Source organism: Peromyscus eremicus, chromosome 19 (assembly GCF_949786415.1).
Source record: "Peromyscus eremicus chromosome 19, PerEre_H2_v1, whole genome shotgun sequence".
NCBI classification, from domain to species: domain Eukaryota; kingdom Metazoa; phylum Chordata; class Mammalia; order Rodentia; family Cricetidae; genus Peromyscus; species Peromyscus eremicus.
In genome coordinates this window covers 5319756-5463934 of record NC_081435.1, presented here as the reverse complement: position 1 = coordinate 5463934, position 144179 = coordinate 5319756, and the positions used below count along the sequence as shown (strand labels likewise).

Genomic DNA, 144179 nt, shown 5'->3' with positions numbered 1-144179 from the left:
TTTAACCCAAACAATTTCTCCAAAGAAATACACCCTACCTTAAGAAAAGGTACAAGGTGTGGCTGAGGTGCAGACTTGAGTTCAATATATAGTTTCCTAGTAAATTCTTCTGCTTCAATTTCTGCATCCTAAGAAATGGGAGAAAAGAAGATACTTTCAGATCTGCAAATATTCTTTCTTTATTTATTTTACATCCTGATTGCAGTCTCCCCAATCTACAAATAGTTTAACAAAACTACACAAAGAAACCCTGTCTTGAAAAACCAAAAAAAAAGAAAAGAAAAAAGAAACAGAACTAGGTGCAGTGGTGCATGTTCTAGGAGGCAATCCAATCACCTTAGCCTGGGAGTTGAAGGCCAGCGTAAACAGCAGTGAGCCAGTCTCTTAAAATTAAATGAACTTAAAAAAATAAGAAGAGGCGAAGTACTTAATTCATGATTGAACATAAGCTTTTCATAAGTGGTAAAAAAAAAAAAAAACACCTTTACAAGGCCTTTTATCTCATGCCACCAGAGAACTAAAAAATAGACATGTCCAATCAGAGAATACAGTGAAGACAATATTCTTTTCATGAAGAAGATTCTAATATGCAAAGAATCACAATTCTGGAAAATTTGTAACTTTCTCTGGACTTAAAAAAACTGCTGAGGGTGGCCTGGTGGTGGTGGTGGTGGTGGTGGTGGTGGTGGTGGTGGTGGTGGTGGTGGCACACGCCTTTAATCCAAGCACGTGGGAGGCAGAAGCAAGCAGATCTCTTTTGAGTTTGAGGCCAGTCTGGACTACAAAGTGAGTTCCAGGACAGCCAGGACAGTTACACAGAGAAACGCTGTCCTCTCAAAAAAACAAAACAAAAACAACAAAGAACACTTAAGTGGCAGAGAAGTGGCTTGTGATTAAGAGCTTTCTGTGTAACAAAGACCTGAGTTTGGATTCCAACTTCAGCATAATAATCAGATATAATCTCCCATGCACTTGTGACCACAGTGCTATCAGGGGAGTGACATGGCATGCTTGGTGCCTGTCTAGCAAAAAAACCAAGAACTCCAGGTTCAATGAGAGACCCTGCCTCAAACAAATGAAGCAAAGTGATATAGAAGAATACCTGACACCCTCCTCTGACCTCTGAGTATGGCATGTACACACTTATACACACCACAGTCACACACAAACAAGATGTAGGAAGGTAGGCAGGGAGGTAGACAGAGGTATAGATTTATAGCTATATACAGATATACATATGTAAGGCTGGAAGAAATTAGGAATCAATTACCTTAATTCATTAAATATATGGAAACTTTTAGAAGAGCTACATAATTCTAAGAATCAGCATTTTTTTTAAACATTGCATGCTACTATAAAAATTACACATGAGTTAAGAGATTCATTAACAGTGTAATAATTAAGTAGTCTACTAAACAATGTCCACATGGATCTAGAAAAGGCTACTAAAATGCCCAATATTCCAACTACCTCTCTGCAAGAAGACAGTAATTCTTTAACTCTGTCAACAAATTCTCTAACAGCCCATCACAAAATAGAATAAGGGAAGAATAAAGAATACCCAGCTGCTTTCTATTAAGTGCAGCATCAAATTTACAAAATGCAAATCAATGTCATTTCCCACTCAGTTTCATTATTTTGGAAATTGTAGTTTTTCTTTAAATATTACATGTTAACATATAATGGCTTTGTTATTCTTAGTTGAATAAATAGCTTTAGTACTTAGTTTTAATTCCAAAGGCAAATATATATATATATATATATATATACACACACACACACACACACACACACACACACACACACACAAATATATCTTGAGGGGTTATTTATTTTTAAGAATATTAAGCCGGGCGGTGGTGGCGCACGCCTTTAATCCCAGCACTCGGGAGGCAGAGCCAGGCGGATCTCTGTGAGTTCGAGGCCAGCCTGGACTACCAAGTGAGTTCCAGGAAAGGCGCAAAGCTACACAGAGAAACCCTGTCTCGAAAAACCAAAAAAAAAAAAAAAAAAAAGAATATTAAGATATCCTAATATTCTGAGATCAAAATTTTGAGAACTGCTGTCTGTTGGTCTAAGATAAACAGATCTAAAACTAAAACAGTTATTTGACAAGTTTATAACTGTTGCTATCTGTCCACAAAATACACATAAAAAGACTGGCATAAAAACAATATATATTTAAAATATTATGTCCACCTTACATATATGGTAAAATTAAACACATTAAAGATTTACTTTTTTGTATGTAGTGATTTTTTTTTTTTTTTTTGGTTTTTCAAGACAGGGTTTCTCTGTGTAGATTTGCGCCTCTCCTGGAACTCACTTGGTAGTCCAGGCTGGCCTCGAACTCACAGAGATCCGCCTGGCTCTGCCTCCTGAGTGCTGGGATTAAAGGCATGAGCCACCACCGCCCAGCTGTAGTGATTTTCTAACTGTAGTGATTGATTTTCTAACTGCAGTGATTTTCTAACTGCGGTGATTTTCTAACTGCGGTGATTTTCTAACTGCAGTGATTTTCTAACTGCAGTGATTTTCTAACTGCGGTGATTTTCTAACTGCAGTGATTTTCTAACTGCAGTGATTTTCTAACTGTAGGGATTTTCTAACTGCGGTGATTTTCTAACTGTAGTGATTATTTTCTAACGGCAGTGACAACTACAAAACAAAGCTTTAATGAAGCAAAAAGTTTTAGCAAGTATATTTAAAACAAATTTTATTGAAACATCATTGCCCATTTAAAACATGTCCTATGGACTCTCATAGCTTGAAAATTATACAATATCAACTTACCAAAAGTTGCTCCACCAGCTTCTTCACATTCTTTCCCATGTCTGGAGACTGTGATCCACTACATGCTAGTTTTATTAACATTGAAAGGAAGTTTTTACATTTTTTCACATTTTCTAGCACTGTCTGATATAAAAAAAATAATCACAAATGTTAGCAAACAGGAAAAAGCATATAACAACAACAACAAAAAAAAGATACAAGTGAGAGTTTACCGGAGAAAGACTAGTCTGAGCAGCTACTGAGGTCTCCGCTTTGAGACTGGAGTCATTTGAGGGGGTAGATACTGCTCCCAAACTTGATGGCTTCAGGATAGTTACAGTATTCACTGGCTTGACAGGAGGTACAGCCACAGACTGAAATTAAGTCAACATAACGTTAAATATGTATTGCTATGACATCTTAGAGGGAACTTCACTTTACACTGAAAAGATTACAAATAAATTGGACATCTCTGCTTTCAAGTGGTACTCTAAACTCCTCGGCACTTTATCAGAACTCTGGACTGGAGGAGATCTGCATTTCACTCTCAGCTACCACTCTACTCTTCACTGTCATTTACTACATTATTAGTTACCAGCAAGTTACTTAACCTTCTAATCCTGATGCCCAAATGCAAAAGCAAAAATAGGAATGTAATCTAGAGTGGTCTGTGAAAAACAGTGTCACACAAAAAAGTCATTAAAATGTTAATAAAAATATATTATTAATGGAGCTGGGAAGATGGCTGAATGCAAACATAAGGTATTGAGTTCTAATCATCATGCTCACATAGAAGCTGGGCATGGTGGTGCCCTCTAGTAATCCCAGTGTTTGTGGGGTGGAGATAGGTAATCTCAGGGTGGAGTATACCTCACTGAACAGCCACTGTAGGTCAAATGACAAGTTCAGTGAGAATCCTCGTCTAAAATAAGGGAGAGATCAATTGAGGAAAACTTTATTTAGCACACATGCGTACACAGGTGATCACACAAGTGCACAAAAATGTACTTGTAAGAACAAATCTTCATACTTTTTATGCACTTTTCTGCTTTCTCTTAAGTATAAATTAGAGTTATCAACTAATTTTCATATGCTCAGCTATACTGATCTCCTGTGGACCATCAGAATAAACATAATAGCATTACAAGAGAGGGATGTCTTATTTCCACACTGAAAGGAATTTCATTAATTTCTATGTGTATCAGAATGAGGTGGTGTGACTCTAGCACCACCTGCAGGACAGAAAGTTTAACACAAAAACTGTAAGTTAAAGTACAAAATTAGAAAACTAGAGATAAAGCAACAAATATACTAAAGATTACACAGCATAGGAAAAGCAGGGTAGAGGGGGTAATATGCACAGAGAAGACTAAACATCTGCAGCATGACTTTAACTGAGATGCTTGCAATCTCAAGAAAAATTCTTTCTGCACAAGTTAAGATAGGTGAATGGGGGGGCTGGAGAGATGGCTCAGGGGTTAAGAGCATTGACTGCTCTTCCAGAGGTCCCGAGTTCAATTCCCAGCAACCACATGGTAGCTCACAACCATCTGTAATGACATCTGGTGCCCTCCTCTGGCCTGCAGGGATACATGCAGGCAGAACACTGTATATGTAATAAATAAATCTTTAAAAAAAAAAAAAAATGGAAAAAAAAAAAAAGATAGGTGAATGGACACCCAAATTTTCCCTTCAGATAAACTGGTACTTACATCAGACAGAATGTTCTGGTAAAATGGGAAGTAAATTAAAAATATTGATTAATGACAACTAAAACCAATGATGAAATTCTGGGCAAAATTAAGGGGATGGAGAGATGACTCAGTAGTTAAAAACCTCTTACTGTTCTTCCAGAAGACCTGGGTTCAATTCCCAGCACTTACAAGGTGGCTAACAACTAACTCTAACTCTAGTTATAGGTGATCCAACCCCCTCTTCTGGCCTCCACAACAACATGATCTTAGACTTCCCATCTCCAGAATCATGAGTCAAACAAACTTTTATTCATTATAAATTACTCAATCTGTGCTAATCTGTTACGAGTGGAGAAAAACAGAAAATCCAAGATAGGGCAGGAACATATCCACAGAGGGATCTAGAGAGATTCCTAAGAGGAAAATCTGATTATACTAGTAAGCAACTCCCAAGACCAGCATAGTAGTAGGCAAAAAGTGAGGGTAATGTAAGGTGGACAGCAGAGAACTGACATGATTTAGTGTAGGCTACAGGAGTAAGGCTACATAGTCTATCCTTTTAACCTCTTTGTTTCCAAAGGAAAGAAGTCCATTAGCATCCCAGGGCAGTTGTCTGTAACACGTTCGAGAAGCATACATCCAAGTGACATAAGATGTAGGTGTCAATGAACCACTGCAAGGAGAGATCTGTACTGTCTTGGCTGCCCTATGGAATGACTTTCAGTTATCAGCTCCATTAATTTGGTCTCTGCTGCAAAGAAGATACCTTGAACAAAGTACAATTTTCCCAGGATAGTCTATGCTGACTCTCAGTGGGACAATGCTGACAAGGTACATATGCTCTAACATTCTCTATTAGGTTGGCTAAAATTTTATCAATTATGAGTCTAGCCTAAGCTTACTCTCCTTCTCTTCACAAGTATTGATTCCTAAAAAATAACTTATCCATATTCTATTTTAGCACCTCCTTCTAGAGACTGTAATACATGGTTATTAGATGTATTTATATTACTTTAATGCATTTATTCAATGGGTATCTAATAAGATACTCTGGTTTCTTGTTTCTACATCTCCAATGGTTCACAGTCTGAGGAGCAACATCATACATTATATGCCTTCAACGTCACATAGTTAGACACTTAAATACCTGGCAAGAAATACTTGAACAGTAGTGAGAAAACAGCTAGTACACACACACACACACACTACTCACTTGTCCTGAGGAAGCACCAGGGGCAGTGGTGGCCACAGTTGTTCCTGTCTGGGTCAAATTATTAACAGGAGCCACTGCCACTTTCTTCATTAATTGTGAGCTGGAATTCTGGGAAAAGGACAAGATAACAAAGTTATTGATACTAGTCATTTTGAGGGTTGTTTGTTTGTTTGTTTTATTGAGAAAGGATTTTACTATGTAGCCTTGGCTGGCCTAAGCTCAATACATAAACCAGGCTGGCCTGGAATTCACAGAGCTCTAACTGTCTCTGCCTCAAGGCATGTGCCACCATGCCCAGTCAACATTAATCACTTTAAATCAATCAGTATTGTGAACAAAATGAAAAGACTTCATCAAACGCATTTGCTATATACTGCACTTTATGAACATTCTATACTATAAAGCTAACTGGTCAGCTGAGATTTTTTTTAAATGAGGCAACTGATTTACAAAATAATCTTTTATGTTAATTTTCCAAGTAAATAAGATCTACAACATTCATCACTAACATCTTAAACTTGAGCCCAGAACACTGTTCAGGGGATAAAAGCTCTTGCCATGCAACCCTGACAATCTGAGTATGATCCCCAGAACCCATGTGAAGACAGAACTGAGTCCTACAGCTGTCCTCTGACCTCCACATCACTTCAGCATGTATGCACCCACACTCACACACATGTATCATACACAGAATAAGAAAATAAAAAAAATAAAATCTTAAACTTGATGTTATACAGAAAACATACAGATTCCTTATTTAATTATAAACAAAAAATCTGTTAACCCATAGCTAAACCAAATGAGAAGGAAAATGTACTACTATTGTATGATATTTCGTTTGTATTCGGACAAATAAAGCTTGCCTGGAGATCAGAAGACAGAGCTAGCCACTAGTTTAACTACAGAGGCCAGGCTTTAATCCCAGCACTTGAGAGGAAAATGCCTTTGGTCCCAGCACATGGGAAGCTCAAGCCTTTAATTCCAGCACTAGAGAGGTAGAGATAGGAATATAAGGCGGGTGGAGACAGGATCTCAGTCTATTCAGTTGGAGGACTCATAGGTGGCTGGTGGCTGCTGCTCTGCTCTTTCAGCTTTCACTCTTCATATCTGACTCCGGGTTTTTATTGTTAAGACTAATTAGGATCACGCTTCATACTACTGACAGAGAAAATCACCAATTGAGCAACTAGTATCAAAATTGAAGTAGGACCAGCAAGATGGCATAAAGGGTAAAGGAGCTTGCCACCAAGTCTGATGACCTGAGTTCCACCTGGTAGGAGAGAAGTGACTTCTGAAAGTTGTGCTCTGACCTCTACAAGTGCAGCCATGGCATGAATATTATCTCCTACACACACACACACACACACACCCCAAATAAATGTAAAGTTAAAAAGAGGAAAAGAAGGGAAGAGAGGGAGAAACACAGGCAAGAGGGCAGTCAGTCTTTGACACTGTGTATCTACCTCAACTGTTCTCTATCTTATTTTTGAGACAGTGTCTCACTAAACCTGGAGCTCTTGAATTTGACCCCAACAGCTGGACAGCCCTGGGAAGCTCTTGACTTCAGTGTTATGACTCCAGGTGCACATGTTTAGCGAGTGCTGGAGATGACACTCAAATCCTCAAGCTTGGGCTACAAGTACTTTACCAACCAAACTATCTCCCCAACGCCAGCATTTCTGAGTTAAATAAAGATGTTGTGGCTTGAATGAAAACGGCCCCCACACGCCCATAAGGAGTGGCACTAATAGGAGGTGTGGCCTTGTTGGAGGAGATGTGACATTGTTGGAGAAGGTGTGTCACTTGGGGCAGACTTTGAGGTCTCAGATACTCAAGTCTGGCTAGTGTCTCTGTCTCTCTGTCTCTCTCTATCCCTGCTGCCTGCGACCCACATATAAAACTCCCAGCTCCTTTCCAACAACATGTCTGCCTGCCCGCTGCCATGTCCTGCCATGATGATAATGGACTAAACCTCTGAAATGTAAGCCCCAATTAAATGATTTCTTTATAGGAGCTGTCGTGGTCATAGTGTCTCTTCACAGCAACAGAAACCCTAAGAATATTCATAAGAGTATGTGTGTGTGTGTGTGTGTGTGTGTGTGTGTGTGTGTGTGTGTATTTTTTTTTTGGTTTCTCGAGACAGTGTTTCTCTATGTAGTTTTGGTACTTGTCCTGAATTTCGCTCTGTAGCCCAGGCTGGCCTCGAACTCACAGAGATCTGCTTGGCTCTGTCTCCTGAGTGCTGGGATTAAAGGCATGCACCACCGCCGTCGGGCCTCAAAAGAATATTTTTAAATTTACTGACACAAACTAAATTTCAGTTACATAAAGAGATCAACATCTATATTAAAAAAGTCACTTCAAATAAGGCAAAACAAAATATTAAAGCAGATTCCCATATTACTTGGAACACATAAAGGCACACCACCACATACACACACATTCCAAAACCCTGACTCAGAATAGTTATTTTCTTTCAGCAGATGCACACTGCCTCTTTGAACAATTTCTTTGAGGATAATAAAATCACTGAGTATGAAGGTACAGTTCATTATTTTAGTAATTACCAAGTATCAAAACCAAGTTGGCACTTGATTTTAAAAGTTGGGCAAAATTATCTCAAATTTTTACTGGCGAACATGTCCACGTTTATATGAAGACAGTGGCTGGAAACTAAGAAAACGCAGGTAGATTACCGGCACTGTACAGATCTTGACCGTTGGAGTGTTGACTGGTACTGCTGGCCTTGGAGTTACAACATTACTTGTGGTCTTGGCTCCTGTTACAGCTTGCTGAGGAGATACCAGCATCAACTGACCACTGTTACTTCTGATCAAAACCGTTCCTATAATTAAAAGAAAAACAACTGTGACTAAAGCTGATAAATGAACACAAGCATCACATACTTTTGTTTCCCATTCCAACACTGGGAAATGCTCTGAATAAATACCTAACATATAATGAACTCCATGTTCACTAAATACCATAAGATGGCAAAATGTTTTCATTCAAAGCTATTTAAGCTGAGCATGCAGGACATACCTGTAATTCTAGGCCTAGGAAGCTGAGCCAAAAGGAATATAGGCTCAAGGCCAGAGTGGGGTTCACAGTAAGAGCCTGTCTTAAAAAATAAGAATAAGCTATACAAAAATATTTTTAATATAAGCATACGAAAAAATAGTCATGAAGTAGGCAAAAATACTTTCCCTCGATGATACTGATACTATAAAACTATATTAAGATGGATGTGGGCTCAGTAGTACTTGCTGATCTTGCAGAGAACTGGAGTTCTGTTTCCAGCGCCCTTGTGGAAGCCTACAACCCTCTCTTTAAGTCGAGTTCCAGGAGACCAAGGCACTCTTCAGGCCTCTGAGGACAATGCACACAAGTGGTCCAGACATACATGCAGGTAAACAATCATACACATAAAACATTTTTTAAAAGATGGTATGGGAATAGCACAGTACTACATAAACTGACCAAACAGACAGAACAGAAAAACCCCAGAAGACATGTCACACAGATAGAGCATCCCACATCCAAAATGCCTCTGCATATTTTTAGAATATTTGCCTACATTTTTTCAGAACATCTTTAACCTCAAACAATGAAAGCCAATATGCTCAAAAATCCAAAACATTCCAAGCATGACAATGTATAGTGAAGAATGGATCCTACTCTAGATAGAGGCATGCCATTTTCCCTTCAGAGTTAATTACATTGGGTGGATTAAGGATCTGGTAAGGGATTATCAATAGGAAGGCAGGTTCACCATAAGATGAAGTACTTTTCCTTCCCACAATTCCCACTCCCCAGTGGTATCCCTTAGCTGGTACAAAAAGAACGGTTGGACCCCAAGGACTCTAACTCCAGTGTTTTTATAAGGTATATCTCTGTTGGGAGAAAACAGTGGGAAAGGTCCACACAGTAGTCTGCTCCTAAATAGTAAAAAGGTCACTCCAAGAGAAGCATGCCACAATCTTGTCACCACCCAAAATATCTCCTTAAAGGAACTGATGCCCCTAAAAAGCTGAAAAATTATATAAAGAAATAATGATATACTAAAAAAAAAATCCCCTTAATACAAACAAAAGGATGAAACAAGGGAATAGGAAACAAAAATAATATCAAAGCTAAATTCAACTATATCAAAAGTATAGGACTACATAAAACAAATACCCAATCATTTGCTATTTTCTTAAGACTTATCTTAGATTTAGAAACACAGAAAGTTTAAATTACTATCGGTATGATAGTAGTTCAGCACGTGGGAGGTTGAAAATTCAAGAGTATCCTGATGTATGCAGTGAGTTTGAGGACAGTCTAAGCTAAATATGAAGGCCTACTGTCAAGAAAGAAAGGAGAAAAAAAATAAAAATATCACACAACAGCAACCAGAAGAAAGCTAAAGTAGTCATAATATCAAACAAAACCAGAGTCAAGCCAAAAAAAAAAAAAAAAGGTGACCTGTGATATGGAAGTATAAGCTGAATAAACGCTTTCCTCTCCAACTTGCTTTTTGGTCATTGTGTTTCATCAAAGCAACAGAAATCCTAACTAAGACGTTCACCAAGAAAAGGGATATGCACAGTGAGCAAAGACTGACATAATCCAAGTCTGTCAATCAAAACAAAACTGAATCCCTTAGTAACCAGACCCCTCTTCTCAAAAGGAAGCCCTACACAAATATTTAGGTCCTTAGTACTCTCAACAACGTGGCCAGCTGTGGTTAATGATGTCTCTTTCTGACACACACTATGACATCTGTGAGACTGGAAGCAGAGCAAAATAAAAACAGTTACACTTAAGAAGTGATAAAGATCAGAACAAAGACAAATATAACATGGAACAAAAAAATTGAGAAAAATTGATGAACCTAAAACTTGGCTCTTTGAAAAGATTATCAAAACTGACAAACTTGAAGAGTGTGGTGTGACACGTCTTTAATCTTAACCAGGATTGGGAGGCAGAGGCAGGAGGATCTCTTTGAGTTCCAGGACAGTCACGGCTATATAGTAAGATCCTGTTTCAAAAAAACCATACAAACAAAAAACCCTGAAAAACTAGGCAAAAGAAGACTCAGAAATTACTAACATGTGAAAAGACTGAGGGAGCAGTACTCTCAACTTGGCCTCAGCACCCAGTTGTACACTCAACGTGGCCTTATTATTCTCCCACTGTAACCTCACAGCCAAGCACAGTGGCTGCTCAACAGGCATTCTCTTTGTTTCTGAACTAACCACAGAAAAGACTCCTAAACAAATGTAAATCAATAAATCAGATAAATTTATAGTAAAAATTACTTTTAAAAAACACATAAAGGACAGGGTTTCTCTGTGTAGACTTGGCTGTACTGGAATTTTCTCTGTAGACCAGACCTGCATCAAACTCATGGAGATCCACCTGCCTCTGTCAAGAGTGCTGGAATTACAGCCATGCGTCACCACCAACTGGCTTCTACGGGTTTTTGTTTTGAGACAGGGTTTGACTATGTAGCTCTAGCAGTCTTGGGAACTTGACACATAGATCATGCTGGTGTTAAATATATGCTCCACCACACCTAGCTTGTTTTGATTTGGCTTGGCTTTTTGAGACAAGGTCTCGCTGTGTAACCCTGGCAAGACTGGAACTAGCTTTGTAGACCAGGCTGGCCTCACAGAGATTCACCTGCCTCTTTATTGAAGGTCTTATTTCCTCAATCAAAAGACACAGCCTCGTATATTGGATCAAAAAGCAGAAATAATCTGTTACCTCCAAGAAACCAGACTCCATAAAAGAGATACTACCATAGGGTCAGATAGAAGTATTCTTAGCAAATGGATCTAGGAAATTTGCAGGAAAAAGGATAAAGCTAGAAAACATTACACTAAGTGAGGTATCCCAGAGCTCCCCATTCCCCTAAAAAACATTGCATACCCTCTCTCTTATGTGGATCCTAATTTTGAAGTTTTAGATTTGTCTATTTAAATGTGAAGTGTCTATAGGGCTCAGGCAGCCAGAAAGGCCCATGAGAGAAGAACAGGAGATCTTAAAGAGGAAATGGATAGCATGGTATTGGCATAAAAACAGACAAGTGACCAATGGAATTGAATTGTGACCAAGATATAAATCCACACACCTATAGACATCTGATTTTCGACAAAGAATCCAAAATTATACAATGGAAAAAAAGAAAGCATCTTCAACAAATGGTGCTGGCATAACTGGATGTCATCATGTAGAAGAATGCAAATACATCCTTTTCTATTGCCCTGTACAAAACTCAAGTCCAAGTGGATCAAAGACCTCAACATAAACCCAGTTACACTGAAGCTGATAGAACAGAAAGTGGGAAGTAGCCTTGAACACATTAGCACAGGAGACAACTACCTGAATATAACACCAGTAGCACAGACACTGAGATCAACAATTAATAAATTGACCTCATGAAATTGAAAAGTTTCTGTAAGGCAAAGGACACTGTCAATAGGACAAAACAGCAGCCTACAGAATGAGAAAAGATTGTCACCAACCCCATATCTGGCAGAGGGCTGGTTTCCAAAACAAATAAAGAATTCAAGAAACTAGACATCAAAAAACAAACATTCTAATTAAAAAAATAGGGTACAGACATAAACAGAGAATTCTCAATTGAAGAATCTCAAATGGCTGAGAAACACTTAAGGAGATGTTCAACATCCTTAGCCATCCGGGAAATGCAAATCAAAATGACTCTGAGATTCCATCTTATATCAGTCAGAATGGCTAAAATCAAAACCACAAATGACAGCTTATGTTGGAGAGGATGTGGAGCAAGAGGAACACTCCTCCATTGCTGGTGGGGTTCAAACTGTACAGCCACTTTGGTAGTCGGTGTGACAGTTTCTCAGAAAACTGGGAATCAATCTACCACAAGACCCAGCTATACCACTCTTGGGCATACACCTAAAGGATGCTCAATCATACCACAAGGACACCTTCTCAACTATGTTCATAGCAGCATTATTTGTAATAACTAGAACTTGGAAACAACCTACGTGTCCCTCAACCAAGGAATGGATAAAGAAACAATGGAGTATTACTCAGCTGTTAAAAATAATGACATCATGAAATTTGCAGGCAAATGGATGGAACCAGAAAAAATAAATCATCCTGAGTGAGGTAACCCAGAGCTAGAAAGACAAACATGGTATGTACTCACTCGTAAGTGGATATTAGCTGTAAAATAAAGAATAACCATGCTACAATTCACAGACCCAGAGAGGCTAAGTAACAAGGAGGGATCAAGGGGGGATTTCCAGATCTCCCTGGGAAGGGGAAATGGAAAGGATCTCTTGGGTGGACTGGGTGCGGATAGACATGGGAACCTGAGGGATTGGGTTGGGGGTGGACGGAGAGGGAGAGTACTGAAAGAGATTACTGGAAAGGGGGGCTTTTCAAGAACAGATTGAAACCTGATGCAAGGGAAACTCCCACAAATCTACAAGGGTGACCCCAGCTAAGACTTCTAGCAATAGCAGATACATAGCCTGAACTGGCTATCTCATGTGACCAGGCAAGACTTCCTAGTAGAGAGATTGGGAAACCAACCCAGCCACATGACCTACAGTCTATCCTGCCTATGGGGTGTGCTGGGGCAAGGGTGGCCTAGAGATTAAGGAAGTAGCCAATCAATCACTAGTCTAGCCTAAAACCCACATCAGGAGAGTTAAGTCCACCCTTAACGATATTCTGCTATCTTCACAGACTGGTACCTAGACTAATTGTCAGAAAGATGTCATCCAGCAACTAATGGAAAGAGAGGTGCAGACCCCCAGCTAAACATTAGGCCAAGCTCGAGTCTTGTAGAAGAGGGGAGGAAGTATTGTAGGAGCCAGAGGGGTCAAGGACACAAGAAAACCCATACAACCAACTAACCTGAGCTCATAGGGGCTCAGAGAGACTGAACCGACAACCAGGGAGCCTCCATGGGGCTAACCTAGGCACTCTGTATATATATTACAAGTGTGTAGCTTGGTCCTTTATGAGACTCCTAACAGAGGGAACAGGAACTGTCTAGGACTCTTTTCCTGGCTTTTGGGATCCTACTCCTCACACTGTGTCACCTTGTCCAGCCTTAATACAAGGTGAGGTGCTTAGTCTTACTACAACTTGATATGCCATGTTTTGTCGAAATCCATGGGAGTGAACAGAAAGGGAGGAGTGGACTGAGGGGTGGGAACAGAAGGGAGAGATGGGGGAGGGACTGGGAGGAGACGAGAGATGAGAAACTGCAGCTGGGATGTAAAATGAATGAATGAATAAATGAATGAATGAATGAATAAATAAATGATAGATGGAAAAAAGTAAATTAATAGTAGAACACATACCATATGCAAGTAGAAAAGGAAAATATTGAAGGTTAAAAGTTGATGCAGTAATGAGACAGGGAACAAGGAAGAGGAGTGGGTACAGTGTGGATTAATCTAAACTGAGATAGTATGAAAAAGTCTTAGGAAAATTCACTAATTTAGGCCAGGCATGGTGGCCCACACCTTTGACCACAGCACTCCACCAGAGGCAGGCAGATCACTGAGTTCAAGTCCACCCTTATCTACAAAGAGTTCCACGGCAGCCAATAATGCAGAGAAACCTGGTCCCAAAAAGAAATTAAAAATCCACTGGGTGGTGGTGGTGCACACCTTTAATCCCAGCTCTTGGGTGGCAGAGACAGGCCCATCTCCATGAATCCAAAGTCAGCCTGGTCTACAGAACAAGTTCCAGGACACCCAAGGCTGTTACAGAGAAACCGTCTCAAGAAGTTTTAAATAAATAAATAAATAAATAAATAAATAAATAAATAAATAAATAAATAAATAAATAAATAAGAGAGAAAAGGAAAGCAAAGAGAAATATAATAACAATGTATTTATAAAAAAATTAAAAATCCACTAATTTAAAGCTAATTTTAAAATATAATTGCAACAGAAAGTTTGAATACAGTCATCCTGCATGAGTGGACAATGCTTCCCCCCAGAAGACATGAGTTATTAAAGTGCCAGGTATGAGATATCTCCCTAAGAAGTTATTGGTCACTGAGGCCCCAAGTAGCCCTCCAAACAACACAGGCAAATGCCATTATTCTTGGCAGCCCATGAGAACTAGCCGGCAAGACCCTATTGCTAAAGATACTCCACACTTTGGTTACAGGACACAGAGAAACCAAGCTAGAACTAACCTGAAAACATCTTCCCTGCTGACTAACTTTCACAGCACCAGAAGATACTATAGCAGGCCATAGGGGACAAGTATCAATAGTAATAGAGTCAAGCCATACATGAGACAAGATGTACCACCATGGCAACAGAGATACGACAGTTGAAATAACCAGTTACTTTTGGAATGAATTTAAGGCCAGTTCCACAGGAAGGAATTCATACCTGGAATTGTAAACCTGGTCAAAACTCACAGCTTTAGAGGTCATAAGCATAAGAGGTGAGGTATTCTACTACTACTGTCTTACTAAACCACCAAGTTGTCAAACTGCCTTCTAAATACTTGTTTACACACAGATTAGTGCTGCCTTCAACCTTGGTCAGAACAGCGTCTCTCTGCAGTAGTCAGCAGTTAATGCAGACTCATAACCGATCAAAGTGCTGAGAATAAGTGACTACTGAGTGCTCAGTGCTAAATAGGGCATCTATATCAACCTCAGCCTCTACCAAGGCTCGGAGAATACCAAGGAAGAGGAAGCGAATAATGTAAGTTAGAAGAGGGGAATGAGTGCAGGTCACCTGCACAAGAACTACTCAGGAGCAAGTCAACAAGATCAGTCAATATTCAAACAGGTAGCATTAATTAACTCAACTGTGGTTGCTTAAAAAAAAAATGAGGACATTAACGGAAGGTAGGTATATTGGGGATGCCTGGGGGAATGGAAGGAGGTACTGGGGTGGATATGATGAAGACACATTGTTTACCCTGTAAGATATTGCCGAGGAATAAAAGATATTCTATTTTCTAAAGAAAAAGAAATCATACATTGGGTAACAGATTACCTTTCCTCTATAAATAATAAGATTTTAAAAGTGGACTCGTATCTATTCTCTCTCTCACACATAATCTAAGATCTATTTTTTTACTCTGTGAACTCTCGAGTTTCAAACGGCAGAGTCTGATATGGATGGAAGCTCTTTGGTTTTTTCATATTCTCCGCATTTGTAAATAATGCCCTGAAAGAATAGCAGATCCATAAAAATCAAGATCCAGAAAAACTCTTGACCTTCTAGTTTCTTCTCAAATAACCCAGAGTTGGGAAAAATGAGATACACAACAGTCACTCTTTCAAAGGCAGACTAGGAGCACAAAGTCCTTCCTTAATATGCAAACAAAATGTGTCTTCCTTTAGCATCCATAAGACACAATGGTTACTTTTACAATCATACAAAATTAGCTTAATTACATTTTCACATTTAGTCCTGTAAATACGTATCTCTAAGTTGTATTCTTCTCTAGTACAATGGGTCAAGTTCCTCTAATTTTTCATATGATAATTTCCTATACAGAGTTTAAAACCACTTCTATTGCCCTTTTCTCGTTTCCTAAATTGAATAAAAAAGAAAATTAAATCACCACTCTTCATTGGTCAAAACAGAGCTTGATTTGCCAAAGCAGGTTTTATTTCTCTCTATTAAATTTCATCTTTAAAAATCAGACACGTAAGACTTCAAGTGACTTACTTTGCATATTTGTTGCTAGTTTTATGCATGCAATGATTACTTTTCAGAAATAACAGTGTTAAGAGAAAAATTAAGCCAAAGTTATCTATGGAAACCCAGAAAATCTATTGGATTTTTCAAGAGAGAAATGTTTACCTCACTTATTGTTGTATTCATAGTATTGAGCTCATATTATACTGCAATTATCAGTAATAACCAAATATGCTGTTGGCCATGTTATCTATCCCAATCAAAAAATCATAGTGTATAACATAACCTAAATACAAAAACATCTACTTTAGTAAATAATAAAAAAGAATAAGCAACCGCCAGGCGTGGTGATGCATGCCTTTAATCCTAGCACTTGTGAGGCAGAGGCAGGTAGATGGATCTCTGTGAGTTCGAATCCAGCCTCGTCTACAAACCGAGGAGTTCCAGGAGAACCAGGGCCACACAGAGAAAACCTGTCTTGAAAAACCAAAAAAAGCCAGGCGGTGGTGGTGCACGCCTTTAATCCCAGCACTCGGGAGGCAGAGCCAGGCGGATCTCTGTGAGTTCGAGGCCAGCCTGGGCTACCAAGTGAGTTCCAGGAAAGGCGCAAAGCTACACAGAGAAACCCTGTCTCGAAAAACCAAAAAAAAAAAAAAAAAAAAAAAAGAAAAACCAAAAAAAAACCCCAAAAAACCACCACAACAACAAAAAAACCAACCTATATGAACAATAAGGGAATTATTAAATAATAAATTATGCTGCCATTAAAAATTAAACTTTTTGGCTACTGAGATGGCTTAGGAGGTAAATGAGCTTGCCACCAAGCCTAAGAACATGAACTAAAGACCTGGACTCACATGGATGGTAGAAATAGAGAACTGATTCCTACAAGCTGTCTTCTAACTTTCATGTGAGCACAGCCCCTCAAAGTATAAGTAATTAAAAGTAAGCTTTTGCTGGGCATAGGAGAACACACCTGTAATCCCAGTACTCTGAAAGCAGAGGCAAGAGGATCACAAGTTCAAAACCATTCTGGGTTACATATTAACACCTTGTCTCCAGAAGGGAGAGAGAAAAGAATAAATATTAAGCTTTTGAGTTTATAACAAAACTTGTTATCCTATAATCGTAAATGAAAAGCAGACATAAAAATGGTATCACAGAATAGAGAAGGTATACATGTATTTTCTTTCAAAGACTACACATCTTAGGTGGCTAAATCAAAATTTAACAGTCACTGCAAATAGGTTCCTTTGTTTGCTTTGTTTTGTTTGAGACAGGGTTTCTCTGCGTAGTCCTGGCTGTCCTGAAGCTCACTCTGTAGACCAGGCTGGCCTCAAACTCAGTTCCACTTGCCTCCACCTCCTGAGTGCTTGGGATTAAAGGCATGCACTACTGGTGCCCAGCAATAAGTTCTAATTTTGAAGCAGCGTTTCTTTTCCTGTCTTTGTCTCTGATCTCACTTTAGGATGACAAGGACTAAAGATATATACCACTGCATCCAGCTTCGGACATGGGTTCTGTTAAGGCAGTGGTTCTCAACCTGATGGCTGTGACCCTTTGGGGGTAAAATGACCCTTCACAGGGATTACATATCAGATATCCTGCATAGCAGAAAATTACATTGCAATTCATAACAGAATCAAAATTATGAAGTAGCAACAAAATAATGTAATGGTTGGGTGTCAGCACAACATGAAGAACTGTATGAAAGGTCTGCAGCATCAGGAAGGTTGAGACACTGCTCTAAGGGAATAAACTCAGGCTGTTGTTGCTAGGCTTTTAGCAGCCAAGTCATTTACCCAGCTCCTAGCTTTGAGATGGGGTCTCACACTGCACTGAAGGCCAGTCTGGCCTCAAACCTGAGGCAATCCTCCTGCCTCAACCTCCTCACTGGGATTATAGGCCTGAGCATGGTCTTTGAACTCCTGAGTGCTCAAATTACAGGGTTGCGCAGCCTGAGACCTGGACAAATATTCGTATTTTTAAAAACAAGTTCTAGTCAAAAGAAAATCTGAAAGAAGTACTCAAAAGTATTTACCTCAGTAAATTAAGAACTGACATACAAGCCGGGCGGTGGTGGCGCACACTTTAATCCTAGCACTCGGGAGGCAGAGGCAGGTGGATCTCTGTGAGTTTGAGGCCAGCCTGGGCTACAGAGTGAGTTCCAGGAAAGGTGCAAAGCTACACAGAGAAACCCTGTCTTGAAATACCAAAAAAAAAAAAAACCTGACATACACATTCTTGAGTAACCAACTATTAATTATCAACACATCTGAATTGTATAGAACTTATAACCTACAATAAGTCAATGTCATTTCATTCTATTGGTTTTTATGCTGCACACCAGTAGAAAATTCCCCCAAGCAACTCTTATAAAGACTTAGGCTGTGATCTTATTTTGCTATAATAAAACTCAAGGACATTTCAGTTTGGGTTTCTTGATTTAGAAAATACAAGTTTTTACTTACAAATCTTTAAGTTACCTTTCAGCACTGACGTTCCATGAAGTATACTGTACACATTCATATAGTAAACACAGCACTGTCTACAGAGTATTGCTAAAAAGACCTGGATTCAAATCCCCTTTGACTTCTATGAGTTTCTTGCCTGGCATTGGGCAACTGTCTACCCTTACAAACTTCTTTTCCTTATTGCTAGCTGCCCATTACAAGGAGAGAATAAGAGAACATAAATAATGTATAAAAGTGGCTACCATGGCAAGCTCTCAGAAAATAACTTGCTACAACTTATCAACAAGCTTTCCCCCTTGGCAATTTTCTACCTTAATACTTTGACTGTTTCTAAAAAAAAAAAAAATTTCAATAAGTAGACAAGAATGTATATTGTGCCCGGAGGCAGCGGTGGTGGTGCAGCCTTTAATCCCAGCACTCGGGAGGCAGAGGCAGGCGGATCTCTGTGAGTTCGAGGCCAGCCTGGGCTACAAAGTGAGTTCCAGGAAAGACACAAAACTACACAGAGAAACCCTGTCTTGAAACCGCCCCCCCCAAAAAAAGAATGTATATTGTAACAAATCAGCAGGTAATTTCATTCAAATATATTCACCACTACTTTGAAAGACTGTAGGCAGGATAGCAATTTAGAACTGGCAAACACTGTATCCAATGATTACAGGTTTTTACAAATGGAGGTACCTTGTGTACTCCACTTGTACTGAAAGAGCTTCGCGAAATGTGCAGAACATAGTGTGCTCAGCACGTCCATAACCAAATACAGCATTAGCTCCCTGTCTTAAATAGGGTTTGTATTGCTGTGATTCAAACACCATGACCAAAGCAACTTAGGGAGGAAAGGGTTTATCATCAAAAGCAGTGAGGGCAGGAATTCCCATGGGGCAGAAACCTGGAGGCAGGAGCTGATGCAGAGGCCATGGAGAGGTGCTGCTTACTGGCTTGCTCCCCATGGCTTGCTCAGCCTGCTTTCTTATAGAATCCAGGGCCACCAGCCCAGGGATGACACCACCCACAATGGGCTGGGCCCTCCTGCATCAATCACTAATTAAGAATATGCCCTACAGGCTTGCCTACAGCCCTATCTTATGAAGACATTTTCTCAACTGAGGCTTCCTCCTCTCAGATGACTGTAGTTTGTGTGAAGTTGACACAAAACTATTCTACACACCCTCCTACCCCATCAAAAGAGTCCCTGTCCTTTTGCTAGGGGACATTAAAGAAATCTTTTCGATTAATAGTTCCACTTCTTTACCACCCAAATCAAGGTTCTCTTTCTTTTTTGGAGGGAGACAGGATTTTTCTGTGTAGTCCTGGTTGTCCTAGAACTCCCTGGCTCTGTAGACCAGGCCGGCCTCTGCCTCCTGAGTGCTGGGATTAAAGGCGTGCGCCGCCGCCGCCGCCGCCGCCGCCACCACCACTCTTGGCTGAATCTTGGTTCTCTTGCCAGATAGTTTTTTAGGGCTAACTACCAACATGTTCGATTTCCACTTTCTGCTTAGCAAAATTAATAGAAGACAAATTTCAAGGTATTTTTCAATTAAGGAAAACATAACAACACAACAGTCAGAGATTTACAACACGTAAATTATCACAAAGCAAAACAGCCCAACAGAAGCCTCCAATGGATACAAAGCAACCAAAGAATCATTATCACTCTGCAAATCGTGTCAAATACAACAGTTGCACAGCTCAGATCTGTCAACCTGGGCACTTGCTCCTAACAAAAGGAATCTTCTAACTTAAAATTACATTTACTGCACATCTAAGATGGTGTAGAAAGCAGCATTTGGTCAGGTGCAGTGGCACCTTGGAAGGAAACGAGAGGAGTTCACAGTCATCCTCCCCTAAACAGGGAGCTCAAAGCCAGCCTGGGCTACAAGAGATCCTGTCTCAAAGGAAAAATAAAATAAAATGAAAAAAAAAAAGGAATCACTTCTGCTGTGAACTTATTCTAACTTGCTTAAATAAATAGATAAAAACCTCTTTGCCTTAAGTTTCAAAAAACTTTTTTAAGAAAGTCATCTTTTTACTGGTCCTTTTTCCACGAGAAAATTTAACTTCAGTTAATCCCTATGTCCCCACCCAGGTACCAGCCAATGCCTCCAGGGCCCTCTAGAAAGTGAGTCGGCCAGATCTGACTGTGTCACTTGGGTGGAAAGATCGTTCTCTTAAATACGAAATGCAGTGATGAACCTAGAGTTTACACGAACGAACGGTAAGGCCAAATCACCGCCCGCCCGCTCGCTGCAACATCAATTGGCTCTAAGTTCCTCAGAGTTACAGGGGTGCTGCCACGTCCCCGAGTCACCTCAGGCGAGCAGAGGCGATCCACATACCTGGAGGCAGCTGCAAATTAGCAGGCAGCTGGATCGTCGTGGTGCCGGGAGTTTTCACGGTGACTATCTGAGGAGCGGGCAGCCTCGGGCCGCCGAGTTTAGGAAGAGCGGTGACAGGAACCACTTTGGTGACTACAGTCCCCACTGGGGATGGCAGGGGCTGGGGCGCCACGGACTCCACGCAGACACTGACGGGAGCCTTAGTCACAGGGCCCAGGGCCACCGGGGTGCTCTCCACCCGCACGGGCAGCGCGGCGGCGGGGGCCATGGTCACGGCCCCAGAGGCGCTGGCGACCCCCGGAGCAGCGGCGCCCGCCGGCTCCGTCAGGCCCGCCGGCATCCCCTCGGGGACTCAGCGGCAGCGGCGCTGCCCTTCCCGGAGCAGAGGCGAGGCGAGCCGGGGCAGGCGGCGGCGGCCGACTCGGGTGCAGTCCGGGCGCCGCAGCATCCCGGGGCACACACGCGCGCTCCGGGGCCCGGCCGCCGGCGACACCGCCCGGCACTCCCTCGGCGGCGCCCACACGTGCGCGCCTGAGCCCCGGTCGGTCCTGCCGCAGAAGCGCCCGGACCGGCAGCTCCCTCGGGCCGTCACTTCAGTTCCCACCCCCGGGGAGCTCGAACTCTTGCGCTTCCCCGCCAGAAATTTCAAAAACCCTACAGACCCGCGGCGTCCGGCGGCGACCCACACGCGCTCCGCAGCGCCAGCGGCGCGCCGCGGCCAGCCATGTTTATATAGCCACGCGGAGGCCCGTGCGCACGCGCCCCGGCGGCCCCCGCCGCCCGGGGCTTCCCTGGCGTCCGGCCTTCTGATTGGCTAGCGGGAGGAATCGCGCCCGTGACGTCACGAGGCCCCGCTCCGGAGTGGCTCGGACTCGTCCTCCGCACGCCCGGCGCTCCGGCGCAGGTTCCCGGGGAGTTATCACGTGCGGGGGGCGAGCGGCGCCGGGGAGCTGCGACAGGGCGCGCCTCCGCCGGCTGGCCCCGGCTGTCGCCCCGGAGAGCCTCCATCCGCCGTCCCTGGGACGCTACGCTTTAGGAGAGAATGCGGAAAACTGATTCCGGAGAAGGCAGAGTTCAGTAACTCATCCCACTTCGGGTTTCTCCGGTTTCTTTTTTTTTTTTTTTTTTTTTTTCCGGCGTCACTGAAAATCCTTGCAAAAAAAATTTCATTGCCGTTGACATTGTGAAAATCAGAAGAGTGTACAATTTTATCGTCTTTAAAAATGTATCTTTGTGAGATATTATTTTAGACTTGAAATACCTAAAACATAAACTGGAAAACAATTTTTAGTCCTCCTTACCGGTTTAAACGTCTCTGTCCACTATTAGCGTATTTGTTCATTTGTTGGTGTTTTTGTTTTAGACGGAGCCTCGCTATCTAGCCCTGGCTGGCCAGGGACACAGAGAGCGGCTTACCTCTGCCCCCTGAGTGCTAGGATTGAAGGCTTGCACCTCCTCCACCCCTGGAATTTGTTTTGTTAGATAGGATCTTGCACTGTAGTTTAGGGTGATCTCGAATTCACTATGTGAGCATTCTGTCCTTGAAAGTGTAGTAATCCTTCAGTCTCAGCTTCCTAAATGCTGACCATGTCCTAGTTTATTTACATTGTTTACGTGTCATCTTCTGGGAAGTTAGGACAGGTCTTCTGGTTCATCTTCAAATTCCAGCTCTAAGATCTTAAGTGCAGTACTTAAGTGCGTGCTCAGGGCAATAGTCCCTTGCAAACATTCTGCGTGATCTAGCCAGAGAAGACGCCTTTACTGCATACCTATCATGAGATCGTTTTGTAGAGAATTACACTATACTACGGAAATTTTGCAAGGATGCAGGTGCTTGGCTCAGAGAGCCTTTTTCCCAAAATATATATGTTGAGAGTGTAAGTATTAGGAAATTGGGCCTCTGGGAGATGATTAATTCATGAAGCTCTTATAAAAGAGACCCCACCCCCTGCAAAAATACCAAGTATGTGAAGTATTTCTGGTAACGTGATTTAGTCGTCCTCCAGTTATGCATGCATGACACAGAACTTTGTAACCTGTAAATATGCAGGTAGAACTTGTTGCAGTGAGGTGTGGGGGTGAACACCGAGAATCCCAGCCCTGGGAAGATTCAAGCAGAAAGACTGGGAGTTCAAATCAGTCTTGGCTACATGCTCTGTGTCCCAGCAGTCTTGACTATACCAGCAAGTTCCAAGCCAGCCAGGGCTACATAGCAACACTCTCTCTTAGAAAAAAATGTAAATATTAAACACTAAAATAATCAGTGCTGGAGACGGCTCAGTGGTAAGCACACCTACTGCTCTTTCAGAGAACTGAGTTCAATTCCCAGCACCCACATCAGGTAGCTCACAACCATCTGTAACTCCAGCTCCAAGGATCTCTAACACCTCAATCCTCTGTGGACACCTGCACTCATATACACACATCCACACAGAGACACATACATGTAATTAAAAATAAAGTAAATTTAAAAAATAAAATAATCAGGCAAGCTTGACAGTGTATACCTTAACCCTAGCACTGGAAAGGCTGAGACAAGCAGTGGATCTCTGTGAGTTCAAGGCCAACATGGTCTACACAGTAAGTTCCAAGTCAGCCAGGGCTACATAGTGAGACCCAATCTCAAAATAATAAAATAATAATCAAGCAAAGCACTCATGGGAACCTGCAGGCAGAGGATTGTAGTAAGTTTGAGGCCAGCCTGGGCTATAGTATGAGACAGTGTCTTGCCTGTCAAAATTAAAATAAACAAACTAATTATATAAATACTCAGAATTCTGAGAGAATTCCTTTTCCTCTCCTGCCGTGCACAGTAAGGATACGATAAAGAGATGACCGTCTAGGAAGACATCCTTTACCAGATAACCAATACCCCCACCAATCACAGCTGGAGCTTATGGAGGCATGTTCTCAATTGAGGCTCCTTCCTTTCAGATAACTCCAGCCTGTTCAAGTTGACAGAAAACCAGCCAGTACAGTAATTAAAATACAATCTCAAAAAAAAAAAAAAAGGCATGGTTTACAAAGTATTCAGGGCCTGTGTTTGTGGGCGTGACTTTTCCCTAGCCCAGCAAGAGGCGGAGGCTATCATCAAAGGTTAAAAAAATAATAAGGTCAGGTGTGGTGGCTATGCTGGAACAGACAAAAAAAAAAAAAAAAACACCAAGTTTAACGCATCTCAGCTTTTGATAAACAAAACTAAACTTTAAATAGCTTCCACTATTTTTGCTTTGCTTGAATGTTGTTTGTCTCTATTCAATCCGTCCTCTTAACGAGTAATTATTGTATACCATTTATGCCCAAGGTCTTCTGCCACAGACAGTGTAGGATATATGATGAATCAACGTTGGCATCACCCAGACTGGTTTGAATCTCTGTTTTTTGTATAAATTCCTCAGCCCATTGTGGGTAGTACCATCCCTAGGCTGGTGGTCCTGAGTTCTATAAAAAAGCAGGTCAAGCAAGCCATGGGGAGCAGTGTAGTAAGCAGCTCCCCTCCATGGCCTCTGCATCAGCTCCTGCCTCCACATTCCTGCCCTGCTTGAGTGCCTAGCATACTTCCTTTGATGATGAACAGTGATAGGGAAGTGTAAGTCAAATAAACACTTTCCTCCTCAACTTGCTTTTTGGTCATGGTGTTTCATTGCAGCAATAGAAACCCTAACTAAGACAATTACACTCCCCACTTCCCTTTCCTCCCTCCAAACCCTCCCATGTACCCCTTCCCATCCTTTTTCAAATTCATATTCTCCTTTTTCATCACTTGTTATTGCATGCATAGATGTATTTGTGTACACACATATATCCCCATACATACCATGTTCAGTCCATATAGGGTTACTTGTAGGTGTGTTTTCAGTCCTATTTTGCACCAGACAACCAATTGGTGTTCTCTTCCCTGGGGAGGGCCACCCCTCCAGTTCCCAGTTTTACTCAGTTGCCTGTAGTTCTTTGTCTAGGCTTGAGGCCTCATGGGCTTTTCCCTGTCCACGTTAGCATGTCCATTGGTGTCATCCTTCTTCTGCTCACATTTGAGCAATCATGTTGGTGAGACAATGGATGTAGCTTCTGATACTGCTAGGAGACACAATCTCACCACAAAGGTCCTAATCCTCTGATTCCTGCAAGGCTCCCTGAGCCCTGCGTACAAAAGTGATTTGTAGATGTACCCATCTGGACCAGGCTCAATAACTGCATTCTTGTTGTTTCTGGTTCTCTGTAACAGTCTCCAACTATTACAAAGAGAGGTTTCCTTGAAGAGGGGTGAGGACTACCTTTATCTGTATATATAAGGACAAATGTTTGTAGATTGTTGTTATGGATTATGCTGCTTTAGTAAATTAGTGGGTGTATGTAGTTGGAAGGTTTCTCTGGTCCTACTTAGCCCTGTGGTCCCGCAGCCATTTATAAAATCATCACTCAGAGGCTTAATATTATTTATAAACTGAATAATCTATGGCAGGCCTCTTGTTAGCTTATATCTTAAATTAACCCATTTCTATTAATCTATGTTTTGTCACGTCTTCCGTGGCTTACAGGTCTGCTGGCACGTTGTTCCTTGGGCAACAGGCTGCCATCTCTCTCCTGACAGTGCGGGTATCTCCCCAGACTCCGTCTTTCTCCTTCCTGTCTCTCTCCTTGGATTTCCCACCTGCCTCTAAGCTGCCTTGCCATAGGCCAAAGCGGCTTATTTATTAACCAATGGGAACAACATATTCACAACATACAGAAAGACATCCCCCAGCAGTTGTAGGTTCTCCTCCAGTAACCATGATTTCACTAGCACTGAGTAGTTAGATTTCCAGGAATAGTCTCCCTCTCATTGAGTAGATCTTAAGAGAGCTATTGGTTACTGCCAAGTTTTTTTTTCCCCCTTTGAGCTTTCCATACACTGTCTTTGTGATGTATACTCAGTGTTTTGACTGTCATGTGCCATGGGGATTTTCTTTCCTGGTCTTGTCTGTTTGGTATTCTCTGTGCTTCTTGAATCAGTATGGACGTGTCTTTCCTTAGTTTGGGGAGTTTTTTTCTGTGATCTTATTGAAGATTGGTCTGTGCCAGTGACTTGGGATTTTTCTCCTTCTATGCCTGTAATTCAAAGGTTTGTTTTTTGTTTTTGTTTTACTTTGTTTTTCATTTCCTGTGTCTTCCTTTCCTGTGTATTTTAAATTTTTTCATATTTATTACTTATTTGGTCTAGAGCCTCTATTTTATCTTTGAAACCTGATATTCTGACTTCTGTTTGGTTCATTTTACGTGGAAGGCTTTCCTTAGAATGTCTAGTTGGGCTATTGAGTGTTTCATCTCTATCTTTATTTCAGCTTGAGTCCTCTTCAATGTCTCCATCTCTTTATTGAATTCCATCCTCAAAACCTGAATTGTCTTGATCATTTCCATCAGCCTTGTCTTCGTGTTTTCTTGGGCATGTTTATTCTCCTTAAACTCTTCCTACTTGATTTTACTGAGCTGTTTCTGCCTCCTTTCAACTCCTTGTATTCTCTGAGAAGGTTTATGACTGTTCCTTTAATTTCTTTGTCTTGAAGTTCATCTAGGTAATTCTCACAAGGAAACATTTCTATAGGACTGGTAGGTTTGGGGGAAAAGATACTGGCTTGATCTTTCATATTGTTGGTTTTACTGTGATGAGATCTGAGCATGTGGACTTCCTTTGTTAGTTTTAAGTTGGTTATGGATAGAGCAGTATCGGGGAGAAAAAAGATATGGGGGCAGGTTGGGCCTGTCTTGAGTGGAATGAAGTCAGGTGGACAGAGGGGACTGGGCTGGCATACAGGATTTGCTTCCTGTTCCAAGCTGGAAGTGTGGAGTTGGTAGTTCTGAGTGGAAAGGTTGGAATTGATGTAGAATCCTGTGGTATGGCAGATAGGTAAAGAGGATACTGGCCCAACCCTAGATCTCTGCCGTGAAGGCTGGGAAGATAAAACTGGGCTTGTGCACTGGCTGTGGGACCCCGGCATGATCTTGATGATTATGAAAAGGTCAAGGGTAGTCAGTCACCAGGCCAGACCCTAGAGAAGGATGTGGGAAGTCTGGGTATGGGTGAAATGGTAGAGGTAGTGCAAAGGGTCCTGGGGTTGGATGAAGGTATGGCAGGTCCTAGAAGAAGCCTAAATGTTGGCTAAAGTGAAGGAGAAGGTGGTAAGACTAGGTCAGGACACAGATTTGGTACCTGCAGAAGCCTAGAGGTCACTACTATAAGGCGCAAGTGGCTAGACTAGATATATGCATTCTTTTATAGGTTGAACTTACACATTTTTTTCTACAATTTGCTTTATATTTTATCTAATGATGGGAACTTTAGTTCCCTTACTCTCCAAAATATATTCTTCTTACCTAGCATTAGCAGCCACTGGCCTGAATTTGGAGTTCAGTAGTAATCATGCTACATTTCTGTAAAAACCAAAGCAGGATGCTTGGGGACAAAATGATGCATTTATCTCTATATATGAAAAGAATGAAGGAAAAGAATCAGTTGATTTTATGTTTATCTGTTAGTATTTGTAAATGTAATGATGTTGAAAAATACTTCTTACTAGGTGGTAGTGGCACACACCTTTAATCTCATCACTTGGGAGGCAAAGGCAAGTGGATCTGTGAGTTTGAGGCCAGCCTGGTCTACAGAGTGAGTTCCAGGACAATCAGAGGCTACACAGAGAAACCCTGTCTCAAAAAATCAAAACAGAAAGAAAGAAAAGATGGAAGAAAGAAACTACTTTTATTTGTGTTTGTGACAATTCAAAGTTTTAAGTTTTAAAGAGGATTAAGACCAACTAAACATGAAATCTGCCTGAGAAAAATCTTCTTGAGGCTAAAATGTTTCTAGCCTGGGCTTCAGATTGTGATTAGCTGCAGATGTCTTCATGGACAATAATTTGAACCTGGCCCATGATGTTTTTTCATCAATACATTTACCTCCTGCAACAGTATGCTGTCATTTTCCTTTGAAAGGAATGTAGGTTGGACATTTTTTAAAAGGCTTAACTGCATAACTGACCTCCTTTATTATTATTTTTTTTAGTGAGACAGGATTTTACCATGAAACCCTGGCTGGCCTCAAATCCAAAATCATCTTCCCTCAATTTCCCAAGTGCTGTAGACTATTATTTTAAGGTGTGTTACTTTTGTTTATGCTCTGGAACATTCGTTTAATGATGCAAGGTGTGTTTGATTAAAATTCACCTGCAGTCAGGAGGCTGAGTCAGCAACTAGCTGACAGGAAGTGGTAGGGAGGAGCCAGGTGGAAAGGGTTCTTAAGGAGGAGTGAGGAGAAGCACAATGGCTTTTTGGAGGACATGAGCAAGAAGAGAAAAGAAGTAGCCAGAGAAGGAGGACATCAGGGGCCAGCCACCCATCTACACAGCCAGCCATGGAGTAAGAGTAAGATTCACAGAAGTAAAAGAACAGGAAAAGTCCAGAGGCAAAAGGTAGATGGGATAATTTAAGTTAAGGAAAGCTGACAAGAAAAAAGCCAAGCTAAGGCTGGATATTCATAATTAAGAATAAGCCTCCGTGTGTGAATTATTTGGGAGCTGGGTGGCAGATCCCCCAAAAGAGCAAAAACAAACAATACCCAAGTGCTAGAAACATAGGTGAATGCCACCATGTAAAGATACTGCCTCCATTAAAGATTTAATAGTTTCAATACCTTAAACTTGTTTGATATTTAAACAGTAATCTTTTTATTTTTACTGGTGTGTATTGAATTTATGTGTATCACATGTTTGTATATGCCTGCAGAGGCCAAAAGAAAACATTGAATTTCCTGGAGCTGGCATCCCAGGCCATCGTGAGCTGCCCAATGTGGAACAGAACTCAGGTCTTCTAGAAGAGCAGCATGCACTCTTACCTTTTTAGCCATCTATCCAGCCTCAAATAATACCTCTCAAAGAATGAACAGGAATTGCTGATCATGGTAGTTGCATGCCTTTACTCCCAGCACTCAGGAGGCAGAGGCAGGCAGATCCCTAAGTTTGAGGCCAGCTTGTTCTACAGAGCGAGTTCCAGGACAGCCAGGGTTATACAGAGAAACTCTGTCTTGAAAAAAAAAAAACAAAGAATGAACAGTAATGAAGGATCCAAGCATCATCAGAAATCTATTCTCAATATAGGAAATTAATCAGCCATTGAGATTTACACTTATGCCAGATGCGGTTGTGCGAACCCCCAACTGACAGGAGGCAGAGGCAGGTGGATTTCTGTGATCTCCAGGCTAGTCTAGGTTACATAGTGAGTTCCAGGCCAGCCTGAGCTATATGGTAAGACCCTTTTCAAAGAAAAAGATTTACACTTATAAGGTACATTTGTTGACATAGGAAAATGATGGTATATTCAGTATAAAAAGTTCATAAATTCATATAGAATAAGACTCCATTTTAAAAATAAATGTAAGTTTTAAGCTGGTAAAATGACAGATTGATGCTCAGAAGACAATGTACAGAGGAAAGGATGGGAAATGCCATGCCACAGGGTGTGGGAACCCTACATAGTGCTTTATTAACTTTAAATTTTTTCAATACTAATGAGCAAAACACAACAGCTACTGAGAGACATTGGATTGTGGGGAAAACTGCTTAATTACACCAGCCTGTATATTTTAAGAATGTCTTAACATCAGAATGGAATTCAAGAAATGTGGTGATGAGAACGGGAGAGGTTATGCCTTTCTTTCCACAGGAAACAAAAAGCTATGGATTCCTTCAAAATTAATAAAGATCAGATTTGACTGGGGGAGATCTCCTGAAAATTTTGACCACAGACATGAAGGAAGAAACCAAGAGAATCTACAAGACGGGTGATGTATATGCTGATCCCTCTACATGAGAACAGTTCTGAGACTAGATGAGATGATAAACCTTACTGGCTACAGAGTCCTCATGACTTATTATTAAATGCCATCTTTTCATATGGCATGGATGGAGATTTATATTACAGTTTTGTTATGCAGTCCAAATGGACTTAGAAATTTGACAGATGTCTTTTACCTGATCAAATACAGAGCAGAGAATCATCTTTAGCTGATTTGTGCACAGCGCACATTCAACATTTGTATTTATGCAGATATGTATGTTGCCTTTAAAAGTTTGAATGTTTTCAGAAGAAAAGGTCAAGACATCAATGAAGACAGGTAGCCCAGGTGACCCAGCCTCTCAGAATGCCTCCATTTCCATTTCCTCAAAAATCTACATCCAGGCAACATCAGAGTGGCTAGCAGAGATGGTCCAGCCTCACAGACTACTCCAGCCAGGACTTCACATAAGCCCTGCACTTTCCCATCACACAGGGACTGGACAAAAATAATTATACAGCTAGCTCTCTCAGGACTTGACCATTATCCCAATTTTCTCAGGGACCCCTAAAGATGCCATTGCCCACAGTCAGCAGGAAGCAATTTTAAGATCATAATGCCCATATTCCTGAGAGATGGGCTGGATCTCTTTCTGGAAAGAACAAAAAAAGGATATAGGAATGATAGGATAAAAGGGTAGATTATTGAATCTACTTTTAAACTAAAAAGCAGCTACTAGTCTGAAATATTTTACATTGGCATGGGTTTTTATATATTGATACAAATTTAAGGTTATTGTGTTACAACATACTGTATATATGTTTCTACCCTTGTTTAAGGTAGTATACCTATGCAGCTCATTTAAAATTGTAATGTAAAGTTCTAGTCCTTGAAAACTACTATTACAGACTGTTTAGGATAATTAAGAAATGCAAATCTGTAGTTAGTCACCTATAACAATCAAACTTAGTCATGTTAGGTATGTTTTCAAGGTTAAACAGATATATTTTAGATAGACAGATGGTCTTCAAACACTTCAGAGATCTACAGAATGTGGCGTTTAAGTTGTTCTAATAACATAAGACTTTTCATGAGAGTGAGATGTGTCTGCTCCTGGCAGCACCAATCTGCTTCAAATAAAATGATGTGCTATGGAATAATCCTCTTGTATACTGTAAAGATTTGTCACTTGAATCCATTTAATAAAATGCTGATTGGCCAGTGGCCAGGCAGGAATTATAGGTGGGACAACCAAAGTAGAAGAATGATGGAAAGAAGGGTGGAGTCAGAGAGATGCCAGCCAGCTGCCCAGGAAGCAAGACATGCTAGAGGACATAAAGCCATGAGGCATGTGCCAATACATAGATTAATAGAAATATATTGAATAGATATATATGTTTAATAGATTAATAGAAATATGTTTAAATATAAGAGCGAGTAACAAGCCTGAGCTATCAGCTCATCATTTATAATTCATATTCAGCCTCTGAGCTGGTTATTTGGGACTGGGCAGTTGGAACAGGAAAACTCCATTTACAGTGATGGGCATCAAAGAACCTCCATATGGGAGTTTGCTTTCAATGTGGCAAAGCTAGCCACTGGGCAAGAAACTGCCCTTGCCTCAACTGCTAACAGTATGCAGTCCAAATTGGACAAGCATGACACAAAAGAAGTCAACTGCCAAACTTTGTCAAGGCAAGGTAGGACAGTCCTTCACAATTCCTGCTTCACAGAAAAGTCTGTCAGATATTCTAGGCCTGTAGTCCAAAGATGGATGCTCCAACATTGCAGAAGAACCTTGGGTGACTGTCCAGGTAACTAGCTGTCTCTGTCATTTCTGTAGTTTTGGAAGGTACTTGCTCTGTATTTCCTATTTACTCAGGTAATATTTAACCTTCTCAAGTATCTGATGGGGTTGAAGAATAAATAGTTACAGTTTTACAGTTTTTCTTTTTAGCAAGTTCAGAAAAGAAACTAACAAAAGAGATGTAAAGTCTATAAAGGTTGAGAGACATAAAAGCTTAAGTTGTTTATCTAAGAAAATGTTTTAAGGTCTGAAAAGATATTTTTAGAATGGTAATACAAGTTATGACAGAAAGTGATTTGTATGGTTAATATACAAAATTTGTATGATTACATATAAAACTTTGGACTTACTAAGATTGAATAGATAATATAGTACTTTCTCAAAAGTTACCAAATACTGGACATTGTAAATGTAATTCTTACCTGATAATTGTTCTTATTGTATTTAATTTATAGATATTAAAGAGCCTTTTATTGGACTAAAATGTGGAGATGTTGGGATAATCTTTTTATACACTGTGAAGATGTATCTCTGTTTAACCTCACCTGCCTAAGGCACCTTCTGATTGATTTAATGAAGAGCTGAACAGCCAATAGCTAGGCAGGGGAGGAAAGGCAGGACTTCTAGGCAGAGATAGGAACTCTGGGAAATAATCTGAGGTGGGAGATTCACCAGTCAGACTTGGAAGAAATGGGATTATGGTATTGAGGAGAGGTAACAAGCCACAGGCCGAGTGTAAATTAATATAAATGGGTTAATTTAAACTTTAAAAGCTAGTTGGGAACAAACCTAAGCTGAGGTCAAGGTTTCATAATTAATAGAAAGTCTTCATGTCTTTATTTGGGAGCTAGTGGTCCAAAGAAAGACTGGTTATAGTTCTGTGCATTAAACTCAGGTCACTGGATTTGGTGGCAAGCACCTTTATCCACTGAGCTATCTTGCCAGCCTTGTTTTGTTAAATATTTGTGTATATACATGTGAATATGTATGTGTATGCACACGTGAGTGCAGTGTACACGCAGAAGTCTCTTGGCTGGGCTAGAAACCAACACCTCTCAGCAATCTTCATCTCCAAGCCTCTTCACTTTTTGGGAACACTCCCTTGCTACATAAGTGCTAGGATCTAAACTCTGGTTCCTTGTAATTATAGAGTAAATGTTCTTAACAAGTAAGCCACCTCTATACTGCCCTACTCCCCCTTTGATTGATACAAGGTCTCATGTAGCTCAGGCTAGCCTGCACTAGATAAGCTTAAAACAGTAACGATCTTAACTTCTTGACTTCCTGCGTCCACCTACTAAGTGCTGAGATTACTAAAAAAATTATAAATTACTTGTATTAAAATAAATTTTTTTATTTATATGTATGTCTGTGAAAGTGAATGTGTGTATGTGTTTGTCATGCGTGATCAGATTTTCTTAGAGGCCAGAAGAGGGTACAGGATCCTTTGGAGCTAAAGTTACAGGTTATTGTGAGATGCTTTATGTGGGTGCTGGGAACTGAACTCAAGTCTTCTGGAAGTGCTCTTCACCTCTGGGACCTCTTTCCAACCCCATGGTACAGTCAGGAGACACCACACTTTTTATGTGAAATGTGAAATTTTAATAAAAAGAACTTGTAGAAGCTAGGCACCTGTAATCTCATTACTCTGGGGGTGGAAGATGAGTTCAAAGACATCCTCAGTTCTGTGTACAGCTCTGTAGCATAGCTCAAGGCCAGGCTGTGCTACAGGAGGCCCCGTCTCAAGAAAAATGTGTTAGCTAATAGAAAATGATTAACTATTAAAAAGAATGGATGCTTCAGAGTGTCTCTATGTAACAGGTGAACAGCTCCAAAAACCATTGCTATGTTTTGAGTGCATTCATCCAAATCCACCTGTTAGAATAATAATCCTTAATGGAAGTGTTGAAAAGTAGAACCTCTAAAAAGTGATGAGCAGTAAGGACATCTCTCTGCATGAATGCATCCATACCATCTTATGAGTGTGTTAGTTATCTCAGTATGGGGGTTCTTGGTCTAGTGTTTTGTTTTGTTTATCTTGGTTTGTATTTGCTTTTTTTTTTTCTTGTGTAGTTAAGAACATACAAGCCTCAGCATTCTTGGGACTACCGGTGTGTACCACCAAGACTGTGCCTTGAGTTAGTCTGCATGCTACAGAATATAAAATGGCATCAGTGATCAAAGGTGGAGTTCACACCCCCTCAAAGAGAGGTTGTCACTGCAAAAAGTCTGCCAGGCATGATGGGATGTCATAGCCAGATAAATATGTAAGAAAGTGTAGTGAGGAGTGAACATCCCCTAAGAATATAGCTTGTGTTCCTCTCCCCTGAGTAACGATGGAGTACTAGACTCCAGAGGCCCAGTAATTACCTGTGGCTATAGCTCTGCACCATCACTCAGCACCCTCTGTTGACAAAGCTTAACATTTCACCGGCTGGCAAAGGAGAAAGGCTTTCACAAGTCATGGTCCAGATCTGCCATCACAAAAGACAGCAAGGGGAAGCAGACTTGTAGCCGACCATAACTTGGTGACTAGCATGTGTTACCAATATTTTATATGTCAAATACTTATAGTTTAAAAAAATTCAAAGAATAGTAAGAACAGTATTGTTTCGTATTGTTGCAAATGTCTTTAATGACTGGCATAACAACTGTATCTTTGCCTCTGCATTCAGTCTGTTTCACTGTTACTTTGCTTTAAATACATGAAGAAAATCTGGCCTTTAGTAGATACATGGTTGGAAAAGGAAAGAGTATTTGAATAGCCTTTTCAGATTATGGTGGATAACCAAAACTTGACAAGTAGTAGTTTTTTTGTTGTTGTTTTTTGTTAGTTTGTTTATTTTTCGACACAGGGTTTCTCTATGTAGTTTTGGTGCCTGTCCTGGATCTCTCTCTGTAGACCAGGCTGACCTTGAACTCACAGAGATCCGCCTGGCTCTGCCTCCAGTGCTGGGATTAAAGGCATATGCCACCACCGCCCAGCTGACAAGTAGTTTTAAAAGGATGAATGGTAATGTGGAAATTGAAATAGCAATCATATTTTCATACTTAGATACATACATTATAGTTCTTTGGTTACATCTTTTTCTTGATTCTTTGGCATCATCATAGGATTTTGAAATTGCTGCCCTTTGTCTAAGTCCCAAGATTGCTAAAATTACAGATGTGTACATCACATTCAGCTGTGCTGAGTGCATTTTACTCATGATTTAATTATGTAATGCATATTGGAAAAATATTGGCTCACTATCAAAAGCCCATACAGTAGTCCCTTCTTGCCCAAGGTCTCTTTTCAGAGGCTTCAGTTACTTGGAATTACTTTCTCAGTATCAACTGTAACTCAAAGAAAGTAAATGGAAAGTTCCAGAAATAATTCCTAAATTTTAAACTGTGCACTACTTCAAGTAGTAGGATGACATCTCTTTTCCTCCTGCTCTCCTACCCGGAAGTGAATCACCACTTGGTCTAGCATGTCCACACTGCGTGTTACCTGCCATTGGTCACTTAGCCATCTTGGTTACCACATGAACTGGGGCAGTCCCACAGTTCTCATGTTGAAATAATCTGAATGTTGTAGCCTAAGCTACATTGCAAGCCTGTATCACTCCCTCTGCTTCAACTAATTGCATAGTTTATCATTTCATCACAAAAAAGGTGAATGTAGCAGGTGTGATAAGCAGGTATCAGTTGTTTTTATTTAGTTTCTCTTCTTACTACTCTGACTAAATACCCGACAGAAACAACTTAAAGGAGGAAAAATTCATTGTTTTAGTGCACAGTTTCAGAGAGTGACAGCCCATCATTGTGGAGAAGGCTAAATGGTGCTCATGTGACATGAGTATTTGACAATGATCACTCACATGTTGGAGACCAGGAAACAGCATGGACTAGAACCAAAGGCATGTACAATCAACCTTCAAGGTACCACCTTGAGTGGCCTACTTCTGCCCAGTGGCCCTTACATCCCAGAGGTTCTACACCACAAAAACAGTGGCATAATCTAGAGACCAACTGTTCAAACATAGGAGCCTGTATGGGAAAGTTCACATTTCAACCATAACGTAACACAAGATAGTTGAGAGACCACATTTTCATACCTTTTATTATACTGTATTGCTGTAATTGTTCTATTTTAATATTGATTATTGTTGATTTAATTATTGTTAATATCTTATTGTGCCTAATTTAAAAATTAAGCTTTATTATTGGTATCATAGATACATATTAGTCAGGGTTCTCTAAAGGAACAAAACTGAGGTGGGGGAGAGAGAGAATTAAAGAGGGGTTATTAGAGTGGCTCACAAGCTATGGTCTATTAGCCCAACAATGGATGTCTCCTGACGGAAAGGCCAAGGACTTGGTAGTCCAGGAGACTGGATGTCTCAGCTGTCCCAATCTGCCTCTGGAGTCCCTAACAACTCCTAGAGAGCAGCTGGTCTTCAGTCTGCCTTGGATTCCTGGGGAATTATGTCCTAACACAATGAAGGGATTTCTTCGCAGTGGATAAACTTGCCAGGAGAGTGAGGGCAAGCAGGCCTTCCATGTCCTTATGTGGGCTGCCAACAGGAGGTGTGGTCCAGATTTGGGGTTGATCTTCCCAACTGAAATGATCCAATCAAGAAAATCTTTACAGGTGCTCCCAGCTGCTTGGGTTTCAGTTGATTCCAGATGCAGTCAGGCTGACAACCAAGATTAGCCATCACATGTATGTATAGGAAAAAAGCACAGTACATGTAAGAATTTAGTCCCCCCAGGGGCTAGGAACAGATTTCCCAGGAAAAGGGTGTTCTGTGTTTCTTTAAAGCATCCAGTGCAACAGCTTTATGTTGGGAAGCTGTTGCATGTATCTTTCCCAGGAAGATGTAAAATTGACACCACCATGTAGTCAGACTTTTTCCTGTGTCCCGCCCGGCCTGTAATCAAAACAAATCTTTCTCACCCACAGTCCTGTAGCCGCTTATAAAATAATCGTCCAGAGGCTTATATTATCAGTTGTATGGCCTATGGCAGGCTTCTTGCTAGCTAACTCTTTCATCTTAAATTAACCCATTCCTATTAATTTTTTTTTTTTTTGGTTTTTTTTGGTTTTTCAAGACAGGGTTTCTCTGTGTAGCTTTACGCCTTTCCTGGAACTCACTTGGTAGCCCAGGCTGGCCTCGAACTCACAGAGATCAGCCTGGCTCTGCCTCCCGAGTGCTGGAATTAAAGGCATGCGCCACCACCGCCCGGCCATTCCTATTAATCTATATGTCACCATGTGTCCCCTGGCCTTACCTGCGTCCCATTACATGTTGCTCCTTGGGGGGCAGGCTGGCGTCTTCCCCACTCTGCCTTTTTCTCTCCTTGGATTTCCCGCCTGCCTCTAAGCTGCCTTGCCATAGGCCAAAACAGCTTTATTTATTAGGCAATGGGAGCAACACATACTCACAGCATACAGAAAGACGTCCCACAGTACCACTACTCCCCCCAAAATAATTAAAATTACAGGTGTATCTTGGTGAGTGAATTTATTAAGGGTCATTTACAAAGATGACTGCATTTTCCCAAAGCCATCAACACTACACTAGCCAAAACACTTCTTAAGGTTGTAAGTCTGCAGCAGAACTGAGCGAACCTCTGCTTACAGTGCTACCTTAGAGGTGATTACAGGCTCCTGTGCTTGGGAAACTTATATGCATATGTAGACGCCATCCTTGCGCTGATCAGGTGTCCTAGGCAACATCATCCAACTTTGGCTTGTTTTTCTGCAAGATGGAATTACTTTGCCTAGGATTCAGAGAATGCCTGTTACTCTACTGTACCCTTTCCTCTGGCTATTACCTTTAATGTTCCCTGAGCACTGAAGGAGTTTTGTGCTTATTTCCTGCTGAGAGTAAAGCATTGAGTCCTGTTTCCATAAGGAGAGATGCATATTTTTATTGTTGTTGTTTTTGAGACAATGTTTGTCTATGTAGTTCTGGCTGTCCTGGAACTTGCTCTATGGACCAGGCTGGTCTCAAACTCAGAGAACTGCCTGCGTCTTCCTCCCAAGTGCTGGAATTAAAGACATTTGCCACCATGCCAGCCAGATGCATATTTTTATATAAACACCAATCAAGAGCAATGACTCCAACCACAAGGAATATGAATAAAACCACTCAGCTTTTTCATTGTCAGTATCACAAGGCTAAAGGTACTTGGACTAGGCAAATTATTCTCACTTTTTCAATTCTCTGATAGAGGACTGTGGAATCCTCACATCATCCCAGCAATTCATACTGCTTTAATTATTATCTTACACAAGATAGACAGTAAGTGCACCAGTTTCCATCTTGCCCAGCCATGTCCCTGTCTTTACTGTTTGCATGTCTGGTAGAATCGTCTGGCTGTGGTGTGCGGGGTGTATCCCAGGAGCACACTCACCCTTAAAATGTCCTATTGAGAGGAGAGACAGAAATGGTAACTCCTGAAATAGAGAAGTAGCTGCCTACCTCTAAACAAGCCTGTCATTTTCATCCATACTGTCTTACCTCTGTATCCATTTTTAGTTACCTATTGTCATATTTTTGGATGCTGACCTGAATTAGGTACACTGTGCCCCAGTGTTTATTAGCCTGTGTGATGTCTACATGAATACTGTAGCCTATACATTCACTTACAGGGAATCTTGGCTATCTTGTCAGAGGAGCAACTGGTTGTGTGTGTGTGTGTGTGTGTGTGTGTGTGTGTGTGTGTGTGGTGGTGTCTCTAGAGAGGGATGCTTCTACGCCATAAGATCATCTGTTTCTGTAGGTACAGGGAGCCCTATATATGTGACATATCTTTCTTTATTTTTTCATTCCTCCTCATTAGTGAACTGCTATTCCATCTTTAGCATTTTTCATGAACTTACCAAAAGAGCACTGATTTTCCTATCAATTTTATGTCACAGCATACCTGCATGGCTCAAACCCTGCCACACTACTGACATACTGTTAACATGGTTTCATTTTTTCATATAAGAAAAATCTAGGGCTGGAGAGAAGGCTCAGTGGTTAAGAGTGGTTACTTCTCTTCTAGAGGACCCAGAACCCTTGTCTGGTGGCTTACAACCATCTGTAACCCTAGCTCCAGGAGACCTGATGATGCCTCTGGCCTCCAGGCACCTGCACTCATGTGAGCATGATCATACAGAGACATATACAGACATATAATTAAACATGAGTATTTCAGAGTTTCTACAATGAAGATATAGTCAAGAGACAATGCCAGAATAAAAACAGATCTACCAATATTTTAGGCCAAACCACATTTATAAAAAAATGAAAACAAACTAAAACCACCAGAGTCCATTCATAGCAAAGCTCTGGATCTTAGGCTGGCATTACTACCATTTGGATTTCTATGAAATCTTTTATACATGTTTTCCTTGTTTCATATGAGATGAAATTTGACATTCCACTGAGAGCTGGCCAAAATAACAAGACTTCAAAACAACCTTGAAGAGTAAACTATCAGTATAGACAAGAAAATGCACAAGAGTGAGCAGATACACAAAGAACCCCATGAATGTTTAAGTATTAACCCTGTACTTGCATGTCAGGATACAAATGACATCTGCTTCCTTGAAGACCTGGGGAGGTGGTGAATAAATACTTTTGTCTGGAGGACTGGGTTGGAAGAGGGGAAAGGAAAAGAGATGAAGAGGTGGAGGGAGGTAGATAAGAAACTTGCCTTTAGGCCAAACAGAAGCAGGCTGGACTCAGCTCTTTGAGGTGCTCTCTTTTAATCATTCTGCCTAGTCAGAGCTCCTGGAGGACACTATTATCTATGTACAATAGTCCAACTTCAGATGTCTCAGTCTTCAGTTGGGGCCACACAACTGATCCACAACTCTCCTACAATCTAGTCACATACAGACTGCTTCCTGGGATTGTAGACCTACCACATGATTTCTCCTTCCTTCCCCTGAAATCACCTGGGAGTGCTTTGCTCAGATTAAAACTTGGTCCTTTGCTTTTAATTTGGCTCAATTTTGCTTCCTGCATCAGCAGAGAAACCTACTACCAGAGATTCAAGAACACTTTCTATCTGGTGCCAAAACCCAGGAAAAGTTGGGCCTCCCCCACCGGTTGCCAGCCACATGGATGCATTCCCTGCTGGTCCTCTGGCAATGTGGGAAGCCACTCTCCCTTCCACCCCACCTCGGCCACACCATGTTGTTCAAATCTACATGGTCTTTTAATAAAAACCTCAGAGCCAGATATCAGGGTGAAAGCTGAAAGATCAGAGAAGCAGAACAGCCAGCCACTAGTTCTTACCTCTATGAAATCCTCAGTCTAAAGAGAGTGAGTTCCTGTTTCCTCACACCTTATATACCTTTCTGCTCTGCCATATTACTTCCTGGGATTAAAGGCATGTGTGCTTCCCAAGCAAAGGCATGAGATCTCAAGTGCTGGGATTCAAGGTATGTGCCATCACTGCCTGACCTCTATGTTTAATCTAGTGGCTAGCGCTGTCGTCTGATCCACAGCCAAGTTTATTATGGTACACAATGTATCAACACAACACCAGACCGACTTTTGCTCAGTAAGTCAATCACTTCCAAACCAACGGCCTATAAGGAATCCAGGATCTCTTCCAAGTCTTCGACCCCCTCTGAGTCAAAGGCTTCTGGGTTACCTTCTGGGTAGCTGCAGCACCAGGTAACTCCAGACCGCTTCAGGAGCAGGGACAGCCCCTGCCCCTTGGGGTTCCCCTGCACAGCAGACGTTCTGCACAGAGGCAATCCCCACACCACTCCCAGATGTAGGTTTATAGATCTGGATGCGGTTCTGTACCCTTCAGTCTCCGGAAAAAGGCCAAGTTTGATCCCCAGACACCCTTGGGGTGTCTCCTACAAAATTTATCCAAATTGGGGCTGTCTCACACCATACGTTGGCTTGAGCTCCCTCATCCAGGGTTAGAAGTTTTGCATTCCCGCTCCTCCCCTTTTCACTATTTGTCTGTGTCTCTGTCCCCCCTCCCCCGCCCCCACCTCTCCATTCCCTGTTTGTCTACCTGCTCTCATGCCTTCAAGCCAAGATGACCTTTCACTCAGTCCCTCTCCCAGTTCCCCCGCTGCACTGTTCCTGCTCTTTTCTCTCCCTGGCACACCTTGGCAGGGCCCACCAAAGGTGCCCACTTTGACTTTGCTCACCAGGTTTCCCTGGCGTTTGGTCTGGCAGAGCGAGGATTCTTCCTGCAATAGATACTTCTCCCTGTTCCTCCCTGCTCTCCCACCCTAAACTGCGCAAATGTCGTTCTTCTGTTTGTTACAATGTGTAAATGAAAACCGGAGACAACTGCTACTTCACACCCAGCACGTGACGGTTTACTCCCCGCTCCCAACAGCCTAGGAGACTCACAGCTTAAGCTCCAGCCAGCTGTTTTCTCCACATGGCTCTGGCTCTTTGGGCCTGGAGACCCACATTCCAGGGTTTCTATGGCTCTACTTCCTCACTCCTAAGAAATCTTTTATTCCTGTGGTTTCTTACATGCTGCTTTACACTGTAAACTCTTATTTCAGGATTTTTAAGTTGGTCATCTGATATGGTTTACCACAAAAAGTTTTGTTTCTCTTTCTATTAGAAAAGTCCTGTTTATTTTGTTTGTATGGATGGAAATGTGGCCATTGCATGCTTGTTTCTGACTGGTTTTGGATGCCTGCGTGTATGTGTTGTGTGTATCAACTATTGCTATTAAAAAATTAAGTTAAAACTGGTAACCCCACATTAGAACTGCTCTGAAAGACAGCATGTGGTCTGCCACCACCTTAATTAAGTACAGCACATGGACAGCCACCATTTTGACTAAGGACGAAGAAGAGGGAGGTCATATGACTTCACTGCCATCTTGAATAAAGGTGACCACATGGAGTGGGTCCACTGAGAGACAACAGGTCTCCAAGATATTTTGGATTAGGATGGATTCCTATATAGTAATTCCTGCCCTGCCCTAACAAGAAGGTTCATGAAACAATGCTGGTTTACTGAGGGATTAAAGCTGTGCCTCCACACATTCATGTACAGGGACATATCTTGCTGGCAAGAGTAATCCCCTTGGTATTGATTTTAGAAACACTAAATTATTTACACTGTAAAAACTGGGTTTTGCCTTCTAGAGATACTAAACTGCTTATACCTAACAGATAATAATTCCCTGATCCTCAAACACTTCTGAGACCTCAGAACATAGCATTTAAATAAAAAATAGAGACATGCCAGCTCCTGGCAGCACCTCTCTATCTCCTCCAAGGAAGATGGGTGGCCGCAGAAGAACTTCCACCTGGAGCTTGCTTTAAATGTAGCAAAGCCAGGCATGGAGTGGAAAACTGCTTTGTACCTTGACTGCTGCCAAGACCCAGTCCAGACTGTGGACAAGCAGGACATTGGGGAATTGATTGGCCCACTTTGCCAAGACAAGGTAGACCACTCTCCCCAAATTCCTACTCCACAGGAAAGTCTATCAGATCTTCTGGGCATGGCAGCTGAAGACTGGCACTGCCTTGGGACCCAACAACCATGGGTGAACTTGGTGTAGCTGCCTGGATAGCCAGTAAGCTCCTGTCACTTCTGCTTACTCAGGTAAAATCCATCCTTCTCAGATCTGATGGTGTTTGATGACTAGGGTACTGACAGATTTACCAGTCTAACAGCTCTTCCTCGACCCCCAAGGCTACAACCACCTTGGTAGCTCATTAGTTCATTAGTTAAGTTTCCTGTTAAAAATACAGAAGGTTTGCCTTGTTCACAGGCTTCATAGTGAAGGATAAACAGGCTTCAGAATTTTAGCACTGAAAACTGAAGTTTTGATAAACTGATAGAGCACTGACTACAGACAGTTTTCCGAAGTTCTTACATTTCTGTGGACTTTACTGTCCTAGCTTTTAGGACTATATAGAGGCTTTCTCAGCACTACTGTATTGTCCTCCAGTCACATATGGCAAACCCCTGCTGAAATGCCAACTGCTCCCCTTCTGAAACAGGTTAGCATTAAAGCGGGTATGGATGCCTGCAGGCGTGATCAACTCTGTTCCTCCTCCCTGCTCCTCAGTCTCCCTCACTCCCCCTCCTTCGCTTGCTCAACCTCTTTTGTTCAGTAAATATCCTCTGGCTGTCTTCTATGGACAGACTTAAAGGTGTGTTTCATCAGGCTAAAACTAGGCCTTAGGAAAAATGTTTTAACCCAAAGACATAGCCTTTGCTATGACACCAAGGTATACATCTGTTCCAACTGTTTACAGGCACCTGCAGGTTCCCGGGGAAAGAGTTCTGCTGCTGTATCAAGGAATCTGTCCTGGTGGAAACTAACATCAGTCTCTAGAGCCCCTCTTTGACCCACCCATCTTTGAGCCCATATTTTACAGGTCCACTCCTCCCACCAGATATGTGCCAAGGCCTACCCACAGAAGGCCCTCCAGATATGCCAGACCCTGCACCAGTTCCAAGGACACCAACCAGGTGAGTACTGGCGAGTTGACTTCACCCACATGCCCACTCATAAAAAGCTTTGTTATCTCTTAACTCTTATTGACATTTTTACAGGATGGATGGAGGCACTCCCCACCTCCAGGGAAACAGCGGATGTGACGGCTCAGGTCCTCCTGGATCACATTATCCCCTGATAATGTGCCATCCCCCTAAGCTCCTGGGACATCAGTGCTGGTACCATCTCTCCGGGCTCAAGCAGGCACCTATCCAGGATAGATGGTCTCTCCAGCAACTGGGACCCTCCACCCTCTGGTTTTCCAAATTGTCCCTGAAAGACACCCAGCCTCCCTGCCTAACATAGCTTAGCTCAGTTGCTTTTGGAAAAAAAGGCCTGAGAGGTACCGAGGAGTTCAGTCAGCCACCTAGCCCCAGAGCGAGGAACTAAAAGGTCAGAAAAAGGTCGGGAAAACCCCCTGTACCCTAGACAGAAGCTCGGGGAGAAACCACGAGCTGACCTGGGTTTGAACCTGGCCTCATCCAATCAGAACTGGCCTCATTTGCATCACCCAATCAGAACCCGGTAACCAGGCTTCTTGTTTCTGTACCCGTGCCCGACCCTATAAAAACCCCCTGCTCCAGCCCGTGGGCGCGCCAGTCACTTGAGCTTCTTGAGAGACTGTGTCGCCCCGGGTACCCGTGTTCCGGAATAAAGCCTCTTGCTGTTTGCATCTGATTCGTGGTCTCGGTGTGCTCCTTGGGCGAGGGTCTCTCCTGAGGGAAGACTGCCGTCAGGGAGTCTTTCATCCCAATGAAAGGCCTGACTGCTCTTCTGCCTGGCTCATTCATCTTCGTCAGTATAACCAGGGCACATCTCCATTCCTACTGGCAATCTCCTCTCTCCCCATACATAGGGCCGGTGATAACAGCCTATTTTTTCCCCTAGCAACTTGCTTTCTCCACTTCCTCAAGAAACAGATCCCTGAGGCCTCTAGGATGACAGTTAACCAACTGCTTCTTCACCTACACCTCCTGCTGAGCATTAGCCCACTGACTACCAACTCCCCCATGCCAGCAGGTGGTGGAGAAACCTACTGCCAGGGATTCAAAGATACTTATCAATAGCCTTAGGTGTTTAGGGCACATTTCATATTCACTCTGCTGACAAAATTAATCTAGGAGGCATGTTGATCCAAACCACACAGAGGAGGATGGCCATCTCAGGATTTCTGCAGTTTATCCACTCTGTCTCATCCTTGGGTCTGCCAAGACCCTGCTGGAACATTGAGTGTTATGTGTCTTTCTTGGGGAGATATGAGAGTAAACAGTAACAGTAGCCTTTACACTGAAATAATACCAACATCCCAAAGAATGACTCACACAAACTCATCTAGATGATTAAACTGAGTTCATTAAGGATTACTAGTCAGAGCAGTAGACAGCTTTTTCTTTCTTCCTTCCTTCCTTCCTTCCTTTCTTTCTTTCCTTTCTTTCTTATTTATTTATTTATTTATTTATTTATTTATTTATTTATTTATTTATTTAATGCTGAATGCTGTTTATTGAAGGAGGGAGGAGGTCTTAAATACAGGCTTACAACACAATGGGAGAACCACCGGAGGGCAGAAAGTAGACAGCTCTTGATGGTATTCATTGTCCCAGACATCAGCCCCTCACTTACCAAGATCCTGTTTTACAAGACTCTAAGTTTACAGAAGAACTAGTGCAGACATGGACTTCGAACATTACCTATTGTTAAAGCAGCAGAGGTGATTACAGGCTCAAATATCATGAGGCGAGACAAAACCAGACTCTGGAAAATTTAATTTGTGTGAACTCTATCCTTGCCCTTATGGATTCTAGTGATCTCATTGAATAGTGTCCCAGCACAGGATAACTCCTTTTGCTCCTGTTTGCTATGTAGAATAACTAATTGGAGCCTTGCTGTGAAAAGGAGTCACTGACTAGAATTCAGAAGATTAGCCTTACTGCAAAAGGTGCTGATCTCAATGTGTGTGTGTGTGTGTGTGTTACAAAATTCTAATTTTTGCCTGAAATCTTACATGTGTACAGGAATATATACTCATATGTGTAACATATAATATAGCATATACATTCATGTATGTATCATGTGATAATATATATTATGTATATAGGTGTTTTGCCTGCATGTCTCTATACCACGTGAATGCCTTGGTGCCATGTAGGCCAGAAGAGGGTGTTGGATCCCCTGAAGCTAGAGTTACAGATGGTTGTGAGCTACAATGTGGGTGCTGTGAATACAACCCAGGCCCTTGGGAGAATGGTAAGTTCTCTTAACTGCTAAGCCATTTCTCCAGCCCAAATATATGTACACACACACACACACACACACACACACACACACACACACACACACACACACACGTATTTGAGAAAGACTGAAGGTAGCCTGGACTGGTCTCAAACTAGGTGTGTAGCTGGGGATAACCTTGAATTTCTATCTTCTTGCCTCCATCTCACGAGTGCTAAGAATATGGACATGTGCCACCATGTCATTAATGTAATGTAATGCTGGGGACTAAACCCAGGACTTGGTGCACACAAAGCTAGCACTCTACCACCTGATGTCATCCCCATCCCTCTTTCCTTCTTGAGACAAGGTCTTGCAGAGTTTACCGGGCTGGTCTTGAACTCACTGTGTAGTCCACGTTGGCCTTAAGCTTGGGAATCCTTTCTACCTCGGCCTCCTGGATAGCTGCTAGGACTACCAGCCAGCATCACTAGACCCTCGATTCCTTGAAATTCTGGTCATTGCTAATAAACAAGGTCAGTTGTTCTTCTTGAAGAAACAAATCATCATTGTCATTTGAAAAAGTGTTTGCTAAATATTTAAGACAGAAAATAATAGTTTGTCTTTAATGGTGGTTCATTAAAAAGTACTTAACCCGCCAGGCGGTGGTGGTGCACGCCTTTAATCCCAGCACTCGGGAGGCAGAGCCAGGCGGATCGAGGCCAGCCTGGGCTACCAAGTGAGTCCCAGGAAAGGCGCAAAGCTACACAGAGAAACCCTGTCTCGAAAAACCAAAAAAAAAAAAAAAAAAAAAAAAAAGTACTTAACCCAACTGAGAATTCAAACAATTACACAAATGCTTCTCTTCAAACTTGTCTTCTTACTGTGATGTGTTGTTCTCATTTACTACACAGAGAATTGAAAAGTCATATATTTACTGATTCACCATTTTTTTAAATAAAATGTTTTGGCAAAAGCAGTAAGTTAAAGAAAACGAGACTAAGAAAGTCAGAGTGTAAAGACAGTACAGATGAATGGACAGTGGCCCATCCTATTACTGTTAGAAATAACACCACTGACAGAACAGATGAGTGGACAGTGGCCCACCCTGTTACTGTTACAAATCACACCACTGTTAAGATCCAAAAGGCCGGGCTAGAGAGGTGGCTCAGCAGTTAGGATCATGGGCTGCTCTTCAGAGGACCCAGGTTCAACTGTAAGCCTTTACAGTTTTTCACAGTCATCTGTAACTCCAGTTCCAGGGATTCCAACACCCTCTTCTGGACTCCAGGAGCATTGCACACGTGGTGCAGAGACATACATGTAGGAAAAACACCCTTACACATAAAATGAGGATCAATCTTAAAGAAATACATCAAAAAAGCTTTGCATTCTCATGTTTGAGACTGCTGACTGCTAAGACGTAAAATGACGATGCTGTTCCCAGTTCTGGACTCCTTCCCTAGAGCACACAGCCTTTATTCCCTGAATCCTTACTGGACACCACCCAAGTAAATCTTTCTTAGAAACAAAATATCTCAATTGAAACTAGCATAGTGAAACAGCACAGTCATCAAAATTCAAGAACCATGCCTGAATTAGGTGGCCTTGAATTGTCCCTGAATTGCTAGTGCAGTATGGGAAACCTTACATGCACAATCTCACCCATGTTTATATAAAGCTCAAAGACAAGAACTATAATTCACCAAATAAACAGATTACTGAGGATTTTCTAGAGGAACAAAACTATGACTTATGTGATTGGAAACTGAATGGCCACAATATCTATCTGCATGCTGGAGAGTCAGGTAGACAAAGCGGCTCAATATAAGATTGAAGCCTCAAAAAGGAGGAGATTGGAGTCTGAAGATAGGGCTAAGCACTTACTGCTCTTGTAAAGGACCTAAGTTGGGTTCCCAACACCCATAGCCATCTGTAACTCGAATTCTAAGGGATCTTATGCTCTCCACTGGCACCAGGCATAAATGTAGTGCATATACAGCCATGCAGGAAAAACACTCAATACACATAAATAAATCTGGGGTGGGGGCAATGATTCAGTCCCAGTCCAAGATTGAAATTAGGAAACTCCCTGCATTGTTGGTGTTAGTCTACAACTGAGGCTGCAGACAGGGTATAATTCCACATAATGGCAACAGCAATAGAAGCCTTTGCTCAGAAATGGGGTCTGGCATGTGATAACAGGCTTCTGCCTTCTTCCACACTTGGTTCCATGCAGATTCCCAGTCTAGTGAATGGTGCCACTCACACTGAGAGAGACTATTCAAATAGTCTCTAGAAACAACCTCTAAGACACTCTGAGAAAAGTGCTTTACTAGGTGTTTCTTGGTCCAGTTAAGATGGCAATCAAGCTTAACCATCATACTTATCATTTTGAGAACATGTAAAACTGTTTTACCATTGTTTTTCTCATTTTTAATAAATAAAGTCTTAAGCTACAATGAGTAAACAAATTTTAGCCAGTGATTTTATTTATCTTTTTTATTGTTTGTTTTGAGACAGTATATAGCCATAGTTGTCCTGACGCTTTCTTTGTAGACTAAGCTGACCTTGAACTCAGAGAGATCCTCCTGCCTCTGCCTCTGGAGTGCTGGGATGTGCATCTCCACACCCAGCCACATTACTTTGTAATCAAAAAGACTGGAAAGAACTGGCATTTGCTTTTGGATTTTCAAGTTTTAGTACAAATAATAGGTTTGTGGTATTCACTGAGGTTTTACTAAGTATCTCCTTATGTACTAGGCACTAGCCATCTACCAGTAAATAAAATGACACAGAACTTAGAATTCTAATGGATATAGTGCACCAGCAAGCATGTGTATTTTACAAATTAGCTGGGTAGTATTAGGATGGGGGGATGCAAGCACTGCCTTAAACATGGTTTCTTAGGGTTTCTGTTGCTTTGATGAAACAACATAACCAAAAAAGCAAGTTGGGAGGAAAGTGTTTATTTGGCTTAAACTTCAACATTGCTGATCATCACTGAAGAGTCAGGCAGGAACTCAAGCAGGGCAGGAACCTGGAGGTAGGAGCTGATGCAGAGACCATGGACTGGTGCTGCTTATTGGCTTGCTTACCCTGGCCTGCTCTCTTACACATCTCAGGACCAACTGCCCAGGGATGCCACCACCCACTGTGGCTGGGCCCTCCCCCACTGATCACTGAGAAAATGCCTTGAAGTGGAATCTCAGGGAGGCATTTCCTCAACTGAGACTCCCTCTGATGAGTCTAGCTTGTGTCAAGTTGACATCCAAAAACTGCTTTTTAGTCATGATGTTTCATCACAGCAATGGAAACCTTAACTAAGACACAGTTCCAACACTGTTCAAAGGTTTAAGTGCAGACTCTCTTGTAAGATTCATGATCTCTTACCTGTGACACCCTGAACAATACAAACCAAGTTACATAGTTCCAATAAACAAAGGCATAGAATAAACATTTCCAATCCAAAAGGGGTGACCTTACTCCAGCAAGGCTCTCCCCCAACAATTCCAACTTTGCAAAACAGTGTCACTAGCTGAAGACCAATTATCCAAACACAGTGCTGTTTGCAATTGTATGTTTCTAAGAGTCTTTCATGCTGATCCATAGAGCTGTACTGTATCACTCCTTTTTCCTGTAAAAGATTGCTACCTTATAAATAAACTGTAATTTCTTATTTATACTTTTCCTGTTTAATCTCTTTCTTTTGTTCATAAAGACATAAAATGTTTCATTTCCTTTTTGAAGATCTGGTATTGTATGCTACATTTATTATAGAAGATTTTTTAAAAATACCAAAACCATTAGCAACAGTCTTTTTAAATTCACAGGTTGTAAAGGAAGTAAGACTTTTAGCATTCATAAATTTGTAAGAATGGGTTCAACTATTTGACATTATGCTCTCTTCTGGACAAGGATCAGATCTTGTCCATTTCCCTATTTGCTCAGCATGTATCCAATGGGATGAACAGTAGATGAAGGCCATTTCAAATCCCTGTGCCTTCAGTTTTCTTAGGACCACATACTTCTATATAATAATGTCTCCCACTCCTGGAAGTGTGCCTATTTTGACTTAAGAATCCACCTTGTATGTGTGTATACATATATACATATGTGTGTATCTTTGTATATATTTTTCACTAACTCTGAGATCTTCTCATTATGTGCCAAAGAGATGAACAAATTGAGTTCTTGACAAGTAATTAGGCAGGGTGATTAGTCCACCCTTTTCTCCTAATGCCCAGCCCTTTAAAGGAGTCAATCCATAAGTTAACAACTTTACAAGCATTTATTAAGTCACACCATAGGCAAGCTGTCAGAACAAAGATGAGTATGATCTAGAACCCAGCCTTAAAGCTCCTATAGACTCTAAATTAGAAAAGAAGGCAGATACAAAGAGTTTCATAACACTAATCTCAAATGAAAATCATTGTGGTTTAATGCTCATCTTCCTATTATATAGCAATACAGATAAAAACTAATTCTCCCTAGGCATGTTGGTACCACACCTCTAATCACTTGGGAGGTGGAGACAGGAGAATCAGGAGTTCAAGGTCATCCTCTGGCTACACAGAGTGTTAGAGGCCAGCCTGGGTTAAATAAGACCCTGTCTTAAAAAAAATAAAAGCCAACAAACTGAGTTTATTCTTGTCACTATATTCTTAGCATCTATCACACTAACGTGAAATCCTCCTGCCTCAGCCTCCTGAGTCAGCACATATGGATTTTCCTCCAATTGTTGACACTTCACCAACACATTGACATTCTTACCACTCATCAAGGAATGCATCTCAGGTTTGTATTCAGTTTATTTTGAGATGATTAGCTCCTTAGCTAACAGTTAAGGAAGATGACACAAACTTCAAAATATTACCAACTTTTAAAATCATCTTTTCTAGAATTTGCTTGTACGCCAAAAAGCAACATACTGGGCGAGTTTCACAATACAGTCTGAGGCTCGTGTGAAACTGAGGAATTTCAAAGAACATTAACCTATGTTTGAAGACAACTTCAAACCTGACATTCTTGAAGATGAACATAGAAAAACTCATGGTTTGTTTCAATTCACTTATTCCTTCTAAAACCTCAGGAATAAATTCTAATCTGCAAAAAACTTTAGCTTCCAGACCTAAGAACTAGGTTGTCTTCTTTGATTTTTTCTTCTCTGCTTCCTCTTTTTCTTTTTCTATTTCAGTTACCTGCAATTCAATTTCTTTGGCACTAAACATCTGAAAAAAGAAAACAAATATTTTTCAGTTATAACAATACTTGAGTATTTTCTATCTGTAGCTTTGTATTGTATAACTTCAGAAATGCAACAAAATGCCTCAAACACTACAAAGCAAAGCACTCATACTACTGAGGTGAAATCAGGTCTGTGACATCCGGTATCACTGCAGGGCCGGACGAGGCACTTAGTTAGACATCCTGTACATGAATTGTCACTCCAGATGCAAGGCTTGTTTCTGAGTAAATGACTTCATCCTTCTGAGTGCTGCTCTTATACAGTTTAGCTATTGCTATGGTTAGAGTGGAAGGTCCCCCAAGGACCATGTATTTGGGGTATTTGGTGCCAAGCTGGTGTTGCTGTGTTGGAAAGCAATGGAACCTTTGAAATGTAAGGTCCTTGAGTGTCATAACTTGCTGCCATTTCCTGTCCTGTCTCTAATTCCCGTTCTAGGGTATATGTGAGGAGCTAAAGGAGGAGTTCAAGCACAGATTATGGGATGGAGGGAGGACAGACAGACAGACAGTATAAGCGCATGTGTGTACACATAGCAGTAAGGACACAAAAGGACAGCCCTTTCTAGAAGCTGACCATGACTTGATCTCAGAATTTCAGGGCTGAGAGAAATAAGTGTTTATTGTTTAAGCCACTGAGTCTATGATAATTCTATTAAGGCCTCCCCAACGAACATAAGCTAACAGTAATTTTATAGTCCCCGATTAAGTCACCTGAATCCCTGGGGTGGAGAAGGAGAGTCTGTGACCTGTTTCCCTTAAAGCTGTACAGCTCTCCTATTTGCAGCTTCTGACTAATCTCTTGCCTCACCTCTAATGTTGGCATTACAACCTTCCTCCAGTGTGTCCAAGACTTCTAGAACGTGCTTTACATCATCATCTTCATGTCAGCACCAAGGTTTCTCTCAGTTTTGCTTCGCTTATTAGAAAGTGGAATTCAGAAAAAGCTTACTTTCTGAATTCCACCTTTAAAAACTGTTGACATTGCTTGTAAGAAATATTTTGTGGGTTTTTCATTCTTTTTAGTAAAAACATTTTTTCCATTTGTTTACTATTATTCCTTTATTTCCCCTGTTAACTGTCTTTTTGATCTACATTTTTGCTTGGATCTTGCTTCTTTATCTAGACATTACAGAAGACTGGATCAGCAGGCCAAGAACCAAATGCTAATATTTTCTACCAGTGTATAAGAACACAAATGTAGACGTATTATCTTTCCTTATTGTTTAATGATACTCATTGAAATGAGTACCATTCAGTGAGAATCTACTTTGTAGCACGCTAATACTTCATTTGCTAATAGTGTTTGTTGTTGTTGTTGTTGTTGTTGTTGGAGTCAGGTTCTCACTCTGTAGCCCTAACTGGCCTGGATCTCACTATGTAAATCAGGCTGGCATTGAACTCACAGAGATCTGCCTGCCTCTGCCTTCTGAGTGCCAGGATTAAAATTATGCCTGCCCTGTGCTTCCTTGAGGGGGAAGATCTTGCTATATAGCCATGGCTTACCTGGAACTTGTGATCCTCTGCTTTGGCCTTCCTAATGCCAGTATGACAGGCATGCTAGGCTACACAACGTTTTTGGATAGAGTAATTACAAGCCTCATTTTGTATATAAGAAAACTGAAAACTAATGATGAGGGCAATTTGCTCAAGGTCATACTGTGAAAAAATTGATATGCTGGAGTGTAGACTCAGGTTTACTAAGTTCCAAGTGCTCTACTCACTATGTAGCTTATTCTGAAATGTTACAAGGAACTGTACTATAAGTTTTCTTCCAGTAAATGTACCCTTCTACCACTCATCAAGAAGATATGCATAGCTTGTATATGTATGTCTATCCCAGAAGGTATACAGTGACATAGCTAAAGAAATAATCCTGAGTTTTGTGGCTTCAGGGTCCCTCTGGTCTTGGTGTATCTCTAAATGCGTTGTGAGAAAAGGTGAAAACGAGCCCACCAAGCATCTCTATAACCTGTGTTTACACTCTGTTTTTTTTCCTGTGGGGCTATGCAGGGGGCAGACCAAGTTCTGTCCCCATTCCTTTTATTTATTGAACTTTGCTGCTGTCCTATTATCTTGTCCCAGCTGTTGGAACAGTGGTAAAACACACACCCTCATTGTTCCACACATTACTGTATTTGACACACATTTCTTCTGAAAATACTGTCCTTAAACCCAAAGCAAAGTATACATAAAATTAATCTTCTAAGCATAGTTGAGTTTCCCATATTTTTGTACAATCTATATAGAGAACTATTGGCAAAATAGATAGCTAACAATTCTACCTCAGGGACAACAGGAAACCACATAACAAGTGCTCTTTAGCCACTGAGTCCTCTAGCATAATGATCTGACAAGTTGTTCCGAGTTTAACTCATAATGCTTAAAGAAAGACATACAAGCAGTGTTAGGACTTGTTACCAAGAAACATGAAAAGGTTATGATTCTAGGGATTAAAATGAAAATGTGAGAGGGGCTCAAGGCATTTCAAGTGAAATGTAGAGACAGCAGATTGAAAAAAAAAAAAAAAACACCACACAGGACCAAGGTATGTAGCTCAGTAGTAGTACAGCACTTATGCACAAAGCCTTGGGTTAGACCCTCAGAACAAAGGATAAAACAACAGTGTGTTGTGGGAAATGTGCTGTGAATATATGTTGCTCTCATTGGTTAACAAATAAAGCTGCACTGGCCTGTGCCAGGACAGAATGGAGCCAGGCAGGAAATCCAAGAGGGATGGAGAGAGAGAAGAAAGGCGGGGTCAGGGCAGATGCTGCAAGCTGCCACCAGGAGAAGCAAGATGTGAGAGAACAGGTAATACCAGGAAGCCACATGGCAAAACATAGATTAATAGGAATGGGTTGAGTTAAGTTGTAAGAGCTAGCTAGCAAGAAGCCTGAGCCATGGGCCATACAGTTTGTAATTAATATTAAGCCTTAAAGTAATTATTTTATAAGCAGCTATGGGATCATGGGGTGGGAAAGATCCATCCAGACCGAGGGGCTGGGCAGGACCAGAGAAACCTTGGCTACGACAGTGATCAGAAAAAGTGGAGGTTCTCTTACATAGTGGAGGTAACAAGAAAAGCAACTGCTCTCTGGGTGGGCAGACTGTAATGGTTCCTACTTACAGGCATGGATACTAAATGGGCAGATCTATATGGAGTGCTCATCCCCTCTAAGTCTTCACAAAGACAGGAAGTAAGCACCTGCTTGCAATAGGCAAGAGATAGCAACTCAGCCCCAACAGAAATCATTGTGCTTGCAATGGCAATTCACGGGTACCATCAGCATTTTAACTTCTGTCAAGCTATGCTAGTAATATTTCTACTTTGGTCAATAATTTACCTTCAAAGGTTCATCTCTTCTTATTATAGCCAGTTCAATGTTCTTCCCACCAGACTGGACAACCTAGTGTAGAACAAGGACACATAAGAACCTTTTCAGCTGGCTTGGGCACAGCTCAGTAGTAGAGTGTGTGCCTGGTATGTGTGTGTGGCCCTGGTTTGATTCTTCAACACTATGTATAAACAACCACCACCTACCTCTGAAAAATGTGTATTGGTGAACAAAGGGGTAAGGAAACCATAGCCATATTCTCAGAACATACCTTACAAGGTCACTTACTTCCAGCAGAGCTTTGATTGCGAGTTTGATAGCTTCGTTGTCATTAGAAATTGCATCTTCTGTGTAATTCTTTTCTAGAAATTCCCGGACAGTTTTAGCACTCCGGCCTATTGCATTTGCCTTGAAAAATTAAAACAAAATTATTAATACAAGTGGGTTTATTGTTACCATATATGTTCACACTTTTCAGGTTTACTCCAGTGTTCAATAATAGAAGCACAAAGTGAAAACTTGATAACCTAAATAAATAAATAAAAATAAGAATAAATAAATATATTCCAGGACAGCCAGGGCTACAGAGAGAAACCCTGTCTTGAATAAAACCCAAAATAAATAAATAAGTAAATAAATAAATAATAGAATCACAAAGTGAAAACTTGACAAACATTTCAGATTCATTTGTTATTATGTAAATAATCTATAATGGTGACATCACTCTTTTTTTTTTTTTTTTTTTTTGGTTTTTCGAGACAGGGTTTCTCTGTGTAGCTTTGCGCCTTTCTTGGGACTCACTTGGTAGCCAAGGCTGGCCTCGAACTCACAGAGATCCACCTGGCTCTGCCTCCCGAGTGCTGGGATTAAAGGCGTGCACCACCACCGCCCGGCTTGGTGACATCACTCTTATTTCAAGTTTACCAATGTTTTGACCTAGACAAATTACCTTAATAGTAAGTTCATAAGTTCTTTCTAACTAAAGAAGACTATCTGAGTTAAAACTCCAAAGACAAGAGGAAGTAAACCAATATAAGGTTACAATAGGGAGTAAAAGGGAGAGGGGACCCAGGTAGTGGTGGTGCACGTCTTTAATCCAGCACTGGGGACAGAGGCAGGTGGATCTCCATGAGTTCAAGGCCAGCCTGGTCTGTAAAAGTGAGTTCCAGGACAGCCAAGGTTAGGTATGTTTTCAAGATCAATCAGAGATATATCTTAGATATACAGGTCATCTTCAGAGATCTGCAGAATATGGCATTTAGGATTTTTGTTTGTTTGTTTGTTTTTTGGTTTTTTGAGACAGGGTTTCTCTGTGTAGCTTTGGAGCCTGTCCTGGAACTCACTCTGTAGCCCAGGCTGGCCTCAAACTCACAGAGATCTGCCTGCCTCTGCCTCCCGAGTGCTGGGATTAAAGGTGTGCGCCACCACCGCCCCCCCCCCCCCCCCGGCCATTTAAGATATTTTAATAACACAGTTTTTTTTTCTTTTTTTATGACAATGAGACATGTCTGTTCCTGGCAGCACCAAACTACTTCAGAGAAAATGAAGGGCATTGAAGAAACTCCATACAAAATTTACTTTCTCTGTGGTAAAAGTTAGCCACTAGGTAAGAAAGTGCCCTTGCCTCAACTGCTGACAGTATGCTGTCCAAAATGGACAAGCAGGACACAAAATAAAGGACTGCCAAACTTTTCCAAGACAAGGTAGGAAGGCCCTTTAGAAAATCCTGCTTCACAGATGAGTCTGTCAGATATGCTAGGCCTATGGGCTGAAGATGGATGCCCCAATGTCACAGGAACCTTGGGTGACTGTCCAGGCAGCCAGCTGTTTCTGTCATTTCTCTCATTTTTTGGAAGTCACGTGTTTGCACTTCCTGATTACTGATTACTCAGTTAATATTTTTCCCTTCTCAGGTCTCTGAGGGAATTAAAGACTGCTGCAGGCTGCAGGAATATATCATAACAACTCAGCTGGTTATGGCAAAGTCACTACCTGGAGGAATCAGGGAATTCCTCCAGAGGAAGCCAAATCCCAAGGAGTTTTTGGTGTTACTTGGCTTGTTATATATCAGCTGTCTTCTGTTATGAAAATCATGTGTGCCTTCATAGTTTTCCCAATTGACTTTTCCCTAAGAAGGGTTAACAGTGTGGACTGATCACTCTCTGGACATACACATTCCAGGTATTTGGAGAACAGCCTCAGGAAAGGCTTTCTCTGGAATCAGATATCTGCCTTGGCCACTTTCAAGGACTAGCAGTAATAACAGTCCACATGCAAGTCTCCTGATTTAAGGTAAATTCCACAAGGAGACACCACCTAGGTCAGGTGGACGTTAAGTAATAGCTTTACACAATTCAGCTCAGATCCTCCTTTCTTACAGCCTTACTAACTTTATAGACCGCTAACTCCTTACCTAACCACTTCTAGGAATATTTGGATAACCTTCTGCGCTGACAGCTATGCTCAGTCAGAACTCCAGTTCAAGCCTCCCTGTAATTATCATCATTAGCAGCATCCGGCCAGGTCCATCCCCAGATGGAGGAGAGTACTTTATCAGAGATACCTCTGTATTCTCTAAGAACAGACTTAACCATCCAGGCTACCTGTTTGAGAAGGCCTGGCGGATGTGCCAATTAAGCCTCATTTCCTCCTTTCCCAAACCTTACCTCCAGTTCCAGATCTCCCTTTAACTATCACCAGAGGCATCTAGTGGTACACAGGTTGCCTAGCGACTGAGCACACTTTCCCCCACCCTGGGGTTGCAAACAATAATTAACGGTTATTGCTTCTCAATGTGATTCTTATCATCCCTCCATTTGACCCTGGAAGCCTGGCTTTGCACTGCTAAGGGAATACTGCTTGTAAGTGTATATATACCAGGACTTCCAAGGCACGGGGGGACAGAGAAGAGAAAAGAGAATGGAAGAACTAGATGGGTAAGAACTTGAGAGGAACAAACTGAAATGGGGAAGAAGTAGATTGAAGGGCTAGAAGAGAGTACTAGAGGAACGAGATGGAAGATGAGGAAGAGCCAGATGGGGAAGAACTAGATGAGGAAGACCCAGATGAGAGAGAAGGAGACGAGAGAGGAGCTGATAGGCGAAAGAACTAGATAGATGAAAACCTAGAAGGGACAGAACTAGATGAAGGAATTAAGATAGAACCTAGAGGGGACAGTAGATAAATATAGAGAAATCAGGCAAGAAAGGAGCTAGACATGAGAGCAGAATAATAAAGTGTATGAACTAAGGAGTTTCGTGTACATAGATTCATTTCTTTTTATCAAAGATTAATTATCAGCTGGTTGTAGATTCTTCCCGGGCCCTGGGAGGGGACTATCGAGGGGCTGGACCCCCATAGTCCCTGATAGAGGACTAGATAGTTATAGTTTTCCTTGTTATCAAATTCAGAAAAGAAACTCACTAAAGAAGTGTAAGGTATATAAGTTTGAAAGACATCAAAAGATATTTTTGGTTGGTAATACAAGTTAGGATAGAAAGTGAATTAGGTACATCATGGACTCACCAAAATAGTATAGATAATGGAATATTTTCACTGAATTTGTCAAATGCAAATGTACTAGACATTGTTGATGTATTTCTTGCCTATATATTGTATTTCTTATATAGTTTTTCTTATATTAGTTATAACCTTCTTTTATTATTTCAGACAAAAAAGGGGGAATATGGTGATATATTGTGTACCCCAATAAAGCCTGCCTGGGGATCAGATGACAAAACATAGAGGTCAGGCAGTGATAGCACATGCCTTTAATCCTATCACTCTGGAGGCAGAGATCTGTCTGGATCTCTGTGAGTTCAAGGCCACACTGGGAACAGAACCAGGCTTGGTGGCACACACCTTTAATCCCAGCACTAGGAAGGAAGGAAGATGGCAGGGCACAGAAAGGTATATAAGGCATGAGTAAACAAGAAGTCTCTCTTTTGAGGCTGAGGATTTCGTAGAGGTAAGAACATGGCTGACTTGTTCTCTTTCTCTGATCTTTCAGCTTTCACCCCAATATCTGGCTCTGGGTGCTTTTTTTTTTTTTTTATTAATAAGACCTTTTAAGATTCATGTTACAGTCCTGTGATAGTTAATCTTGTCAACCTGACTGGATTAATAAATCCGAAGGAAATACCTATAGGGCATATTCTGAAGGGAACATGAGGGCATTTACAGACACAATCAGATCATGAACCTCTGACATGGTGAAGGATTTATTCTACTAATGGATTAAAAGCTGAGCAGACTACTGGGGTGTGGTGGGGTTGTGGAAGGCAGATCCTGGTTGAGAAAGGGTCACTGGGGGTGGGGCTGTCTTTGGGGGATGTATCTTGCCCTGCCCCATTGCTGTTAGGGCTCTGTTCTGCTTCTGGGCTGCCAAGACTTGAACAGATTTCATTCTGTTAACCCTGTGAGGTTGGAGGTCAAAGGTAATCCATGCAGAAACGCTGTTCCTCACTTCACTTGTAACACGTGTTTCTGACTGGTGCATCTTGAGTCTTTGACACAAAACAGCACCAAGCTAATTTACATAGCATGTAAATAGTATGCTATAAAATCAAATCCAAACCCAATAATTAGAAATAAACACTGAAACAATGTTAATATATTAAATTCATTTAAAATAATAAGCCCATTATTTGTTTGTTGCACTGGCCTGTTTGGTCTCCCAGTACAACATACCACCGACTAGGTGGCTTAGCAACAGAAACTTGCCTCAAAGCTCTGGAGACTTTGAATTACAAACTGCTTTCAGACAGCTGTTTTCTTACAAAATCCTCACACAGCTTCCCTGTCCCCTACTCCCCACCCTCACTTTGGAAAATACAATTTTAAGTAAAACATAACACTTACATTAACTAGAATTTGAATTCTGTTCCCTCAGATTCATAAGTTGAAGTCCTAACCTTACAATGTGACTAGTTTTGAAGCCAGGATGAGATAATTAAGGTTAAGTAACATTTGTAAAGTGGGACCTTAATTTCTATGTGCACGTGCCAACAAGGATGACGAGGATCTCATAGGGGCCACTCCACTTCTGTGAAGACTGACTGGCAGTTAATGACTGCTGAGAGAGGCAGGATTGGTCTTCCCCAGGGATGAGCCTATAGTTGGTTATCCAGTACAAAGTGGCTAACCCTGAAACATATACATACAAGCAACATTAAATGGACTCAGCAGGTTGTGTGTGTGTGTGTGTGTGTGTGTGTGTGTGTGTATGTGTGTGTAAATAAAAAAAAAAAGAGGCCATGAATTTGAGGGGGCAATGGTAGGGAGGGAATGTTGAAAGGAGGAGAGGAAAGCAAAAAAATGATGTGATTACATTTTAATTAAAAATAAAACAATTTTTTAAAGTAGAATTCAGGACCAGGGAGATGGCTCAGCAGAGGACATGGGTTCCATTCCAAGCGTCCACATGACAACAGAACAACCAACTGCAGTCCAGTTCCAAAGGATGTGACGCCCTCTCCCAGCATCAGACATGCACACAGACAGACATGCACATGCACACGGACAGACATGCAAGCAAAACACCTATACACAGAAAAAGGAATATATCTTTTAGAAAAATCTTTTTTAAAAAGTTGAATGCACACACACACAAACACTCACACTAAAAGGTAGAATTTTTCTGTGTTTTTCACAGTCACTGTTTTGAAATGCTATGCTATTATTTTAGTCGAATTATAGCTTCATTCAAGTGTTAGGAAAGTGGGAGCTGGAGAGACGGCTCAGAGGTTAAGAGCACTGACTGCTCTTCCAGAGGTCCAGAGTTCAATTCCCAGCAACCACATGGTGGCTCACAACCATCTGCAATGAGATCTGGTGCCCTCTTCTGGTGTGTAGACATACATACAAACAGAACACTGTATACATAATAAATAAATAAACTAAAAAAAAAAAAAGAAGGGCCAAGAAAAAAAAATGTTAGGAAAGGAAATTTTGATGTCCTTCTCAGTGTTCATATTCCACTCAAGGTAGTTGCTTTTTCACAGTTAATTACAGGTTGGAATCTAGAACCACAAAAGGAAACCTTTTAAGCTGTTTACACTAAAGTCTCTTGGCTAACTATTATTTAAAGTAAATTTAAATTTTCTTGGTAGGCTGTAGTAGTGCATGCCTATAACCTCATCAGTCAAGGAGCTGAGACTTGAGTTCCAGGCCAGCACGAACTATACAGAAAGAACCTGTCTAAAAGGATTTTGGTGGTGGTGGTGGTGGTGATAGTATTGCTATGCTTTTGTTTTTACTTTGTGTTTTGGAAAGGTACCTCCCTAGGCTGGCCTGAACTCTATATGCAGTCCAGGCCAGGCTCAAATCTTTTACTCTCTTGACTCAGCTCATAGTGCTATGATCAGTTTTACCCTGAGTAGTCAACAGTCATTGGTTGTTTTGAATGGATCTTTTATACTGTGCCTTGGTCACCTGGAAAACATTGGCTCACTGAATTATACAGGTACTTTAACTGTTGACCTATTGCATTTCTAAAATATCAAATATCATGTTCCTCCATTTTACCAACAGTATCATCAAAGAAATAATGAGAAACTGTCAGGTGCATTGTGATAAATACATGTTTTCCAAATTTTCCTTTAAATCTTTAATTGTATCATTAGTAACAAATACTATCTGATGCTTTCTGCAAAAAGCAGGCTCAGTCTGTTCAATCCTGAGAACATGTCCTGTCAAATTCCACATGTGAATAAAAACCATTGTCGTCTATTGTTCTATCAGACACACATGAAGTTCCATTAACTGTGGGCTGTTTCACTGTGGAAGTGAAGAATAAGCTAACTGTTCTGAGAGCAACTCCACTGTACTTACATGATCATTCCATCACACAAACTGCTAAAGTGCTGTGCGTGGAGCCACGATTTTACAGCAGTGTTAATAGCAGTTACCACTTCACTGAAGAGCCACGATTTTACAGCAGTGTTAATAGCAGTTACCACTTCACTGAAGAGCCACGATTTTACAGCAGTGTTAACAGCAGTTACTACTTCACTGAAGGTGACTCATATGTAAGCTAAACTCGCTCATTTACTCTCCGCAAATGCATGATGGTGGAGAGTAAGATGAGCGCTAAGGCCTGGTGCTGAGGCACCAGCAGCTTTACCACACTGAATCGGCATATGTGCCACATATCAAAAGGGGACTGTATCTTAGTGTTGTTATGTGTTTTCCCTGTGGGTCATAGAGGCCCAACTAGCCTCAGACATACAAAGGGGAGGAAAGTGGGAGTACACAGTGATCTGGGCCAATCACATGAGCACTGACCTAGCATTTTTCTATTCGGTTCCAGATGTTCAATCTTGCCCTTTTACAGAAATTCTGAGGAAGCACTGAGAATATCAAAGGGATAGGAATGGGGAACTAACTCTCAGGGACTTCTCCAAGTATTGATGAGGCCTCAACCTGCAATTGGTGACATCAGGGGCAGAATCTAATTAGTCAGCTAGTGACTGAAGGGCTCCGTGGTTCTCCTGCCTATATCTTATTCAGCTAGAGGGGCAGTAAGGTGCCATCTGCAATCTTAGCCTTGCTGCATATTGTTCTTTAAGTCTATGGAGCTGGTTATATCTGTTCACTTGGTCACATTTGCAAGATGCCTCTGTCTTTACTGCCCAGAACAGCCCCCTCGCCCCCTTTTAATTTACATCTGGCAGTGAAGGTATCGTTAATATTTCTGGATTGATATGACACCACAGCGTCCAGGTATTAGACTGAGTCAGCTTGCAGGCCTGAAGAGACTCAGTTATGGAACCCATCTGTTCTTGAAGCAGGAGGTAGTTGCACAGTCATTTAACAATACACTTTGGATTGGTTGCGCTAAATTTATCTCCTACCCCTGAACTACAGAATTAGTTGTAAGTTTGCCAAGCTTCGTGGTCATCCTGATCTAAAAGGTCTTTGATAGACAATGCGGGGTAGCCCTGATAAGGACTTGTACTCCTTACATGTAACATCCCTGCTGGTGTCATGAAATCACAAAGTTCAGGCCACATTGTGCAGACCCAGAGGCAGTTCCATCCATGCAGCTGTGATTTACCACTGTTTGCAGACACCATGACTGAACTCTTAATTCCAGGGCTTCTGGATTCCCTACCAATAGGCGCAGGCTTGCTTTTGAGCCTGTGTCTCTCCTTGATGCCAGTCTCCAGGTTGTAGGATGCCTCTGCTGCACTGCACATGGCTGCTATGTGGGAGGCCGTGCTAATGGAGGCCACAGACCCCTGCATGGCTGGCTGTCGCCAGATAAAAACTCCCACTGGACACTGAACGTGATGACTGGCAGGGTGATTTGGAGCTGGCAACCTCTCCTTGGAGTGGCCAGTCAAACCGGTGACATACAAGCAGAGCGACATCAGACTTTCAGACAGCAAGGGACACACCCAGAAAGGCTCCCACCCAATTCAGATTCATTTTCCATTCTACCCATCCGGGTCTTCTTTTCCAGATTATCTTTTTGTTCATGACACTCGGGTTTCCTTGCTAACCATGGAAGGTGCAATAGTTTTATACTCTATTACTTGAGATATAATACTATATCTCAAGCTTTTGAGACACCCTTTCTCTCATGAGTCTTATCATTATCCTGCAGTTCTGGACTAGGCACAATAGGTCTGAAGAGATCTTCTGAGATAAAGAGATCGACCTCAACTCAGGATTCCCATGAGGGCTGACAGTCTCACAGGAACAGTCCTGAGATCAGACATGGTGAATGTCTGGCTACCAGATCTCTTTGTTCAGGGATGAAGTGGAAAATGCTGCACACAGTTACATAAACATTAAGTTGGGGAGGTCTATGAAAATCACTATTACCTCCTGGACCAGGGGGTTGCAGATCATATTTTTGAGAACTGCACTTTATATCTGATTTGGTTAAATACTTTAGACTTCTAAGGCCCAGCAACTGGTATATAGAAATGACTTGATACACATCTGTTTTAAAGTTCCATCATAGCAAGGCCCCTGGATAGAGTTGTCCATAACTCACCTAACACACCACCACATGGGCTTGCCCTTCTCTAATACTTGGAATGTAACAGCTTTGTTTTAGGGACTTCTACCCCCAGTGCCCAGAACAGGTCTTGATGAATAGACCTTGGTCCTGTTGTTGAAGAAACCCATAGCATTGCCAAACAGGCTGCATGAAGGGTTCCCTTGCATCTGTATTCTCAACCAGCCACTATTCTGTTTCTATGCTCCTCTTCACAGTCACCAAAAACAAAAACAAGACTATTGCCACTTTCTTCTTCATCACCCATTCTTTTGTTTGGGGGGGCGGTTTTCAAAGCTTATGAACAGGAACATATAATGAACAGTTAACAGTATATTCTTTCCATGCATGAACTATTAACACTGAGATATGTGTTGTGCTTTTCTCCATTTACACACACACACACACACACACACAATTTGTGTTATACTACCACATTTTATCTCTATGTAACTCAGCATCTACCACATTAACAAAAGAATATTCTTTTAAAAAATTTACATTCATTTATTTATTGTGTGGGTATGAATCTGTGTTGGGGGTTGAGGTCAGAGGACAACTTGAAGGAGTTGGCTTTCTTCCAACAGGTGGGTCCTGTAAATTTAACTTAGATCATATCATGAGACTTGGCAGCAAGCATCTTTACCTCCTGAGCCGTCTTACCAGGCCTAGATAGTCCTATTTGACGACATTATACCTAACACATCCAGGAAATGTCACAGTGTTATCTAATATATCTCTCCAAAATGTCCTTTGAGTCTATTTTTCCCCATCCAGAATGCTGTCAACAATTATGGTTCACAATCATCTTTTTTGATTCCTTTAAATTAGAAAGTTCTCCCTGTGTTTATTCTGTCTTTCAATAGCATGAGCAGATGATTTTGCAGTCTGGACATATCTGATTGTTCCTTCCTGTTCAGACTCAGGTTAGGCCCAACGGCATGGATACTCCAGAGAAGACACTGCATCAGTGAGGAGACCCATGTGTTACTTCAACCATTGTAATAGCTACTTTGCTCAACTTGACTACATCTAGAATTAACTAAAACCCAAGTGGCTGGGGACACCTGTCAGGGTTTTTTTCTAAATTGAATCATCTGAAGTGCGAAGACCCACTTTTTGGCATCTGGGCCACATCTTTTTGTGGCAGTCTATATAAAGGCCATGGAAGAAGGAAGCTCTTACTCTTTGCCTGCTTGCCCTCACTCTCGCTGGCAAATCTATCCTTTCACTGGTACTAGAGCCTACTTCCTCAGGACCCTGGCATATACTGAAGATCAGTGGAGACATCCATTCTTGTAGAGTGAACAACTACTGGATGCTTGGACTTTCTGTTGATAGACAGCCATTGTTGGATTACCTGGACCACAGTCGGCAAGTCACTCTAATAAATCCAAATCAAGTCTTGTTTGATACTGAGCACAAGTTCCCAAGGTGTGTGTGGAGAATGTTTCTTTAGAGAACATAAGCTCACTGAACTAGAGCTGAGACTGACATTGGACTCTAGTAGACACCAGAAAAGAGTATACTTCAAATCCACATCTTTGGTGAAGTTTCAAACAATTTGAAAATTCTGTCATTTTCTTAACTAACGGGAGACAAAACATCTTTTCTGGATGTCCTCAGACATCAGACAAACTAAAACGAAAAACATTTATGCACACTTGAAACTCTGTGTTATATTAGAATGGACAGTAATGATAGAAAGATAACTGCAAACAGAAGAGAGCAAGCTCCCGAAATATTTCAAGACTGACCCTATAACCACTGGTTTTTGTTTAGGACAATGATTAGAAGACACAGAAACCAAGTAAGGGCCGGTGAGAGGGCTCTTTAGGGACAGGCACTTGCTGCCAAGCCTGAAAAACCTGAGTTTGGTCCTCAGGACCCAGAAAATAGAAGGTGAGAACTGACTCCTGAAGGCTGACCTGTAATCTCCACATATTTACCCCATGTATACACAAATAAATAAATAAATGTAATAAAAATTTAAAAAAGAAAGTACAGGTCAAAAGATTTCTGACTGGCAGGATGAAATACCAGAATTTTTCATAGGTAAACCCATGGCTTCTGACGACTAGCTTACCTAGGCAGATGGAAAGGTGTGCAGCTGATAGAAGCACTCTTATACTGATGACTAGCTTACCTAGGCAGATGGAAAGGTGTGCAGCTGATAGGAGCACTCTTATTTTGGCTGTGAGATTATACTCTGCTGCTTTACTGGTCTCTGAGTTAGAAAACAGTTAGGCAGGCTTTTTCTTTTGTGTCACCAACCAGCTCCCAAATCATGACACAGAGACTTGTTATTAGTTATGAATGCTTGGCCTTAGCTTAGGCTTATTTCTTGCTAGCTCTTATACCTTAACCTGTTTCTCTTACGACATAGCTGAGGATGAGCTTGAACTTCTAGACTTCCTGCCCCCATTTTCTGAGGGCTGAGATAGCTGGTTCTGGGAATCAAACCCAGGACTCCATGCATACTAGGCAAATACTCTGCTCTCAATCAAATTATTTACTTAATGCAGATAATAAAGACCATGGTAGTGTTTTCCCTATTCATTTCTTTGGCTTTAAGTCCTTATAATATAAACTCAATGTGAAATTATTTAAAGCCTGAATACTTAGCTTTTAATAATTGAGATCAAATCACTCATATTACATTCTGTAGTTGTAGTCGTATTCTTATCCATGGCAGTTTATGGAAACTCACTGCTGGAAACTCCTACCTCTGTCTCTGGGCCTTTGTGTTTGATGAGCGCACCATCGAGGAGGGCGGTAGTTGGGTACTGAATAACTAACTTACACAGAAAAGCAATTCTACTTACTGTATGAAGATTACTACTGTATACTAACACATGATACGTGTCAGAGGCTATGGTTGTCTGACTCCTAGGATGGAGGACGTGGCATTGGAGAGATGACTCCGAAGTTAAGAGCGAGCCCACATGATGGCTCACAGCATTTGCAGAGGATCTGATGCCCTCTTCTGCCTCTGAGAGCACTGGGCATGCATAGAGCACACAGACATGCATGCAGACAAACATCCATACACATAAAAATGAATAAATAAAATACATATATATTAAAAACAATAGTGGACAAAGGAAACATTTCACTATGGAAACCAGACTCAGAAAGACAAATGTTACACTCCCCTGCCCCCCAAACATGAAAGTGGGGTTGCTAACTAGGGGTGGGAAGAAACAGGAAGGGTAAGGAAGGATAAATACGAATGGAGTCCAGTGATACTCATGTGTGATAATGTTAATAGAACTCAAACTTCAATGTGGTTTTAATTCATCTCTTTAGGGTTTTGTTGTTTTGTTTTTCTGAGACAAAATCTCACTCAGGCTGACCTGAAACTCACTATGCAACGCTGGCTACCCTTGAACTCCTACCAATTATCTGTCCCCAGCTTCCTAAAAGCTGGCATTACAGGCATGACCACCATCACTGGTTTAAACCAAGGTCTTTTACTATCCGAAACCATCATTTCTGAGAAGCTACAATCTATCGTCTGTGTCATAGTCAATATTTTAATGCAACATAATTCTGTCATGTCCCTGAAAGCAATAAAAAATATTTACATTTATTTCAATTTTGCAATAAATTAATGCATTTATCTAAAAACTTCTATGAAAAATGAACAAATTCATTACTCACCTTCCAAGCATGGTAAGTACCAGAGGGATCTGTCTGATACAATCTTGGAATACCGTCATCATCAAAGCCTACAATTAAGGCTGAAATACCAAAGGGTCTTCGTCCATTGCTCTGTGTATATTTCTAAAAAGTAAAATTTATTTTTTTACTATAATACTGTCTTAGTTACTATTCTATTACTGTGAAGAGACATCATGACCAAGACAACTTTTATAAAGGAAAGCATTTAGTTGGGGGCTTGCTTACAGTTTCAGAGGCTTAGTCCACTGTCATCATGGCAGGGAACATGGCAGCATGCAGGCAGACATGGTGCTGGAGAGGTAGCTGAGAACTCTACATCCTGATCCACAAGCTGGGGGCTGGGGGACGGGAGAGAGAGACTGGGCCTGGCACGGGCTTCTAAAACCTCAAAGCCCACCCTCTGTGATACACCTACTCCAACAAGGCCACATCTCCTACTCGTTATAATCCTTTCAAATAGTGTCACTCCCTGGTGACTATGCATTTGTATCTATGAGCCTATGGAGGCCATTCTTATTCAAATCACCACAAAACACTTGACACTTATCAGATACAATTCTAGTAAATAAAGCATCAAAATTATCTACTCTTCTGATTCTTTTTTAAAAAATATTTTCAGTATCTTTAATTCTGTGTATGTGTGTGTTCATGTGGGAATGTACATGTGAGGGACCCTCAGAGGCCAGGGTGCAGCACTCCCTGGAGCTGCCGTTACAGGTAGTTATGAACTGCTAGGAACCCAACTCCAGTCCTCTAGAAGAGCAGTAAGTGCTCTTAACCACTGAGTCATCTCTCCAGTCCCTACTTTTCTGATTTTATTGTATACATTTTTTAGTGTTTCTTGACTATTGTTAATTCATGATGACATTTTAAAGTAATGAATGTATACAATCTGTAAAGTATAATCACAAATTTGTTTATAAATCTTATTTTTCTTAGAAGATCTTTACTGAACTTTTATTGTTTCCCATTTTTAAATGAAAATTTTAGGTTAACATACAAACTAATGTGCTTCATTAGGTCATTTTCATCCCTTTGCCCACAGTGCTCCCACTCCCCTACCCTCCTCCTTTTCCTGGGTGCCTTCCTTCCCTCTGCTACTGTCATGGTAAATTCCTTTTATTCTTCGCCCCACCCACCCAGTATGGTCTTAAAATGTGTTCTGTCTGCTCAGTATATGAATGGTCCTCATAGGCTAACACATTTGAATGCTTAGTCATCAGAGAGTGGCACTATTTGGGAACAATTAGGAGATGTGGCCTTGTTGGAGAAAGTGTGACACTGGAGGAGAGGCGCTGAGGTTTCAGAAGTCCATGCCAGCCCCAGTTCTCTCTCTCCTTGCTTCCTGCAGATCAGGGTGTCCAACTCTCAGCTACTTCTCCAGCATCACGTCTGCCTGTGTACTGTGAGGCTCCCACCATAATGACAATGGACTAAGTCCCTAAAACTGTAAGCTAGCCCCAATCAAATGCTTTCTTTAATAAGAGTTGCCATGCTCATGGTGTCTCTTCATTGCATAACTAAGACAGTACAATCTCTGTGACCCAGCAGAGGACTGGGCATTTGTTTTGCTGTCAGGGAAGCTGAGTTAATGAGCTGTGCTTTGGAAGCACAGCCTTGTTTGCCTTGAGGGACACTGCAGTTACTGTCAGGGACTACTCCTACTTGATAATATTGCATCAAATATGCTCTGTTCACTGTGCACTGTGTTATTTCTTTCAGTCCCAAAGAAAAGGGATCTTTTATTTCACACACATTTCCCCCACAGATAATGTAACACTGAAACCAATTATATTTCTTATTACTTTCATAACAGGGAACTTCCTGAATTTGTGCTCCGAAGAGTACCATTCTCACTAAGACTTGTCCTATGAAGAGGCAGCCCTGACAGAAAGCTAAGGACTGAATACATAGGTAACTTTACTTAACTCTGTGGCTGGATGTAGCTCTGTATAATTCTGTGGTTGAAACAGCTTTTTAGTGAATTTCTTTCAGTCTTACCTACATATAGGATCTATTTTCTCATTTTTCAAGTTTATTATATTTCATATTTTGCAAGCAAAGTTTGATTTTGAATGCAAACAACTGAGCTATGAACATATTTTTTTTTTTTAAATAGGGGTTATATTTAATTCCTCTGTACTGTCTAATGTTTCTAGTTTGCACTGAGGTCTAAAGTAGATGCATGTATATACTATCTTAGGAGAAAGACCTTTTAACATACTTGTTCAATCTTTTCATTTTAGTGAAAAGGTCATATAAACAAAGGTAAACGTGAGAGGTGAACATGTGCTATCTCTGGCGCAGAGGCCCCATCCTCCCCAGCGGCAATCTCACTGTCACTGTCTATTCAAAGTCTTGATTTCTCCAGAAGAGACCTTAAGAACCACACTTAAGAACTTTGTGTGTATGCTGCTCTGTGTCTTGCTTTTTTTTGGTAGATTCCTTTTTAACAACTGGGAAAATTGAAACAAAATACAAAAGTAGCAATACAAAAATTCTGGAGTATCTTCTAAAATGAAGTAATAAAGCTTTTAAAAACAGAGTGATTTGATATATATTATTCATCAAAACTTTAGTATTTGGATTTACAAAGAGTCTATGAAAAAAATCTCCACGCAGAACCAGGGTACCTGCTCTGCCAGAGCGGCTGGAGGTGAAGGCCAGAGAGCAGCTGCAGCTACCACGCATGCTCGTGTGAGGAGACGCAAAGGAATAGTAAAGGCAGGAAGATAGAGAAGAGCCGGGATTCAACTTTAAAGTTACAGCTCTTTCAGAATACTCTAAGAACTGTTTCTTAACAGAAAATACAGTATGCGTGCACACAAAATGTCCTAACTACAGAGAAGAACCAAATCATGTCTTTTGTAGGATAATGAATGGAGCTGGAAACAGTCATATTAAGTGACTTATGCTAGTCTCAAAGACAAAATGGTACATTTTCTCTTATTTTTGGCTCATGTTTTATATAAACACATAGAGTCATGTATGTACATGACATGAAAGTGGGAGAGAAAGTGCATAGAGGAACAAATGGGATTACAGGGTGGGGAACAGGGGGTAGGACAGACATGGAGGAATTTACTCAATATACCATATATATCTCCATGAGCATCTTTAAATCCAGAAACAGGGTTGAAAGGGGAATGTAGGCCGGGTGAGACGGCTCTGTGGGTAAAGGTGCTTGCTGCCAAGCCTGACCTGAGTTTTGTCACCAGGACTCACCTGCAGGTTGTCCTCCATATGTGCACTGTGACACAGCCCCCAGCCCCCAGAATAAGTCAGTGTAATAAAAAAAAATGTTTTAAAAAGAAGATAAAGTGACACAAATCTGTACAGTGAGCATTCTGTTCAGGTTAGGTGGAAAAAACAATGTTTCTGTTGAAGGACAGTTTGCACAAGTGGAAATGAAGAGTGGACCAAGATGTGGGAAATTCAATCTCACTAACTGTAAAACACAAAGCAGCTGTTACGTTACACAGCACTCACTCACAAAAGAAAGAAAAAGGAAAAACTCCATTGATGAATCCTTCGGGACAGCTGGTTGTACAATGAAAACTGATTCAATCCTTCTAGAAAGCAGTTTGGCACATACAGTAAGAGCCTTACACTCAACTATAATGTCCAGTCTAGGAACCCCCTACTAAAACTCAGTTTTTAAAAAGAAAAACAAGCCATAATCAAAAGAGAATAATGTTAGGGTAGCAGGAAGACGAATAAGAAAGAAATGAGGTGATGCCCATTTTCAAATGCCCATCAGAGATGGTCACAGTTTCTAACATTATAGATGCAAGAGAATGTCCAGGAGGAGGCTGTGCCACCACATACACAGTCTGCAAACAGCAAGTGAAAACTCAGCCCTGTGTGCACACCTACGCTTGGCTTTCCATGATATGGCGATGTGTGGATCAGAAGAGAGCAGAGCTAAATCTGATCAGGGGTATTTTGGTTTGCAGGTGAAACAATGTATATTTCTTTGGAAAACTTTAAGGAATAATTTTTGTTGTGTTTCTACAAGTATAAAAATTTCCTTTGAAAATTTGACACTCTCTTAAAAAATGTATAACTCCAAGAATTGAAACTGATTTTGATTTCTAGTGATTAATGCAACCCACTTTACCCAAACAAGCGAATGAAGTAATTCTGAGACTGAATAAGGAATTTAACACAGGAGACTAAATGCTTGGAGCTATTGCAGTATTTCTACGACAGGGCCAATGACAGTGGAAAGTAGAAATTGTGTTAAGAGTCTCTGCTCACCTGCTTTAAAGTTGCTATGAAGCGAGTTATGTACTCCACAGTGACTGGATCCTCCACCGTAAGCTTATGGCTCTGGCACTCGACCCGTGCTCTGTTTATCACTACCCTAGCATCAGCTGTCAGACCTGGAAAAACAGTCCAAACTTAAAAGTCTATACATGTCTCAACAAGCATTTTCCTTGTCAAAAGGCTTAAGTTGCCAATTCTTTCTTATGGCATCCCTTCTCTTCCACACCACCTTCAAAAAGAACTAGAAAATTCCATGGGCCTTCACTGTGATGCATTTCCTTTAAAGACTTGGTTTCACACATTGTTGCTTCATGTAAAGGAAATAGTAAATGGCTTAGTTTCAACACTATTGCATTTTTTTTTCCTTATGAGAGCAAGGACAGTACTCTGTCCTGAAGTACATCCACTTTGAATTCAAATTACACTTGATAAAACCGGGACATACCACTTCTCAATTTTTGTCAAAATGAAAACTTTGAAAATCAAGGATATTAAGACTGAGCTTCTGAAATAGCCAAAAACTTCATCCAAACAATTCTCAGTCTGTCTATAAGGAGACAGTATGTGTTCTAGTCAGAGACTGATTGCAGCATGTAACTGACAGATTGATTGTTTGTACAAATTAAGGACGACACTGGCATTTGACTGCTCTACAGCCATTTTGCTTCTTTCACCACTTTTTTTTAAAAGATTTAAAAGCAGCCGTGAGCTGTCTGGTACGGTTGCTGGGGAAACTCAAGTCTCTGTAAAAGTACTGCATGCTCTTAATTGCTGAGCCACCTCTCCAGACCCTTTTCGTTACTCCTTTAGTACTAACTAGACTGTACCCCAAATTCACACAAACATGTTGGAAACAGGCACTTCTCACATAGCATTGTTCTTTTTCCATCACAAGCATTTACCTTCCCCATCATGTCAAACCCTGTTGCTACATACACTTGGATCCTCACCCCTTGAAACAGGAGGGCAGGCAGAAAACGGAGCTGTCTGATATGCCCTGGTTTAACTCACCCTGACACAGGTCAGGTGTGAACTGATTAAGGGAAGAGAGAGTAATTCTCTGTACACTAGTTATCTAAGAGAAAGGACTAGCTAGCAATGGCCTAATCTCGTCCTGGGTATGGTTTTATGAAACTGAAATAGTTCAGATAAGCTACATGAGATGTGTCCTCCTTGTCATGTGAATATGGTCCACAGCTAGAGAAAGTTTAACTTTAAAATGCTTAGAGTGGGCTGGGGAGGCCGCTCCACAGGTGAATGCTTGCTGCACAGACATAGCAAAATCAACTTTGACTTGGTGCTGGCAGGCTACACGTGTTAAGGTCATGCCAAGTCCCTGCTAGATTTAACACTTGTGAAAACAGTGTGCTTGTTCCATGTCACCAGGACACTGTGACTTGCCTGGTGATTGTGGTTTCAGTTCCCTGAGCTCCAGCAGCTGGGCTGGAAGGCAAGCTGTTTCCTACTTCCCTGGGCATTTTGTTGCTTTTTGCACTCTAGCATCTCTTTATGATTCCTGGTGTCTTTGTTTTCTCTTTCCTGAACGATGTTTACAACTCCTACTATTCTTACTCATGGGGCCGCACGAAGAGTTTCTTTTTCTTTCTTTCTTTCTTTTTTTTTTTTATACAGGGTTTCTTTGTGTACCCCTGGCTGTCCAGGAACTGGCTCTGTAGACCAGGCTGGCCTCAGACTCAGAGATCTGCCTGCCTCTGCCTCCCGAGTGCTGGGATTAAAGGCATGTGCCTCCACACCAGGCTGAAAGACCTGTTTGCTAATCTGCCATCTCATTCCAGATACCATTTCAACTCAATATGTCTAGCAATTTTTTATAGATCTTATAGGGTTTTCTACATATGAGATTATGCTTCCTGTGATCAAAGATGATTTTCATTTCTTTCTGAACAGTTGGGCTGTTTTATTTCTTACTCTTGACTAATTACTCAGGTAGAACATGCACTACTATATTGAATGGCAATGATACAGCAGGTGCCCTTGCCTGTTCCCGACTCTAGAGGTGAAGTGTCAGTTGTTCACCAACGAATACATCAACTGACTATTTCACATGTGGTGGTTTGAAAGAAAATGGCCCCCAAAAGAGTGTACTATTAGGAGGTGTGACTTTGTTGGAGTGGGTGTGGCCTTGGAGGAAGTATGTTACTGTGGAGGTGGGCTTTGAGGTCTCATATATGATCAAGTTACCTCCCAGTGTCTCAGTTCACTTCCTGTTGACTTTGGATTAAGATGCAGAAATCTCCAGCACCACGTCTGCCTGCACACCACCATACTCCACCACGTCTGCCTGCACACCACCATACTCCACCACGTCTGCCTGCACACCACCATACTCCACCACGTCTGCCTGCACACCACCATACTCCACCACGTCTGCCTGCACACCACCATACTCCACCACGTCTGCCTGCACACCACCATACTCCCATCCTCCATGCACCCTGCCATGATGATAATGCACTAAACCTCTGAAACTGTAAGCTGCCACCTCAGTTAAAAGTTTTCCTTTATAAGAGTTGCTGTGGTCATGGTGTCTCTTCACAGCAATAGAAAACCTAAGATATCGCATACAGCTTAATTGTGCTGAGGTATATTTCTAATTTGTTATGTTTCTTTTTAACTAAGAAAGAGTACTGAATGATACCAAATGCATTTTTTTCTGTATCAGTTGATGTAATCAAGTAGTTCTCCCCTCGACCTGCATTTCCTGGTAATGTGGAAACAGAGTCATCATCTTCAGACATCTGTTGAGCTGTCTTCTGAATAACTAGGTAATTTGTGTGTTTCAAGGAATTTTGTTGGCAATTAATAGTACATATATTCTCTTAAACCCTTTGGATTCTGTGCAAGTAGAAGCAATGACCCATTTTCATTTCTCATTTTAATCGGGAAATAGTTTTATTTAGTTTCTTAATTTTGTTCACCTTTTCAAAAATCACTTTTTGTTTTAATTTTCTATTATCTCTCTGTTCTGTTTATCTCAGGTGTGATGGTGGCTTTGGGTTTACTCTGTTCTGCATTTGCAGTACACAGGAGCTGCTCATAAAAAGATTCAGTGTTTACTTCAATTTCCTCTTAGCACTGTTTTTAAATACATCCCATAAGTTTTGATGCTGTCGATGCTCATCATTATTTCCCTCAAGATGTTTACCAATTTCACTTATGGTGGCTGTTTACTTGTTTGTCTGTTTTCTCCATGGCAGTTTAGAACTACATTGTTTAATTGATATATATTTGTGCATTTTAAGTTTGCCTTCAACTATTGATTTTTGATTTCATTCCATTTTAAGCAGAAAAGATATTAAATATGATTTCAATCTTTTAGATTTGTCAAGAATTGATTTGTGACCATTACAAGGCACAACAGGATAAAGGTTCTTTGCTGAATGAGTATTTTAAGTGTCAATATAAAATCCCTGTTTAAAAAAAAAAATTAGAAACTGAGCCAAAAAAATGATGAGACATGTTGTTGGGAATTGGATGCCTTGGGTGAATGTATAGAGAGAAAATGGGAGTCCTGAATGAATGTGTATTGCATGGCTATGTCAAGGATCAATGCCTGAGACCCATGGATATTGGCATAGCCTTCCTCCAAAGTCAGGCTCAGAGTGATGGCAAAGCCTTCCTCTGGTCCAAATATAAATGTTGCCAGTATGGGCAGGTGGGAATGTTTAGGAACAATTGGCTAGTGTATGCAAAGACTAGCAAATGCAGCTTCCTCCATATGTTTACAGCTGGAGACTGTTCTGCTACAGACACCTCCTACTGAGAGCAGCCGATTCCTCCCCCTGTGCCACCATAACAACTGTGTTGAGGTTCCAGGCTACAGTGGTTAGTGTGGCTCCCTCACAGCACACAGCACACCAACCCCAGCCTTTCTGTACATGTATTTCTCTGTCCTTTCTTCATTCCCTTGGTCCCTTTAGTCAGGTTAAGGTGCCAAGCCATGCAGAGTGCAGGAACATGTTTTATTCGGTGTAGAAAGGCAAATATGCATGGAAAAATATATTCAGTATCATCAGCCCTGAGGAAACATAAGTTCAATCCACAGTCAGAAATCACTGCAGACTTAAAAGAATGGTCAAAAAATTGCAACAAAATCAAATGCTACTGTGTATGCAGGAAAACTGAATCATTCACATAGTGATGGTGGGAATGTAAAACAATACAGCCACTTCTACAATTTGGCAGTGTTTCGACACTAAAGCTATATTACCACACAACCCAGCAACTCTACTGTTTCTATTCCAGAGAAATGAAACCCCACATTCCCATAGATACCTACCCCAAAGTTCACATTTATCTATAAAAAGCAAAAACTAGGACGGCCCAAAGATAAGTAGGCAACCTGTTAACATAGTGGCTCGTTCATACCATGCAGCACTACCCAACAACAAGAGTGGCTCGTTCATACCATGCAGCACTACCCAACAACAGTAGTGGCTCGTTCATACCATGCAGCACTGCCCAACAATAAGAGTGGCTTGTTCATACCATGCAGCACTACCCAACAACAGTAGTGGCTCGTTCATACCATGCAGCACTACCTAACAACAGTAGTGGCTCGTTCATACCATGCAGCACTACCCAACAACAAGAGTGGCTCATTCATACCATGCAGCACTGCCCAACAATAAAAGCAAAAGCTGCTCCTGACACACCCAACAACTTGGATGACTGCGGAAGAATGATGCAGAATGAACAAGGACTGTCTGAAAAGGTTCCATGTGCTATTTCATTCATACAAGATTCAAAATGACAGACTACAGAAACAGATAGATTAGTGGCTGGCAGGTTAAAGGACTAGCATGAGGAGGATTAGTTAAAGGAGGAGTTTGGCCTTGAATGCAGTAGGAACAGCACGAATCTACCTACAGGTGGGGTAAGTACAGCCAAACTCCTGAAAGTACCTCTTCTAGAGAAATGAGACCTCTGCTCCTACAAACACACGCACACAAAGGTCCATACCTTTTTGTACATTACATGTGTAATGTACAAAACTGGAAGGGGCCCAAACACCCTGCAGTGGCCCAGCTGTTAAAGGTGGTGCATTCCTACAATACACTACTGCTAGGCATTGCATGCACACGTAAATGAATGCATCCAAAGCTGCTGGAATCTCAGCAGTTTCACACTGGCTTGTGCAAATACAGACTTGATGGTTTAAGGATGGTATCACTGAGGGAAATTGGGGAAATATAAAAGACTTCTCTGTTTCTTAGCAATTTCTCATGACTGTTTGTTTGTTTGTTCCTTTATTTTGAGACAGGGTTTCTTTGTGTAACCCTGGCTGTCCTAGAACTCACTCTGTAGACCAGGCTGGCTTCAAACTCACAGAGATCCACCTGCCTCGGCCTCCTAAATGCTGGGATTAAAGGTGTGCACCACCACCACCCATCATGACTCTTTATCTATAAAACTTACAAAATATTATGGGACAGGAAATGGTTCAGCTGCAAAGCACCTGCATCACAAGCATAAAGATCTGAGTTAAGCTCCCTGCACCCACATGAAAGCTGGGCGCAGGTAGGAATCTCTGTAACCCTAGTGCTGGAAGAAGCAGACACAAGCTGATCCCAGAGCCCTGAATGGTCTGGAACTCACTATGTGGACCACCAGGCTGGCCTTGAGCCCACAGAGACCCACCTGCCTCTGCTTATCGAGTGCTGGGATCAAAGGCGTGCAAAAAAAATATGATGGAAAAGCAATAAAGGGAGATTTCCAACATCAACCTCGAGCTTCACATGCATGCAAACACATGTGCATGCACAAACACAGGCATATAACACACACACACACATGCAGATACACACAGTGATACACAATGAGTATCTCAATGGTAGAGTGCTTGCCTGGCATAGGGCTTCTTAAAACTTTTCCCACTGATGACACCTTTTTACCAGAGAAATTTTTACATGACCCAGATATATAGATATATAAAACAAGTACACAAATCAATCTTTACTGACAATTCTTTGTTAAACATATAATTTTATTATTAAAAGAAAGCAAATCTGCATACTAATGAGAGATAGCCGTTTTGTTTATTTTCATGCAAACAAGTCTTGGCTGAATAACTGTAGGCCATAGATCAGTGTTAGCCCTTTTCAGAGTTGATCGATACCTTTTCTAACTATCAATGCTGAGAGTGCAATTTCATATAAATACATAGAACAAAATGACAGATATATATTTAAAGTAATTTCAGGTATAATTGGAAATTCTGTGCTGACTATGACTAAGACAGTACAGTGTTCTATTGCTGGGAAGACACACTGTGACCAAGGCAACTCTTATAAAAGAAAACATTTAACTGGGGAGTTGCTTACAGTTTCAGAGGTTTAGTAAGTTATCATGGTGATGGGGAGCATGGCATCATGCAGGCAGGTGCTGAAGCAGGAGCTGAGAGCTACACCCTGATCCTTAGGGAGAGAGGCAGAGAGAGACTGGGCCTGGCATGGGCTTTTGTGCTGTGGGATGTCTTTCTATATGCTGTGAATATGTGTTGCTTTGACTGGTTGATAAATAAAGCTGTTTGGCCTTTGGCAAGTCAGGTTATAGCCAGGCAGGAAATCCAGGAGAGAGACAGGAAGAGGAAGGGCAGAGTCAGGAGTCGCCAGGTAGACATAGAAGAAGCAAGATGACAAGGCAGAACTGAGAAAAGGTACCAAGCCACATGGCTAAACATAAATAAGAGTTATGGGTTAATTTAAGTGTAAGAGCTAGTCAGTAATAAGCCTGAGCTAATGGCCGAGCAGTTATAATTAATATAAGCCTCTGTGTGTTTACTTGGATCAAGCAGCTACAAAATGCAGGAGGAAGAGATTTGTCCAACCACAGAGCCAGGCAGGACCAGAGAAAACTTCCAACTACACTTTTGAAACCTCAAAACCCACTGTCAGTGACATATGCCCTCCAACAAAGCCATGCCTCATAATCCTCCTCAAGTAGTGCCACTCCATGACGACCAAGCATTCAAAACTATGAGCCTATAGGGGGTCCATTCTTATCCAAACCACATGAACTAAACCAAATTCATTGAATGACTTTTTTTTTTTAATGAAACTCAACTCAACATTTCAAACAACTTTTAAAACCAAACATTCTAACTCATACAATTCAAAGGCACACTAATGTGACACATTTTGAGGAATGGTGGTAGAAAATATTGTCTTTCTTTTCCATAATGAAGTCATTACTATGCTACCACAAGTGTAAAAAGCCTTGCATGCATATATATATATATATATATATATATATATATATATATATATATATATATATATATACACACGCTCAGGTGCTTCAGTGTAATGGTGGTGGTGGCTGGTGACATGCACAGTGCAGATGCATGTATGTTCACATGTCTTCACATCCAAGTCTGCAGAGTTGCCCCATGAAATATAGGCAAGCACTTCCAAAGGCAGCTCTCACCTATTATCTGTTTTATTCTCAGTTAATTTCTGTTTGTCATGTGCCTTTTGGCTCTTTTGGGGGGCCTGTCACCTAGCTCCCAAATAAATCACACACGTAGTCTTATAAATGTCTGGCCTTAGCTTGGCTTGTTGCTAGCCAGATTTAATTAACTTTAAATTATCCCATCTAGCTTTTGCTTCTGGACTTGTACCTTTCTCAATTTTTGTATACCTTTCTTTCTTACTCCATTGCTGGTTGTGTAGCTGGGTGGCTGGCCCCTGATGTCCTCCTCCTTCTCTGGCTACTCCCTTCTTCCCTCCCAGATTTCTCCTTCTATTTATCCTCTCTGCCTGCCAGCCCTGCCTATCCTTTCTCCTGCCTTGCCATTGGCCGTCCAGTTCTTTATTAGATGATCAGGTGTTTTAGACAGGCACAGTAACACAGCTCCACAGAGTTAAACAAACGTAACACACCCACAGTTTAAGAAGATGAGACTTAGCATGTAAGAGGCTAATCTGTAGCCCAGCATACACAAATGCCTCCCCCCCCTCCCTCTCTTTTTCCCAAACTGGGGCTGAAGAGATGGCTCACCAATTAAGAGGTCATACTCCTCTTGCATAACACCAAATTCAGTTACCTACACCCATGTCAGACAGCTCACAACTCCAGCTTCAGGGAAGCTGACAACCTCTTCTGGCCTCTGCAGGGACCTGCACTTACATGCAGAAACCCACATACATCATATATACATATATACATATATATATATATAAAACAAATAAAAATAAGTAAATAGAATCTTTTATAAATTCTATGAATTTTAAGTTCTATAAGTTATAAGTAAGGAGAAATCCATCTTTACATTTGTGCTTTATTATCAAAGATCACTATAAGTGTGGTGGTTTGAAAGAAAATGGCCCCCATACTGAGTGTACTATTCGGAGGTGTGGCCTTGTTGGAGGAAGTGTGTCACTGTGGGGGTGGGCTTTGATGTCTCCTTTGCTCAAGTTTCACCCAGTGTGGCACAAGTTGCTTCTGCTTCCTGCGGATCAAGTTGTAGAACTCTCAGCTCCTTCTCCAGCACCATGTCTGCCTGCATGCAGCCAATGTCTCACTATGATGATAATGAACTAAACCTCTGCAACTGTAAGTGAGTTTCCTCAATTAAATGTTTCCCTGTTGCCTTGGTGATGGTGTCTCTTCACAGCAATAGAAACCCTAACTAAGACAATAAGAAGTCCCAGTTGATAGAGCTGTGGCCTTTTAAATATCCGTGACACTATTTGGACAGAAACGGGGAACGACTGCATACATTGTGTAAACCCAGCAAAACCGGCAGTAGGACAGCTGTGTTACCCAGCTCACTACATTACAATCCCGTCCACACCACTGGACGTCTGTGCATACCTGCAAAAGCCATGCAGACGTGGTCATCAAGGGCACATATTTTCCTCACAGTTCTTTCATCCTGAAGCTTGGCCACTGATTTTTTTTCCACCCCAAGCACAACTATATTAGTTCCTCGAATTCCAACCTGTAAAGCCATTTATAAAAAGTAAGTTTAAAATTAAAGCTGAGCAATTATTCTAATACAGGACAAACGGTTAAAGGATTTCTCTTAAACACTTGATAAAATGAAAAAGGAGCCATCCAGGAAATGAGATGCACAGACACTGGCTGACTGGATGCCTAGTCCCCAGCCTCAAGGAAAGTAAGACAAATAGGTGGAAATTACAAAGAAAATACAATCAGTGGTGGATCTATGTAAGGGTCTTAATCTCCCCCAAATATGTGAAATGATACCTAAACATACAACTTCAGGGGAATGACAGAAGGTGCTGATAATCCAAGCAAATCAGGACTAGCAGGACAATACTGGTGGAGGCTTCTATGAACGGACAGAGGCCCAGGCGTGGGAGACAACCCTTTGAGTAAGACACTTGCTGAATGAGAATGAAGACATCATCCACGTGAAAGGCCAGGCATGTCTGCAAGTGGCCATAGCCCCTGGTGGACAGAGAAAGGTGGATCCCAGCAACAGCTGCCTTGCCAGCAGCCTAGCTGAAAGGGCAGGTGTCTGGTTCAGGGAGAGACCCTCTCTCAAGACAAGGTGGAAAGCAGTGGAATAAGGTGCCTGACATTCTCCTCTGATCTCCACATACACAGGTACAGGCACACACACCTGCACACTCGTGTGCGTACACTACACAGACAGCACAGACACAAGAGGCAAGAACTCTTTTAAAAATATTCCCTACTTGTTAGTTTAAAATATGATTACGTCAAGGTATGGGACTGAGGGAGTAGTTCAGTGATACAGCACTTGCCCAACAAGTAAAGGCCCTGGGTTCAAACCTCAACGACAAAACAAAGTTCAGCAGATAAAATGCCACAAAAGCTTTCCCATGTAGCTCAAATTTAGAGGCCCCAAAATTAGGGGCTTGCTGTGCCCCAATACCTATATTGAAATGCAAATCCCATGTATTAGAACACAGGGCCTTTGGGAGCTGATAATATCCTAAAGGTGAAACATCAACAAACTGAATTAGTATCTGTAATCATTAATACTGTCTTCTTGACAGGCATTAAAATCACACAGGAAATATGTCTATAGGCATGCCTGGGAAGGATTATGTAGATTAAACTAAATGAGATAGGAAGACCCCAACATAAATGTGGGTGGCACTATTCTTCTGGGCTGGGTTCCTGGACTGAACAAAAAGAAGAAAATAAACTGAGCACAGGCATTCACTGCTCTCTGATTAGGTTTTTGTTTGTTTTTTTATTTTTGTTTTTGTTTTTCAAAACAGGGTTTCTCTGTGTAAGAGTCCTGGCTGTCCTGGAACTTGCTATGAAGAACAGATTGGCCTTGAATTCACTGATATCCACCTGCCTCTGCCTCCTGAGTGCTGGGATTAAAAGTGTGCACCACCACTGCCCAGCTTTTTTTTTCTTTTAACATATTTTTATTTAGTTTATGTGAGGGGGCACGCTCATGCCAATGCCATGTATACATGTAGAGATCACAGGACAACTTTCGTGACTGAGTTCTCTCCTACCACGTGGTTCCTGGGGGTTGAACTCAGGGTATCAGGCTTGGAAGGAAGCACCTTTACCTACAGAGTCACCCCACAGGCCTGTTCTCTACCTCTGGAATGTGGATGCAGTGTGCTCAGCTGCTTCTAGCTCCTGCCAATGTGACTTCTCCACCATGACAGACTGTCCCCCGGACTGTGAGCCAGAAGAACCCCTTCCTTTTTTTTTTTTTTTTTTTTTTTTTTAATAGAGGCTTTCATTTCTCTCTCTCTCTCTCTCTCTCTTTTTTTTTTTTAAATTATGTATACAGCTTGTATGACTGCAGGCCAGAAGAGGGCACCAGATCTCATTATGGATGGTTGTGAGCCACCATGTGGTTGCTGGGAATTGAACTCAGGACCTCTGGAAGAGCAGTCAGTGCTCTTAACCTCTGAGCCATCTCTCCAGCCCAACCCCTTCCTTTCTTAAGCTGCTTAAGTCAGGTACAAGGAACAAGGGCGAGGCATTTGTGCTTCCATACAAATTTTTTGTTTGTTTGTTTGTTTTTGTTTTTTGTTTTTTTGTTTTTTGAGACAGGGTTCCTCTGTGTAGCTTTGCGCCTTTCCTGAAACTCGCTCTGTAGACCAGGCTGGCCTCGAACTCACAGAGATCCGCCTGCCTCTGCCTCCCGAGTGCTGGGATTAAAGGCGTGCGCCACCACCGCCCAGCTGCTTCCATACAAATTTTAAGACTTTTTTTCTTTTTATTTATTCTTCTCTAATACAGTACATCTAGACTGCAGTTTCCCCTCCTTCCACTTCTCCCAATTCCCACCCACCAACGCACTTCCCCTCTCCCCTGGATCCACACTGCTCCTCCATTTCCCTTCAAAAAAGAGAAGGCCTCCCAGGGATAGCAACTGCATACTGCATAACAAGATTCAATAAGACTAGGCATAAACCCTCATATCAAGGCTGGACGAGGCAACCTAGTAGGACAAAAAGGGTCCCAAGAGCAGTCCGAGATACAGCCAGGCGGTGGTGGCACACGCCTTTAATCCCAGCACTCAGGAGGCAGAGGCAGGCAGATCTCTGTGAGATCCAGGCCAGCCTGCTCTAAAAAGTGAGTTCCAGGACAGCCACCAAAACTACACAAAGAAACCCTGTCATGAAAAAAACCAATAATAATAATTTAAAAAAAGAGTCAGAGATACCCCCAACTCCCACTGTTAGGAGTCCCACAAAAACCCAAAGTTAAACAATCATAATATGTGCACAGACTCATACAGGCTCCATGATTGTCCCTTCAGTCTCTGTGAGCCCCTATGAGCTCTGCTTAGTTGATTATGTGGGTCCTGTTCTGGAGTTCTCAACACTCTGGCTCCTACAATCCTTCCTCCCCTCTTGCTTCACGTTCTTCGAGCTCCACCTAATGTCTGGGTATGGGTCTCTGAATATGCTTCCATAAAACTTTTTTTCCCTATTTCTGTGAAGAATGTTGGAATTTTGATAGTGGCTAACCATTTCCACTATATTAATTCTTCCAATCCACAAGCTTAAGAGTTTTAAGTGTCTTTCTTGTTTCTTCTGTAGAGGTCTTCTTCCTTGGTCTATTCTAAAGGGTTTCATTTATTATTTATTTGAGAAAGAGTTTCACTACACAGCCCTAGCTCATCTCAAACTCTATGCAGACCAGCCTAGTCTCAAACTCAAGAAACCTGCCTCTGCCTCTTCCTCCTGAGTTCATATGACACACCCCTGCCCCCTTTTAAGGCAACTATACATGGGATTGTTTCCCAGATTTTTTTCTCAGGTTGTTTGTTATTGGTACACAGAAAGGCTGACTTTTAAATGCTAATTTTCTACTCTGCCACTTGGCTGAATGTGTTCATCAGCTTAAGAATTTTCTCGTGGAAACTTTAGGGTCTCAAGTATAAAATCGGGTCATCTGCAAATAAGGTTACTTTGACTTCTTTTTCTGTTTGTCTCCCTTATTTTGTTCTTATCTTACTACCCTAGGTAAGACCTGAAGCACTATATTGCATAAAAGTAGAGAAAGTAGAGACATCTGTCTTGTTCCTGATTTGAGTTGTTCCCCATGTACTGTGATTCTGGCTCCAGGTTTCACACACACACACACACACACACAGTCTTTCTCATGTTCAGATAAGTTCCTTCTATTCTAGTCTCCTCAAGGCTTTTATCACCAAGAGATACTGGATTTTGTTAAAAGTCTTCTCTGCATCTACTGAAAAAAAAATCATGTGATTTTTGTTCTTGAGTCCATTTATTTTTTTCTATTTTGCTCACTTTTGTATTTGTTCTTTGAGAATAATAAAAAGTGCATTTTGTTCATATTCATCCCTCTGCTTCCAACTCATTCTAGATCCACCCTGCTCCCTACCCACCCAACTTTCTGTCTTCCCCTTTCAACCCATTTTAGTCCAATTTGCTCATATACTCTTGGGTGTCTGGCCACCCTTCTGGAGCATGGTTGACCTATCAGGGGCCACATCCTTAAATAAAACTGACTTTCCTTTTCCTAGAAGTTATCACCTCCAATCACCACACAGCTAAGAGTGGGGCTTTGTGCTCATCTCCTCTCTCCATACTGGGATTTTGTCTGCTTGAGCTTACATAGGTCTTGTTCATGCTATCATAACCATTGTTGAGTTCATATGTACAACTGCCCTGTTATGTCCAGAAAACATTGTTTACTTGAAGTCATCAGCCACCTCTGGCTCTTAGAATCTTTCCTCCCCCTCTTCCACAACCAATTCCTGATCTCTGTGAGGAGGGTATGTGATACAGAAGTCACATTTAGGGCTGAGCATTCCACAGTATCTAATTTTCTGTACCTGGGCTAGTTGTGGATATCTGTGTTAATCACCATGCACTAGCAAAAGAAGCTTTTCCTTCTGGGGTTGAGAGATGCACTAATCTATGGGTACAACAATAAGCCACTAGGAGTTGTTTTAATAATATGCCCATTTAACAATTGATTTGTTAATATCAGTAGGTTCTCCCCTAGGACCTAGGACCTCACTAGCCACATGTTCTTGGCCCAGATAACAGTGCCACATATGGGCTCATCACGTGGAGCAGGCAGTGGATCCAATCAGAATGTGGTTGGTTCCTCCCATGCCATTTGTACCACTCCTGCATCAGTGAGCATGTCTTAACAAGCTGGCCATTTGTAGAGCTCACACAGTTCACAATGAATGTGCCCAGCCAAATCTATCTGATTTTAGAAGTTAAGCAGAGTCAGTCTTGGTTGGTACTTGGATGGGAGTCTATTTATTTCCTATCACATTTATTGCTTTGTTCATACTGAACCATCCCAGAATCTCCTGAATAAGTCAATGTGACCATGATGAATGAACTTTTTGATGTGTTTGTGGATTGAGTTTACAAGTCTTTTATGAAGAAATTCTGTATCTATCTTCATCAGAGAGATTGGTCTCTAATTTTCCTTTCTGTCATCTCAGAGTGATACTGGCTTTGTAAGTACAGTTTGGAAGCATTCCTTTCTTTTCTAATTTATGAAATAGCTTGAGAAACAGTGATGTTAGTTTGTCTTTAATGGTCTAGAATTCAGCAGTGAATTCACATAGGCCTGAACTTTTTTCAGTTAAGAGAATTTTTTATTACTGTTTCAATCTTGTCATATTATAGGTCTGGTTATATTGTCTATATCATCATGGCTTAATTTTAAGTTATATACAACTACTTTTCTAATCTAATTTGATATTACATCTTTAATAGTCCTAGTGATTTTCTGAATTTCACTGGCATGTCTTTTTATCTCCAGTCTTATTAATTTGGATATTTGCATACAAGTATTTAATGTACACTGAACATACTCTCCATACCTCACCCCCTTCTGTGAGTCGAATGAGGAATGCTCCCTAAAGGCTTGCCTATTTGAACACAGGGTCTCCAGTTGATAGCACTGTTAGGAGAGGTTTAGAAGGCACAGCCTTGGTAGGTGAAGTGTGTCCCTGGGAGGGACTCTGAGGGTTTATAACCTGGCCTCACTTCTCGTTCATCTGTTCTGCTTCGTGCTGTGGTTTGAAGGTCTGTGCTCTAAGCTTCTTACTACCATGCCTGCCATGTGTTGTTCTGCCTCCCTCCTTTGATGGACTCAGATCTCTCTGGAACTGTAAGCGAAAATGAGCACTTTATTCCACATGTTGCCTTGGTCATAGTAGTTTATAGAGCAACAGAAAAGTAAGTAATACATCCTGTTTCTTCACTTAAAAGGTCTTGGGTTGTCCATGTCACTATGTTGTAGCTGAGGATGATTGTAACTTCTGATTCTCTCTCTCTCTCTCTCTCTCTCTCTCTCTCTCTCTCTCTCTCTCTCTCTCTCTCTCTCTCTAAGGGCTGTACTACGGGAGTATACTACCATTCCTGGTTTATGTGATGCTGGCAATCAAACTCAGGGACTCATCAACCTAGGCAGGCACTTTAGCAGTTACATCCTAGACCTCTTTCATTCTTCTTTTTTTTTTTTTTTTTTTTTTTTTTTGGTTTTTCAAGACAGGGTTTCTCCATGTAGCTTTGTGCCTTTCCTGGAACTCACTTGGTAGCCCGGGCTGGCCTTGAACTCACAGAGATCCGCCTGGCTCTGCCTCCCGAGTGCTGGGATTAAAGGCGTGTGCCACCACCGCCCGGCCAGTTTGGCTAAAGATTTGTACACAATGTCTATCTTTTCAGTTATGTACAAATCTTTAGCCAAACTAACTGAAAGAATCTACATTTTTTTATATTTCATAAATTTCTGCTCTGATCTTAATTATTTTTTTTCCATTTTTTTTCAAGACAGGGTTTCTCTGTGTATTCCTGGCTGTCCTAAAACTCACTCTGTAGACCAGGCTGGCCTGGTCAGAGATCTCCTGCCTCTGCCTCCCTGTGCTAAGATTAAAGGCATGTGCCACCATGTCCAGCTTAATTATTTCTCTTTATTGAGTTTGGGTTTCTTCCAAGGCTCTAAGATTCATCATTAAGTTATTTTTTTTTAAGTTCATATAAAAACAGAAACTATATAAAGGTGTTTATTAATTTGCTAAATCAATATTGCTTTTCTGTAGCAAAATATATGGAATATATTATATTTCTCCTCTAATTTCTGAGAGAAAAATGTTTCCTTGTATACTGAAATAAGAAAATCATCCTTTCATTTTCCAGCTTTATGTCACTTGAATTTTATAGTTTATAAAACTTAACTTCGCAAGCCACCAACTATAAGAATGTTATCTTCCCTTTATTTTATATCTTTTTTTAACTTTTATTGATTCTTTGTGGACTTCACATCATGTATTCCAATCCCACTTATATCCCTGTTCCCTCACATCCACCCTCTGCCCTTGCAACCTCCCCCTAAAACAAAACCAAACTTAAAAGAAAAACCAAAAATCGATCCAAACAAGAACAAAAACAAGTAAGCTTCTCCTTGTGGAAGCTGCAGTGTGGCCCCTTGAGCCACACACTTGACCCTCTGTCCATATATGCTTACTTGTAAGTGTCCTGCTATGAGTCACTGGTGTGGCTGGAGGTCTCTGGTTTCTGCTACACCACCAATCATGGGCTCTCCCTGGGGCTCCTCCTGGATACCCTGTTGTCCTGTGTCATGGGGATCCTGCTGTTTTGGATCTGTAGGTTCGTCCCCTTCACATACTCCAACAGTTCATAGATCCGGTGGTGTTGGTGGGACAATCACAGCCCTGGTTCTGGGCCTGGGTGATGGCTGGGTTGGTCAGCTCACTAGCTTTCCCTCATCGTCACTACCTGATGAGCTCTCCAGCACTGCCTCAGCTAGCTCACCCAATGCAGCCTTCAGCAAGAAGCGGGGCCCTTGGGCCCTCAGACCCAGGTTCCCTTCACTCATACCGCCAGAGCCAGGAAAGGTGCAGGGCCCTCTCTCCCAATTGCTGTAAGAGGTCATATGAATGGGGGCGGGGTCAGCTCTCCTGCTCTCACGCCCTCAGGGATGGCTCCCCTGTGTCCCTGACAACAGGGCCAGCTCTAGTGTGCTGCCCAGACAGGAAGCAGAGGCTGCTTTCTCCTGCACAGCAGCTGGTGAGGGTCAGGGTTAGCTCTCCCGCTCTTCTGACCCCAGGGTCTGCTCTCCCACCTGCCGCAGGTGGTGATCTTTCCCTCACCCAGGCCACCACATGGCTGACGAGGTGTGTGGGGTCAACTCTCCTGCTCTCCTACTTTCAGGGATGGCTCATCTCTGTCCCTCACCACAGGGTCAGCTCCAGTGTGCTTCCTAGGTGAGGTGCATGCCTATGGTGAAGGGTGAGGTCATCTTTCCCAAATCTGGGGGTGGGGGGTGGGGGTGGGGTTTGAGCTCTCCCCTGAGGGGTATGGCCAGCTTGCCTGCTGCAATATCCAGAGACCAGCAGGACCAGCCATTCCAGGGCCAGTGAAGGGCAGGGCTGGCTCAGCACAACATGGTTCCAACAACCCTCCTCCACTCCCCACCCCCGGGCTAACACCAACCATGGACATCACCAGAGACCCCAGCTGCAGCAGTTCCATAGACTCAGACAGGGCCTTGTGACAGCTCGGGGCCCAGATGCCACCATGGCTCCAGTGGCAGCACAGGGCACTCAGATCAGCACAGGCCAGCAGCAGAATGGCCCCCAGGCATCAATATGGTCCCAGGTGGCTGGCCAGACCCCAGGCATCCACAGAGCCTTCGGTGGTAACTGGAGCCACAGATACCACCCCTGACCCCGGCCTCCACAGGGCTACGGATCCAGACATGAAGTCTCCATGGCTTCAGGTGGCAGCACTGCCACCCAAATCCACCTGGCACCAGCAGTGGCACAGCCTTCGGACAATAACATGGTCACAGGTTGTGGCTCAGACCCTAGGCATCCACATGGGCCCTGGTGGCAACATGGGCCAGGAACATCAATACAGACTCCGGCTGCAGCAAAACCACGGACCCAACACAGTCCTAACCCAGGCTAGGTTATCACCATGACCACAGTGGCCATGCAGGCCACCCAGACTGGCATGGCCCCAGCGCGGCCCTTGGACACCAATGTGGCCCCACTATGGGCCCCTGCACAGCGACCCCCTCCCCATGACAGGAGCCACAGACATCAACTCAGGCCCTGTCAGCTGCTCTAAGACCCCAGATCAAGACCTTGGTCATAGCCCAGGCCCGGGCATCTCCCTGGATTTGGGTGACCAGCTGGGCATTCATGTTAGCCTGTTCCTCACCCCCCCACCTCTCTGGATCCACTCCTCTCCCCAGCCCACAAACCATTCCACCTCTCTTTCTCTTCCACCTCCCCACCCAGAACTCTCTTACCACAATGATGCCCAACCACCCAGCACCAGGGCTCTTAGTTGGGTCACAGGAGGTGCTTAGTTGAATACTGCCCAGGGGCCCAAGGCATGGCATGGAGCTGTTGCCTTTCCTCTCTCCCATGCCCAACCCAGAGACCGTGGGCAGTACTTGGTATGGTACCTGATTGCATGGCACCCCAAAAGTCTGGGGAGGTGGGGGACACCATCTGTGTCCATCACCATTCAGGCCTGGGTGGAGCCAGTGGCTCCTGGGTGATTGTGGCCACCACAGACCTATTTATTTTAGATCTGACTTTTCAATATAGACATTTGTAGCTATAAACTCTTAAAATCACTCACTGCTTCTCCTAAGTCATGGTATGTTGTTTTCATTTTCACTTGCTTCTAAGAATTTAATTTCCTTTTTGATTCCTTCTATGACACATTCATCATTAAGTAGTATGTTGTTCAATCTCTACAAATCTGTATATACTGAAGTTTCTATTATTATTCACTCTTCTTTTTCCCATTGTGGTCAGATAGCATTCAAAATTGATCATAATTTCCCAGTATTTTTAAGACTTCTTTGCCTCCTGTTATATGATCTGTTTTAGGGAGATTCCACAGGCTAATGAGAATATGTAGTCTACAGTGTTCAGATGGAATTGTCTATGAATGTCTGTGAAGTCTCTGGGATCTATGGTATCATTTAACTGATGCTTCTCTTCAGTTTTTGTCAGGATGATTTATTGGTGAGGATGGGTTAACTAATGTTGCCCACTATTATTTTATTGGTGTTGAGTACTATATTGGTAGTATTTGTTTTATGAAACTGAGTGTACCTGTGTTTGGTTCATATATGTTTAAATGTATAACGTTCTCTGGGTGATAAACTGTTCCCTTAACCACTTTTAAAAGTTTTTATTTTAAATCTATTTTGTGAGATATTAGACACAAGTTTGTTTCTGAGTTTCATTTCTTGGAATACTTTTTTCCCATTGTTTTCAATGAGAGGTTGTATATGTTTTTTGATGATAAGGCACATTTCTTAGAGGCAACAATTAGATTCTGTAGTTTTAATTTTTTGTTTTGTGTGTGTGTGTGTGTGTGTGTGTGTTGGTGTTTTTGTTTGTTGTTACTGTTACTTTCTTTTTTGAGAGGATCTCACTACATAGGCCTTGCTGTCTGGCCTAGAACTATGTAGACCAGAGCAGTCTTCTTGAGCTCACAAACCCTCCTGACTTTGTTTTCTGAGTGCTACGATTAAGTGTGCACCACAACATCTGGCTAGATCCTGTTTTTTAATTCAATCTTCTAGTTTGTGTCTTTCGACTGGGAAATTTAGACCACTAATAGTAACTTATTACTAAAATGTGCTGCTAATTCCAGAGTTTTGTGTGTTTTCTTAGTCCTTATTTGCTTATGTTGTGTTCTTGTATGGTTTAGTCTTTCCTTCGCCTCATGGATGTAATTTTTTTCTTTAGTTTAAAGGATTCCTTCAAGAATCCCTTTAGAGCTAGTATAGTAGTCACAAATTTCTTTTTCTTTTCTTTTTTTTTGTTTTTGTTTTTGTTTTTTAAGACAGGGTTTCTTTGTGTAGTTTTGGTGCCTGTCCTAGATCTCACTCTGTAGACCAGGCTGGCCTCAAACTCACAGAGATCCTCCTGGCTCTGCCTCCTGAGTGCTGGGATTGAAGGCGTGCGCCACCACCGCTTGATGAATTTCTTTGGCCTGTTTTATGCTAAGTTTATTATGCTAAGTTTTTCCTTCTCCTTCAGTTACGACCAACCAACAGTCTTACCATGTATGGTTGTCTGTGTTGGTAACTGTTGTCTTTCAGAACTTGAAATATATTGTTCTAAGAATTCCTTCACTTTTAAAGTTTCTATTGAAAAATATGTTTTTATGATAGGTTTGCTTTACTGCGTGACTTGTTTCTCTCTTGTAGCTTCCAAATATCCTGTTTTCTTCTGTACATTTGACTATACTATGAAGTAGGGAGTTATCTGACATTTTTAGTGTCTCATAGTGTGGTGATCTGAATGAAAATGGTCCCCATAGGCTCCTAGGGAGTGCCATTATTTGAAAGGATTAGGACATGTGGCCTTGTTGGAGGAAATGTGTCACTAAGGGTGGGCTCTGAGGTTTCAGAAGCTCAAGCCAAGCCCAGTGGATCTCCCTCTCTCCCTGTTGCCTGCTGATCCAGATATAGAACTCTCAGCTCCTTCTCCAGCACCACATCTGCCTGAGTGCTGCCATGCTTCCCACCATGATGATGATGGGCTAAACCTCTGACCCTTGTAAGCCAGCCCCAGTTAAATGTTTTCCTCTCTAAGAGCTGACATGTTCATGACATTCCTTCACAGCACAAGAAACCCTAACACACAGATCTACAATGCTCTATACATGCCTTCTGATTAGCTTTGTCATTGTCTGAACATTTAAGTTTCTCTACATTGCCTTTATGCCCAGATATTTTGTCCTACCTTAATCCATTCTATTGGTGAGGATTCCATGGATTGTAACAAACTTTTGATTATTCGCTTGCAGTATTTTAATTTGTGATTCTTTTCACTATTTCTCTTTATTGAATTCTACCTTTATATCCTATTTTGACTTCCTTATTTTCTCCAGTTGCTTGTGTTTTCTTAAACTCATTCAGGAGTTTGTACATTCTCTAATTTCCTCAAATATAATCATTCTTTTGAGTTCTTTGTTGGGGATTTCATCTTGTTCACTCTCATTTGAGGACTTTACTGAGATAATAATTTTTGAAGGAAATATTATGCCTTGGTGTTTCATGTTTTTGAGTTAGAGACTAGTTTACTATTTGGATTTCTTTTTTTTTTTTTAAAGATTTTATTTATTTATTATGTATACAGAAGAGGGCGCCAGATCTCATTATAGATGGTTGTGAGCCACCATGTGGGTGCTGGGAATTGAACTCAGGACCTCTGGAAGAGCAGTCAGTGCTCTTAACCTCTGAGCCATCTCTCCAGCCCCTATTTGGATTTCTTAAAAGGTATTTTTGTTTTTGTGTCTGGGTTTTGCCTGGATTATGTCTATGCACAACATGTATCCCTGATGCCCATGGAGGCCAGAAAAAGGGGATCGAATCTCCTGGAACTGGAGTTATAAGTGGTTGTGATCTACTTTGTGAGTTCTAGGATTCAAACCAGGGTCCTCTGGAAGAAGAGCCAGTACTCTTAACCACTGAGGCATCTCTCGAGCCCAGGTTCTTGTTTGTTTGTTTGTTTGTTTTTTGATCACTGCTCTTCTTTCTGCAATGCTCAAGAGGGACTAGGCTGCAGTGTGGCTGAAGTGCTGTTTTTCTTTTTCTTTTTTTTTTTTAAAAAAAACCATTTATTTATTTATTATGTATACAGTATTCTGCCTGCATGTGTCCCTGCAGGCCAGAAGAGGGCGCCAGATCTCATTAGAAGTGGTTTAGAGCCACCATGTGGTTGCTGGGAATTGAACTCAGGACCTCTGGAAGAGTAATCGGTGCTCTTAACCACTGAGCCATCTCTCCAGCCCCGAAGTGCTGTTTTTCTCTACTAGCCTTCTGTTCAGAACACCAGGCTCAGTGTCTGGTACTCTCTTAAAATTAAGACTCTTGGGGTGCCTTATTCTGACCTCTGTGGGCATAGATACAAATGCAGACCAAACACCTAAACATATAAAACAAATCTAAAAAAACATCTAATCAGTACTGCCGGATTGGAAGTTGAAACCTTAACTCTTTCAGCATTTATTTCTAGGATCCCAGATACTGGTTACGTTCCTGGATGGTCAAGTCACAGATGCTTGTCCCATCAGTGGGGGTCATATGTGGTCCTTCAGGGTCAAGTAGTGAAGGCTGTTCTTACTCTGAGTAGTCCTTTGTGAATTTTAGGTCTCATGAAACTTCTTGGCATCCCTCAGGAGGCTGACTTCTTTTTTCTTAAAGATTTATTCATTATGTATACAGTGCTCTGCCTGCATGTGTGCCTGCAGGCCAGAAGAGGGCACCAGATCTCATTATAGTTGGTTGTGAGCCACCGTGTGGTTGCTGGGAATTGAACTCAGGACCTTTGGAAGAACAGCCAATGCTCTTAACCTCTGAGCCATGTCTCCAGCCCGAGGCTGACTTCCAATGCTATTGTTTCTCCTAAGGAGACCTTTGTGAGGCTGGGTCACTAATGCTGCCTCCTCTTCATGGATCAGGATGCTGATATTGGTCCCTGGGCTTGGGCAGTCCTTCCTATAACCCAGTGTGCCGCTTGGAACCTAGAGTCTGTGTTCCATACAGACATTGTCTTTGATCGGTTTTACATCTTGCTAAATCCTGTGTAACTTTCAAAGTTAGGGTTAGGGTTAGGGGTTAGGAGTTAGGGTTAGGGTTAGGCTTTTTTAAGCTAAAAAGCAAAAAAAAATTAATAACACTGGATGTGATGACACATTCCTAGGATCTCAACACTTGAGAGTTGGGAGAAACAAAGTTAAGGTCATCTGTGGCTGCAGAATGAATTTGAAGGCAGCCTGGGAGACTCTGTCTCAAAAAACTAAAAGTACAGAAAAAAGAGATACAAATATTTAAATTAGCTGAAAATGAAAAATAAGCAAGAAGCAGATACTAATACTTAGGAAGGAAACAACAAAATTGCTAGCAATAGCAAGTATTTAAAAAAAAATAAGAGAAATATCATGGTTAATCTAAGAAGAAAGTAAAAGACATTTATAGAAATGTTTAAAAAGCAATTTAAAAAATTAACCATAAACTAATAAATTTAAAAAAATAAGAGTACAATTTAAAAAAATTAATTGCCTATGTAGACACAAGAAAAGACAGAAAACTCATGTAAAGATGATGAACATACAAGCTGTAGGGTGGGGGAAAGTGTTTGCAAACCACATCTGGAAATGGACTAGTACTTAGAACACATAAAGAACTTCCAAATCCAACGTTTAAAAAACATCCGTCATCAGAAGACAGGCCACAGACCTGATACATTTTATGAAAGACGATACACAGATGTCAAATAAAAGCAAATGGAAGTATGCTCTGATGTTAGCAGCAATTAATGCGAATGTACTCCATCAATTAAGACCACACTGAGGTATCTTATACACTTAGCAGCAAAATAATAAAAGCATCCAATGCTTGCTAGAAGGCAGAGAAACTGGGCCACCTAGACAGTGCTAGTGGGAATGTAACATGGTACAGCTACCATGTGATCTTCTGATGAACTATCCATTATAAGGAAAATCTTATAATCCTGCAATTACATACTTAGGGACTTATACCAGAAAAATAAAAAATCTACATTCACACAAAAATGAGTAAGAATACTCAGGACACCTTTATTCATAGTGATGGGAAACTAGATATAGCCCAAACGTTCTTCAACAGGAGAATAGTTAAAAGATTCTCAACCAGGGAATGTTAGTAGTAAAATAGCAACATGTGGGAAGCAAGGATGACCCACAAGGCATAAGGCATTATGCCTTAAGGATCTTAAGGATTAAGGCTACAGTGTGGGGGCTGGAGAGATGACTCAGAGGTTAAGAGCAGTGGCTGCTTTCCCAGAGGTCCTGAGTTCAATTCCCAGCAACCATATGGTGGCTCACAACCATCTGTAGTTAGATCTGGTGCCCTCTTTTGGCCTGCCTGCATATATGCAGGTAGAATACTTGTATACATAATAAATAAATCTTTGGAAAAAAAAGACTACAGTGTGTGCCTAAATAGGCATATCTGAATCGATGAAATGTTATATATGGAGGACAGCTAGTGTGTCAGGTAGAGAAGACAGGACTAGGCTGTATGTGAGAATAGAGGCAGGAAATAAGAAAGTGGTTACTTGAGGGATTGTTGTGGAATTGGAAGTGTTCAGTTCCCTAATTGTGGAAGTGTGACTATATAAGAGCAATAAAATTTCATATAAATTTATATACATAGTGGTACCTACCTAATCCTAGCACTAGGAAGGCAGAGGCAGGATAATCAAAATGTCATGGTCATCTTCAGCTACATAGAAAGTTCAAGGCCAGTTTGGAATACCTACGTCTGTGCCTGGAGAAGGGGATATAGGACAATGACAACAATGGTGACAGTGAAGACTGCCACTACTACAGTACGAGAGCACACAGCTGAGGGGTGGACAGTGCATGCCTAGTGCACAGCCTCTCAGTTTAACTCACAGTAAAGCTGCCCACTATAAACACACACGCATACACACACACCACCACCACCACCACAACAACAACAACGGAAACCCAACCACTCCATTGTCAAGAGGGGGAAAGTGGATGGAAAGATGAAACAGGGCTAGGGATGTACTTCAGTGGTAGAGGATGCCCTGGGTTCAATTCCCAGAACTGGAGGAGAAAAAAAATGATAAAATGTTTATAATTGTTGAGGATGGGCAATAAGCATATGGAACATTGTATGATTTCCTTTATACATTGTATATTTAAATATACATTATATATAATGTATATTTAATTACATTAAAATATAATTAAATATACATTGTATATTTAAATACTACAAAAGAAAAATTTAAAAATGCACTTAAATAAACCTCAACATTATCTATAGGCTTTTTCTCACCAATATATTAAAGTTTCTCATATTAAATAAAATCTTAAAAGATGGTTCCATTTAACCCCACATTTTTGCTTCCCAAACTATTAAAAGCTAAATGTTGTCTCCAGAAACCTAGTTACTACTCCTGCTCTTCTTCCACTGGACTCTGAGCAAGGTAGCTTCCACAAAGTTCAAGGTTCAGCTCTGGGTATTCGCTTTGGCCTCCACCTGCAGAACCAACATCAGGAGGCAGAAGAAGGATGACGCCACAAGTTCCAGGCCAGCCCAGGTCATAGACTAAGGCTCCTTTTCAAACAGAGGTACTCGTTTAGCCCAACTTTCAACAGAAGTTTTAGGAAGAGGATAGAAAGATTATACCTCAAACTTACTATGATCTCCAGCGAAGATCACTCTTGTGAGCTTCAGACATGTATATTGGTTGTGTATTACATTTTATTTGGGTTTTTTGTTTGTTTGTTTTTTGTTTTTGTTTTTATTTTTGTTTTTTGAGACATGTTTCTCTATGTATTCCTAGCTGTCCTGGAACTCACTTTGTAGATCAGGCTGGCCTCGAACTCACAGAGATCAACCTGCCTTTGCCTCCCAAGTGCTGGGATTAGAGGTGTGTGCCACCATGTCTGGCAGATTTTATTTGTTTCTTGACACAAGGCCTTTCCATGTAGCCTAGGCTGGCCATGAACTCCCATCCTCCTGCTCAGGTGCCACCATACTCTGTCCCATATCAGAACAGCTGCTTCTCCGAATGCACTTTCTCAGGCCTCTGTGTGGCCACTCACAACATGGCAAATGGGCTCCCTTACAGTGAGCAACGGAAAGCAAGAGAGAGCAAGCAAAGATGGGTAAGAGGAGTTACTTGGCCTCCGGAGTGGCATTCCATCACTTCTGTCTAGTACATTAGCATTAGAAGTAAGCCATTAGCATCATCCATCCAAGGGGCCATTATACAGAGGTGAGGATCAGAGGCAATTTCAGAAACGCCTCAATCTCACCATATTGGTTATAGTCCCACTCAAAATTCGTGTTCCACATCCTTAAAGAAAACTGCAGGGGAACTCAGAAACAGAGGCTCCATCTTAGATCTTCCTCTTCCCTGGCCAACACCAAAGACATAATCATGACATGTGTCTCTGGAGTCTGTTTTACCACCATTTTTGTTCCAACCCTAGTAAACACTAGTAACACCGCTTGTTTATACTATTATCACAGACATGTAACTGTTCTCTCTGATTCTAGTTACGATTTCATTCAATCTGATGCTCACAATGTTGCCTGAGAAATCTTTGGAAAGAGTGCAGAAAGGAGAGGGGAAGGGAGGAAGAGGAAGAAGAGAGGGAGGGAGAAAGGAAGGAACGGGGGAGGGGGGGAAGGGTGTATCTCAGTCACCATTCTTTTTTGTTGTTTTTTGAGACAGGGTTTCTCTGTGTAGCCCTGGCTGTCCTGGAACTCACTGTGTACAGCAGGCTGGCCTCAAACTCACAGAGATCCACTGCCTCTGCCCCCGAGTGCTGGGATTAAAGGTGTGCGCCACCACCTGGCCAAAAGTCAGTATTCTTTTACTTCCTACTCTGTATAGGTAGGAGCAGTTTCTCACTAAGCAAACCAGGACAGCGTGGAGAGGAGACCCAGGGCAAAGAGATCCAAGATCTGTAACATTTACCCTGTGCATAAGACCTGTCCTTTGTTCTGAAGCAGACAGGCATCCTCTCGATGGAAACAAACACAGCCACAAGCATCTTGGGACTCATATCCTGTCAGCTGCCCCAGAGGAGAAAAGCTACCAGTATCTCTAGTGGTGGACTGAGTCTCATGACCAAGAGTAGAGTGAACACATATACTGTGTATTGAGAAGAAAATAGCAATAACCTAAAAAGTGAAAATAGTCACATCAAAACCCTTTGAGGATCCTTCAGGATCAAGCACATTCTCACTATAATAGCTTAAAGGTACTCTGTGGTTTGGCCTTGGCTTCTAGCTTCATCTCTTCCTTCTCTTTTCAGCAGCAATTCTGAATGTCTTTCCACTCTGTAACAGAGCTGTCTGGTGTGCCTGGCCTTCCCACACAGGATCTCCTTTGTCTAAAATACTCCTTTCACTCTCCACCTCCCCACTTGGCCGCCTTCCACTTTCAGATGGTTTCTTAAATGCGCTTTCTCAGGAGGGTTTCCCTTACAATCGCAGTGTCTGTCACATCTCATACCTTCTCTACTACTACACTCCTTTAGGCCCTGGGAGGATTTTCTTTTTTTAATACAGGGTCTCCCTACACAGCCCAGTCTGGCCTGGAACCTGCAGTCTTCCAGCTTTTGCTTCCTGAGTGTTGGATTTACAGACATGTGCCAACATTCCCATCTAGGACTATTTTCTTAATCTTCTTAATTTTTTGCGAGAGGGTAAATTCTTTGAGAACAGGGATGGAGTCTATCACTTCCATAGTGAAATCCTACAGTCCAGGTTAGCATTTCTAAGTCTTAAAAATTGACATGCTGGAAGGACCACAGACAAAACTGAATCAAAAAGAAAAGAATCATAAATAATAATGGATACAACATATTAGTTTATGTGAGTTACATCTTAACATGTATTACATCTTTCAACACACATCAAGCCTATGAAGCAGGAGTTATTTTTATGTTTACTTTACTAGTACTAAAAAAAAAATATCAACAACAAAACTCTACTGGGGCCTGGAGAGATGACTAAGTAGTCAAGAGCACTTATTACGCTCCAAGAGGACTCAGGTTTGGTTCCAGCACCCACATCAGGCAGCTCATAACTGCCTGTAACTCCAGTTCCGGAAGATCTTATTCCCTCTCTGGCCTCTGAGGGCACCAGCACACACATGGTGCACATAAACTTATGAAGACACACACAGTCATACACAGAAATAAAACAAACAAATCTTAAATAATAATTTCAAAAGGACGAAGAAATAAAGAAACTGTAGACTAAAGAAATGGCTCAGGGGGTTGGGGATTTAGCTCAGTGGTAGAGCGCTTGCCTAGCAAGCACAAGGCCCTGGGTTCGGTCCTCAGCTCCGGAAAAGAAAAAAGAAAGACAAGAAACAGCTCAGTAGTTAAAAACACTGTTGCCCTTGCAGAGACTTCAAGTTTGGTTCCTAGCACTCACAGGGCAGCTTCCCATCAGATTAGGCTGGGTTGACTGGCCAATGAACCCAAGGGACCTTCCTGCTTCCACTCTGATGACAAACATGTGCCACCACTTCGTGTTTTATCTAGACACAGGTTCTAGACTGAACTCTGGTCCTTGTGCTTACACAGCAAACATTCTACCCAATGAGCTATTTCTCAGCCTAAGTATGAAGATTCTTAAAAGATAAGTAAGGGTGGAGAGTACTGTTCAATGGTACAGCACATACGTAACGTGCATGGCCCTGGGTTTGATTTCCAATGCCAAGAAATAAAAGACACAAATCAACACTAAAGAAAAGTAAACTAAAGGCAGTGGTGGTGCACGCTTTTAAATCCAGCACTTGGGCTGCCGAGGCAGGCAGATCTCTGAGTTTGAGTCCAGCCTTGTCTACAGAGCAAGTTTCAGGACAGCCAGGGCTACACAGAAAAACTTTGTCTTGAAAAACCAAGTGTGTGTGTGTGTGTGTGTGTGTGTGTATGTGCTTCCCTTCTTCCCTGTATAGTGGCAGAAGTATTTATTAGTGAAACCAAGAATTGACACCTTAATTAAAGAAGTAGATGACGACCAAGGAAGACTTTGAAAGTTAAGACTACAGTGCTGAGATTTGATAAGTGAAACCATAGCCCCAGTAAGAATTTGGGGTCAGGGAAAGGATAAGAGGAGGAATGAGAATAAATCTTATTGTTTTCATGACAACGCTGTGATTCACATCTTCTCTCAAGATGGTGGTACTTTTCCAAAATACCATTCAAACACATTTGTCTTCATAGGAAAGGAAACCTAACCAAAAAGAGAGGAGCCTCTGGCCCCATTTCACGCTGTTAGACAATTATCAAGCAGGAAGAGAGCCTGTGCTGTCTAATTATGGCCCATATAATTTTTATATTGCTAAGTAATATCATGTCTACATAGTGGCCAAAACTGATCAGTCCGGCTTACTTGTAACTCATCATATCAGCTGTTTACAGACACAATACTTAACAGCCTATTTTAATAAACAAATGCAGCTTTATCCTGGGTAAAAGGTCATAGCACCCACTAGGAAACACAATGAATAGCTCCATAAAAAGATGCAAATGTAATTTCAGAATCCTGAGGTAAGAATCTCATCCTTCCACTGTATCTTTAAAAATGCCCACTACAGGTATTTTTATGCCCTTAGCCTTTTACTGCTCATTACAAAGGAACTATCAATCAGTTCTATAGCATTCTTAAAACATTTTAAATGAGCCAATGTGGTTTCTTATTACACCCCCATCTTCTCCCATTACTCCCTTTATCTAAGGCTCTAAAACTTGGGTATTATTTTCTAACCATATGCTACACACCATGCTGGGGACTATATAACTTTTTGTTTTTATCAAAACGGTACCCTTTTGGTTTAGACTACACCAGGCTTTCCTGAAACTTACAGTTCTAACAGAGCTTAACTAGTGGGCCCATTTAAATAGAAAAATATTTTAAAAAATCATCTTCTTTGTAATTATTTTTGCCACTTTACATTTGATAGATTAACCATAAAAGTGAATTAACTTCTTTCCATTATCAAGTTGATACAGAAGTGAAAGAAAGCAGACACTTGTAGTCTGAGAGATGTTCTGTGTGTTTTCATAGCTACTGTCTCAATTTCCAAAACACACAGCGAAAATACTCATGAAATTTGAGAGTTTTTTTTTTTGTTTGTTTGTTTTTAAGAAGATCATATCCTGCATTCACAGACTAGGACTCAGAAGGCTGGGGTGACAGATCGTTGGTCACCGGGGCACTTTCGTCCTTTAAAATTTTCATAAATTACGATGGTTACTCAACTCAGTTAAGGTTTGGCCGCTGTATTACAGCTGCCCTGAGTATTTAAAACATTTGGGTTATGTGGATCCATAGTCTAAAACAGGGTAGAATCTCACGAAATTTCCAGTCTTTCTTGAAAACACACACACACACGTACACACACACACGTACACATGCACAGAGCAGTACAAAAGTGAGGACTTTGGGGGTTGGAAACATTGAAAGAATGCCAAATGCTGAGGCTGACATTTGAGACAACCTAAGGAGCCGTTTGGATTAGCCTTTCCGACTGTTCCTCTCCTTAACATACAATATTCGGTGTGTTCTGGGATGGGATGGAGGGATAGGCCTGGACAGGCTTTAATTTTTATCATTATTAAACAACGGCTTCCAACATGAAAGAACTATTAACTTTACCATGGGTCAGTGGGTTCCTGAAGAAGGGGGCCATGAGCACCGAGTGACTTCAAACCTGGGCTGTACTTTGTGTCTGTAGCGGCAAGGGCCGCTGCAGGAGAGAAAGGGCTGAACTGTACGGGCTTCACGGTGTGACCTCCACCGCCACCCCGAAGCTGCATCTGCTGCAGGGAAGGACCAGGCTCTCACGCCCGGGTCGGGCACCTGGGCTGGGGGCCCCGGGTTGGAGCAGCGGCGGCCGGGAGCAGCTTACCGCGGTGGAGCCTTTCTTCACCGCTTCCTGGGCATACTCCACCTGGAAAAGGTGTCCGTCCGGGGAGAACACGGTGATTGCCCTGTCATACCGAGAAGCCATCGCGACGACTTGGAAGAGTCTAGCACGCCTCAAATGCTGCCTGGACCCAGGCTGGAGCCACCGCGAGCTAACTCCTGGAAGTGGCTGCACGTAAACTACCACGTGGTGCTCCCAACCGCCTCCAGACTTTGGCCCCGCCCCCCAGGTCTGAGCACCTTGGCTACCTCCGAAGTCCTTGCCTAGGAGGCCTGGCCCGAATGATAGGGAAGATGACTTACACATGTGCTCTTCAAGGGACCTTGATGAGTTCGAGGCCAGCCTGGTCTACAGAGTGAGTTCCAGGACAGCCAGGACAGAAATACACTGTCTTGAAAAAAACCAGAAAGGTGGATTTTGGGTTTGGTGGTAGACTTTGAATCTAGCATCTTGCATAGGCTGGAGATCCCCAAGACACATCCTAGCGCTTTTTTTAAAATTTGAGAGTCTTACTAAGCTGCCCAGGTTTGCAAAGAAATTGCAGTTTTCCAGAAGTTATCGTTTCTTCCTCCACCCCACCCCAGCTTTGAAAACAAAATGGAACTTATGAGCAAATAAGACATTGACTCGAAAAAATACCCCATCAAATAATACTAATGGCAAGAACTAAGATACCACTGTTTAATTAAAGAAAAATTTAAGAGTCCAAAGATATGGCTTAAGTAGGTTTGAAATTGAGCTGTAGAGAAGTTATATGTAACCTGGTGCAACATTACTGCCTGTGAAACGAGTCATTGTCCTCATCAGTAAGATGGGAATCTTAAAAATCTGCAGCAACGTGTTCTGAGGTTGAAATTTGTTTATAGGTGTAATAACTTAAAATGGTGCCAGATGGGTACTAACAGGCAGGTACATTTAGCTATTATTACTTCACATGTATTTTTTATTACATACCATGGGAAGAATCTTAAAACTGGTGAAATCAACTTTAACTAAAGAAAGAAAAAGAAACATCACGAAAGAGGGAAACTCGTTTCTCTCAATTCAAAATCCTAGATTTTAGTTCATTTCTGAAAGCAGTTGGTGTTCCTTCCTTTCCTTCCTTTCTTCCCTATTAGCCACACTTAAAAAGTTTGATCCGCTGGGGAGGGGGTGCATTCTTGACCAAAATTATTTTCTCTCTGCACTTATTTTACAGTATCATGACAAACCAGCATTTGCCAGAGATGTTTTTGAAAAGTGTTTGGTTATTCTTGGTAAACATTCACTCACCTTTTATTAATTTGTTATAATCATAGATTCACGGGGAGTCCCAAAATTACAGGGAGAGCGAGGGCCTCTTTTACCTAGCTCAGCCTGATGGTAATACTTGCATACCTACATTATCAAAACCGGGAAACTGGCACTGATACACCTCAGAGAGCTTTTCTAGATTCCAGCAACTCTGTGCACTCCTCTGTATGCATTTCTGTGTGATTTACCAGGTGTAGGCTTGCTATACCACCACCACAGTCAACGTCCCCCGGGCTGTCCACTTGCAAAACACACCTAACTGTTCCCCCTTAGACCACCTTTGACAAACACTAATCTGTGCTCCGTCTCTATGATTTTCTCTGTGAAAAGTGTATATAAAGTGATGTAAATGTTTTGTGATCTTTTATCTTAAAAGAATAAGTATAGATTCACAAGAAGTTAAGAGAATAATACAGAGTGGTGCCTTATATCAACCAGGTGGTTATACCGTTCACAATTATGGAACAATGAAAAAAGCCAGGGGTTAGCATGCAGTATAGGGGATATCTGTACATTTAAAGAAAAAATTATTTTAATTATGTGCATTGTGTCAGGGTGTGTATACATGAGTACAGGCTTCCAGAGGCAAAAATAGGGTGTCAGGCCATTGGAGATGGAGCTACAAGGCAGTGTGAGGTACCTGCTGTGGGCTTTGGGAACTAAATTCAGGTCCTCTATAAGAGCAACAGGTGCTCTTAGACACTGAGCCATCTCTCCAGCCCCATCTTTAGTTTTCACTAAAAAGCATTTTGTAAATAGTAGAACTTCTTAGAGGACACATTTCAGAAACACTAAGAATGATTGGCCAGGAATGGTGGTTCACATCTTTAATCCCAGCACTCAGGAGGCAGAGGCAAGTGGATCTTCGTGAGTTTGAGGCCAACAAAGCAAGTTGGTAGCTTCATAGCATGGTCTACATAGCAAGTTCCAGGATACTGAGCAGCTACATAGAAAAACCTTGCTTACAAAAAAAAAAAAAAAAAAAAAAAAAAAAAAAAAGTTACTACATCCAGGCTTCACAAACTCCATCTATTAGGCTTGGTGTCTTTATGTAGACATATTCCATTCATTATAATACCTACTTCACAAAAGTATTAATTTGTTGCAATGAACAAATTAATCAGTGGATTAATCCCCTATGACTGTCTGTTACAGAGGAAGCTCTTTAAAATGTTAGCTATTATTATTTATTATGGCGTTAAGTAAAGTTGGTAACTATTTAAGAGAGAAACCAGGAAGAGCAAAGCTGCAGCATGGACCAAGATACCTCCCTACGATGCACAGCTAAGCAGGCATAATGGCTCTTGGGAAGGAGGCAGGAAGATCGGGAGTTCAAGATGATCTTCCACAAAGGGGCTCATGGAACCTGAGCTGCATGTGATCCTGCCTCAAAAAAAGTAAGAAAAGTTTAAAAAAAAATCTATATTTGGACAAATACATGTTTGAAATTGTGTAGAGAAAAGAGTGAAAAGATGTTATGTCAATTTAACAAAAAGGGAGCTTCTTTGCAGAGAGCTAAAGATTAGAAAGATGTGGTATGGAGGAAGAAATTGCCATTTTAAACTGTGTGTGTGTGTGTGTGTGTGTGTGTGTGTGTGTGTGTGTGTTATTTAAAATTTTGCTCAGCATTGCTTAGCTCAGCTTACACTTAACAAAAGTCATGCATGAAACATTATCAGCCTTGATGACTTGGGCTAACTCTCCTACTAACAATCACTAAAAATACTGAACAAAATATTTTTAAAATCTGTGTGCTGAGCTGGCCAAGTTGCTCAGTGGTTAAGCGTGCTTGCATAGGACCCCAGTTTGGTTTTCAGCATCTCTGCCACGTGGCTCACAACCTCCGGTAACTACAGCTCCAGGGGACCCAATACCTCTAGCCTTCACAGGCACCTGCACACACATGCACAGACCCATGTGAATATTCATAATTAAAAATAAAATAAAAATTTAAAGAAGATCTGTGTCCTCTCAAAAGAGCTACCAAAGAGTGGAGATTTGTGGTGATGTGATTCTGACAAAGGCAGGAAAGATAAGCTCGGCTTTTACCCTTGAGGTATTGCTTGTTCTCATAGCATAGTTAAGAAACTAAGGTGGACCTTTGATAGACAAAAATTGAAATTCAAAGCCTGCCAAGGTGTTATGATATACATTTAGGCTTTTGTTGAATCCCAAAGACTATGGCACTCAGGGCAAAACAAAACTGCCCTGTTCTATGAATTCTGTGGCCCACGGGCTATTTTCTCACATGCCTACCTCTGAGAATATGAGCACCAAAACACAATGATCCATTGCCCCCAAAATAAAAAATTTAAATTGATTCATGTGAGTGTGTGTGTGTTATGTGTGTGCTGTGTGAGTGTGTGTTGTGTGAGTGTGTTATGAGTGTGTGTTTTGTGTGTGTGAGTGTTATATGAGTGTGTTGTATGTGTGTTACATGAGTGTGTTATGTGTGTATGTTATATGAGTGTGTTGTATGTGTTGTGTGAGTGTGTTATATGAGTGTGTTGTGTATGTTACATGAGTGTGTTATGTGTGTATGTTATATGAGTGTGTTTTATGTGTTGTGTGAGTGTGTTATATGAGTGTGTGTTGTGTGTCTGTGTTATATGAGTGTATTTGTGTGAGTGTGTTGTGTGTGAGTGTATTATATGAGTGTGTGTGAGTGTGTATGTGCCATGGCATGCATGCATGTAGAAGCCAAAGGACAAACTAGAGTGACAGTCCTCAAACCTTCCACCTTGTTTGAGGTAAGGTCTCTTGCTCACCGTGGCATTCATCAGGGTACCTGGCCCACAAGCTTCTGGGTGGGGATTCTCCTGTCTGTCTCCCATCTCAGTACAGAAGCTCTGGGATTACAGATTGGGATACCACATCCAATTTTACATGAGCATTGGGGATCCAAACTTGAGTCCTTATGCTTTACCAATAAGCCACATCCCTGGGCCCCCAAATAAAATGAACAGGAGAAACAAGCAGGCAAGTTGTAACGAAGCCTGTGCTGCCAATATACACTGTCCACTCCACAAACATTGACGTATTTGGCTTATTTTAGCTGTTTAACTTTGAAAGATGCAAGGCGATTGGCTCAGGTCTAGAAGGCTTTGCTGCCCCCTTTTACATCAGAGTAAACTGGAAGACTGCTTGCCTCCTGCACCTGTGTGGCCAGCTGGTAGGGAAGAAAAAGAACTCTTGTGTTGTACAGGAAGAAGGAGCGAGGTCATTGAAATCTAGAATAGAAATTAGGACTGGAGAGAAGGCTCTGCAGGTAAGAGTCCTTGCTACTCTTGCAGATCACCAGGCATGCCCATGCCACAGCTCCCTGCAACTCCGTTTCTGGGGAGCTTGTGCTCTCTTCTTCCTCTGTCCACACATCGACACATAAGAAATAAATCTTAGAAATCTTTTAGGATAAAACCCAAAATGATCCAAGATGTGTTAAAGTTGGTAAAATGCACTGTCATTGGAATTCCTGTTTTTTTTAACTCAAAGAATTCAATTGTAATTAACAGTTTTATAAAATATCCAAATAAAAAGTTTTCAGACCTATGAGAGACAGAGAGAGACAGAGAGACAGAGACAGAGAGAAAGAGAGAGGGGGGGAGGGAGAGAGAGAGATTTTTCTTGCAGAGAATAACACCAAGACTTAAATCATTTCAATCAATAACTGGAATAAAATCATAGTTATCAAACTGAAATTCCTTGAACTTTGGAGGTGCCTAGAGAACTTCCAAGGGTTTTACATTGTCAAAAGTATAGTAGACTACTAATGATATACATATTTTCAAATTTATTTTTATTTTATATGCATGAGTGTTTTGCCTGTGTTATGTCTGTGTACTACATGCACATTGGTGCCTGTGAGGTCACAGGATGACATTAGGTTCCCTGAAACTGAAGTTATGGATGGTTTTGAGCACCATGTATGTTCAAGAAACCACACCTGGGTCCTCTGTACCAACCTGCTGAGTCACCTCTCCAGCCCCACTAACTTAATATTTATCTTGATTTATATTAATAGTGCAGAAGAAAAAGTAGGTGACATTGCTGAGTCCTTGGTGTAAATCGAGGCAATAGCAGCAAGCTTGGACTAGTACATATGGTGTTTCTTATCACCTAGCATTCATGAGAAAAAATATGCCAGCTTAAATTTGTAATGTCATTCAATAATCACAAGATTATTTGTTGTATTTTTGACTGTTGAATAACTATCTTACTGTTAAAAATGGCAAGGTGGGAAGCACACAGAAACCAATCTTGCTGCCTTCAAATAAATCTTATTGGTTCGGAATAAGAAAGACAGTGTATAGCCGGGCGGTGGTGGTGCACGCCTTTAATCCCAGCACTCGGGAGGCAGAGCCAGGCGGATCTCAGTGATCCAAGGCCAGCCTGGACTACCAAGTGAGTCCAAGGAAAGGCGCAAAGCTACACAGAGAAACCCTGTCTCGAAAAACAAAACAAAACAAAAAAAAAGAAAGACAGTGTGTAGACCCCAGTGTGTAGACCCCTCAGTGGAAGGAACAGCTTCCTTTCTCCTGGAAAGCTAGCTATGTACTTGAAAGAATGACTGACAGACTTAGGTGGGCAGACATTTGAACATGAATGAAGTGAGCCTGCTACTTCTCGAGAAATAGTAGGCAATAGATTTTATGCCAAAGACAAAATTTAGTCTTTCAGGCAAACTTTAGGATTTTGAAGACTTTTACTCACCATTATGAACTTGTCAGTTCTCAATAACCAAAGACTCTTACAATAAGAATGATAGTGATAGTAGCTAGTATTTTTTGTTCAATTGATTTTTGAGGCAAGGTATGTATCCCTGGCTGCTCTAGAACATGCTACATAGATGAGGTTGGCCTCAAATTTGTGATGATCCTACTGCCTCTGCCTTTCAAGGTCTGGAATTACAAGTGTGCACTATTTCACTTTGCTATAAGTGTGATTTTTGATATATATTCTCAAGACATGCATAGTTGTGTGCTAGTATTTTATAATAAAGTTTTATATGAAAGTATGTGTAAGTAAAAGAAACATTCAAATAGACCAATGGACTTTGATACAACAAAGTACTAAAAGTTTACTGATAACATTTTAAACCATGGGTGTCAACTAATCTGTAGGAAACAATTTCCTGAGTTTTGGTTTGCTACCAAAGAATATCTAATAATATGAAATCACTGAATTATTGGTATGAAGTGTTCAAGAAAGACTTCAAGTACTCCTTTGCTTGCTAGTATTCTTGTAAGACTATTTTAGCTATATATTCAAGAAGAATACCATATTGTAGTAGTTTAAATATAGAAGCAGATACAAGAATCTCTCTGTAATTAAGCCAGGCACTAAAGAGACTCGGGGTAGAGTATTGGCCTAGCGTGTGCATGGTCTTGAGCTCAGTCCCAAGCACTGGAGGAGATAGAGGGAAGGAAGGAGAGGCAATACCACTCTTCTCGCTAAAACAAGGGTTTGGGGCTGGAGAGACTGCTCAGTGGTGAAGACACATACTACTCTGGGAAAAGACCCAGCTCCCACAGCAGGCTCCTCACAGCTGCCTGCAACTCCAGCTCCAGGGGATCCAACACCTCTGGCCTCCACAGGCCTCCATATTCACACACACACACACACACACACACACACACACACAATCACAATTAAAAATAGTAAAATTGTTTTATAAAATGAAATAATTGTTTCTCGAAATATGTTAAGTATGTGAGTATGTAAAAAGCATTTTCATGAGTTAGTAACGAAAGTACCTTTAACTTTTTAATCTTTAAATATTAATAGGTATGGCTTTTTTAAAAGTACTTCTTAAGATATTAAAAATGGCCAGGCGGTGGTGGCGCACGCCTTTAATAACCCAGCAGTCGGGAGGCAGAGCCAGGCGGATCTCTGTGAGTTCGAGGCCAGCCTGGGCTACCAAGTGAGTTCCAGGAGAGGCACAAAGCTACACAGAGAAACCCTGTCTCAAAAAACCAAAAAAAAAAAAAAAAAAAAAAAAAAAAAAAAGATATTCAAAATATTTTCAGATGGAAAAGTAAGGGCCGCAGCTTTGAAAGCCTGAGAGTAGAGTGCTCTTCGTGACTAGCTACCTGGCAGAAGCAGAGAGCAGCTTGGACACTTGTGGTTTTTTCCATACACAATGTCTGCGCTTGATCGAATATAACCACGAAATAAGTAACCAAAGAAATGGTGCCCCCAAATAATAAGAACAGTTGGCAGAGAAACAGACAATGAAACTTGGGACACTTTAATAAAACTGATCCGATATTAATTGATATTGACTAGATCTGAGTTATGGAGCTATCGGATGCACATCTTTAAAATGTCAGACGATCGTAACGAAGCGATTAAAGACACGATGAAGACTCTCAGACAACCAGAAGTTTAGAAATGGAAAGTGAGTGAGCTGCAGCCAGAGCTCCATGATGGGCTGTCAAGTGGCGCACAAAGGTAAAGAGAATCACACAACAGTGCTCAACACTGAGCTGAAGGCAGATGTGGGTGGATGATAGTAAAACTAAAAAACTTCATGAAAGTACAGACAGACAGACGATGAATAATTTGACTAGATGTGTTAAAACATCTTCTCACATATGTACTGGGGATGCCAGACAGAAGATTTACACAATTGGGTAAAAATGATATATAAAGGTGCTTCATTTGGAATATTTCAAAACTGACAGAAGAATCAAACTTAAGACTTATGGCAAAACTGTGAATACCACACGTAATAAAATTTACACTTGAACAGCAGTAAACCTGTATGAAAGACCTAAAATGAGAAAGCCTTAAAAACTTTCTGAAGATAAAAATTTAAAAGGCTATCAGCTGATGAATTCTGTTTTCAATATGGCAAAAGAAAATAACTACACACATGACGTTCTAGTGTAGAGCCCAGCCATCAAACTTGAAGGTAAGTAAAGGCATTCTCCATACAAACAGAACATGTTAGTCATGAGCAGATACTCACTAAAGCTAACACTAATAAATGTTCTTCAAGCAGAAAGAAGTGGTCAAAGAAGAAATGAAAATAATAATTTTTTGTTTGTTTTTTGAGACAGGGTTTCTCTGTGTAGCTTTGGAGCCTGTTCTGGATCTCGTTTTGTATACCAGGCTGGTCTTGAACTCACAGAGATCCACCTGCCTCTGTAGTTGGAAGTTTTCTTGTGTCCATGGCCTGCAGTCATGACAAATCTCTTACTCACAGTCCTGCAGCTTTCTATAAAATAAACACACGGAGGCTTAATATTATTTATAACTGCTCAGCCATTAGCTCAGGCTTATTACTGACTAGTTCTTACACTTAAATTAACCCATAACTCTTATTTATGTTTAGCCATGTGGCTTGGTACCTTTTTCTCAGTTCTGCCTTGTCATCCTCTGTGTCTGGCTTGAGACTCCTGACTCAGGCCTTTCTCTTCCCAGAATTCTCCTTGTCTGCTCATCCTGCCTATACTTCCTGCCTGGCAATTGGCCAATCAGCAGTTTATTTATTAACCAATCAGAGCAACACATATTCACAGCATACAGAACGACATCCCACAGCATGCCTCTGCCTCCCAAGTTCTGGGATTAAAGGTGTGCGCCAGTACCGCCCGGCGAAAATAATAATTTAACATAAGCACACACATAAACTCAAATAAATATCAATTGTATGAAAGGACCACCATCTCTTATGGGCTTACATAGAGCATTAAATGTGGCATCAAAAATAATATATAATGTGCAAAGGGGCAAATGAAGTTAGTGTCCTAACTTCCATTGTTGTACAAAATAATAAGACTTATAATTTATATTAAAGCTATGAGCCATCTGCCATGAGCATTGAACTTGGGTTCTTTGGGAGAGCAAGAAGTGCTCTTGACTGTAGAGCAGTCTGTCTAGTCTTCTTCCTAAGATCCACTTTCAATTACAAGGCCTGTGACTAGGCGTAGTGGCACACACCCGCAATCACAGCGCTTGGGAGGCAGAGGCAGAATGAACATTCAACGCTAGTGTCAGCTCTGTAACAAGTTTGAGGCCATCCTGGGTTACATGAGTCCCCGTCTAAAAAATGTTTTGTATCAATGATTGGCCAAAAGGCATGTTTCGTTCTTTGCAGAAATCTCTTAGTAGAGATTCATATAAGAATGTTTAACCAAAAATAATAAAAATTAATCACAGACAAGAAAAGAGCTGGGCATGGTGGCCCATGACTGTGACGTCGGCATTCAGGAACCAGTGCCAGGAGGATTGTCAAAAGATTGAGGTCAGCTTGGTTTACATAACATGGTGAGCCAGTCTGCCTGCACCACAGAGTAAGACCCTGCCTCAAAACAAGCAAAAAAGGGGGCAGAAGTGAAAGGACGTGGGGATGTAGTTCAGTTCCAGAGTATAAGCATAGCACATACAAAGACCTGAGTTTAATCCCTAGAGAGGACAAGGAAAGAAAAAAGAAAAGAAACAATACAGGATGAAGAATATGAATAAATGGTATTTAGTTGGTGTAAAATAATTATATTAGTATTTATATTCTGCATAATGATCTAAATCTTATTATTTTAATTATATGACTTCCATCTTTAAACCTTTTTTAGACAGGGCCTCAAACTTACATAGCTGAGGACATCTTGAACTCTTTCGTTCTGCCTCTACTTCCCAAGTTTTGTGATTATAGGTATGCCACTATGCCTAGTCACAAGGTCTTGTAATTGAAAGTGGATCTTAGGAGGACAGCTGAGATGGCTCAGCAGTTAAGAGCACTTCTTGCTCTTCCACAGAACCCAAGTTCAATTCTCAGAACTCACGGCAGATGCTTTGTAGTCTCCTATAATCCAGAGGGATCTGACCTGATGCCTCTGGCCTGGAAGTTACCAGCACTCATGTGGACCACATATCCCTACACACAAAACAAACAAACAAACGAACAAAAACAAAAATCTTTAAAAAGTAGATCTTAGGTTAAGATGAAGAGCAAGAGATAGTTAGGGTTAGCTTAATTTACCAAAATGAGCTAATGATTTTAAATTTTATTTGGCGATTACAATAGCCTTCTTGGTAATGATGAAATAAGCGCTCCCCAAGTTAAAACAACATATACCATTAAACAGCATGTTATAAATTTGCCATGTTCTCTTCCCTCTCATGCTCTTGCTGAATCAAATAGCTATGGATTGCCTATATAATTTAAACAAATGTGAAAACTGACAAGAAATGACTGTATGGTAGAAATTGAGGCAAGTTTTATAAATCTCAAAATGTTATAAGCAGACAGAATACATTCACTGAAAGAAGTGAAATTAATAGAAAATAAGTAACGCCCTATTGCAGGATACCCTTTATTTGAACTTTTAGGGAAAAAAGCCACATGTCATGAAAGAATTAATTATAGGAATTGGAAAAATGTTTTGATAATGATTATAAAAATGTAACGTGTTAAAAACTATTGTGTGATAGCCAAAATAATGAATAAGCAGGAAATGATAGCACTAAGTGCTCACATCAGAAGAGGAAGAAAGTAAAGTTAGAGCGAAGACACAGCAGTTAAAATGTGTGCTGCTCTTTCAGGGGACTCAAGTTCAGTTTCCAGCACCTGTATGGTGTTTCATAACTGCCTGTAACTCCACTTCAAGGGCATCTCACCTCACACCATCTCATGGCTGTTCTGGGCTCCTGTATGCATAAACATACCTCCACATTAAACAAACAAACAAACAAACAAAGTAGAAAATAAAAATCACCCAAACACTAATGTCAAGGTGATTTATTTATTTAGTGTATTTAATCTATGGTGTTGGAGATCAAATCCATACCCTTATACATGGTCGGCAAGTGATGTACCACTGAGCTATAGCTCCATCTCTAAGAAGTTATATTTCCAAACAATATCTGATTATATCAATACAGTGTGCCATTCTGATGCAAAACTAGCTGACCCAAAAGAACACCATAAAGTATAACTCAGAAAACCCAAAGAACACCTAAGCGAGGGTAAATCCAGATTCCTGAACAAATGACTCACATTGACCTCTTGACACCCAATGCAATACCAACAAGAATTCCAATACTTTCATTTTTTCCAGGACGTACTTTAGTTGATATTTAAATATACTGTGATGAGCTTTCACATTTGTATCTACCCGTGGAACCATGATGACAATAAAGGAAATAAGGAATGTTTTCATCTTCCCCAGAGATGCCCTGTGCTTCTCTGTAGCTGTCCTCATCCAGCCTCATTTCTAGGTAGTCAGTGGTCTATTCTGTGTCTGCTTTACTTATTTTTGTCCATGTCAATTTTTATACAGATAGAATAAACAGAATATACTGTTTTCTATTTTGAATTATTTAGGAGATTTGTGCATTTTATTGCATATAATAACGTGCTGCCCCCTTTTCACTGCTGATTAGTATTCTGTTACAGAAATGGACTACATCTGCCCACTAACCTGCATTGAATATTTGGATTATCTACAACTTTGTACTATTGTTTTTAAATTCTTGGTATAGGGAGTACATCTGGGGTAAAGAATAAGTATTCTAACTTATCAACCTCCATAATGGAGAAATAAATTTATATTTTTAAATCAATGTAATCTATGGTATTGTGTTACAATAGCCTAAGCTGGCAGAGAATTTTTTAGTATATTATTTCTTTACTACATTGAAAACTCATTTTCTTAGCCAGCTTTAGTAGTGCATGTAAGTAAACTGCAAAAACTCTGTGTTTGCTGTCCCAGGTTTCAGCACCAAAATGTTAGTAAATTGATGGCTGAAACTGCAAGGAGACAGTTCAGCCCTAGAGGGCGAGGTATCCCAGACACCTCAAGCTACTCAGAACAAGAGCTCTGCCCTGAAGGTGTCCCAGACACCTGGAGCTGTTTAGCACAGCTCTGATGGCTGGGACTGCAAAGAAACAGCCCAACCTTGGAAAGGAAAAATTTCTGACTTCTCGGGAGAGTCAGGCCTGGAACTGCTTCAGTAGGGAAGGGTATCCTGACTGTTCGGGAAGGTCAGGATATACCTGGTGTGATGGGGGATGATCTCCTCGCAGGACACAGCAATCCTGCTCCTCTCCTGGAGAGCCACAATCTCCAGCTCAGTGTTACCAGCTCTCTCTTGCTCAGTCCACTATGGGATGTCCCAGCAAGGTTCTTCTGTTCAGCTCCCCCTTGCTCAATCTACTATGGGATGTCCCAGCAAGGTTCTGTGCACCAGTGAATGAAGGTCTTCACCCAAAACTCTTTTGAGAAAGAGGTTTATTTGGGAAGGAGGAGTCCAGGAGAGTAGCTACCTCCACCAGGGTGGAGAGAACAGCTCACAACTGACCGGGCAGGGTGGTTTATATAGGATGTCTAGGGGGCAGAGTCAACTGTGATTGGTTAGTTTTCTTCTGCCCAGGGATTGGCCAGTTTTGTGGGCAAGGGGAGGAGACGGCCCTGATTTCAGGGCCAAACTGTGTTTCTTTCTTTCACTGGCCTTTCTTGGCTTTTCACACTACCTCTAAGGCCAGGGCACATTTCTTTCACTGACTCTGATTCTAGGGGCCAAGAGTGTTATTTTGGTACAAGTTTCAGAGTCAGGGCATGTTTCCTGGGTTCTGGGTTTGGGGATAAAGTGTTCATTTTTCTGGCTCAGGTCCCAAACACAGGCTGTGTTTCTTTCCCTGGTCCTGGGCCCTAGGGCCAGGATTCTGCTGTCCTGCTCTGTGACTGGTTGATTTCACAAGTCAGTTGGACAGGAGCAGAGATGGCTCTGATCTGAGCTAAACTGTGTTTTTCTCACTGGCCTTATCTGAGCCATCCTTCCCTAATTCTGGGCTCGAGGGTCAGGGTGGGTCTCTTTAGCCAGCCCCTTTTCCCTACAGTGCATGCCTTCAATCCCTGCACCCAGGAGGCAGAGGCAGGTGGACCTCTGCAAATTCAAGCTTGGCCTGGCCTACACAGCAAGTTCCAGATCAGCCAGGCTATATAGGAAAGACCATGTCTCAAAAACTACCATTTTATTTATCAGAAGTATGATTAATAACTTGAAGCAATCTATTTTGGTTTAATAACTTAATTTGAAGTGTGCAATTCTGCTTCTGCGTACTTCTGTATTGCTCCTTTCCCTCTTTTCTTTTCATCTATCTATGTATCTATGTATCTATCTATGTGTCTATCTATGTGTCTATCTATGTGTCTATCTATGTATCTATCTATCTATGTATCTATCTATCTATCTTATCTATCTATTATTATCTATCTATCATCTATCTATCTATCTATCTATCTATCTATCTATCTATCTGCTATCTATCTTTTTATCATCTATTTATCTATCATCTATCATCTATTTATCTATTACCTATCTATCTATCATCTATCTATCATCTATCACCTATCTATCTATCTATCTATCTATCTATCTATCTATCTATCTATCTATCATCTATCTATCTATCAGTCTATCTATTGGACAGGGTCTTTACATGTAGCTCTGGCTTTCTTGGAACTCAACATGTAGAACAGGCTGGCTTGGAACTCACAGAGATACACCTACCACCACATTCAGCCCCTCTCTCCCTCCTGATGCTATGTTGACACTCACATTCTGTCATTATGTATTACTAGCTTCCAAATCATAACTTGGCTTCCATAATCTTCTTTTAATGTGATAGGTTTATAACAAAAATGCATATGTGCAGTTTCTGTCATATTTACTATGTGGTTGCCTTTACCACTTAAAAGAACCCCTTTTCTTTCTTTCTTTTTTTTTTTTTGGTGGGGGGCTTAACTCACTTTCTAGCATACTATCACTTTAGCATCAAGGCTTCGCTTCAGAGGAGGGTGTGCTGGTGTATACCTGTAATACAAGTACTTAGCGGGTGAACCAGGAGGATCAAGGTCAACTTTACAAGTTTCAAACCAGCCTCAGCTACATGAGACCTTGTCTGAAAAAGGTTTCTCTTTGGTATTTCTTATAGGTCAGTTATTCTAGTGACAAATTCTCAATTGCTGTTTGTAGGGAGTGTCTTAATTTCTCCTTCATTCTCATTCTCTCTCTCTCTCTCTCTCTCTCTCTCTCTCTCTCTCTCTCTCTCTCTCTCTTTCTGTGTGTGTGTGTGTGTGTGTGTGTAAGGGGTGGAGGCCAACATAATTGGTTATGTTTTTCTCAGTCACTTTCCCATTTATTTTTTGAGACATGATCTCCCACTGAACCTACAGTGCACAAATTTGGCCAGGTTGGCTGGCCTGTGAATTCTAGAATCTGCCTGTTCCTGCCTCTCATCCCAGGACTAAAGATGTACACTGCCATGCCTCTGGCTTTTTATGGGGGTATTCAGGATCCAAACTTGGGTCTTCAGGCATGTGTGGTAAGCACCTTAGGAACTGAACCATCTCCCCAGCTCTGAATTTCTCCTTGAATCCAAAACTATCCTTGAGAGATAGTTTTGCTGGATAAAGAATTCTTCTTCGATATACTTTTCCTGTCTTCATTTCTTTTTTCTTTTTCTTTCTTTCTTTTTTTTTTTTTTTTTTTTTTTTTTGGTTTTTCGAGACAGGGTTTCTCTGTGTAGCTTTGCGCCTTTCCTGGGACTCACTTGGTAGCCCAGGCTGGCCTCGAACTCACAGAGATCCGCCTGCCTCTGCCTCCCGAGTGCTGGGATTAAAGGCGTGCGCCACCACCGCCCCGCTACTGTCTTCATTTCTTATTTTGAGAAATACTGATTTTAATTAACTAGAATATTGTAGACTCAGGCAGCTAGGTGGCTCGGGAGGTAAGGGTGCTTGCTCTCAAGCCTGACAAAACTGAGTTTGGCCCCCCCCGGATCTACATGGTGAAAGGACAGAACAAACTCCTGTGAGCTGTTCTTTGGCCTATACATATGAACCACAGTGTGCATACATGTACACACACATGCTAAAGGGAAATTCTTCCAAATTAAAATAGACCGTGCATATATGTCGTCTTTCTTAGAAGATTTTATCTATTTTTATTTTATGTTTATGGATGTTTTGCTTACACACATGTGCACTATGTGTATGCCTGGTGCCTGTGGAGTCCAGAAGAGGATGTTAGATCCTCTAGAACTGGAATTACAGACAATTGGGAACCATCATGTGGGTGCTGGGAATCAAACCCAGGTCCTCTGGAAGAGCATCCAGTGCTCTTACCCTCTGAGACTTCTCTCCACCCGCTCTCAATCCACCCGAGGATTCAATTCTGGTTCCCGGAGCATACATCTGGTGCCTTTCAGCTACCTGTAACTCCAGCTCTAGGAAATCTTTTAAGCTCCATTCATGAAATTTCCTTTTCATATTTTACATTTCAATAGCATATCTTGTGTGTGTGTGTGTGTGTGTGTGTGTGTGTGTGTGTGTTTTACTCTCATATTAACATACTTTTTGTTGGGTCATCCCCCACCATGCTTTTCTTCTTTTGTTTTATACATGGCCTTACATTTTAGCTCAGACTGGCCTGGAACTCATGATTCTCTGGTCCTAGCGCCTGAGTATCGGGATTACAGGCATGTGTCACCATGTCTGGCTTTTCCTCTAGCTTCTGAAGCATTATTTCCTTAGTTAATTGGATATACTGACAAAGGGTGATCCAAGGCCTTTGTATACTGAATGAGTCAAGTATCTGGACTTTTTAGGGACCATTTGTCAGTCACCTTCCCTCCATGGGTGTGGGCTCTGCTTTCCTGTTTCTCTGTCTGAAAGTTTCTGCTGATAAATGTACATTTTAAATTATTTGTTTGATAACTGTGGGAATCTGACTTTTCCCTCCACAGTGTTTATTGTCATTCTTTGTCACGTTCTTGCAGGCAGTTGTTTAACTTTTACATTTATATGTAGCTGTTTATCCTCTGTTCGATTAATTTAATTGACAGCTAATCCATGGAAGACTTTTTTAAAATGCCTTAAATCAACAAATCTCTCTCCTTTCACCAATGTACACATGCGTGTGCACACACACACACACACACACACACACACGCACGCGCACGCGCACACACACACACACACATACACACTCTCATATCCTTCTAGGCACCATTTTAGTGCTGCATAAGATTAAGGGTCCGCCGGGCGGTGGTGGTGCACGCCTTTAATCCCAGCACTCGGGAGGCAGAGACAGGCGGATCTCTGTGAGTTCGAGGCCAGCCTGGGCTACCAAGTGAGTTCCAGGAAAGGCGCAAAGCTACACAGAGAAACCCTGTCTCGAAAAACCAAAAAAAAAAAAAAAAGATTAAGGGTTTAAGGGTCCATATTTGCTTTAAGATGGCTCCTCTGTCCAAGCCCTCATGGTCAAACAATGAAAGATTAGAGTTTCTGCAGGTCTTACCCGGCATGGATGCTACTCTGAATATGCACATGGACTTCTAGATGTTTATGGATGTGGCTTTTTACAATAATTTTATTTTATATGGAATGGTGTCAGGTCCCCTGGAACTGGAGTTACACACAGTTGTAAGCTGCCATGTGGGTGCTGAGAATTGAACCTGGGTCCTCTGGAAGAGCAGCCAGTGCTCTTAACTGCTGAGCAACCTCTCCAGCCCAGAATATGACATTTTATGAAACATTCATTCACTTAATTACTGTGATGGTGAAAGAAATGTGGATGTCAGAGAACAACTTGTATGAGTCAGTTCTCTCTCTCTTTCCACAGTGTGGGTCCTGGTGATCCCACTCAGATTGCCAGGCTCGGTGGCAAGTACCTTTACCTGCTGAGACATTTGCTTGCCTGACTTGTTTTGTTTTTAACATTTTTAGTTACCTCCCTCCTCAAAAAGTCCTTCCTTCCGTTTCAGTCTCACATATATTCCATTATCCTAACCGAGCTTTGTGAAGCAAGTATATACATGTGTTATATACAGATCGTTCCCCCACCGTTCCCTTTAACTTTTGTGATCAGTGCATAGTGAGGAAATATTGGACCAAGGCAAGACCAAAAACCAGCTTGGCAAATCCCAAACTCTGCATCTCCATGTTTGATGTCAAAGCACTCTTTGGATCTCCAACTCCTTTCTGTTGACTGAAACACACTTCTTTCTCTTGAGCTGGTTCTACACTCTGTTAGCAGCTCTCCTTGGCAGTTATCCCATGGCTCTGGCATCTCCAGCATCTTGGGGTCTCCAACACAATCCAGGCTTCACCTTCATAGCTTCACATAACAGCCTTACTGAACCTCCGTGTGGGGACATCTTTGACACATTTCTGGCCTCAGCAGCTTTCCTTAGCTATGGAGGGAGATTTCACAACCGCTTTCTTGTGTCTTTGACTCTAAAGCCGAACTACATGGCTGAAGCTGCCAAGTTCTTTTGCTGGTTGGGGCTGGAACATGGTCCCCTTGTTCAAATACATTTTCATCAGCTCTCTGGTTTCATTGGTTTCCTTTACTGCTTAAGCTGTTTGTTAATTCCTTTTTACAAGTTGAAGTTTAAGTGTATAGGATCTTGCCATAAGGTCACCATTTCCTTTAGTCCATTTAGCATCAGACTTTTCTTTAAACTTTTTGTCTTCCTGAGCACTAGACTTAGCTCCATTACACTTTCTGGTGCTCCTTTTCTCTTCAAACTGTACAGTTTGTATTTTTCCTTGCGTGGCTTGTTCCTTTTCTTTAAGATCTGCATAAAAAAATGAATACTAGTAATCACACAACAGAGTCGATACTAGGCTGTCTTGAAATCTCCTCTGCCAATGCCATTAATCCAAAGCTCTTCATTTAGCCTCAGGCAGATTTTTTTGGGGGGAGGGGAGACAAGGGCAGAAAGCAGCCACGTTCTTCACCAAAATATCACATAAAAGGTCTCTAGGCCACTTACTAATGTTCTTCTCTTCTGAAACTTCAAGCCAGGTGGTCATCAACATTGCTGTCAGCACCACTGCCTTCCATGTTCTTACTAGGCTGGTCCTTTGAGCCCCACTTAAAGTATTGAACTACTCTTAAGTTCCAAAGACCCGAAGTCCACATTCTGCCAACAAGAAGCATGGTCAGGCCTGTCACAGTAATACCCAACTCCCTGGTACCAACTTCTGTCTTAGTCAATGTTCTTTTGCTGTGAAGAGACACCATGGCCATGGTAAAGGAAAACATTTAATTGGGTCTTGCTTACATTTTCACAGGTTTAGTCCATTGTCATTATGGCAGGAAGCATGGCAGTGTGCAGGCAGACATGGTGCTGGAGAAGGAGCTGAGAGTTCTACATCTTGATTCACAGGCAGCAGAAGGAGATTGTGTGCCACACTGGGCATAGCTTGAGCATAGAAGACCTCAAAGCCTACTCCCAAAGTGACAAACTTCCTCTTCTAATAGTGCCACTTCATATGGGCCAAACATTCAAACACATGAGCCTATGGGGGCCGCTCCTATCCAAACCACCACACGTGGGTAAACTCCTTGCCTTCTACCTCATTTTCAGCAGGTTCTACTTTATGGTCTGCTGCTCTGTGTACCAGGATAGCTGGCCCATGAGTTTCCAGGGATCCCCCAGTCTTGTCTCATCTCCCCCTAAGTGCTCTGGTGTTGTAGATGTACGATACTGAGGTTTTATGTAGGTTCTGGGGGTTCAGACTAAGGTTGTCACTCTGGTGTAGCAAGAGCTTCCACCCCACTTAGCCATCTCCCATCCCTAATTTTTATGTGTTTTACTTTTATTTATGTGCATGTACATATTTCTGTCTATCAGCATCATTTATGTGTCTGGTGGCCAATGGAGAGCAGAAGAAAGTAGCTGATCCCTTGGACCTGGATTTAATAGCTAGTTCTGAACTACTATGTGTGTGCAGTGGTGTGAATCCAGGTACTCTGTGTAGACAGAATTTTCTGTCCCACCCAACCTCCTCCCAAATAACCATATAGAGATATATTAAGTATAAATACTCAATCAATGGCTCCAGCTTGTCATTACCTAGCTCTTATAACTTCTTGTCTATGCTCTGCCATGTGGCAGTACCTTTTTTTAACACAGCAAGTTCATCTTGCTCCTTTCCGTATCTCTTTGCAACTCTCAAAACTTCTGCCTCTTCTTCCCAGCATCCTCTTTGTCTGGTTCTCCCGCCTAACCTTATCTTAGCTATAGGTCAGTCAGCTCCTTTATTAAACCAGACACAGTATAAAGGAATATTCCACATTCCGCCTTTTGTCTAAATAAAAAAGGAAGGTTTTAACTTTAACATAGCAAAATTATATACAACAAAAATAGTTATTAAGTAAGAATTACAGTTACAATATCCAGTCCATTAATTTTTAACAAATTTAGAAAATAATATTTTATTATCTATCTTATCTTTGTGAGTCTAAAGTTTTATATCTAATTTACCTTTTATCATAACTAAGGAAAACTTTAAGTCTAATTAGTCTTTAACTCCATCAAAGACCCCAGAAAGAGGAAATGTTACCTAATGATAGGGACATCTGGCTGCCTGAATAGTCACCCAAAGTTCTTCTGTAACATTGGGGCATCTATTTTTGGCCTGGAGGCCTAGTATGTCTGACAGATATTTCTAAGAAGCAGGTACTTTTGAAGGACTGTCCTATCTTGTCTTGGCAAAGTTTGACAGTCTCTTTCTTTTATGTCCTGCTGGTCCAGTTTGGATAATATACTGTCAGCAAATGAGGCAAGGGCAGTTTTTTTTTCCCAAAAAACCAACTTTTTCCATAAAGAATGCAAAATCCACACAGAGACCCTTCAATTTCCATCATCATCTTTTGAAGTAGATTGGTGCTGTCAGGATGAGATGTGTCTCACTGTCATGAAAAGCCTTAGGTTATTAAATACATTAAATGTCATATTCTTTAGGTCTTTGAAGTGTTTGAAGACCATCTATCTATCTAAGTATATCTGTTTAACCTTGAAAACATATCTAATATGAGTATAAGTTTGACTGTTATAGATGGCTATTTTTTTTATATTTGTATTTTTTATCTGTATTTTTTATACATTAATTTTTAAAATAAGCTGCATAAGGACAATACCCCAAACAAGAGTAGAAACATATATACAGTATAGCAAAATTAACTTTAAATTTGTATCAATATACAAAAATTCATATCAATGTAAAATATTTAAGACTAGTAGTGGCTTTTTCAGTTTAAAAGTAGATTCAATAATCTACCCCTTTATCCTATCATTTCTATACCCCTCCTTTTTCTTTTCAGAATGAGCCGGGCGGTGGTGGCGCACGCCTTTAATCCCAGCACTCGGGAGGCAGAGCCAGGCGGATCTCTGTGAGTTCGAGGCCAGCCTGGGCTACCAAATGAGTCCCAGGAAAGGCGCAAAGCTACACAGAGAAACCCTGTCTCGAAAAACCAAAAAAAAAAAAAAAAAAAAAAAAAAAAGGATTCTTTTCAGAATGAAATCCCTGAATCTCCTTTGTTCAGCTTTTTCCTTACCATTACCAATAACAACGTGTAACCAACCCCCCTAAACAATGACGAACTTCCATAACCCATTGAATGACCAAAAATCACCCACCCCACCTCTTGGGAGTGTGGGCATCATGTTCTCTAGATTGTCTCGTGGGAGACAGCTGTAGAGGACCCTGAGAAAGTTGAGATAACAGTCAAGTCCTGGGAGAAAGTGTAGGGCTTATCTGACGTTCTGGCTGGAGCAATGCATGAGGCTGGACCATCTCAGCTAGCCACCTTGAAGCTGTTTTGGATGCAGAATTCTGAGGAGACTGTAACAGAGGCATTTTGAGATATTGGATCAACTGGGCCATGTTGCTCCAAATCTATAATGGTCTTATGATAAAAAAACAAAAAACAAACAAAGAAACCCAGAGCCAGATATTAGGGTAAATGCTGAAAGATTGGAGAGACAAAGGAACAAGCCACAGCCAAGTCTCACCTCACCAACTTCATGAATCCTCTGACTGAAGTCCTCTGAGTCCTCAGTCCTCACCTGAGCACCTCCAGCTGAGGGCTTCTTCAGCCAAAAGGGCCTTAGTTCCTGTCTCCTCAGGCCTTATACACCTTTCTCTGCCCAGCCATATTGCTTCCTTCCTAGTGCTGGGATTAATGGTGTGTGTGCTTCCCAAACACTGGTAGCAGAGGCATGAGATCTCAAGTGCTGGGATCAAAGGCATGTGCCACCACTGCCTGGCTCTGTTTCTCTCCTAGACTGAGTCAATCTCATGTAGTCCAGGGTAACTTTGAACTCACAGAGATCCACATGGACCTCTGCCTCCCAAGTGCTAGGATTAAAGGTGTGTGCCACCACTGCCTGGCCTCTATGTTTAATCTAGTGGCTTGTTCTGTCCTCGGATCTTCAGGCAGATTTTTAGGGTACAACAAAATATCACCACAGGCCCATCCATTTTCCTTAGTGTCTGGTTTCCTTGTTCTGAAAACACATAAACTTTTAAAAATAACATACCTGTCTGTATTATTAATACAGGTATAGACTGTGTGTTGTATACAAATTAGTCAAAGATGATTTTTGTTGTTTTATGTTTGAGCAGGTAAAACATATGTTACATGTTTTATAGTTTTTCTAGGTTTATTTCTTTATGTCTGTAGTTAGGGTTCAGGGTTCTTCCTCTATTAAACCTGATCCATATCAACATGGAATGAATCCACAGCCTCTCATTTCCTGTGGAAATAAAAGCATAACCTCTTCCTCAAAGTAACATATCTTCTAACTTCCATTTTGAAGTCAAGACATTTTTAAAATATATGTTAGTTTTCACAATCCAGTGTGTCTGTTGTTCCTTCATTAGCAATCTGAAAATCTAAAGATAACATAATAACATACAGGATCCAGCCTCTCTGTGTATTTCCCATGTTTATGTGGCTTATTTTTATTACTATTTTGTTTTACTTTACTCCCTTTTTAAGGACTTTATTATTTTTAAACTATTTTTTATTCTATGGCTCTCTCTCTCTCTCTCTCTCTCTCTCTCTCTCTCTATATATATATATATATATATATATATATATTTCTTTCTCTTTTCTCTCCCAAGCCTATGTATGCATATTTTTAAACACACTATAACCGTTTTAGAGGTTTTTTCATCTGGATCTTTCTTTACTGAGCATCTGTATTGTGTTTTGATCACATGAGATGAATCTTAAACTGCTGTTAGTCACAGGCATTGGTGGCTCCTCCTGCTTGGTTCCCCGAGAGCCTAGCTTCATGGCAGAGGTACCAACATGAGCCATGTTTACCCTCCTCCCTGCCCCCCGACCCAGCTCTGGGAAGTTGTTGGGTCCCCTGAGTAGTGTGCTGCCAGCTGCTGGTAAACTCCATTTAAGTGTTGGGTAGCCTCCGAAAAGAGCCTTCAGCTCCAAGCCAGTAAGTCACCTCTTAAAGGAGCCAGGCCTCTGCTTGCCACTATCCAAGAAAAGGCGGTTATCAAGAAGCCACGATTGACTCCATTTTTGTGTGTTTGGAACTTTTTTTTTTTTTTTAAACTTTCTCAGGTTTACGTGGATCTACCTTGCCTGATGGTGGGTGCCATTTATAGATGGAATTTTCTGTCCTAATAGCCTGCTCCCAAATAACCATACAGAGACTTATATTAATTATAAATGTTTGGCCCCTAGCTTAAGCTTCTCATTAATTAGCTCTTATAACTTAGATTAACCCATATTTCTTATCTATGTTCTGCCATGTGGTAGTACATTTTTTCAGCATGGCAAGTTCATCTTGTTTCTCTCTGTCTCCTCCTGACTCCTGAGACTCTGCCCTCTTCTTCCCAGCATCCTCTTAGTCTGGTTCTCCCTCCTAACCTCATCCTGCTTATCTATAGGCCAGTTAGCTTCTTTATTAAACCAATCACAGTGACATATACTCACATAGTGTAAAGGAATATTCCACAGCCCTGCAACAGCAGCACAAGGTGTGGTATTAACCACCAATTCATCTCTCCAGCCCCCTTGAACTCAGTCCTCCTCAGTTTGCCAAATGCCAGGATTGCAGACCTATAGTGTGTACCATCTCTGTTGGTTTTTATCATGGATTTTACTTTTTAAAAGATTTATTGTGTGAGCGTGTGTGGTGTGTGGTGTGTGTGTGTGTGTGCTTACACATGTACATGTGCATGGCACAGGTATCTGCAGAAGCCAGAGGAAGGCAGGCACTGGATCCTTTGAGATGAGTAGCATACAGGTGGGTATTAGCTGCCCAACACTGGTGCTGGACTCTGAACCCATGGACTTGATTTTTATGTGTTATGACCTCTTCAGTATTCATTTTCTGTCTCTGTCACTCATACTAGGAATTGAACTTGGAATTTCATGTATGCTAGGCAAACAGTCTACCACTGATTTATACTATCAAAAGAAAATATGTCAACACAACTGGTAGCTTTAATATGTATCAGGGTAATATATGAACAATTTACCAATATTTTACTAACCATTGTCATATTTATGCACAGACGTTATATTGGAAAATAACATGGAATTAGTTTCCTATTTCTTCCTTTTGTTTATTGTCTTGAGACGACAGTCCTACTGTGCAGCCCAGGCTGGTTCTGCACTCAGTCTTTCTGCATTGGGTTCCTGTCACTAGGCTCACAGGATGAGTCATCATGCCTGGCTCTCTAGTGACATCCTAACCTATCAGAAAGGTTATGGTCTAAACAACACATATCAACACATACGTTGCTTTAAAATATTGGAGGTCAGACATCTGAAATAGGCTTACGGCTAAGGTAAAAGTACCAGTAACATTAGCCACTCAAGTTTTCCTCAAGACATCTTCTTTCTGATACTCATCAACCTCGGTATTCCATTCCCTACTTGAGGGACACTGGATACTCAGGTAATCTCTATGTCTTACACTCAGCTGGTTGACCACATTAATTCCTATTGGAGCCTTAACTCTGCCTGGCTGTATGTGTTCACATAATTGCAATGTATAGGAAGCAGTCATCTTTTGGATACAGAATTCTGTCTGCTGCCTCATTCATAGGAAAACCAGTTAGCAGGTATTATATTATAGCCCTCTCTATAAAAAAAGAACAGCTATTTTACCAAGGACAGGACATCTGAATCATACACACATTGTCTTAGAAAGAAATACTTGTTTTTGTTTGCTTTTAGTAACAAGGTTTCACGCTGCAGCCCAGGAACTTAGGTAGTTGAGGCTAGCCTTAAACTTATGGCAATTCTCCTGCCTCAGCCTCCTGAGTGCTGAGTTAGGTATGAGCCACCATACCTAGCTTGCTTAAGAAATACTTTTCTAAACACTAAACCTTAACACATAACTGATTCAGTTCATTCTCTGTCAGGGTGCACTGTGGAGCGTGGGTCAGTTGAAGAAAGAAGGCACTACAAGATGAAATTTTAAGGCCTGTGTGGCAGCAGGAAGGTCCAGCCTCTCTGATGGCCTGAACTCCTGAACAGACAAACAAAGGCGTATTATTGGAAGTTACATAAAGTATCTCCTCATACCAAGGTCCCTAATCTTAATTTATATGTCTTACTACTGAAGGAGAGCATCATATGTCCCCATGACTCTCGTCCTTCATTATGTATCGTTTGCGATACACAATAATACAAGATCCTCTGGTGTGCTGGAGGCGCCTTGTGACCAAAGTCACGGGATGGCTGAAAATCCCCTTTAGGAAAACAATCTCTGTTTTCCACAAAGACTCTCCAAGGTCAAAAGAACTTCTGAAAAACAGCTGCTCATTCTACTATCTACCCCATACAGTGATTCTCCTAAATTCCTACAACAATCCTTTAATTTAATGTTTGATAACATAAGAAAAGGTGAAAACGCCCTGATAGGCTTTGTTAGAATCTACTTTGAATGAAAATTTCTGGATTATAGAAATTTTTTTTCCTTCTTTCTTTTTTTTTTCCCCAGAGAATTGGGAAAAGTGGTTCGTTCTGACTAGAATAATGATTGCACATAAAGATACATGCTGTTCTTTTTATAGTTTTGAAATCTCTGGAAACCACCACTTCTCAAATGCAACAGAGACTGTGAGCGGAAACATTTGGAAGGCTCTCCCCTGAGGGGTTTTGCTCTGAGCACAATTACTAGCTGACAGATTTGGGCTCTGCCTTCTCATTACATCCTAAAAACTTACAGGAGCACAGAGGCTTAAAAGATGTTCTATTAATTACAAAACATTAAGTATTAAAGAAATTCTGCTAGGCAAACACAGTTATCTCTGACATCTGCATGTACAGGATTTATTTTAGGGAGATTAAAACAAATTTTAATCCCATGATTTTAGTTTCACTAAATATTGAGCATATTCTAGGAAATACTTCATTTAGTCAGTTCACTGAAATATATTTAAAGGATACAAACAAATTTGCATGAAACATTAGAAAGTAAACAGGAAGTTTCCTGTTAGCAAGTGTCAGCACTAGCTCTGCTTTTTGAGTTTCATTTCTGTCTGTGTTTGTTTGTGTGAAAAATCACGAATGAACTGCTCATGCTGACAGCCTCCGCACTCTGACCCGTTCTGGATGTGGCAGGATTAGACCGCAACCTTCGACTCTCGGTTGCGTGACTTGCATTCTTTAGTGCATGAGCAGATTAAAGAACGGGACTGATGGACCTATTTGGGAAGATGGCTACTCGAGAGCATTCTTTTTCAGGCTCTCAAAGCTGCCATTTTTTCTTGTTAGGCAGACTTCCCAGATTCATGGCTGGCTCCTTCCTTTGCTAAACTCTAGAGTCGCGGACTCCTGACTCCTCTGCTAGTCACTGCCCCAGAATTTCTTGCAGAAATAATGATAAAGATAATAGCGTTAGCAACACTAGTATTCTCCAGGTCAGTGCCTCTCCAGGTCTCGATCCCCCTTCTCTCTGAATTCTCTACTTTCCCAGGGAAGGCTAACGACTGGTCTTTTACCAAGGAAGTCTGAAGGTGAAGGAGCGCCCTTCATAGGTGCCTTCTTTCATGGAGATCATTTGCATTTTTGGATGGCCCTTTCCACCAATGCTTTCCAACAGATGCAACGCAAAGCAACGTGTAGAAAATACTTTCGTGTCAATTGAAAAACCACAGAAAATGCTATGGTTGTTTCCTGCATGGGGCCTTATCCCACTACTCCAAACACTCAAAAGCTTATAACCTATGGTTCTATAGGGCCCCTCTTACAACCCATGGTCTGTAGGGTCCCCTCTTCTACTGGTAAACTGTGCTTTAAAATGTCTGTGTCCTCTCTGGAATATGACAACTGTTGCACAAATCCTAAATTGTCTTAATAAAAACCCAGAGCCAGATATTGGGGTAAATGCTGAAAGATCAGAGGAAACAAGCCACAGCCACTTCTCACCTTGCCAACTCCTCCACGAATCCTCAGACTAAATGCCCCCGAGTCCTCAGCTGAAAGGCTCTGAGCTCCTGTCTCCTCCCGCCTTATATGCCTTTCTCTGCCCAGCTTTATCACTTACTGTCTCAACCTTCCTAGTGCAGGGATTAATGGTGTGTGCCCCCACTGCCTGGCCTCTATGTTTAATCTAGTGGCTGGCTCGGTCCTCTGATCTTCAGGCAAGCTTTATTTCTTAGATTACAAATATCACCACAGACAACTTTTCAAATGTATTTGTCTTTCTTTTTAAAAACTGGAATGCAGACATTCAGACAAGTGTTGGTTGGTTTACTTGGATTTCCATGCTCTCTGTCAAGTGGACCCAGATGGAGCAATAATTTTCAGATTCGCTTTCTCTTCTGAAATACTGTTCCTAATTACTATGCCAAGGATCGGACACACAGTGTTACCAGTGGACAATAACTGGTTACTGTTCCGCCTTCAATAATATTCTCAGCTCCGTGTGATTACATGAATCCACTTGCATCATAGTGCTTTCCTTAGGATAGTGAAAGGCAACAAGTTAATTCCCAAGAACAGTTACCATTGTGAGGAAGAAGGTTCCATCTTTATTCTTAGAATGGCTTAAGTCTTGTGTGTGTGTGTGTGTGTGTGTGTGTGTGTGTGTGTGTGTGTGATGTTTACGTGCACGGGGTGGAGGTCAGAATAAAACCTGCCTGAGTGGGTGGGTTCTCCTTCTTCCATGTTGGTCCCACAGATTGTACTCAGGATGTCTGGTCTGGCCACAAGCACCTTTACCAGCTGAGCCATCTTGAAAGCCTGGTCTTCACTCTTTAGATCTCTTTAAATATAACAGGGCGTTTCTACCTTTGTCACACCAACAGCCCTGAGGTTCTGTCCTTGCTTGTTAATTGTTAAACTTTACATATATGCATATTTGTTTTTGTTGTCTTTCCTATAACAGCATAATGTCTTTGAGAGATTCCTGTCCAGCTGTTCATTTCTACCACCGGTACTTCCACACAGCAGGGCAGACACCCAGAACCGCTGAGTGAATTAAACTGACCTGTGAAATTTATCTGTAACATTAAAAAAATACGTTTGTTTTTCACTTTATTAGTAATTTAGGCACTAATTTTGGAGCATCGCTGAATGAGAAACACAGCATATTAACCTTCCTTTTCTGTGCTCGGGAAGTCTAAGCTTGCAGAATTAATCCGCAGCAGTGTGTTCCTTTATTAATTTGCAGCTGTTGGTTTTATTCCCCTCACACTGACTTGAAGCCTGGCAGCTTGGGCCTAATTAACAAGCACTAAGTATTTAACTGGAAAAGAGGGTGCCTTTCCAAGGCTCTAAGTCAGATCAAGTGATCCACAAGTGTGGGAAGATCCCTAGGTGAGCTGCGGGTCCGGTTCCTTTCAACTTGGCGAGCGTGCGAGCGACTCGGAGGTGCGCACGTGGAGCGCAGGAGCCATTTAAACCAGCGAATCCGCGTTCTCGGTGCTGACCCGGCAGACGCTCCCGAGTCCCGGCTGTCCTTTTTCCCTCTCAGCGGCGGCCCGGGAGACCCAGGACAGCCGTCTCTTGCCCGGAGGGTCGCGGGCGCAGTTGGGGACAGTTTGGCGGGCGGGCCCCGCGTTTCCTGTGACAGCGCGGCCGGGCCGCTCCCTCCCGCGGCGGCGGGACCATTTCCTGAGCGTCGGGGCGGAGGCGGCCGGCGAGGCGCTACCATCGGCGCGCGGGCGCGGGGGTGCGGCCGGACAGCCTTCAGGGACAGACGGGCGGGCGCCGGCGGGGCGCGGGGCTCGAGCCTCACCGGCCTCGAGCTGCTCTCCGGACGCCTCGCTGGGAGCAGCCGCTCCGCGCAGGGCGCGACTCGGCCGGCGATGCGCGCGGCCCCGGAGCACCGTCCCCCGCCGCGCGCGGCGAGGTGGGCCTGCCCGGGAGGCGGGCGTCGGGCCCCCAGCTCCGCGGCCCCCGGAGCGCTCCGGACTCGCCGATCGCGGGCTCGGTGGCAACATGTCTGTGGCGTTCGCGGCCCCGAGGCAGCGGGGTAAAGGGGAGATCACGCCCGCCGCCATCCAGAAGGTGAGCCCGGAGAGGCGCCCGAGCGCGCGCCGAGGCGGGGTGGCGTTGGGGGGGGGGGGAGCGGCCGGGCGGTGGTGGCGCCGGGAAGCCGGCGGAGCCCTTTGGCGCCTGCTCTGCCCGCACAAAAGCGCCGGCCACCGCCGCCGGACCTCCCCGCGGGCCCGGTGTGCTCGGCGGGGCGGCGCGGGGCCGGGAGAGGAGCGGCCCGCGGGACTCCGGCGTCGCCCCGCCCCGCCGGGACCCCACTCGCGGAAGCCGGAGCCTGGAGTGCTGCGCCGCAAACTCCGCGGAGTTGAGGCCCTCCCGGGAGAACTTGGGAACCTTCCGCAGAGGCTCGGGGCAGGCGAGGAAGGAGCCCGTGGGCACGGGGCTGCCCCAGAGGAGCACCCGGGGTCCGCTCGCGTCTGCCTCGGATAGATGCGCCTGAGCGCGGGACAGGCGCTGGGCTGCGGGAGGGCGAGCCTGCTCCTTGCCGGCCGGCCCGAGTGGGCCGTCTCCGGCCGTCTACACCGACGGGCGGGCGGTTTGCATTAAGTCAGGGTAGAAGCGCTGGGAGCTGAGAGTGCCACCCCAGTCGCCGCTCTGGGGCTGCCAACTGGGGACACAAAGGTTCTTTATTATCCTCCGAGCCTGTGTCTAAGAGCCAGGCACTATTGTAGATCTCGGCGTGGTAGACTTTGAAAAGTCGCTTGCTAAGTTGAGCAGTTTGCCTTGACTGTTTCTGTCTTGTCCCCTACCTTGGAGCAAGGTTGAGGAGACAAAGTCAACTTGTAGTACCAGTCGGGGCACCCTTGCAGACCTGTGGGTTGATGGCCATCCGTTTCTGTTTACTGTCAGGGTCTTTGTAGTGTGGCGTTTGACATCTGCCCAACTGTTGCTTTTATTTTCTTTGAAGAAACCCGCCTGGCAGCGCCTGGAAACGCAGTTGCTTTCTCTAGTGGTAACCTGGCGAACAACTTCCTTTACACACGTGCAGAAAGCGTGTTTCTGAAGGGATTCGCGCTTTCTTTTTGAACTCTAGAAAACGTCAGTCGTTGTCCTTTTTCTCGGTAGAGTTCTTTCTTCTGTGTCTTAATTGTTTATCGTGAGTGATCTAGTAGGTGTTAACTGGTTATTTTTTATTCTCAGATGAGAAGTGAAAAATGGATAAAATCTTTTTATATTTGTGTGTGTGTGTGTGTGTGTGTGTGTGTGTGTGTGTGTGTGTATCATGTGCATGCAGTGCCTGGGGAAGTCAGAAGAAACATTAGATTCTCTTGGATTGGAGTTAACAACCAGTTGTGAGTCGCATTGTGTGGGTGCTGGGAACCAAACCCAGGTTCTCAGCAAGAACATTAAATGCTCTTGTCCTTTGGGCCATCTCTCCAGCCCCCAAGGTGTATTCCAGTTTAGTTTTGTTTACAGTGTCAGACCTTGGTATTAGACAGGAAACAGACAGATGGTTGGGGTTGTTTAATGTGCCATGCGTTCCTTGGTTTGAGTATTGAATTGACGGCACTCAGGAGGCAGACGGATCTCCAGATTTAAGGCCAGCCCGGTCTACATAGTGAGTTCCAAGACTGCCAGGGCTGTTATAAAGAGAAATCCTGTCTCAAAACCAAAAACAAACAAACAAACAAACAGAATATTCTTGGTATCTATCTAGTGATCTTTTTAAGAAGTACACCTTAGAGAAGATGGTGGTTTGGGTGGTGTTGCCTGGCCATTCACTGAATCACGAAAGGTGGGTTCAGGATCAGCATTACCCTAATCTAAGCTCCTTCAAACTCAGATGGTGTGCTAGGGACAGCATGCTGGCACTAAACCGTCTTCTATAGGTCCCTTTGTTTAGTACCATTGTCATAGATGAATTATTTAGCCTTCAAAACCAAGGTTGCTTAGATTGTTGTCAGATGATAAAATGATAATTTATGTATCTTAGGTTTTTTTAAGCATTCTGAGAGATACCTAATTGTATATTTTAAACTCAAATTTTATTAAATATTATAAATGTATAACTATCGTTATGTTATGTGTTATTTTAGAGAGTCACAAATCTACACAGTTAGAAAAGAAGGTAGCCTGTTTGTTACGTCAAGTTCCTGGTCATCCATATTCATGTGTTTATTTCAGTCTGGGTAAGGACAGATTTTTTTTCCTTCATACTACAAAGCATTAGAATGCTCCAAAACCAATTGAGACTTAACTTTCAGCTAGTTGAAACTATAGTTACAGATAGCACAGACAATTAAATGCTTCTGTATTAAAAAAAAAAAAAATGGAGCCTGGAGGATGGCTCAGTGGGATTCAAGGAGAGAACTATGCCACAGAGTTATCCTCTAATCTCACATGGACTTTGGCGCGCGCGCGCGTGTGTGTGTGTGTGTGTGTGTGTGTGTGTGTGTGTGTGTGTTAGAGTGTTAGTGAGAGCGAGAGAGGAGAGAGAGCACACTCACTCACTACTGCTAAATAAAACGGGTCAAAAGAAACACCAATTTTCCCTTCTGGGTTTCAAGGAGAGTAACTGGAATAGGGTAAATAGAGTATTAAACATAATTGATTAAATGTGATATCATTCCAGATATACAAAGTAGAGATTTTTATGTGTGTGTCACAAGGTATAATCTGTATATTAACAGAAGACCCCAGTAGGTTCAGTTTCCATGTAGATGTGACATTTCTAGAAAAATCCAAATTACAAAAATCAGCTGTTGCAGAATTACATATATGAATCATGGCTAGCATATTTTTATAAGTATTTACACATTTTAACAGTAATGAAAAATTTTAACTAAGTTCAATCTCATGATTTCTTATTACTGTGAACTTTGAAATTTTTTTGTAGCAGCAGATAGAAACATTAACACAAAGTAATCGAAGAGGGTGTTTTCCCTGTTCGCTTGGATGATTTTGCAATCTGTAATGATGACTTTGAGGAAACCGTATTTGTTAAGTATGTAATATTCATAAATATCTTCTGTCTTCAGACCTCTTGGTCATTCATCTTACTTGATGCGCACTAGATTTACAATAACCTTTTTCTGTTTTGTTTTAGATGCTGGATGAAAACCACCATCTTATTCAGTGTATAATGGACTATCAGAACAAAGGGAAGACATCAGAGTGCTCTCAGTAAGACCCACGGGAAGCTCCTTGTATCTGGGTGGTGGGGTTGTTACTTGTCTTTTGAATAACAGTTTTAAATTTTATTTGTAGAGTTGTGTACTGTCACCTGAATTGGTTTGAGGAAATTTTCATCTCCCCAAAGAGAAACACCTGTCTATTAGCCATCATTGGGAATTTTTTTTTGTTATTTTGAGGCAGGGTTTCTCTGTGTAGCCTTGGCTGCCCTGGAACTCACTCTGTAGATCAGGCTGGCCTTGAACTAGAGATTTGCCTGCCTCTGCCTCCCATCTATTAGTGTAGACTTGAACTATTGGACCCTTTTGTGTAAATGGATTCCAACCATGTATGGTCTGTTTTGACTGACTTTCCCCGCTGCCCCTGTACTTTTTGAATAGTGTCTCATGAAGCCCAGGTTGCCCTCAAACTCCTGATCCCTGTCTCTGCCTCTCAAGTGCACATCAAGAGGGTGAACCAAACACCCAGCTCTGATTGACTTTTTTCCACCCAAAAAGGCATGATGTTTTCAAGGTTGACTGATACTGGCACATGTACTGGTACTTCCTTATAATGCCAAATGATCTTCCATTGTACTCTGTCATTTGGGTTGTTTCCAGTTTTCTGTTCATGATACTCCTCTGAATTCATATGACTGTCTTTTCTTGATTCTTTTACAAAAGAAAAGCCCTTTGTGGTGGGAGGTAGGTGTCTTTTTTTTTTACCCTATAGTATAAAATAATGACTTTGAACTTGTACAGAGCCTCATCTGTAGAAAAGTAAAAATCTTAGCTTGGTGGTGGTGGCACCTTTAATCCCAGCACACAGGAGGCAGAGGCAGGCCTAGTTAACACCAAGTTCCAGGACAGCCAGATCTACACAGAGAAACCCTGTCTTGAAAAACAAACAAAACCCCCAAAACAAAAAAGAAAAGAAAAAGAGAAATAAACTCTTCATGTATGTACTGTATTTAGTTACTTCTAAATACTGAGAGAGCAAAACTTTATGTTGTAGAGAACTGATTGTCATTTACAAGGGCCAAACTTTGATTTTACAATGATCTCTCTGAAGTGACTGATAGATCCTAATATACTCAGATTTGAAGGTAGGCATGGCCCAGAACCCCAGCACCTTCAAGGCTAAGGCAGGTGAATGATAAATTCCTGAGCCACACCTCAGGACCCTGTCTTTTTTTTATTTTTATTTTTATTTTTTGTTTTTTTTTTTTTTGTTTTTTTTTGTTTTTTTGTTTTTTTGTTTTTTTGTTTTTTTGTTTTTTGAGACAGGGTTTCTCTGTGTAGCTTTGTGCCTTTCCTGGAACTCACTTGGTAGCCCAGGCTGGCCTCGAACTCACAGAGATCCGCCTGGCTCTGCCTCCCAAGTGCTGAGATTAAAGGCGTGCGCCACCACCGCCCGGCTATTTTTGGTTTTTTGAGACAGGGTTTCTCTGTGTAGCTTTGCACCTTTCCTGGAACTCACTCTGTAGCCCAGGCTGGGCTTGAACTCACAGAGATCCGCCTGGCTCTGCTTCCCAAGTGCTGGGATTAAAGGTGTGTGCCACCACCGCCTGGTTTAGGACCCTGTCTTAAGACAACAACCATACAACCCCAAAACAGAAGATTGGATGTGGTGGAATTGCCTATTTTGTCAAGCATTCATTCAGAGCAGCAGTGTCCAGCAGACATATGTAAATACAAGTCACATTTTCTAGTAGACGCCGTAAACAAAAAAGAAGTGACATGAATGTGCTTTACTTAGTTCATTATTTATAAAGTACGGTCACCTTGATGCATAACTTACATCAAAACATTGAGAGAGCGCCGGGCGGTGGTGGCGCACGCCTTTAATCCCAGCACTCGGGAGGCAGAGCCAGGCGGATCTCTGTGAGTTCGAGGCCAGCTGGGCTACCAAGCGAGTTCCAGGAAAAGGCGCAAAGCTACACAGAGAAACCCTGTCTCTAAAAACAAAACAAAAAAAAACCAAAAAAAAAAAAAAACATTGAGAGAGCTCACACTCCATTCCCGTCCTGAGTTGTGGGTAGTGTTTCGGATCAGGACCAGATGTGCTATTTCACTGTGTCCAGTGGCTGCTGCCCTGGAGAACACGGCTTTAGAATGTTTCACTCAACCCTGTTTTAGGGTTCATCCTTTCCTAGCGGTCTCATTGGCCTGCTCTGGGGGACGGTCCCAGCGACCAGGTGATTGGCTTTTCCGTCTTTGTTGGGCTCTTTCCCTCCAGTGATTCACTCTCCTCTGGATTTTAGGTCTCTTTCCCTTTGTTTAAATTAATTTTAAAATAAAAATCTCATGTTCAGTATTATAAAAATGTGATAGTTACCTCTTAATTCCCACTGTCTTATTTCCTTCTCTCTGTATTTATGTCAATACACATATAGATTATGCTGTTCTAGTGTTTATAGAAGTCATCTTTTTCCCTCTTTCTTTCTTAGTTTGGATCTTGTCTCTGTTTGGCAAGTGCTATCCCCACTGAGTGAATGTCCAGTCCTAGGCTGCAATTCTTAAATGGATTACTAGGTCAGAGACCATGCTAAACTGCCAGACTATCCTGCCAAAAATGTCCTTGCTTTACTTCAGTCCTGTGCTGGTGTTCACTGCCAGCAGTAGATATTGGCCATCTTTTACAAAATTCTGTGTATCTGGTTGGTAAAAACTACGAGTTTTTAAACGAATGCTCCTTTCCAGACATTTCTTACTTAGTGAAAAGGGCTCAATGATGGTAATAGAAATTACTGTATGTCCTTTACTGAAGTTCTTCAGCCGGTAACAGATTAGCCCAATAGCTTTTTATTACATCGACATTTGAGACTGATTGCAGATATGATTCTCTTACTGTTAGTAGCCCAAGTTTCCCCTAAAGTTGGGCATGTATTCTTACATTGCCTAGGTATAAATTATTGAAGTGACTAGTGCAGTACATCATCTCCAGTGTTTTCAGGCTTTTAGTGTGTTCTTTTCAGATCCCAATGTGGGTCAAATTTTGCCTTTAATGGGTATGTCTTGTGGTATGCTTTAATCTGCAACTGCTCCTCAGACTTAATGCTTCATGGTGTTGATGTTGCAGAATGCAGTTACTCTGTGGAATGTCCTCATTTAAGACCCAGTTTATGTTTCTGCAGAATGAAGTTCACATGTGCCCTATGGCATTAGTGTCACACTGTGAAGTGACGCCCCCTTGACTGTGTCCTCCCTGGTTGTTCAGTACTGGTGGTGGCTTTGATCAGCTTCCTAAGCTGGCGCCTGCTCTTTTCTCCACCAGGGTTGGTATTTTCTCTTTTGTAATTCAAATGCATAATGCTAGGCAGACACCTTGAAACACATGTGTACCTTTTCTTCAATCCACTAATTTTAGTATCCACTAATTGTACTGGAAGTTTTCCTGTGCCCACAGCCTCTCAGACTCCAATGAACACACAGAGGCTTGTATTAATTACAAACTGTGTGGCCTACTGGCTCAGGCTTTTCACCAGCTAGATCTTACATCTTAAATTAACTTATCTATAAATCTATACTTTGCCACATGGCTCATGGCTTACAGGTATCTTTCCATCTTGCTTCCCATGGTGGCAGCTGGCAGCATCTCCTCTGTTCTGCCTTTCTCCTTCCTCCTCTCTAGTTAGAATGTCCCACCTAACCCTATTCTGCCTCACCACTGGCCAAACAGCTTTATCAACCAATCAGAGCAACATTTTCACAGCATACAGAAAGACATTCTCCCATCGACTAATGAATTTTGCAATGGTTGTGACTATTGTGGTTGTCAATTGATGACCAGCTCCATCACTCCTCCTAAACTTACTTGGAATTCTGCTGTGAGAAAGTCATCTTTTACCCCTTCCCTCCATTCATTATTTCAGATTTTTATATTTAAATGGATTTGTACATCCTACTGTATTCTCTGTCTTATGTTCTACTCTGGTACCTGTTTTCTTTCTCGGGTTCTAGATCTGACTACTGGGAGCTTTTCTGTCTGGCTTCTTGACATCTTTCAATTTTTTCCTTCCTTTCCCTCCCTCCCTCCCTCCTTCCTTCCTTCAGTTATTGAGACAGGGTTTCACTCTGTAGCCCTGGCTGTCCTGGAACTCACTCTGTAGACCAGGCTGGCCTTGAACTTACCAAGATCCCCCTGCCTCTGCCTTCTGAGTGCTGGGAATAAAGGTGTGCACCACCACTACCTTTCTCTGTTATTTTTTGAGCGTTTTATTTTCCTGTACTATGAAGTGTTTTAGTTTTGCCTTGTATTTTTCCTTGTACAAACCCGGAATCATCCATTTCTCTTAAGACCAGATTGGCGGTTGTTTTGTTTAAATATATAGGCTGAAATGTAGAAACCAAATTGTTGTTCCCAGATTGTCTTGTTTCCTAATCACTTCCACATTTTGCATTTTGTATGACCATTTCCATTTACATATTTTGTTTCTTTAATAAATTTTGTCTGTATATATTTGAACTTTCATTTTTAAAAAGTAGTGGATCTATTTCTGTGGTTTGGTGTGGATAGTGCATGATCTTCCGTTGTGAGATCACCCCGGAAGGCAGGCGTGGAGGCGCTAGTGGAGTGGCTGTTTTTCACCTGAGGCATTTAAGAACCTGTTGGAGCTGAAGGATTTTGTAGTGTAGGACAGGTTTTGTTTTCATGTGTGACCAGTGTTATGAATAGCGAGGTGTTCCCAGCTGTTCCGGCTGTTCCAGCTGTTCCAGCTGTTCCGGTCTGAGTCAATAGTGGTTGATACTGTTTACAGCTTTGTCATCTATGTGTGTGTGTGTGTGGAGAGAGAGAGATCCACTACTTTTTAAAAATAAAATTTCAGATACATACAGACAAAATATTGAAGAATCAAAGTATATAAATCCCCTCTTCCTCTGCACATCAGGATAGACCTCATAGAAATTTCTCGTCTCTTACTTGATGCACCTGGGACTTAGATTGATTTAAAGTAGAAACTTAAATTTTGCCCTTTCTAACGAATTTTATAACTCTCATCTTTAATTAAGGGGACTTTGCTGTGTCACTTAGGGTTGCCCTGAATTCTAGGGTTTGGAATTTTACATTTTTCAAGTTCATGTATTCTTTCACAATTTCATACCTATACATAATGTACTCTGATGATATTCTCCCCCATTATGCTCTCTTATCCCTGTCTACAGAACCCTTCTTCCTGGCAAGTCCCCCTACTTTCATGTCCTGTGTGTGTGTGTGTGTGTGTGTGTGTGTGTGTGTGTGTGTGTGTGTTCGTTTATTTTGTTTCAGCCTCAGAAGAGCTTGATCAACAGGTCTAAGCTGCCGGCCCTGCTTTAATGGGTTTACCTTTGTTTTGACTCTTCTTTTGGTATACATTCTTTCTCAAGTTGTCAGTGCAGTTTGAATAAAGAAAAAAATCTCTTGCTCTCAGCAGAAGCTCCTGTCCCTCATGGTGGACGTGAAACGAAAATGTAGAGATACAGTAAATGCCAACTATCTGGGAATTGATAGTCTGACTTTGATTAAATATTTCCTTTGAATACAATTTCTTAGATTAAAAATAACTTACTTCTGTCGTGGGTGAGAGAGGATCTCTTGAGGCCGCACCCTCTCTAGGGCTATGGGCAGTTAGTGGTGCTGGGAAAACCACAGCTGGGAGATGCCGAGTTCTGTTCCTCAGTGGTGTAACACTGGCAAGCTGCCCACATACACATAAAAGAAGCTGATTTGGCTGGATGGCTTATATCTGTAATTCCATCACGCTGAAGGCTGAGGCAGGAGGATTGCCATAAGTTCAACGCCAGCCTAGACTATATAATGAGACCTTGTCTCAAAAAAAGTAAACCAAACAAACCCTTACTGAGTTCTGACCATTAACAGTATATGTCTTGTAAAAAAAAGAAAAGAAAAGAAAAGAAATACGTTTAAAACAAGACAACAAACACATCCTTGCCAACAGATTCCCGTGATGATTCTCTCCTCTCTATGGCTCTGGCCGTCATCATCAGGAGACGACACTGACCTGTGTCATTCTCTGTGTCAGGGGTCTGAAGCACTGTGTGCAAGGCTCACAGTCGTCACATGTGCTAACACACACTTGGGACATTGCTTCCTTCTGTGTGGTTTGAATATTTCTAAATCAGTCCAGACTTCGCTTTAGTCAGCAGCCTCGTTTGGGTATTTTAGGATGGGTACAACTATATTTCAGAGTGCTTTATAAATTTTAATGCATATAATTAGTATTTGTCATCATGTAGTGGAATTTTAGTTTAAATTACTGCTTATCCAGGTTACTTTTATCCTGTAAACTATAGCGCCATCCAATAAATGTGCTATTTTAAAGTTATTTTTAAATTAAACCTAAGCTTTTCAGATTATTTTTAATTAATAAACATAGGACTGGTTATTTTGCCTTATGCAAGGTACTGTATTGTGGCTTTTAGTGGCATCTTTGGAAGCTGGGCTCTCTTTTAATCGTGATCATAAACATTTGGAGGTATCTGTCAGAACTTGTTAGGACCATACAATTCAGCTTCCTGTGTTAACAAGGTATAGTTACATTTAAAGATGGGGACACCATAAAAGGCACTGGTGTTGTCGTCGTCGTGTAAACATTGTGGAGCACGCTGTGCAGGCTGACAGGGCATGGGGCTGCTCAGCAGGGTGTGGGGCATTGTGGGAGCTGGGTGCTCCAGCGTTGACTAAATGTAGAAGAGCGCAGACTCATTAGGATTGCAGGGACAAGTGGAATGATATTTATAGACTAGAAAATGAAATGTCTCAGGAAATGTTTCTATTTTCATTCTGTAGTCTGAGCTGAGTTCTGATTCTTCTGTGGTTTTTATTGTTTTGTTTTTTAATTCCATTTTAGGCGACTTACATACAAACTCAGAAGAGAATGTGAAAATATATAAATAACCAAGTTTTGTTAGTCATTTTTGATACTTTTTTTTCCTTAGAATAAACTTTCTGATGAATATTCCTTATTTTTCTTACTGCAGTTTTACTCCACAGAGTTTCCATTACCCTGGACTAGAAAATTGAGAGCCTGTCTCAAAAACCAAAAGCAAAACAACAAAAAAATATAAACCACAACTAAAACTTGCTTTTGCCCACCTTCTTATGTTAGGAAAAGGAGATGTAGGCCGTAGGGTGCGTTGGAATGGAGTCTCTGGTACTGTGTTGTCTCTGGTCTTTGTTGTGGTTCTAAGGGGTATCTTATTTGGGGGAGATTGGTATTGAAGTATCATGTTGTGGCAGAGAGTATGTGTGCATAGACGTGAGACAGAATGATAGGACAAATGCTAGAAAAGACTATTTGGAAATCTGGAAGAGAGTTGTAAAAGGCTTCCCCTCCACCCATTCCTGAAACTTTTCTGAAAATTTAAAATAAGTTCAAATTAATTAAAAGTTAGATTTGATGTTGAACACAATTGGGTAAATATCTTGAAAATTTAACTGAGCTATGTTTGTGTATAGATAAAGCTGTAAGGAGCTTTAAAAGCCTGCTCTAACCCTGTTAGATTAAGCATGGGACACTTGGTGACTTTCTGAGGCTGGCTAGGGCTAATCAGCATAATAACTAAGCTTTATTGTGGTCATGTGTGCCATGACGTAGTTGGTAGTCCCTAGAAAGCTCACTCTTGAGGATCATACAACGTACGAAAACTCAGAGAAGAAAACGGAGGATTTCAATGTGTAGTTGTTGAAATAAGTGTGTGTCCCGATTAGAAGTGGCAGCTCAGGCCTGCTAGCTCGCTCAGCAGGTGAAGGTGCTTGCATCACCAAGCCTGGCTTCAGCTTGACCCCCAGATTCGCATAGTGGAGAGAGAAGCAACTCTGGTTATGACTCGGGGCCCTCGTACTGCTCCCACCACCATGAAGAAAGTTAGAAAGATGTTCTTGAGGGCTGGCCATGGTGGCACACTCCTTTAATCCCAGCACTCAGAAGGCAGAGGCCAGAATTTAGGTGGATCTCTTTAAGTTCCAGATCAACCTGATCTACAAACTACACATTAAATTCCAAGACAGCCAGGGCTACACAGAGAAACACTGTCTCCAAAAAGGGGGAAAAAAAAGACTGATTATTTTTGTCTAGAGCAGTGTTCAGTTCCCTATGAGACTTGTAGAAAATTATGAAACAGTCCCAGCTTCTGTTTGCTGTCAGTTAATTATAATTAACCATAATAATTACTCATTGGTTTTGTTTATTCAAGGACCATTTATATGTGAAGAATGGAACTAAAAGTGTAGGCTTCTCAGTGTGGAAGGAAGCTTTGTGATCAGTAAGAGTCAGGCTTTTCCTTGTTCGAAAAGTGAAATCAGCGATTTATAACAAGGTTAGAGAAGTGTTTCAATTTGGATCTGAATTAGAATACTTCATTTATTTGAATATAATAAATGAAATTCATTGACATTCATTTTAAATTTATAGCTAGTATCTATAATAAATGATGTTTTGTCTTTTGAGACCTGGTCTTGCTATATTCTTAGACTAGCCTGTGTTTCTGTGCCAGCTTCTCAAGTGTTAGGGCCACAGGCCTGGCCTCTGGAAAATGAAATCTTAAAACAGTGGTACATTTTGGTGTAGGTTTTAAATTATTTTGCAGAGGTAATAGGAAAAGTGCTATTGGTGTTCAGCTAACACATCTTTCATTAAGCTCTAATAATAATTATAATGCTGCTTGTATTTAAGTAGCTAGGAAGATGTTCTTTAATACTGGTATTTGTTTTATTTTAATAGGTATCAGCAGATGTTGCATACGAACCTGGTATACCTCGCTACAATAGCGGATTCTAATCAAAATATGCAGTCTCTGCTGCCAGCAGTAAGTGCCCTGAAACGTGTGTGTGTGTGTGTGTGCGTGCGCGTGCGCGCGTGTGTGTGTGCGTGCGTGTGTGTGTGTGTGTGTGCGCGTGCGTGTGCGTGTGTGCGCGCGCGCGTGTGTGTGTGTGTACGCGTGTGTGTGTGTGTGTGTTTGAAAATGTGTGAGGTCTATGTCTGTAGCTGTGTATGTGATTGAAAGTGTGTGAGGTCCGTGTGTGTGTGTGTGTGTGTGTGTGTGTGTGTGTGTGTTTGAAAGTGTGAGGTCCATGTCTATAGCTATGTGTATGTTTGAAAGTATGTGAGGTCAAGTCTGTAGCTCTGTGATTTAACGTGATTTGTTTCAGTGATTTTGAATTTTTTGTCAGAAGCTCTGAATTATCTCGAGAACACGAGCCTATTCTATACTCTCAATGCAGGACTGTTTCATTCATCTAATTTGAGTATTTGAATTAATTCATCTAAAACACTCCCTTCCCTGGGGAAGTTGTGTCCATTCACCTGTCTACCTATCTATTTAGTTTATTTTTAATTACTAAGTAATTGCTAAAGTATCTGGGGTATTTCCTATCATTTCAGTATTAAACACTTGCATATGAATCTTTAGCCTGTCAGGACTGTTGTTCTTCACAACAAAGTAAATCAGTTTCTCAACATCAATGAATGTCCAATTGCTTTTCAAGTTTTATCTCTTCACTCAACAAACTCAATTTTATTTGATTACCTCATGTCCAGACAAAATCCTGGTGTTGCACTGGTTGGTGTACCTAACAGTTTATCCTTTTATATCTCCATTTATTTGTTGGGTAAACTGAGCCAAGTGTTGTGCAGATTTTTATCATACTCTGAATTCTGTCTTCCAGTTTTATAACATGTCCTTCCTTCTCAGTGCACAAACTGGTAATTAGGTAGAGACTCAGAGCTGGGTTTGATGATATTCTAGGTGCTTTCAGGTCTGAGATAGTAGTCTAGTTATCTTTTATGCTCAAGAATTGGAGTTTTCAAGGAGTTTTCTTTCATTTCCTCTTCATTTATTTGGAGATTAGTACCCAGAGACCAATTTGAATGCTTGGAACATTTGTTATTACAAGATTTTCATGGATGTTGAACACTTTTAGTAGACAGAACCAGAAAAAAAAAAATGTTAAGAATTTGAGATCTAAGTGGTGTTTCTACTTCCATAAATCATTTCAATTATTTTATTTTATTTTATTGAGACAAGGTCTCACTGTATCCCTGACTGGCCCAAAATTTGCTATGTAAACAAGGTTGGCCTTAAACTCACAGTGATCCCCCTGCCCCTGCTTCCTAAAGGCATGCACCACCATGTTCACCCTCAGAAACTATTTTTACCTAATTTTGATTTTGTAGGTATGTCTTGTCTTCATCTACAAGTTTATAGGTGATTGCTTTATAGTGCACTGTGTAAGAACATAAGAGTACCCCAACAATAAGATCCTTGGCCTTAAGCTGCATCCTCCTGGGCATATTTAATGTGTTTAGTTTTGAACTTGAAATAGTTTGTATGGATATTGCCTTAAACTTCATTATCCTTGAGTTGATTTCTGCGGACTGTGGGAGGAATTGGCTTTTTTCTGTTTGCTTCCAAACAACCACTTCTCTGTCTTAGCACCTTTGGAGATGATTTTTTTTTATCTGGTTTGTCTGACCACTTGTATCATTTATCAAGTGTTGGTATATGTGTGGATCTGTGTTGGACCTCTGTTGTGTTGGTCTTTCTAAATAAATTCCATAATCTTGTCATACCTAATAATACATTTCTTCCCTCTTCCCTCCTCAAGAATGCCCTGGATACAGTGAGCTCTTCAAGTGTCCATATAACTTAAACATCAGCATGTCAGATTATTATTCTGCCTAATCCTGTTGGGATTTTCATTATTACCTGGACTTTGGGAAGAAATGACACCTTAAAAAAAATTGAGTCTTCTACATCAAGAGCATTTATAAGCATTCTTTTTTCATTCCTTTCGTATCTGTCAGTTAAGTTTCTGGATTTCTCTCCTGAAGCATCTTTCTGCTCTCATAGGGTATAGTGCTAGGCACTTCATTCAGGGTTGTGTGTATACATGCATGTGCACCACAGCACTCATGTGGAGGTCTGAAGCATGATCTTAACTAGTCTTATCAATAAAAACCAGGATATCGGGGTAAAAGCGGAAAGATCAGAGAAGCAGAGGAGCAGCCACCAGTGACTTCTTACCTTTCCAAATCCTCGGACCAAAAGGACCCGAGATCCTGTCTCCCATCTGTACAGACCTCCAGACTTCTATAGTTAACCAATGGCTAGCTCTGCCCTCTGATCTCCAGGTGAGCTTTATTTGTCAGAACACAAGCAAAATATTACACATTTCCCCCTTGTTGTTTAAATAAAAAGCAAAGGTTTTAACTAGCATAGAAAAACTATATACAGTAATTATAATAACTATATACAAATATATATAGGCAATAATTACATTAACAATGTCTAGTCCATTAACATTTGACAAGTTCAGAGAAAATACTCCATTATCTATCCTATCTTGGTGAGTCCAAAGTGTTGCACCTAATTCACCTTCTGCCCTAACTTGCATTACCAACCCCAAACTATCTTGATGTCTCTCAACCTTATGTACTTTACACCTCTTTTGTGAGTGTCTTTTCTGAATTTGTTAAAAACAAAACTATAACTGTCTGTTCTTCAACTCCG

At 41.6% G+C, this 144179-nt stretch overlaps 3 protein-coding genes and 1 long non-coding RNA gene across 9 annotated transcripts in view; 1 reads left to right on the top strand and 3 right to left on the bottom strand.

The window, feature by feature from the left end:
• Taf4b (TATA-box binding protein associated factor 4b) overlaps nucleotides 1-21499 on the bottom strand; it is a 123038-nt gene extending 101539 nt beyond the window's left edge. Inside the window, exons 1-6 of the mRNA XM_059246361.1 lie at nucleotides 21157-21499; nucleotides 8376-8524; nucleotides 5680-5787; nucleotides 3006-3146; nucleotides 2794-2916; nucleotides 39-128 (exon numbers count right to left, since the gene is read on the bottom strand). Coding sequence (XP_059102344.1) covers nucleotides 39-128; nucleotides 2794-2916; nucleotides 3006-3146; nucleotides 5680-5787; nucleotides 8376-8524; nucleotides 21157-21496 — 951 coding nt within the window. The 5' untranslated portion in view covers nucleotides 21497-21499. The remainder of the gene's footprint in view (nucleotides 1-38; nucleotides 129-2793; nucleotides 2917-3005; nucleotides 3147-5679; nucleotides 5788-8375; nucleotides 8525-21156) is intronic.
• Nucleotides 21500-35953: 14454 nt separating this feature from the next.
• On the bottom strand, nucleotides 35954-41044 carry LOC131895740 (uncharacterized). The gene is made up of 2 exons (XR_009375253.1): nucleotides 40927-41044; nucleotides 35954-36448 (listed from the first exon to the last, which is right to left on the bottom strand). It is a non-coding gene; the product is annotated as an uncharacterized LOC131895740 (long non-coding RNA).
• An 8695-nt stretch (nucleotides 41045-49739) lies between these two features.
• Psma8 (proteasome 20S subunit alpha 8) lies at nucleotides 49740-101161 on the bottom strand. Of its 2 annotated transcripts, none has more exons than XM_059246358.1 (7): nucleotides 101005-101161; nucleotides 79848-79974; nucleotides 71001-71125; nucleotides 66720-66842; nucleotides 54338-54457; nucleotides 54059-54121; nucleotides 49740-50698 (listed from the first exon to the last, which is right to left on the bottom strand). In XM_059246358.1, exons 1-7 carry the CDS (start codon nucleotides 101062-101064, stop codon nucleotides 50606-50608), a joined length of 711 nt encoding a protein of 236 aa, XP_059102341.1. In that variant the 5' UTR covers nucleotides 101065-101161; the 3' UTR covers nucleotides 49740-50605. The 2 variants fall into 2 exon arrangements, with proteins under 2 accessions (XP_059102341.1, XP_059102340.1); XM_059246357.1 differs by having other exon boundaries at nucleotides 100963-101160.
• Nucleotides 101162-129413: 28252 nt separating this feature from the next.
• Ss18 (SS18 subunit of BAF chromatin remodeling complex) overlaps nucleotides 129414-144179 on the top strand; it is a 73786-nt gene continuing 59020 nt past the window's right edge. For 3 of the 5 annotated variants that reach the window (XM_059245849.1, XM_059245847.1, XM_059245844.1), the window contains exons 1-3: nucleotides 129415-129570; nucleotides 132605-132681; nucleotides 141392-141476. In XM_059245849.1, coding sequence (XP_059101832.1) covers nucleotides 129502-129570; nucleotides 132605-132681; nucleotides 141392-141476 — 231 coding nt within the window. In that variant the 5' untranslated portion in view covers nucleotides 129415-129501. Of the gene's footprint in view, nucleotides 129571-131571; nucleotides 131688-132604; nucleotides 132682-141391; nucleotides 141477-144179 lie in introns of those variants that run through there. The other 2 variants (XM_059245848.1, XM_059245846.1) reach the window with 2 other exon arrangements.

What these genes read in the sequence shown, in the direction of transcription:
- Psma8 (XM_059246357.1), bottom strand. Translation starts at nt 101,064, where the DNA reads ATGGCTTCTCGGTATGACAGGGCAATCACCGTGTTCTCCCCGGACGGA. An exon ending in GTACTTACCATGCTTGGAAG is followed by an intron (nt 54,458 to 66,719) that starts GTGAGTAATGAA and finishes TAATTTTTCAAG; the next exon opens with GCAAATGCAATAGGCCGGAG. An exon ending in GAAGAGATGAACCTTTGAAG is followed by an intron (nt 50,699 to 54,058) that starts GTAAATTATTGA and finishes TTCTTTTTTCAG; the next exon opens with ATGTTTAGTGCCAAAGAAAT.